Consider the following 144,179-nt stretch of genomic DNA (forward strand, 5'->3'; position numbering starts at 1 on the left):
TGTCCCTATTACACAATTAGAAAAGGCTACAGTTATTCCCTCAGTGCAATCTGTAACCTTGAAGGATCCTACAGATAGGAAAACAGAAGCAATTCTTAAATCTATGTTTACCATCTCAGGTATTTCTCTAAATCCAATCCTCGCTGGTGCTTGGGTCCTTAAGCCCGTGGGTGACTGGCTAGCACAAGTGGTGTCTGGAATGCAATCTGACGATCCACTGGCAGCTATTCAATTAGCAGAACAAATTTCTGAGGCTCTGACTTATGTAGGAGAAGCCTTGTTGGACTCTACTGCGCTACAGTCATGTGTATCTATCTGCCTTAGCTATAACGGCAAGAAACGCTCTCTGGCTTCGGGTTTGGAACGCTGACTCAGAATCAAAACAGACCAACAGCCGTGCCCTTTGAAGGGGAGTTTCTTTTTGTCTCAGAACTAGCAAAGATTATTTCCACGACTACTGGAGGCAAGAGCCCTTTTCTTCCCATTGCCCCTCAAAAAACGAAAACCACAAAGTTTCGGTCCTTTCGTACTCAGGGCAAGAGAAGTTTCCAGGTCTTTCGGGCCTTTTCAAGATTTCCACGTAGAGGAGGGTTCAAAGGTAGAGGAACACAGGCAACTCATAGACCGGCCATCAAGTCTACCGCCAAGCCTGCCGCATGATGCTTCGAGGCCTCCGGAGGTATCACTGGTAGTCGGGGCTCGGTTACTGCAGTTCAAGTAAGTGTGGTTTCTGTCGAAACCAGATCGGTGGGTGATGGAGGGTCATCACCCGAAGATATATCTTAGACCGCAAGGAACCAGACCTACATCAATTTTGTGTTACTCCTCTCCCAAGCGATCCCTCCAGACGGTAGGCTCTCATACAAGCAACGGCAAAGCTTTTACACAACGGAGTAATTATTCCAGTTCCCAACCAACAAATAGGTCAAGGCTTTGACTCGAGTCTTTTTCTCGTAAACAAACCAGACAGTTCGTTTCGACCCAGTTTAAATCTAAAATGCCTAAATCCGTATCTTTCTGTCCAGAAATTCAAAATGGCATCCATTCGTTCAATTATCGCCTCCATGGAACCGGAGGAATATTTGGCTTCCATAGACTTCCAGAGGACACATACCTACATGTTCTCATTTGGACAGGTCACCAACATCTCCTGAGATTTGCAGTCAGCCCTTGGCACTTTCAGTTTCAGGCTCTCCCGTTCGGTCTCTCCAAAGCCCCTTGGGTGTTTACAAAAATCATGGGCCATATTGTGGCAGTACTGAGGTGTCAGGGAGTCATTACTCCCTACTTGGATGATATGTTAATCAAGGCTCCATCAGAGATGATTCTCACCAGCACTTCCAGCTCACAATAGACACCCTGCAGTCATTCGGGTAGATAATACATTTTCCAAAATCATCGCTGCTTCCTTCCTAGAGGATGGTATTTCTAGGACTCTTATTCGACACCAGGAGCCAGAAAGTTTCTTCCTCAGGACAAACTTCTGGACCTACGGTCCAGAATCCGAACACTAATACAGTTACCGATAGTCTCAGTTCTCAGATGCATGCAGGTGTTAGGCAAGATGGTAGCAACCTTCGAGGCAGTGCCATATGCCAGATTTCATGCCCGAACCCTTCAAGCTCAAATTCTCAGCTGTTGGACTCGGCTGGGACCTCACCTGGACTCGCAGTTGTTCCGCTTGTCGGTACAGACGCATTAATCTCTCCAATAGTGGCTTCACAGCCACAATCTGACCAAGCGGGCTCCGTTCACTATTTGGTCTTGGATGATGGTCACCGCGGACGACAGCCTTATGGGTTGGGGAGCGGTGTTCCAAACTCATCATTTTCAGGGACTCTGGAACAGTCAAGAATCGACACTACAGATCAACATCTTAGAATTGAGAGCGATCTGGTATGCGCTCATTCAAATGCAGACCATGGTCCAGGGTCATCCAGTGCGTGTTCAGTCCGACAACGCCACGGCAGTGGCTTACATAAAAAGACAAGGCGGAACTCGAAGCTGGAACGCCATGAAGGAGGTCTCTCATTCTCCGTTGGGCGGAGCATTGGGTTCCGGCCATCTCCGCGACTCACATTCCGTGAGTCGAAAACTGTGAAGCAGATTTCTTAAGCCGTCACACAGTTCACCCGGGAGAGTGGGAGCCTCACCAGGAGGTGTTTCTTACTCTAGTGTTTCTGGTGACATAGATCTCATGGCATCTCTAATACATGTCGTATAAGAGACCTCCCTCAATACAGGTCGGGTAGGTTTAGTTCATCGAGTTAATTACAGTAATAGACGTAATTAAGGGGAGAGCCTCAGTTTTATTAATATTTAGTTTATAATAGGATATTCTAGTGAAAAGGTCAAGAGCAGAGTGTAGGTGAGAAAGGGAGAGTTCTTGACATGTAAGTCAAAGGAGGATTTCATTGGCAAATAAACAAATCTTATGTTGTGTGCTTCCTATGGAAGGGCCTGAAATTGAAAGGTTATTTCTGATGTATTCTGCCAATGACTCAACTGCTAGCACAAATATAAACGGGGGAAGGGGGAAGCCCTGATGAGTACTGTTAGTTATATCAAAGCTTGTAGAGTAACAGCCGTTCGTAAACACCTTGGCAGATGGGCAGGAATATAAAGCTAAAATGGAATTAAGAAAATTACCTATGATTCCAAATTTCTGTAATGTCTGTTGCATATAATTCCAGTGCATCCTGTCCAATGCTTTTTCAGCATCGAGAGAAAGTAGCAATAAAGACTGACTGGAATTATGGCAATGGTCAATCAAATTTATCACTCTCCTCGTATTGTCATAAGCCTGTCTACCAACAACAAAGCAGACTTGATCTGGATTAATATTGGGCAAGAGTGGGGCAAGTCTATTGGCAATTAATTTTGCAAATAGTTTAACATCTACATTAAGTAGAGCAATTGGGCGGTAATTTTGGACCGATGTAGGTGTTTCACCTGGTTTCGGGATTGTTACGATTTGGGATTCCAGCATCTCTTTAGGAAAACAAGAATTAGCAGAGGCTTCTTTAAAAAGATTTAATAAAACTGATGCGAGGATACATTTGAATTGTTTATAAAAGTTGGGGGTAAAGCCATCCGGGCCAGGGGCTTTATCTAGGGGTAATGATGATATGGCCACCTCCTCCTCCTCCTCCTCTAAGGTTCATGGGGAACTTAGGTAGTCAATGTCCTGGTCTGATAGAGAACGTAAGGGAAGATCTCTAAGGAATTTAGAAATCTCCTCAGGGTCTGGCTGGGGGGTATTAGGGTCATTTTTCAAATTATATAGTTGAGAGTAGTATTCCGCAAATGTGTCAGCTATACCGAAAAGGATCGACAACTTTAACACCAGTAAAAGTATACACAGCGTGAATAAGTTCCTTGGCTCTATGACCACGGAGTTTACGGGCTAGAAGATGACCTGCTTTATTATCGAATATGTAGTATTTTTGATTAAGTGGCTCAATATTACGATGGATCTCGGCAAGTGCAAAAGAATTTACTCTCTCTCTCGAGCTGCACGGAGTCGAGTATAAATATCTTTATTCAAAGGGTTCATTTTGTGCTCCTTTTCTAAACTAGCAACCTCTAATTCAGCAGAAGCTAATCGTTGCTTAAAGTCTCGTTTCAGTTTTGCAGCAATTTGTATTGCTGAGCCTCGGACTACAGCCTTTAATGAGCACCTGTGAATAAGAGGTGATTAGTATCTAAGTAGAAGTCCAAAGATTGCTGTAGGGCAGGGGTGGCCAACCAGTCAGTGACAAAGAGCCAAAAAACCTTGTTCGGTACGTGAAAGAGCAGACATCGAGCCGAAGGCGCACATGCAAAAATGGAATGTGGCCTTGTGCCTGCTAGACCACGTCCCTGGTATAAAATACATTGAAAAAGCCAGAACGACATAAAATACATTTTTAACACCAGATCCACTGAAAAAGCCGCTTTCACATAAAATAACTGAAAAAGCCAGATTCACATAATAAACTTCAGCTCCCCTATGTGTCACTCCTGCTAACACCCTCCTATGTCACTCCAGCCAGCTCCCCGTGAGTCACTCTTGCCAGCACCCCCCTGTGTCACCTCAGCCAACTCTCCCATGTGTCACTACTGCCAGGACCCTGCTGTGTCACCTCAGCCAGCTCTCCCATGTGTCACTCCTGCTACCACCCTCCTATGTCACTCCAGCCAGCTCTTCCATGTGTCACTCCAGCTACCACCATCCTATGTCACTCCAGCCAGATCTGCCTTTTGTCAAACTAGCCCACCCTCGTGTATCACTACAGCCCCCCCACCAACTCGTGCCATTGCAGCAGCCCCTTATATGTCCTCTGTTTTCCAGTGGGTGTCTCACCTCTAGTATCTGGCTCCTTCAGTTTTCAGTTTGTAGTGCTGCTGTGTGTCTGGCTGGAGTGCAGTGGTTTCTGTATATGTTGTGGTCACATGCTATAGAGTGTTGGGAGCCACATTTGAAATAAGAAAGAGCCACATGCGGCTCAAGAGCCACTGGTTGGCCACCACTGCTGTAGGGCTTGTATACCTTGTGGGTTCTTCAGCAATTGAGAGCCTAGTCTCCAAGGACCTGGGGCAACTTTGTATGTGGAGATATCCCAGGAAATGAGTAAAGGGGAATGATCAGACCAAGACATTGGCTGAATAAGAACCCTACATATCGAAGCCAAGGTCCATTTATCTACAATAGCCAGATCTATTCGGGAATATGACTTGTGCACATGGGAGTAGAATGTGTAATCACGTGTTGAAGGATGTTTAACACGCCACGCATCATAAAGACCATATTCGGCTAATAAGTATTTAAATGGGCTCGAGGAGGTACGAGACTTAAGCCTGTGGGGGGGTGGGTGGGGGGGGGGGAGGGGAGGGCAAAGGTGGATTAGATTTATCAATAGCAGGATCAGGAGGTAGATTAAAATCTCCGAGAATTACAACAGCACCTTTCGCTTTTTCCTGGAGAATGCAAAAGAATTTCCTACAAAAGGAAATCTGCTTGGTATTGGGCGCATAGCAGCTGGCCAAAGTAACCTCAACATTTTCTAGACTGCCTATTAGAATTAAATATCTACCATCCGGGTTCAAATGTTGGGATGATAATACAAACGGGTGAAAAGGACAGCAACTCCTGCTTAATTAACAGGGCCATTGGCTGTAAAGCACTGGGGGTATCTAGAATTAGTGAAACGCAGAGGATTTTGCTTTAGGAAATTTGTTTCCTGAATCGCCATAACATGGGCTGTTTATGGAAATGATTAAGGGCTAACTTTCACTTATTAGGGGAGTTCAGTCCCTTAGCGTTGAGAAAATATTCACCATTTTCCATAAAGATAAGAATGCTCCAATACTGCCAAAACTTAGTCTCTCTTGAAACTATAACCAGACGCCCTAACGCGACGTCTGCGAACAACTATGGGGGGGTAGCGGCTAATCCCCTACCCTCCATCCCAACTTCGAAACTAAAACAGCTTTTCCTGTCTAACCTGGGATCCGCCAAGTCGCTCCCACTTCAAAAGAGAAAAAAATAAATAAAGCAACAAAAAAAAACACATCGTATCGAGTTAAAGAGTGGAAGCAACTCATAGGAGGCCTAGGGTGACAGTCAGAGCAATGCAGAGAAAGAAAAGATATTGTATGATACAGTGATAGGTAAATTAAAGAACCGAGGTGAAGAGTTGTAACATCGATAGATCTACATTGATAAATCTAACAAATGATTGAAAATACATCAGGATAAGTAACAGTAAAGAATGACATGAAACATTCTATTTTCATACCCTTATCCCACTGTCGACCAGGCCTGCTGGAGTCAGCGGGTGGGAGAAGGGTTATTATGGGATCCAGCGATATTCCAAGAGGTTAGGAGTTTTGATCCCTCTTCTGCATTGTTGATAACCACTGTGGAACCCTCGCGTGTGATTAAAAGTTTAGTCGGAAATCCCCATCGATATGGTATGTTAGCATTCTTCAAAGCAGATGTAACCTGAACGTCTCTTACTGAGAGTGGCAAGGGACAGATCACCAAACAGCTGAAGATCCTTTAAAATGTTGGCAGAGTCAGATGAAGGCCTAGCCGCTTTCAAGATGGCTTCTTTAATGTGAAAATAATGCATTTTCATAAGAATGTCCCGAGGAGGGTGATCTGGAGCAGCTTTAGCTTTGGGGAGCCTATGAATTCTATCGATAAGAAGGTCTATTGAAGATGCTTGTGGAAGCTTTTGAAACAGGTCCGTAGCATAGTCATGTAAGCTGCTATTTGACACAGTCAATGGGACCCCCCATTGTTTAATGTTACAGAGTCTATACTCCAGATCGGTAATCTTATCCCTAAGCTTGCTTACTTCAGCTTCCAAAGTGTCGTGAGAGTCCATCAGACTGTTGTGCGACCCTACAACCTCCTCCATCTTCGTCTCCAAATGGTTGGTACGATCTCCAGTCTCATCGATCGTTGTTAGCAAACTTGAAGCGTAGAATGAAATTCAGTTACCATTTCTGTTTTAAATTGAGACATAAGCATCTTCATTGTGCTTACGGCCAAGGCATCAGAGTCACAGATCACATCTGTGGGGGGAGATGGTGATGCAGGAGACATAGATCCAGATGTAAGCGCTGGAGGTTTAGATTTAGCAGATTGTACTGGTGGTTTGTCCCCCACTGATTTAGTAAATTGAGGGGGTGATTTGAAAAAAAAAAAAAAAAGATTTGAGAAATTGCTTTTAGGGTTTCTGACGTTTTGAAGGCATAACGGAGCTTGAGCAAAAAGAAATGTTGGGAAATCGTTCATCTTGAAATACTGAGAGCGAGGGTTCTCAAGTGAAGATGATGATTAGAACATTACTCTAGTCAGGATGGATGTGAGAAAAATGTAACAATATGAAAACATTTCTGAAGGGTGGATGTGACAATAGGTTTCACAGAATGAAAATGTAATATAGTAGAGAGGACCACTAGGTAGAGTTCCAGGATCAGTATGGAGCTGGTATAATCGTAAATAGAGAATAAAGCTTTTCCAGACCGGATAAAGCAAAGATACACAAGTTTCTATATCTTGCAGCTTCCAATATTAATCAGATGACAATTTTCAATAATAGTGTTGAGTCAGAGAGTCTTCTCCAAATGTGACAAATAGGAGAGGTGGGAGAAATGCAGGAAAGCCCACGCTTATATGAGACAGCAATTATAATGAGGAAAGACCTTGTGCTGCAGTTACTGTATACAGTCACCATCATCAGATATCAGGACCAATCCAGCGCTTTACAGAACCCACAGGTGGGTGTATATTGTGGCTTTCTTTACAGGGACCCCTCCCGTAATGCAAGTATGGATCCTCTAGATAACCAGCGCAGTGTGGACTCTGCTTCACCTTCCCCACTTCTATCATGGCGTGTATAGGAGCACCTTATAGTATGGGTGTACCCACTTCAGGACTGCACAGCTGGGTTTCACAGGTAGTACTGCTTGATTAAATGAGCCAGAGGTTGAGAGAGGGGAGACAGTATGGCCACCGCAGGCAGACTCACCAAACCTAAAACAGCGGAGGTTGCGTCCCAGGGGTTCCCCTGAGAGTAGTGGCCCATCTGGTAATGCTGCCGCAGCACGAGACCGCAGACCTCCTCCTCTGCCGCCAAGATCCCCAGCCGCCTCTCCTCGCCAGATGCCGCGAACGTGAGCCCTCCGTCACAAAACCAGGCTCCCGGTCTGACGTCCACGTGAAGGCCGCAATCTGCAAGGGCACAGAAAACCGTGACCGCCAGACTCCGCGGCTCGTTCCCGGGGGTCCGGAGGCTGTCAGCACCCACTCGGACAGGTTTATAAAAAGGGAGAAGGGGAGGTTAAGAAGCCTGTAAAAGAGCTTATCTAGCTCCTGGTTCACGGAGCTCACCTAGGGCGCCTCTGCCTAGTATGGCGTCCAAGCCACGCCCCCATTGAATCCAGCATTTTAAGAGCAAAAGATTTACCTCGGAAGGTCCCTCTGCCTCCCTGCACTCTCCCCGTGTCTGCCGTGCTGCCGATCACTGCTGATCAGTCAGCACGGCACGATCCCCCCCGTACAGCAGCTGCAGACAATAGCAGCCGCTGGGGAGAGTAAATGAACCCTCCCAAGCCACCCCCAGACCTCCCCTGCATACCTGCAGGCTGGCCCGGCTTTCAAAATGAAAGCCACGATAGTTGTGATGTTTCCGAACGATGTTTCGATGTTTGGGAAAAATAAAAAACATTTTCCTTTTTTTTTTTTTTTACTAAAATCATTTGGGATAGGGTTAAAGTCATGTTCTTCACTTAATTCACTCATTAAAAAAAACGACAATTTCGGAGCGGTTTTCGGTGAAATAAATCGTCAGTTAAGTGGTTAAAGGACTACGGCTTTCCTCCCTTAAAGGGCAGGTTTCTGCTTTCTCTGTGCTCTTTCAGAAAAGATTGTCTCTCATTCCAGAGGTCCAGACGTTCCTTCAAGGAGTGCTTAGGATTCAACCACCATTTGTTCCCCCGGTTCCACCCTGGGACTTAAATTTAGTTCTTACAGCTCTTCAGAAATCACTTTGAACCATTGGAATCTGTGGAATTATGGTTCCTCACACTCAATGTTGTTTTCCTTTTGGCCATTGCTTCGGCCAGACGTGTTTCAGAGCTGGCGGCTCTTTCTTGCAGGCAGCCTTTGTTGATTTTTCATGATGAATGAGTGGTTTTGCGTATGAAACCTTCCTTCCTTCCTTGTGTAGGCTTTCCACCTGAATCAGGACATTGTGCTTCCGGCGTTTACTCCATCTTCCTCTGAAGAGGATAATCATTTGGCCTTATTGGATGTTGTTAGGGCCTTACGCATTTGTCTCGTACCGAATCTATTTGTCGTATGGATACGTTGTTGGTTTTGACTGAAGCACCCAAACGGGGTTGGCCGGCTTTGGCTATTTGACAGGCCTATGTCTCTTCTAATGTTACTGTTCCTGACCCAATAAGGGCTCATTCGACTAGAGCTATTGGAGCTTCTTGGGCTGTTCGTGGGGGTGTATCTGTTACTTCACAAAGTTTTATCGGTTTCATACTTTTGGTTTGCAGACTGCCTCTGTTGGGCATCAGATTTTAAAGACAGCTATGCAGTCTGGTTCTCCCTCCCCCCAGATGGATGAATGAGAAATAGGGATTTTTGTTTACTTACCGTAAAATCTTTCTCCGATTCCATCTGGGGGGACTCTGTGATCCCTCCCGTATATTTGTCTGGTTTATTGGTTAAGTTCTGTTTTGTCTCTTTCGGCTTGCCTAAACGTTAACTGAGCTAATTGTTGATCAGGCTGGAGATGGGAGGGGTTGGAGGGGGGAGGAGTTAGTTTTCTATAGGTTCTGTGCCAACCTCCTTACCCACACACTCTAACCCCATCAGTAAGTGCGCAGTGTTCCCCAGATGGAATCAGAGAAAGATTTTACGGTAAATCAACATAAATCCCTATTTTCCAAAAGAAAAATAGCATGAAAAACATTCATTCTAGGGTCCCCCTACTCCCATAGCCCCAAATTTATACGGACGTGTGTTACAATTCTGTTTCTCTGTTAGCATTGTTCATATTAAACTTGTTTTGCAAAAAAAAAAAAAAACCTCACCAACCCTATCCCTTACTTGTGATGGGTTCCTGATCTGGGCCTGAAGTCATCTGAGTGGCATTGCGAATTCCAATTGGCTACTGTGAGACAATATAGAAAGGTTATACCAGCGGCATTATGAAGCCTTGACAAGACCACTTCATTGGGCGAATGGGCAACCTCTCCACTGGTCCACTTCTCTACTGTTTGATACATCGACCCCATGTTTTACTCAGACATTGCCATAGGAATGTACTATGTAAAGAGCAAAATGAACGCAGTGCCCAATCATGAATTAATAACATTAATAGATATGAATGTGAGTTAAGGCAGTGAGTGATACATTGTAACAGTTTATCATATTTTGCACTTTGCAAAACTGTTCTCTCTTCACTTATTGAAGAGTTACAGCTGAGGCTGGCATAACCACACACTACTGGGGCAACCCAGACAGAACGCTCGGAGAGAAATAATGTTAAGTACAGAGGGTGGTCAGTAAGTGTGGAAACACCCTTACATAAAGGAAATGAGTAAGGAAATATTAATCTGGCCATCTTGTTGTTCAGATTATCTGAGTAATTTGCAGACCAAGAGCGCCAATTTCTTTTCTTATTTATTTTTGTTTAACTGATGAGTTTTCCCGTTCCCCCTCCACATTCTAGACTGCGTGCTCCCATCCCCCTTCCCCCATCAACAGACACATCCCATAAAGTCTCTGCTCCCCCCATGCTGCACTTACTTACAAGAGGTTCTTCACAGACTCAGAGTCCTGCTAACTGCAAAATGGCTCCACTTACAGTGGTCCTCTGGTAGCTACCTTTTTCGGGATCCGGTCTGAAGATAGACAGTGTCTAGGTCGACAATGTTTAGGTCGACCACTATAGGTCGACAGTCACTAGGTCGACATGGATGGAAGGTCGACAGGGTTTCTAGGTCGACATGTGCTAGGTCAACAGGTCTAAAGATCGACATGAGTTTTTCAAAAAAATATTCTTTTTTTGAATTTTTTCATACTTAACGATCCACGTGGACTACGATTGGAACGGTAAAGTGTGCCGAGCGAAGCGGTAGCGGAGCGAAGGCACCATGCCCGAAGCATGGCGAGCCATGCGAGGGGACGCGGTGCACTAATTTGGGATCCCGGTCACTCTACGAAGAAAACGACACAAAAAAAAAAAAAATCCTCATGTCGACCTTTAGACCTGTCGACCTAGAAACCCTGTCGACCTTCCATCCATGTCGACCTAGTGACTGTCGACCTATAGTGGTCGACCTAAACATTGTCGACCTAGACACTGTCGATTTGATGAACCACACCCACCTTTTTCATCTGTAAGATTCCTACAGCTCAGACACCCCAGGACCCGGGAGTGCCTTCGCTGCCTGCCGTGTGCCCGTGTGGATACCTGCATGTCGATGAGGACTACATGAAAGCGCACACTTAATACACAAAACATCCTGCGACAGTGACAAATATATATGTTCCCACTCTTAACCAAAATTAAGATGCAACTGTTCTGTTATCAGGCATTTTACTATTGCTGGTGGTATTCACAAAGATGTTTCTAGTTACAGAGGTTTGAGAAAATCACTAGAGTTGGGGGAAGCATTCTCTCCTATGTACCTCAGATGTCAAAATGATGACCCATCAGAGTAAACACTGGAAGATCTTCCGGGACATCCAACAATTCCATCGATAACCATTACAATACGCATTACATAGTTTCTATTCACTTTAATCCGACCAGAGAACAGTATCCATGTACTTACACTGCATTTAAAAAGAAGATGGTTTATTATGGGAGGAATGCAGATCCGACTTGACATTTAATACAAGTGGCAGCAATATGCCGTATCGGCAAAATGTAGCGGATAACAGTAGTAAGCAAGACACGGACACCGCTCATTTTATGGAAGTTAGTGTTTATTGATGTGTTTTCCAATTTTTACATTCCCCACAGAACACACAAAAAGGATCTTGCAGGTTAAAGTTGGATCTGTGCATAGTGCGATCTGAATTTAAAGGACAGGGGGGGGGGGGAATGAGAAAAAAACAAAAAACTAAAAACACAGTAAAATAAAAAAGAGGAATAGAAAAAAAAAAAAAAAAAAAGTATAAAGACGAAACGACCACAGGTTACCGGAACCTTAATGAAAGTAATAAAATCTGAGATGAGGCAGTGATTGCGGACATTAAATTTACAAGCAGTACAGATACGGGGTGGGGATCTAAACTCCAGAAACCTGCGCTGCCCCCCTACACCCACATGTTATAACCAGGACGGGAGACTCAGTGTGCCCAGTCCGCTGCCACACAGTGATTAATCGACTCTGGACCCAAAACCATAAGCTGGCATTCAGCGTCCCTCTTGTGTCTTACATCAGTCCCCACATTCTTCTTGCTACCAATATTATAATTTGGGGAAGGGGTGAGTAAAGTGCAACTGTACCAATTTGGCAATCCCACACAAACCCCAAATGGCTAGAAATCAACTTTTGTATGGAATGGACAAGAACAAGAAAGCATTGTTCCCTGGTAACCTTCGCTCCCTAGCATCATACCCACGGGCCCAGACACCCAATGGGTACATCAGTAGTACACATTCGCTGCCCACGAGCAGGATTTTAAGAACATCCAGTCTAACAGGTTAGTGCGACAGCAGCTTATAAGCGTTGCCCCACTCAAGACACGGGGACCCCCCCGTACTTTATAGCTAGATTGCCTCGAACACCACTCTATTAACAGCCGTCCATTGTTAAAGAAAAAAACAAAAAAACAAAATAAAAGCAGCAACACAATGATAGCAATTTACATAGTAATCATTCCCAATATTTTAACTTCAATGATTTGATTCATTTACGTTTGTACTTTTTTTTTTTTCAGTTTTGTTTTTTTAAATAAGCCAGCAGAATAGAAAGAGGCGGCATAAACACACATTCTACTGAAACCAGAAATAAACATTTTCCCATTTATCTATATATATATTTATATATATTTATATAGTATGCAAGAGACAGACACGCACACACACACACACACACACACAAAGTGATCTGAATGGCATCTTTCTGATAAACAAAAAAAACCTACATCTTAAAAGATCAGCGATAAAATATTCAGTGAAGACTCCGTATTACCTATTTTGTCACCCATTTAAAAAAAATGAAAAAAATAAAATAAAATGGAAAAATGAAATCTCGAAAGTGATACTTAGAGTCCAAGAGTGCCCGGGGAAACGGGCAACCTCTCTCCAACACAATTGGTCAGTAGTGAAATCCAAATCAACCCCCGATCATTATCTTTGGCCCCATTTCCCGCTAAATACCCCCTTACCCAGGCTTATGTACCCCAAGCCCCACCCACCCCCCTCCCAAACTCCATCAGGTGTCTCAGATCTGCATCTGCTCTAAGTATTTGTAAGTGGGGTTCTCATAACCGTGGTTCTGCATCTTGTTCAGGTGACGTTCTTCAGGGGTTAACATGGGGTCCACCTGGAAAACAGAGTGTGAACTAGTACACAAATCACAATAAAAACATAGAAATCAAGTAAAACGCTGGAAGAGAACCATGTTGACCGGTTCAATTTCCCACATTAATTAAGGGAATATTTGGGCTGATGGTGGAACATTTGAATCAGTGTGCAAACTGGGCAGAATTAACGGTTCAGAAGCAGGCATGAAGACAGTCAAGCACCTCTATGTACATCCATGCGTACACCGTAAATCGGCCTCTGCCCGTTTTTAATCATGGTTTCATATGAAACAGTTCATGGTTGCCCTATAACGGCTGAGATACAAACATCGGTCTACGATAGCACTGAAGAGTTAGCTTCTTGTTCTCGGTTAGTGTAGGCACTCACCTCTACAATCCCGTGGCTGATGGTGCCATATTGCCTCTTCCGCAGCAGGACGAGACTGATGACTATGATGGTAGCCACGGCCACCGCAATGACGAGTAAGCCAATTAGGGTGCCGCTGCTGAAGCTGAACTCACTGCGCAGGGGTCCGTCTGTGTCCTGCAAGTGATACAAACATAAAAACTGTTGTGAGGAATACACATCACGCATCAGCGTTCAGTTTTTTGCATGGTCATAGTGGGCTGGAGACTGTTCCTGTTGACCTCATGCATCGACCATATGGTGGCGACCTAGGCACTGTCTAGCTATCATCCGGATACCCCAGGAAACGCGGGGCCCCAGGGAAAGACCATAAACCCCATACTGGCATCTAGAGATGCACCACATGTTCTTACTGGGCTGGGAACGGGAAGGCACATAATTACACAGTCTAAAAGGGAAAGTTATAATCTTTAAACTGACAGCCTTGCAGCCCTTTCTTGAACAGGCCTGACCCCAAGGTGAATGGCACGCACATAGCTTATACAGGAGGTAATGACCGTAACGTCCTCTGGATGAATACAGTAAAGAGAAATATGGCTGAATGTTCGGCTTCAGTTTTGTAGCATTTTAAAATGATTAATAATAATAATAATAATTTGAATACTTGAGGAGTCCACTTGTCATGAACGCAAGGTCACTCATCGGCTCAACAGCAGCAAACCAGACATTTAGGTCTTCAACAAAAGCTAACCCCTCACTCTCACCAAACAAACAGTGATATCATTATAACCTGTACTGTCAAATGGTTTTCAAAGTCTGCAAAAACATACGTTTCACATGTAGATGTAGCCCAGACTTGGGTGTGGTTTGGGGGCATATGGTCTTCAAGCAGCCCAGGTACTAAACCATCTTATTCCACCAATGTTCATGAAACTACAACACGGGATGCTAGAAGTACATTTATGGGACAAAGAAACATCTACATTTGCGGGGGTGTAAATTTGGTCAATTCAGGAAGGTCTCTCAGACCTCCATCCATTGAAGCCCAGAGTGTGATGGCAACTGGTGATTTCAAGGGGAAAATAGAGTAATTTAGGGTAGAGTATAAGATGGAACAGGGATGATACAGTCAGCAAGGCAAAGACAACCAGTCTGATCATGGAAGATACGTCATCAGAATTCATTCATACAACGGTCATTATGACTGTGGCCGCAACACCCTCAGGGTTACACAATCTCAGGAGCACATGCCAACAATGAGGATGATTCGAAGTTGCAAGCAGCACTGTCAGGGAGCATTTGCGCCATCCCTATCATTGGTGCAATGGATCCATCCGAAATCAGATGTTCTCCGTACGAACAATCTCTGCATAGTCTGAGGAGGCTCTAGTTTCACTACCAGATTGGAACATACAAGTATACGCCCTTGATGTGCATGGACACCACACTATTTTATACTGTTGAGTTTGGTACTCGGGGAACTGGTCTACCCCGCCGCTGAAGACCTAGGGTTCAGGAGTTCAGAAGAATCGGTCCTCTTTCTGGATCAAGGAGAGATTATGATGAAAACATTTCTTTGCTCTTCCAAGACTACCATTTGTGGGCATCTACGACTGAATTGCAAATGCTTGGTCTTATTTCCAGAAAGAAAGTGAAAAATCATACAGTTGAGAACTTCAGAAGATCTAGGATACAGCCCCTCAAGCAGGCATCCGTTATCAAACCACAGGTCCTGGAAGAGAAGCAGACAAGACATCTAGGGTGGGTAGTCGCCCATCATGCCTACTGCACGAAAACTGACCAAGGGGGTAATTCAGACCTGATCGTAGCAGCAAATTTGATAGCAGTTGGGCAAAAATAAGAATTTACTCACCGGTAATTCTATTTCTCGTAGTCCGTAGTGGATGCTGGGAACTCCGTAAGGACCATGGGGAATAGCGGGCTCCGAAGGAGACTGGGCACTCTAGAAAGATTTATGACTACCTGGTGTGCACTGGCTCCTCCCACTATGACCCTCCTCCAAGCCTCAGTTAGGACACTGTGCCCGGACGAGCTGACATAATAAAGAAGGATTTTGAATCCCGGGTAAGACTCATACCAGCCACACCAATCACACTGTACAACTCGTGATACTATATCCAGTTTGACAGTATGAAAAACAACTGAGCCTCTCAACAGATGGCTCAACAATAACCCTTTAGTTAACAATAACTATTTACAAGTATTGCAGACAATCCGCACTTGGGATGGGCGCCCAGCATCCACTACGGACTACGAGAAATAGAATTACTGGTGAGTAAATTCTTATTTTCTCTGACGTCCTAGTGGATGCTGGGAACTCCGTAAGGACCATGGGGATTATACCAAAGCTCCCAAACGGGCGGGAGAGTGCGGATGACTCTGCAGCACCGAATGAGAGAACTCTAGGTCCTCCTCAGCCAGGGTATCAAATTTGTAGAATTTTGCAAACGTGTTTGCCCCTGACCAAGTAGCTGCTCGGCAAAGTTGTAAAGCCGAGACCCCTCGGGCAGCCGCCCAAGATGAGCCCACTTTCCTTGTGGAATGGGCATTTACAGATTTTGGCTGTGGCAGGCCTGCCACAGAATGTGCAAGCTGAATTGTACTACAAATCCAGCGAGCAATAGTCTGCTTAGAAGCAGGAGCACCCAGCTTGTTGGGTGCATACAGGATAAACAGCGAGTCAGATTTTCTAACTCCAGCCGTCCTGGAAACATATTTTCAGGGCCCTGACCACGTCTAGCAACTTGGAGTCCTCCAAATCCTTAGTAGCCGCAGGCACCACAATAGGCTGGTTCAGGTGAAACGCTGACACCACCTTAGGTAGAAACTGGGGACGAGTCCTCAATTCTGCCCTATCCATATGGAAAATCCGATAAGGGCTTTTACATGATAAAGCCGCCAATTCTGACACTCGCCTGGCTGAAGCCAAGGCCAATAACATGACCACTTTCCACGTGAGATATTTTAGATCCACGGTTTTTAGTGGCTCAAACCAATGTGATTTTAAGAAACTCAACACCACGTTGAGATCCCAAGGTGCCACAGGAGGCACGAACGTGGGCTGAATATGCAGCACTCCTTTCACAAATGTCTGAACTTCAGGTACTGAAGATAGTTCTTTTTGAAAGAAAATAGACAGAGCCGAGATCTGTACTTTAATGGAGCCTAGCTTTAGGCCCCTATTCACTCCTGCTTGCAGGAAATGCAGAAATCGACCCAGCTGAAATTCCTCTGTTGGGGCCTTTTTTGCCTCGCACCATGCAACATATTTCCGCCATATGCGGTGATAATAATGCTTTGCCGTAACATCTTTCCTGGCCTTAATAAGCGTTGGAATGACTTCTTCCGGAATACCCTTTTCCTTCAGGATCCGGTGTTCAACCGCCATGCCGTCAAACGCAGCCGCGGTAAGTCTTGGAACAGACAGGGCCCCTGCTGTAGCAGGTCCTGTCTGAGCAGTAGAGGCCACGGGTCCTCTGAGAGCATCTCTTGAAGTTCCGGGTACCACGCTCGTCTTGGCCAATCCGGAACCACGAGAATTGTGTTTACTCCTCGCTTTCTTATTATTCTCAATACCTTTGGTATGAGAGGCAGAGGAGGGAACACATAAACCGACTGGTACACCCACGGTGTCACTAGAGCGTCCACAGCTATCGCCTGAGGGTCCCTTGACCTGGCGCAATAACTTTTTAACTTTTTGTTGAGGCGGGACGCCATCATGTCCACCTGTGGTTTTTCCCAACGGTTTACCAGCATCTGGAAGACTTCTGGATGAAGTCCCCACTCTCCCGGGTGGAGGTCGTGTCTGCTGAGGAAGTCTGCTTCCCAGTTGTCCACTCCCGGAATGAACACTGCTGACAGTGCTAGTACATGATTCTCCGCCCATCTGAGAATTCTTGTGGCTTCTGCCATCGCCATCCTGCTTCTTGTGCCGCCCTGTCGATTTACATGGGCGACTGCCGTGATGTTGTCTGACTGGATCAGCACCGGCTGGTGTAGGAGCAGGGATTTTGCTTGACTTAGGGCATTGTAGATAGCCCTTAGTTCCAGAATATTTATGTGAAGGGAAGTCTCCTGACTCGACCATAGTCCTTGGAAGTTTCTTCCCTGTGTGACTGCCCCCCAGCCTCGAAGGCTGGCATCCGTGGTCACCAGGACCCAGTCCTGTATGCCGAACCTGCGGCCCTCTAGAAGATGGGCACTCTGCAGCCACCACAGTAGAGACACCCTGGTTCTTGGAGACAGGGTTATTAAGCGATGCATCTGAAGATGCGATCCGGACCACTGGTCCAACAGGTCCCACTGAAAGATTCTGGCATGGAACCTGCCGAAGGGAATTGCTTCGTAAGAAGCCACCATCTTTCCCAGGACCCGCGTGCAGCGATGCACTGATACCTGTTTTGGTTTCAGGAGGTCTCTGACTAGAGATGACAACTCCCTGGCTTTTTCCTCCGGGAGAAACACTTTTTTCTGGACTGTATCCAGAATCATACCCAGGAACAGTAGCCGTGTCGTCGGAACCAGCTGTGACTTTGGGATATTCAGAATCCAGCCGTGCTGGTGCAGCACCTCCTGAGATAGTGCTACTCCCACCAACAACTGTTCCTTGGACCTCGCTTTTATTAGGAGATCGTCCAAGTACGGGATAATTAAAACTCCCTTTTTCCGAAGGAGTATCATCATTTCCGCCATAACCTTGGTAAATACCCTCGGTGCCGTGGACAGTCCAAACGGCAGCGTCTGGAATTGGTAATGGCAATCCTGTACCACAAATCTGAGGTACTCCTGGTGAGGATGGTAAATGGGGACATGCAGGTAAGCATCCTTGATGTCCAGGGATACCATGTAATCCCCCTCGTCCAGGCTTGCAATAACCGCCCTGAGCGATTCCATCTTGAACTTGAATTTTTTTATGTATGTGTTCAAGGATTTCAAATTTAAAATGAGTCTCACCGAACCGTCCGGTTTCGGTACCACAAATAGTGTGGAATAGTAACCCCGGCCTTGTTGAAGTAGGGGTACCTTGATCATCACCTGCTGGGAATACAGCTTGTGAATTGCCGCTAGCACCGCCTCCCTGTCTGAGGGAGCAATCGGCAAGGCAGATTTTAGGAACCGGTGGGGTGGAGACGCCTCGAATTCCAGTTTGTACCCCTGAGATACTATTTGAAGGATCCAGGGATCCACCTGTGAGCGAGCCCACTGATCGCTGAAATTCTTGAGGCGGCCCCCCCACCGTACCTGGCTCCGCCTGTGGAGCCCCACCGTCATGCGGCGGACTTGGAAGAAGAAGCGGGGGAGGACTTTTGCTCCTGGGAACCTGCTGTTTGTTGCAGCTTTTTTCCCCTACCTCTGCCTCTGGACAGAAAAGACCCGCCTTTTCCACGCCTGTTTTTCTGGGTCCGAAAGGACTGAACCTGATAAAACGGCGCCTTCTTAGGCTGTGAGGGGACATGGGGTAAAAATGCTGACTTCCCAGACGTTGCTGTGGAAACTAGGTCCGAGAGACCATCCCCAAATAATTCCTCACCCTTATATGGCAACACTTCCATGTGCCTTTTAGAATCTGCATCTCCTGTCCACTGGCGAGTCCATAAGCCTCTCCTAGCAGAAATGGACAATGCACTTAATTTAGATGCCAGTCGGCAGATTTCCCTCTGTGCATCTCTCATATATAAGACTGAGTCTTTGATATGGTCTATGGTTAGCAGGATCGTGTCTCTGTCTAATGTGTCAATATTTTCTGACAGTTTATCTGACCACGCAGCGGCAGCACTGCACATCCAAGATGACGCAATAGCTGGCCAAAGTATAATGCCTGAGTGTGTATATACAGACTTCAGGATCGCCTCCTGCTTTCTATCAGCAGGTTCCTTGAGGGCGGCCGTATCCGGAGATGGTAGTGCCACCTTTTTAGACAAACGTGTGAGCGCTTTATCCACCTTAGGAGGTGTTTCCCAACGTGACCTATCCTCTGGCGGGAAAGGGAACGCCATTAGTACCTTCTTAGGAATTACCAATTTTTTATCAGGGAAAGCCCACGCTTCTTCACACACTTCATTTAATTCATCTGATGGGGGAAAAACTACGGGTAGTTTTTTCTCCCCAAACATAATACCCTTTTTAGTGGTACCTGTATTTATATCAGAAATGTGTAACACCTCTTTCATTGCCTCAATCATGCAGTGAATGGCCTTAGTGGGCATCAGGTTAGACTCCTCGTCGTCGACACTGGTGTCAGTATCAGTGTCGACATCTGGGTCTGCGGTCTGAGGTAGCGGGCGTTTTAGAGCCCCTGATGACCTGTGCGACGCCTGGACAGGCACGAGCTGAGAAGTCGGCTGTCCCACATTTGGCATGTCGTCAAATTTCTTATGTAAGGAGTCTATACGTGCACTCATTTCTTTCCATAAGCTCAACCACTCAGGTGTCTGCCCCGCAGGGGGTGACATCCCTTCTAAAGGCATCTGCTCCGTCTCCACATCATTATCCTCATCAAACATGTCGACACAGCCGTACCGACACACCGCACACACACAGGGAATGCTCCAACAGAGGACAGGACCCACAAAAGCCCTTTGGGGGACAGAGTGAGAGTATGCCAGCACACACCAGAGCGCTATATAATGCAGGGACTAACTGAGTTATGTCCCCTATAGCTGCTTTTTCTATATAATTGTATACTGCGCCTAAATTTAGTGCCCCCCCTCTCTTTTTTACCCTTTTCTGTAGTGTAGACTGCAGGGGAGAGCCAGGGAGCTTCCTTCCAGGAGAAATGGCGCCAGTGTGCTGAGGGAGATAGCTCCGCCCCTTTTCCACGGACTATTCTCCCGCTTTTTCCTATATTCTGGCAGGGGTATTTTCCACATATATAGCCTCTGGGGCTATATATTGTGGTATTTTTGCCAGCCAAGGTGTTATTATTGCTTCTCAGGGCGCCCCCCCCCCAGCGCCCTGCACCCTCAGTGACCGGAGTGTGAAGTGTGTGTGAGGAGCAATGGCGCACAGCTGCAGTGCTGTGCGCTACCTTGGTGAAGACTGATGTCTTCTGCCGCCGATTTTCCGGACCTCTTCTTGCTTCTGGCTCTGTAAGGGGGACAGCGGCGCGGCTCCGGGACCGAGCACCAAGGACTGGGCCTGCGGTCGATCCCTCTGGAGCTAATGGTGTCCAGTAGCCTAAGAAGCCCAAGCTGGCTGCAAGCAGGCAGGTTCGCTTCTTCTCCCCTTAGTCCCTCGCTGCAGTGAGCCTGTTGCCAGCAGGTCTCACTGAAAATAAAAAACCTAATTTCTATCTTTCTTTCTAAAGGCTCAGGAGAGCCCCTAGTGTGCATCCAACCTCGGCCGGGCACAAAATCTAACTGAGGCTTGGAGGAGGGTCATAGTGGGAGGAGCCAGTGCACACCAGGTAGTCATAAATCTTTCTAGAGTGCCCAGCCTCCTTCGGAGCCCGCTATTCCCCATGGTCCTTACGGAGTTCCCAGCATCCACTAGGACGTCAGAGAAACCATGTGCACTGCAGGGGGGGTCAGATATAACATGTGCAGAGAGTTAGATTTGGGTGGGGTGTGTTCAAACTGAAATCTTTATTGCAGTGTAAAAATAAAGCAGCCAGTATTTACTCTGCACAGAAACAAAATAACATACCCAAATCCAACTCTCTCTGCACATGTTATATCTGCCACACCTCCAGTGCACATGGTTTTGCCCAACTGCTAACAAATTTGCTGCTACTATCAGGTCTGAATTATCCCCCAAGTCACTTTTCCCATCTGCATAAGAGAGCAGAAAACGGTCCTCCAGTGGTCCGACACCTCATCTTCTCCATGGGATGAAAGGAGCAAACCTTCGGTTTAAGGGAATTAACAAGGAGATTACATTTGTCCCTGTGGCAAAAGAAATAGCCTTATCCAGTCTGGGACAGAATAAGATTACCTCAGAAATAATTTGCCTCTGAAGTCTTAAACCAGAGGACCCGGCCTGCCAAGGCTTGAAGCCTGGCATCAATCAGGCCTGAGTTCTCCAGATATTCAGAAGCTTTACAGCTATGCTTCACAAGAGTCACAAGAATTGTCTAGGTCTGCTGTCTTACTGGCCCAAGCCAAGACTAAAAATAGGTATCCGCTGCATTGTAAAACAACTTAAGGGCGGCATTAAATTTCTTCTCTCTACAATCACTTAAGGTAGAAGCTTTCCGAAATGGAACGGTGGTGGTCTTAGATAGGCAAGCCATGGCATCATTTGTCTTATGCAGGGATTCCCATACTCTTCTAGAGAGAAGATAATGGTAGTGACCTGAAACCTACAATACATTAGGCTTAGTTCACGCTTCACCTAACATCTTTTAGCAAAGAAAAGGGGAAGGAATGTCTGTCCTCTACATCAACCCTACCTCGTGCTGTAGAGGAGGAACCCAGAGGGACCTGGTCCCCAGGATCAGGGACGGGGTAAAAAAAAAAAAAAAAAAACTCAACACACAGCTTAGCTTTTTAGAGAGGAGTGTGACTGCTGGTTCTCAATCACACTCATGCAACGCATGGGCTGGAACTCTAAAAAGGTTTGTGATCGTCCCTCCTTCAGTCTTTACCCTACTCCCCTTAGTCACAGTAATCTACTGACAATTTATTAGGGGTTTCTAGCAACAAATAGATACCTAAGCCAATAAGCAATGTTGCACTATTTGCATTTAAATGGAGTTTTGCTACATGCAAGTTACCCATTTATAAAACATGATCCCATTCACAACCTGCAGAATTATAAAGTATCAAAAGATCTTCCGTATGAGGACACAACACCGATATTACACACATACATAGATGGAGGACACGAGAAAACAGTCACAGCTTTCAAATGAGTTTCCATGTTTTGTTTAGGGATGACATACAGAGATGTCCTCTTACATCTTTGCTACCGTCAGTTAAAATGATAGGACGCACGAGCAGTTTCTGCGGATAAAAATGATATGCAGCATGTCTATATTCTGTGTGTAACAGCGGCTGTATCTGCATCCGAAATGCTACGTTACAGTGGTCTCCAAGAAAACACTGCAGCATAGCATTTTGTATGCAAATACAGTCGCATTCACACACAAATTATAGGCATGTTGCATATCATTTTAATCAGCAGAAGCTGCTCGTGCGTCATATTGCATTATTTTGTGTCCAAGATGCATTTTCGCAGGAAAATAATGCAAAAAGAGATGCTCTGCGCTACAGAGCACGCGGCACTCACACGTTGTGTAATGCCACTTGTAGCGCACAGAGCAAAGATGTAAGAGAACACATCTGTATAGGACAATGTCATAAGTTAGCACTTCATCACAGTAGTTTTCCCTATATACACACACAGATCTGCCTGTGCACCCATTGCAGGAGAGGTCTTAGCGATGCCTCATACATACCCGCTCATCCACTAGTTCACTGACTCTTTCTGCATTGAAAATCATTTCCTTCACATCAAGCGTCTCATCAATCACCTGGAAACAGTCATGGAGGTTAACATAAAAAAAAAATATATATATATTTATAAAAACAAAAAAGTCCATCACAAAATATGGAAAGCAAAGGAACAGGTACAAAGCTGGAGACTGGAGATGGGGTTGGTCTGGAATATCCAGAGTGAGTTATGATGTAGCCCTACGGTGTACAAATCTAGAACCGACTCAGACACACACCGCTAAACCATCTGCATTGCGGACCTATAACCCCCCTCAGCACCCTTTTATCAATCTCTACGGGTATAGGTTGGGCTGGACAGCGGTCAGCAGGAACATCTCACCACTTTGTCAGCTTTGCTCTTGCTGTTGAGAATCTTCTCTTCTGCACCAATGAGAGGTTTATCCGCCATACCGGAGCCTGGATAGAGAACAGGGAACGTTAGTAGGGTGGGATGCAGGGAAACCACAGGGAAAGAAAGGAAGGCTTGCGCCTGGAGCTGCTACCACATGAAGGCAGACGAGCACGACAACCGGTTTACCCTAAATAAACCCCGTTCCCAAATCTTCTGCTCGGGGAAAGTTGCTCTACACAATCATATCGAGGCTCGACTCCTCAGGAACCACCCTTTATTTTTTTTATTTATAATCAAAATCTACATTGACCCTTGAAAGGGGTGTATCAAAATAGATATTTATTAAATACCGTAGATAAAAGCAATTGCACAGAGTGATGTTTGTAGGACGAGTCGGCATTGGTGTAAGTCACTGTAGCGTTACACAATGTAACAGTAAGTTAGGTTACCGTCCCCTGCCAGAGCCCTTAATTAGGGTTCAGAGAGTAGCTTTAATGGTGCAGGTACACTCTAGCGGAATGCATCAATGGTGCAGGTACCGATGGTAGACGCTCATCTAGGCTTCTCTGCTGCACCTAGGTGCACCAAGGCTTATTAGCATAAGCCTTTCATCTATTGATCTCAGCTGCAATACAATACAGAGAGAATAATACAGCAGGGGATTAAGTCTGACTGGCCCTGGCTCAATTAATCCTATTAAAGGGATAGATGAGCAGGGCTCCATCTGTACACTCTAGAGCAGTGGTTCTCAAACTCGGTCCTCAGGACCCCACACGGTTCACGTTTTCCATGTCACCCAGCAGCTGCACTGTGTATCACCAACTGTCATAATTTAAAAATCTCCAGGTGACCTGCAAAACATGAACTGTGTGGGGTCCTGAGGACCGAGTTTGAGAATCTGTGCTCTAGAGGAATGTATCCGACTAGAAGATTGTAACAGTGAATTGCGGCCAGTGGAGAGATTCCTGTGATGTGTTCGAAATCTAAAAAGCCAATAGTTTGAGGTTTTTATTTAAGGCAAAACCGAACTGACATTGTGGTTGGTACATCAGTTTGGGGGATTTGGCCTCTGGTGGGTTCTTACATTAAGCATCATTGAGATACCAACCTTCTTCCCCACCCAAACCACCATCCTGGTTATGCTACAGTGACTGTCCCTACACCGGTGGGGTACATACCAAAATGCTCCTCTCGTTCCATCATGTGGTTGCAGCTCCGGTAACAAGTGAGACACACAGGTACCATGATCCATCACTCCTACGCCTCACACATTATACTAGACTGGGATGAAAACCAAAGACACTGGAGCGGTAGCAATCCCCATTCACCAGGAGGAAGTCAGCAACTCACCACGTAGACAAAGTCTCAAGAACGAAAGAGAACCAGATATTTAAGTCACCAGACATTGATAAGTTTAGAGATTTCCATGTGGAACCAGATGGGAATTGCTGGCTTCAGCAGGAGGTAAAAGGGTCACGCATGGAAATGAATGTGAAAGTGATAGACGTAGAGATGGGATGGGGGAGCGGTGTGAGAGCATAACCAACCTTTTCTCACTGGTAGGTAGGAGTCCCGTTGCGATTCTAAGCAGAAGATTGGGGGGGGGGGGGGGGGGGGGGCAGAATGGGGAGGTGAGAGGGAAAGGATTAATAAGGAAAAACAAAAAATAGAAAAAGCAGAAGAGATTAAAAAATAACTAAAAAGCTTGGGTGACCGTCAGGCTTCACGTGTGAGCAGAGCAAGAGACTTGTGCCCTGCGATGAAGGGCTGTGCGCTGAGACAGAGGTTCCACATTACGGTCACAAACAGATCTACTCATGCTGGACATTAAGTGTACATTAATGTGCGCGGTGACCATACAGCGCCTTCCAGTCTATATAGCATGCTTGTGGGAGACGTAACTATGCAGTGTGGACGCAGGTCGTTATGTAGTCACAAAAAGCTGCTATTAATTAACAAAACTGTCATTTCAGGCTCGGATGTGACTCTAGGTAATTTATGTACCAACTACCAGTCACGGGGGCAAAAAAAACTAAAATTTTAAATAAACAAAACCCTAAAAAACGGTTTAACACAACTTCTACATCTGGGCCTGGATAAAAAAAAGCAGTTACATAAAGATATATAAAATATACATGCTACTCTATCTGCCCCGTGTCTAGGCCGTACACTACAAACATTTTTGAACTTCAAGTGTATTTAAACTAAGAGTCAGATTTACAAGAACAAGATGCAGAAGACTCAGTGACCTGAGAATATTACTGCATGTGAGAAGGGAACATTACTCCCCTTCCCACTGCTTATTAGTGGCCATCTGCAAGGTTCCAGCAGTCCCTGCATGCTGACCCACCACAGAGGGCAGGGCTGGTGCCAGAACACTACCCGTCCTGTCTGCAGACTCTGACCGTCCAAGCCACTGGCCTGGCAGTGAGTATGAGGACACTACAGGAGGCTCATACATAGGAGGCCGCCAAGCAGTGGGAGGGCAGAAACGTTTTTTTAAAAGTCCCCTTCATCCATTGCAAAGTCATATTCAGTGTATAGAGATTTAAGGGCCAGGTAGGTAGCTGTATATGGAGAATTCTGTATAAGGAAGAATTACACGTCAGGGTTTACTTGTAGGTCCTGCCACCAGCACTGAAGGGGTCCATAGTAACTAGAGATGAGTGGGTTCGGTTTTACTCAGTTTTACTCGGTTCTCAAAACGGCATGTCATTGGCTCACGGATGTCTCTTGTTTTGGCTAGCCAATAAGATGCCGTTTTGAGAACCGAGTAAATACAAGTAAAACCAGAACCGGCTCATCTCTAGTAGTGACCCAGGAGCTGGCACAATTTTTTAGTGTAACCGAATAGGCTTTTTGCTCTGCACACTGATATAACTACATATAAGGGCGCAGTAACAGTGTATAACGCTAATGAAGGGCGTTAAAGAGAGACCCAGCCTCTAATAGCCATACACAGAAGCTTACAGGTCCATGCAAGCTCATCTACTCTTCATGACCGTTATGATCCAATAATTTGTGCATAAATATAAGCTAGAAAATCCCTCCTGTTTCCAGTTACAAAAAGACCCAGCAACACAACAGTGCCCCGTCCCCAGACGGACCACAAACTACGGCCGAAGAGTAAATACCTTCTGATTCTGTGATTGCCGGGAAGGTTTTCACCTGGAAAGGTCGGAAGGGGGCGCCCTCTCTTACTGGGGTCTCCTCGCTCTCCTCCGAGCTCACCTGGACGTCTCCCTGTGACTCGGAGAAAGAGGAAGTGAACTGGTCCATATCCGCTCGCTGCTCCTGGAACAGTTCATCTGAACGGTGGTGCGGAGGAGAGAGAGGACAGGAGTGAGGACCCTGAAACCTCCTAACTGGAGAGCAGAGTATTTATGGTACAAAAGATAGTTACCGATTTCATCCTGAATTTCATCAGCAACGTACGGAACTTTGTAGAGGAGGGACAAGCTCTGGTTCATTCTTTCCTCAATCACACGGAGATGGGTCACCACCTGAAAAACACAAGAGACCGTCAGCCCATGCCACGTCACTGAATGACAGAGAGGACAGCGGCACAAAAGCTGCCACAGACACCGGGAATTACACAGGAGTACTGCTTGGCCAAGCAAGATATATTGCAGCCCTAACACATGACTGACAGCCATACAGTGTAACGGACTATACGTTCTATCCTACCCAACAGCAAACCTTATTTTACACAATGACTGTAATCACAGAACAGTAATAATACACTGAGAACTTGTTTATCTTAAGAGACCATTTTATACTGGGATGGCTATGTAATAGTTTCACCACCAGGGGGAGACTGCGACGCATGATCTGACCACCTGTACAGGAAACCATTGAACAACTGAACAAAGGCCGCATATTTCCCAGCTCCCAAGGTTTTACCGAGAGACTGCTGCACAGGGACCAACCTATGACCGTTCAGCCCACGTATGAGGCAGGCGGAGAGTAAGTGAAAATAACAAAAATATTGCAGTGGTCAATAAGCAGTGGCCATCGCACTAAGCTGCAAGCCCCAGGAACCCGTGACGGGCTGTATTATAGAGTCGGATCACCTTCCTGTGCACATATATGAGACTAACAGCACATCTGTCTGCATGGGTGGCTGACGGCGGCTTACTGAGATCTGGGGTTATACTGACCCCTCCTACACCGCTTATTAAGCCTCCAAAATCAGTCTGCTGGATCTACTTTATATATACCAGGGGTAGGAGAACCTGGCGCAGTTCAGCTGCTGTGGAACTACACGTCCCAGCACGCCCTGCCCCAGTTTTGGTGTTAGGACATACTAAAACCGTGGCCGGGTATACTGTACTATACTATAGCTGTATAAGGTATTGTACTCTAGTATCTATATAGTAATGCCCCACGATCTGTCCCAAGTCAGGCATGTGCAGTAGGAGCAAGTAACTGGTAACGGCGCCTACAGCGGGCGGGCAGAAGGGACAGTGGTACAGTGCAGCTGGGGTAAGTGTAGGGGTGAGACTGGGAGGAGAGATGCCTACGTGGTCAGTTATCTACCTCACGTGGCCAGAGGTAGGAGACGCGTGGAAAACCATGTTCTGCACCCTGAATGTAATCAGGCTATGCTACTACCCCATGTTAATATTGTATATACCGTTACTGCTTCTTGTTATTTCCGGGGGCACCGTGACCTGGATACTACATAGAGCACAGACAGGCCTGACATAATAATGCTCCCTAAAAACAAGCTTTGATCTAAAAACTGATTTTTAAATCCAGGAGCTTGAAAAGTACCTGCAGGAAGTGCCAACCCCACCACCACCGTGAGGATGGTCACATCATGTGATCTACAGAAACTGGTCCCAGGGGGTTAGACACGGGGCACTGAACCGAAACAGAGCACTTACCTGGGACTTCATCTGTGCGGCTTTCTCCGGATCCACGGTGAGGACATGCTCGTAGTGGCGGATGGTGTGTAGCCTGTCCTTGTTTTCAGCCCGCACATAACGCTTCAGGGCCTGGAGGATACGGTGGGGCTGAAAAGCAACAAGACGCAGGTTAGACTATTACGGCGCCGGTGAAACGCGTTGCTTCACCTATTTCATACGTTTTACAGCGATGCATAAAGATTACAATTTCAGAGTTGTGACCGACAGCGGGCAGAACTAGGAAAGGGTTTAACTTGTGATGCAGACCGCTACAAATCAGATAAATGGTTACCAGGAGGGGGGGAGAAGGGTTCATTTTTATAATTTTCTATGCAGAGGTGACATTATCATTAATAACTGAATATATAATAAGTGGATGCGACAGCCAATAAAAAGGCTTCTTTGGAGCAGAAAACCTCAACTCCCTTGAAGGTCCTAATGTTTCTGGATTCTGTCCACACAAAGCTACATAGATACACAAACTGTACGTGAAGCCTGGGTGTTTCAGTGGGCCTTATAATGGAAGAGTGGGCCGTTGGCCCTATAGGAAAGGTCCTATGAGACTCACACGGGGGGAAGGAGCTTGCAGGGCAGAAAGGTAGTTCTCCAGAGCAACGCGGCGTTTGTCGTTCAGCATGCCCTCCACGTGCTCCAGGTGCCTCTCTACGAGCTGTTGCTTCTCATGGGCGGCCTCCTTCTCCAGAGCCTTCACGGTGGCCTGGTAATGCTGCAAGGCAGGCAGAACGGAAGGATGTACAAGGCACACTTTACATTGTTATCATAATCACACATACAGCTGGGAGACATGACCAAACTTCACCAGGACCGGAACCTCAATACGAGCCAGGGGTTAAAAAAAATCCATTAGCTGGAACTCAGGTGCGTATCATTGAAGTAATCTGCTTGTAACTGCTCGACACTTCTCATTATAGCGGACACTCATTAACCATGACCGTAGATGATTACAAAGTCACCCAGAGCCAAACAGCAAATTTTCCTTCTCCTGTTTCTAAAGGTTTCAGAAGGACACGATGGATGGAAAATTCACAGATAAGATTTCAGGCCCAACGTGGCAACGCTTAGAAGCGCCAATTATTTACATGTCTCACGCGCAAGAACAGTTAGTCAGACTTTCTTATTTGCTTTAATGGTTTTCTTCAGAGACCCAACGGAAAAAATGTAACACGCAAGGAGTAAACGCCACAGTACCAGCCGAGATGTACGTACACCAATCAGGATTCCTTCCAATCCATGAACTGTATATTGCACTAAACCCACCACATTAACGGGGTATAATGTATATTACGCCATTGCTGGGTGCTCCCCAATGCAATAATTACCCAGGTGTCTGCATCAGGTCAGTCCCATAACCACTTGCTCCTATTTTAGACCTTGCTAATGGATCTTGGTCAAATACCCAGAGCACGCTAGACAGCGCCAACAAAGAAACCTTTACCTGTATCAGGGTTTGCTTCTCAGTCTTCGGCAGGTTCTTAGCCTGACGCCCAGCTTCTTCCCACTCTTGTCTGGCCTGAAATAACAGCAGACAAAGCGACAATGTGGATGGTTCGAATTGCACAGCCCTCTCACCCCCATAGACAGACACTTGTTCAGGAACTCTGGACTCACCCGATCCATACGGTTCCGGTGTCTGACTTCCAGCTGCTCTTTCGCTTTCTGGAAGCGGGCGTGCTCATTGTCATCAGCGGGAGTCTCTAGATAGATGTCCACATCGTCAGCTGGAGCGGCAGTGGTGGGAACTAGGGAGAGACCAACGGTCAGTACCATGCACCATTATCAATACAGACACCCCCACCCCCCCCCTGCCCCCGTGGTTCACCACATCTTCACATTGGAGAAGGAGTGCAACAGAACATGAAGGTAAGCAAGAGAGAGGATGAGTATATAACACGAAGTTACATTAAATGTTACATGATGGCCACCCACTGACAAAGCTCAATACGCTGCATGTTAAATCTGGGGAAGGCAGGGAGGGCAGAACTTTCCTCCAGCTACAAAACCAGTGATCACTACAAAATGCATGGTCGGCTTGTGAACCATTTTCAAACAGTCAAACCCGGCAGTTGACGCCGTTCACCGGTGTCTGCCGTAGCGGAGCACGTCGCAGCACTCACCGGTGAAGTCATTAAAATCGCTAGTAAATGATGGACAGGTGGAATACTGGCTCGGCCCAAAGAAATGCCCGTCACCGCTCTGCGCAGTGGGCCGACCCACTTTTAAAACTTGGTAATGAAAAAGGATTTCGTACGTTATTGTTCCACAGATTAAGTATGGCGCCTATATGGACATTGTGAGACAAGGATCATTATCCCTTTACAGGTATCAGGATTATTACCCCTTTTCAACAAGTTAGAGTTTTCTAAAGGAGGGTCTAGCGGAATGGAACCAGCGACAGCAAGTGTGCCACAAGTTTAAGACTGAGATAACTTTTGTTATATGAAGCACATTGCCCCTCTGATCTAAGCATTCTTAAAGGTATGCCCCCATTTACCTCCCACTTCTCTCATAGCGTCAGAATGAAGGTGGACAGGCGGAGGTGCGGTAAGTAGCACAGAGGAGAAAACATTAGGATGATGATCACCTCATTTACAAGATTTAAAAAGAGACCAACAGAGCAGAAGGAAAGCTGGACAGATTGGCGTAACAAAAAAGTGTTGGATCAGAAGATGTAATAGGACACAGTTACATCAGTATAGTAGGGTCCTTGTAGTAACACTGAAGACGCAGTTCTAGCTAAGTGAGAACCTAGAAATCTGTCCACGATCCCCGTTATCCGATGCGCTGCAATGATATTAAATATGTGCAGAGACAGTCTGGCAAAATCAGTGGGCTGCAGTAAGGTGCCAAGGAACAGGGGTCCTGCCAGGGCCACAGAAGCCAACCTAGCAGGCAGATGTATATTCTAGGCCTTTTATTAAATGGGGCACAGGAGTTCCGACATATCTGTACCTTTATATCTAGGATTTTCTCACAGGAGCCCAAAGCTTAAACGCCCATCGCCAGAAAGCGATTAATGACGCCCTTCCAAGTACAATCACCCACAATGCACTTACTTAACAAACTTTCCAACTTTATACAGTGGTGGCTGCCAAACTCTGGGCTGCACCAATAGTAATCGCATCTGAGGCACGAGGTACTCTGTGCCTCCTCAGATTTTACTTCAGAATAATGCATCCAATGTACTACTTTAATGTTCAGATCCAACACCAGAGTATATTTTCCACATAGGGGGTTATACACCATCAACCATTCACTCCTTTTGGCAAGAGGATTAGCAGCAGAGTATTGGAAACTGAAGGGAGTGTTCGGTGTCAGGACACTATGTGACCATACGCCACCCTCAATAGCACTGAACACCCCCCCCCCCTACCCAGAAGGTAGAGCCTCTGTTACAGAACACCCCTTGCAGTCCACGCCGGCTTTCCCGTCCCAACCAGGAGAGACATTAAGCAACATAGATGTATATTTAATCGGCAGGGATCAGAATGATTTAGAGGAGCGCAGGCACACATGTGTAGACAAGAAGAAAGCAATTGCTGGATTGTTCAGAGATTAGGCTGCGGACAGACATGGTGCTGGGAAGCGGGAGACAGAAGGAGGAACAGACGCAGCAACAATTAAAGACGCTGCAGACATGATGGTAAATACTTTAACCCTTTACATCCATTCATAAAAACAGAAGCACTCCAGGGGTTGGTCATATGCCATGCCAGCTAAGTGATAGTCCTAATGCAGCGGTTTTAGTGCGTGGAGCCCACTGGAATGGATAAGAGAAGCGCCTTTGGGATGGAAAGGGTTAAAACAGACACCGCTGCACCAGAATTAGCGTGGTGCACCAAGGAAAGCCGCCTCTCCCGAGACGGTGAGCAGGAGACTTACTGGTCACTTTGCAAACCGCCATGCAATACTCCTCAGACTCAAAATTGTTCCTGTTCCCACCGCAGCCGCCGTATACAAACCGGACACACTTTTTCAGGGGGGCATTGAAATGCCAGCGCATAAACATGGCACGGCAGGGACCGGTAATGGCCTCTTGAGAGCAGACAGCTGTGAGGAGACGGGTTACAAACAGCATGAAGTGAGGAACCAGGCGGAGACACATTATTCACGTCTGCCCCTCATTTACATAAACACTTCTGTTCTAGTCAGTGCCCCTCATTTACATAAAGACTTCTGTTCTATACTCAATGCACACTGTAACCTGCAGAGATCTCTGCACACGTTACTCATACCACTGCTCACATAACATGTACTTGTGATACAGAACCTGCAGGCGGTTCCCTAACGTGTGCAAGGGCTGCTAGCTGCCCACATTCTACAATGACATCAAATAACCCAGATTGGGGAAAATTCTGCTCTGGATTTGTTTGCAGATACCGTGGAGCTCTATAATAAAAGACCATATCTCTATGTTCCTAAGACCGTAATGAGGTCCAGCACGATTTATCAGGCAGCAACAGGAAAATAAAGATGTATAAAATGTTTCATATAGTTCCATAAATAGAAAATACTTTCCAAGTGCTGCCACACCCAGACAATATTGCAGGGCCTGCGCACGGTCTCAGGTCACTATACGCAGGTTGTAAGATCCATCTAGAGGATCCTGACTGGAAAGTCAAACTCTCCCCCCCCCCCCACCCCCTTCCTCAAATTCCAGAATTATGCCGCATTACAGTATACAGTTTTAAGTCCTATCGCCCCCAAGGACACTTGGGAACCCCAAACCATAAATAACGCATTACAAAGAAAGGTAGCAATATAAAACCATGCAGAAAATAGCAACACAGGCTGTAACGCCTGAAGATCCTCACTATGATTTAATGAGCTCTCATGACGAAGTGATGCACCCGGTGGTGGGAACAGACCGCCTAACCCGCGGAGTGAACTGGCTTCCGCCGTGCTTTTATTAGTCAAGAAAAAGGACGTAGTGCATCACTAGAAGGGGACTTGGCCGTCGGCTTTCCGAGAGGAGGATATACAAGAATAAAGAATGCTTCTATACTTTTACATATGGGAATAGATGGAGTCTGTGATGCTAAATAGGAGACGTTGCACGCTGATGGGTTAGAGGTCACTCGTTCGACCTCTTCAAGTATAAGGTTTGCAGTCAAAAAATGTGGAGGATGAGTGAACTGCTATACGACCCACTGAGGAAATAGACCATACAGTGAGAAGCAGATAATGAAAAGTGAATGAGTAAAACCAGCGTAGTAACATTAAGTAGTCACCTTTTACGTCTGACATTATTTCTTTTCCAGATAATGTCTGTCCATTTACCACCTCTGTGGTAGTCTCTTCGTTGTAGTCCTCCTCATCCTTGTAATTGTCGTAGTAGTAATCTCTGTCTTCCACCACATCGTCTTCATCCTCAACCTCCTCCTCCTCATCCTCTGCTGCTGCAGCTGTGAAGTCCTCCACATCTGCCTCTGTTGGGAACTCCCTGAGAAGGGAAGAAAAAAAAATGTTTGCAAAAATATGGGCGGGGCCAACAATGGTAACACTATCAAAGTACTATTTGAAAAGTGAAGTACTAGCAATAATGATTCCTAGGATAACAATAAGGCATAATACATGTACTACTAAAAACAGACACCTTGATGCAGCTCCAAGAGAGGCTTTAAGGACGCTGCTAGTTGTGGAAGATAAGTGCGTTGCAGCAGACACAAACCTTTTGTACGAGTCATAATCATCTTCCTCTTCCTCCTGCTCATCATCCTCCTCCTCATCATCATCATCCTCCCCCTCCTCATCTACCTCCTTGGAGAGCGGTTCCTCTACCTTCTTGGCCTGGGGACAGCAGACATATTCCGTACCGCGGAATTGATCGATGGCGCATGGAAGCAGCATGCCGTAACTGTGCAAGACCATGACCTCTGTCATACAGGCCTGGAGGGGTCAGAAAAGGAGTGGGATGGGTTAGGATCTGCGCCATCAAACTTCCATATCATTACCATGACTGTTTACTCAAACCAGCGATCTTCCTCACCTAGGGGAAACTATATGGATTACACAACACAATGTAACCCCCAATTAGAGTATAATGCGCCATACTCCCAAATATCCACTTCACTTAATAAGGCGTAGCATGGGATGAATTCATTAATTCATTGCAACAGTCAGCCCAATCAACTGCAGAGCACATTGCACAGAGTGATGGGGATCATGTTCAAAGTCTTTAAATGACAAGCAGCCTATTACTGGAGTAATGTCAGGACTAATAGCACAATTCCATTGGAGATCCTCAACCAGTAATATTCTATATTACGGTTAGCTAGTGACCATTGCATATAATGAAAACGCAACAATGTAAATCCTTTTCTCGTAATCCGTAGAGGATGCTGGGGTCCATATTAGTACCACGGGGTATAGACGGGTCCACCAGGAGCCATTAGCACTTTAAGAGTTTGAGAATGTGGGCTGGCTCCTCCCTCTATGCCCCCCTACCAGACTCCGTATAGAAACTGTGCCCGAGGAGAAGACATACTTCGAGAGAAGAAAATGCACAGATAGTGGCAAGATTCATACCAGCTCACACAACAAGGCATATCCGGCCAACAGGCCGGAGAACTCGGCAACAGCTGAAACAGTACTGAAACAGGAACGAACACAGAACTTACCTAGGAACCAGGTAGTACTGAACCAAATAACCACTACAGGATAAAGAAGCGATGGGCGCCCACCCAGCATCCTCTACGGACTACGAGAAAAGGATTTACCGGTAGGTAATTAAAATCCGATTTTCTCTTACATCCTAGAGGATGCGGAGTTCCACATTAGTACCATGGGGATGTACCAAAGCTCCCAGAACGGGAGGGAGAGCGCGCAGGCTCCTGCAGAACTGCTTGACCAAACTTGAGGTCATCAGAGGCCATAGTATCGAACTAGTAGAACTTATCCAACGCGTTCGAACCAGACCAAGTAGCTGCAAAGCTGTAAGGCTGAGACACCCCGGGCAGCCGCCCTGGAAGAACCCACTTTACGAGTAGAGTGGGCCTTAACCGATTTTGGACACGGCAATCCTGCTGTAGAATAGGCATGCTGGATGGTGAACCTGATCCAGCGAGAAATCGACTGCATAGAAACAGGATACCCAATTTTCTTGGGCTCATAGAGGACAAACAGAGTCAGATTTCCTGAGACGAGTAGTCCTCTTCACATAAATCTTTAAAGTCCTCACAACATCCAAGGCCTTAGAAGCAATTGAGGAGTCAGTAGCCACTGGCACCACAATAGGTTGGTTGATATGAAAAGCCGACACAACCTTAGCAAGGAACTGTGGACGAATCCTGAGTTCCGCCCTATCTTTGTGGAAGACCAGATAGGGACTTTTACAGGACAAAGCCCCCAACTCCGACACACGTCGAGCAGAAGCCAAGGCCAACAAAGTTACCTCCTTCCAAGTGAGAAACTTGATTTCAGCCTCCTGTAGAGGCTCTAACCAATCCGATTGCAGGAACTGCAACACCACATCAAGATCCCATGGGGCCGTTGGCGCCACAAAGGGAGGCTGGATGTGCAGAACCCCTTTCAAAAAGGTCTGAACCTCAGGGAGGACAGCCAATTGTTTCTGGAAGAAAATAGACAAAGCTGAAATCTGGACCTTGATGGAGCCCAATCTCAGGTCCATATCCACACCTGCTTGCAGGAAAAGGAGAAAACGTCCAAGTTGAAACTCCACCGCAGGAAATTTCTTGGATTCACACCAAGACACATTTTTTCCAAATTCGATGGTAATGTTTAGACGTCACACCCTTCCTAGCCTGTATCAGGGTAGGAATAACCTCACTCGGAATGCCCTTCCGAGCTAAGATCTGGAGCTCAACAGCCATGCCGTCAAACGTAGCCGCGTTAAGTCTTGATAAGCGAACGGCCCCTGCAGTAGAAGATCCTCTCGAAGACGTAGGGGCCTTGGATCTTCCAGCAGTAGATCCAGCAGATCTGCGTACCAAGCCCTCCTTGGCAAGTCTGGAGCAATGAGGATTGCCAGAACTTTTGTTCTTTTTACAAGTTGTAGAACTCTTGGAATTAGAGGAAGTGGAGGGAATACGACATGAACACCCACGGCGTTACTAGTGCGTCCACCGCCACTGCCTGTGGGTCCCTCGACCTGGAACAGTACCTCCGCAGCTTCTTGTTGAGGCGGGAGGCCATTATGTCTATGTGAGGAACCCCCCACCAACTGGTTACCTCCTCGAACACCTCCGGGTGGAGGCCCCACTCTCCTGGATGTAGATCGTGTCTGCTGAGAAAGTCCGCTTCCCAGTTGTCTTCTCCCCTTGGAATGAAGATTGCTGACATCGCTACAGCGTGCCTTTATGACCAGAGGAGGATTTTTGTCAACTCCGACATAGCAGCCCTGCTCTTCGTTCCGCCTTGTCAGTTTATGTAGGCCACTGCGGTCACGTTGTCAGACTGCACCTGAAGAGCCCGATCCTGTAGAAGGTGTGCTGCTTGAAGAAGGCCGTTGTATACAGCCCTTAGCTCCAGGATGTTTATTGGAAGAAGGGACTCCTGACTCGACCACCTTCCTTGGAAGATTTCCCCTTGAGCGATTGCTCCCCAACCTCTTAAGACTTGCATCCGTGGTTAGAAGGATCCAGTCCTGGACTCCGAACCTTCGGCCCTCCAGAAGGTGTGGTAGTTGTAGCCACCAGAGGAGCGAAAACCTGGCTTTCAGAGACAGACATATCCTCTGGTGCATGTGTAGGCGAGATCCCGACCACTGGTCCAAGAGATCCAGTTGAAAGAAGAGAGCATGAAACCTTCCGTACTGCAGAGCCTCGTAGGAGGCAACCTTCTTCCTCAGAAGGCGGATTCACTGATGAACTGACACCCTGGCAGGCTTCAAGACATCCCAAACCATGGTTTGAATCACCAAAGCTTTCTCCACCGGTAGAAACACCCTCTGCACCTCCGTGTCGAGGATCATCCCCAGGAAGACAGCCTCCTTCTCGGCTCCAGATGAGACTTTGGAAGGTTCAGAATACAACCGTGCTCCTTGAGCAGATGCGTCGTGAGAGCAATGGATCTTAACTTCTCCTTGGACGATGCCTTGATCAGCAGATTGTCCAGATACGGAATTATGTTCACCACCTGCTTGCGGAGGAGAACCATCATCTCTGCCATCACCTTGGTGGAGACCCTCGGTGCCGTGGAGAGACCGAACGGCAGTGCCTGAAACTGATAGAGATCGTCTAACAGTGCAAACCTGAGATAAGCCTGATGCGGCGACCAAATGGGAATGTGGAGGTATGCATCCTTGATGTCCAGGGACACCAGGAACTCCCCCTCCGTCAGTCCTGAGATAACTGCCCTCAGAGACTCCATCTTGAATTTGAAGTCCCTGAGATAAGGGTTCAAAGATTTCAAGTTCAGAATTGGCCTTACTGAACCATCCGGCTTCGGAACCACAAAAAGGTCTGAATAGTAACCTGATGAGGTGGACTGGAACAATGACCTCGGACACTAGCAATTTTCGGATAGCGTCCAGTAGAATAGCCCTGTCTGCCGGCAAAGCCTGCAAGCCTGATTTGAAGAATCTGAGGTGGGAGAATTTGAAACTCCAGCCTGTACCACCGGGACACAATATCCTGTATCCAGGGGTCCAGGCCAGACGACACCCAGACGTGGCTGAAATGCCGGGGTCTTGCTCCCACCTGACCTTCCTCCAGGCTTTGCAGTCCGTCATGCTGAGTACTTTGAGGTACCAGAAGCAGGCTTCTGGTCCTGGGAACCTGCGGGAGCAGGCTTTTTGGATTTGGCACGACCACCTCTAAAGGAGGTGTGAGAGGGCTTGTTCTTTCTAGGTCTAGTGGGCCGAAAGGACTGTGACGCGTTGGGAGTAAAAGGCTTCCCTCGTTGCCGGTGCAGCAGAGGGGAGAAAAGGAGACTTACCCGCTGTAGCCGTGGCAATCCACGCATCCAGCGCCTCCCCAAACAGAGCCTGACCTGTATAGGGTAGGCTCTCCACACTTTTCCTGGATTCCACGTCCACAGACCATTGGCGCAGCTAGAGACCCCTGCGAGCCGAGACGGACATGGAGGATATCCCCGCAGCCATGGAACCCAGATCCTTCATGGTTTCTACCAGGAACCCTGCAGAATCCTGTATGTTACGTAAAAATAAATCAACGTCACCTTTATCCATCGTAGTCAAGTCCTCCTGCAGAGTGATTGACCACTTTGCTATAGCTTTTGAAATACATGCACAAGCAACAGTAGGCCGCAGTATAGCCCCTGAAGCCGTGTATATGGATTTGAGCGTACCATCCACTTTGCGATCTGCCGGGTCTTTCAACACGGTAGATTCCGGGACTGGTAAGACCACCCTGTTTTGACAGCCTAGAGACAGAGGCGTCAACTATAGGCGGAGACTCCCATTTTAGGGATCTGGAATTTTTTCTCCGGGTTTTCCCAGGCTTTTTCAAATATAGCATTTAATTCCTTAGATGCCGGGAAGGTGAGAGGGGCTTTCTTACTGTCCGTGAAAAAGACCTCCTCAACCTGCTCAGGAGGTGTGTCAGAAATATTAACACATCCCGCATGGCCTCAATCATCAACTGCACCCCCATAGCAAGCGATGCCGACCCCCTCGACACATTCCCATCACCGTCTGCTGTGTCAGAATCGGTATCCGTATCATCCTGCATAATCTGGGCAAGAGCACGTTTGTGAGAATGTACCGCAGGGGGCCCCGAGGGAGCAGTATCGGACCATACTGCCATAGAGGACTGCAATACCCGAGTAGCATGCTCAGTCCTAGCAACCCTTTCAGAAATCTGAGAAATAGCCCCCCTAAGAGGTTAACCACTCCGGTTCTCTAGCTGGGATCTGCGCTACAACAGTGCAATCCTGATTACATGGGATGGGATCTTTCTGAGAAGATAAATCCTCTGCAGCATATGAGACCGAGTCTCTAGACATGTTTGCTTGTACACCCCACAAACACACAGGGCAGACAGAGTCCCCCCCCCCCCCCCAAGAATGGCAGACACACACAGAGATTGGAGCCAACCCACACACAGCGCTATATAGATATAGGGAGACCCTTAACCAGCGCTGACTGTGTCCCTTAATAGGTGACACAGTCTTTACACAGCCTCCGCTCCCTTCTACAACACCCTGGTACCGTACAGATAGCTGGAGGTGCTCTGGAGGGACTGCTCTTCCACTGGCAGCGTGTCTGCAGGCAGGAAAATGGCGCCGAGTGCTGCTGGGTCCGCTCTGAGAAGCTCCGCCCCCTTAATGGCGCTGTCTTTCCGCTCTTCCAAAATTATACTGGCCTGAGGATTTTGTGCTGGCTGAGATCCGCGGACCCAGACAGGCTTTCTGGTCAGTGTAGGGTTAAGGCACCGGCTCAGGGCGCCTCTCACAGCGCCGCACCCAAGTACCGCTGAGCTCCCCGGAGCGCAGTTAGTACTGCGCTCCTACGCTGTAGCCGCCATCTTCAGATCGGCTTGTTAGGAAGCCGATGACTCACTCGCCACACTTCAGCTCTGTAAGGGGGTGTCGGCATTCTGCTGCCACCCCCTCATTTCCTCGATGCAGGGAGGCTGTTGCCTGCAGCCTCTTTGTAAACGAAAAAAAACTCTAAAATAAACTTTTCTAAAGAAGCTCTGTAGAGCTCCGCTAGCTGTGACCAGCTCCTCCAGGCACATTTTCTAAACCGAGTCTGGTAGGAGGGGCAGAGGGAGGAGCCAGCCCACACTGTTAAAATCTTAAAGTGCCAATAGCTCCTGGTGGACCAGTCTATACCCCATGGTACTAATATGGACCCCAGCATCCTCTAGGACGCAAGAGAAATAAATATTTTTGGAAAATCTATACCTTTGTCAGACCATTCACGCTTACTTTTACCACTATTGGTCCTAAACAATAGAGACAGAGATCAGGAACATTGGTATTCAGTTTAGATTTATCTAGCCAACCTGCACTTAAGCGTTAATTCCTTTATTTATTACAAAACGAAGGTAATCTGAGCCGGTAACATCTCATAGGCTTGTGTCAATTTTAGTTTCCTTGTATTACGCGTTTCATGGGTCGCTGCCCTCTTCTTAAGACAATGAAACGCGTTGATGATAAGTGCCAGAGTTGTATGTCATAATAAGGTAGGCAGCCGTTTTCTATCGGTTGCAGTAGGTTATCAGGCCCAAATAGCAGAATTAACCTTCTATAAAGATGAAATGAAACGTACAATATCTTTTACGAATGACATTTTCAGACTTTTCAAAAGGCATTGATTGGGAGATTCTTGAGAGTTCAAGAGGAACCAGTTATTGAACCAGTACCATTTTACAAAGAGTCTCTGTGCTGGAAGTTTGTTTTTTTACCTTACAGATAAGCAATAGATCATAAGTTGTCAAAAATCAATGCACCCCGCACAGTTACAGTAATAAACATTCAATATTACCTCTCTAGCCACGTTCTGCCAATGTTGGTGACTCTCGCACACATCCATCCGTTCCTTGTGGAAGAACTTGCATTTCTCAGGCACTAGAAGAACATCACTGACGAAGTCTCCCACTACAGAAGCATAAAGTGGTCATCACAAAAAGGTAATGAAAAGAACAAAAGACACCAAAGAAAAAAACAAATCAAAACAAGGAGACACACAATTAAAATAGATAAGATTTCTCAATGGTCTTCAGGCTGGAAGTCTAAACCCTAGGAATCATCATCAATCAGAGAGACTCTTGGAGGCTCTAATGTGCTACCAGCCTCTGCCAAATCTCCCTCAAGATTACCAACACAGCCAAAAAAGATCTCAGTGTGCTACTGGAAAATTAAATGACGGCCCAAGCGCTCTGGCATTAACGGGTTCTCCCTTAACATACGGATGTATAATTCAGGAGTGTGTAAGAGACCTAAATATTTCAATGCTCCGACCGAACAAAAACTAGCCTGAGAATAATAACTGCCCCATTTGTAAAAGGCTATATCGAAGTCTACAGGTAAAAATATAGGTTTGCTCCTTTGTCCACACTGATAATAGGATGCTTGTACTGAAGTAATAAATCCCGCAGGAATGCAGTAAAGATCATTTCTGCGGAAAGTAAATTACACCACGAGACAAGCAGAAAACGCCAGTCAATAAATCACTAGCAGGAATGGCTTCTGGGATGCAATAGCTGTGACCTTGATGGTTCAATAAGCCATGCTTAGGATGTGGCCACAAATTCTGAGGAGTTAGATCTGCCGCCTCGATTGATTACAAATCAGGTATATTAATTACCCACGGAATCCGGCCTAAGGCAGCGTGTTATCAATAGCAGCTCAGTGCAGGGTGAACGTGATTCGCTGGGCCTGGCTCTGGAGAGGTGTCCGGACGTTAAGTGGGGGCGTCACTATTCCTTAAGGGAAGAGGGAGGAGAGACGTTTCCTACCTTGCGAGCGATGTTACTAGCTATATAATAACCTGATTTTTTGGTAATGTATAGGCTACAATCAATCATATCAATGGCTGGGATGGCGGATATTTACCCAGACAATTGTAGGGCAGGACGATATGACTGTGTCCCTTGCAGTTCTTCTTGCCCTTCTTACACCAGTTATCAATGCTGACGGGCTGGTTGGCCTCCACTACGTTGCTGATCTGAAAGTCTGGGTAGACCTATATAACAAGGGAGAGGAGCGAGAGATGAATTATGAGAGACCGCTGCATTTATCTGCCCCCATCTACAGAACCTTTCACATGACGCGTTTCATGTGTTTCATGTGGGTTTTCCATACTGCAACTTTCACAGGTCCCCTGGTCCCCTAAACACTGATGCAAATGGAACGTGAGACAGCTGGACCAGGAGCAGCCGCAACATTACAGGTCAAACAGAGGAAAATGCTTTGAGACAAAGTAGGACATTGCATTAGATATGGAGGGATACATCCAATCTACAATTATACAGTAATAACCCCATATAATACCAACATCTTGATATCTTGATTCCACTCACCTCCTGGCAATACTGTAAAACCTCCTCCTTGGTCTGGACACAGCTCTTGCTTCCTGAAGGATCGGGTTCCCATTTGCCAGTCTGAACGTTTATGTGCATGTTCAATTTTCCGCAGAACATCGCCACTTGCGGCTCGGACACCGCGAATCCTACGGCAGCATTTGCCGCCAGGGCCTGTAGAAAGAAAAGAATATTTACGGCGGTATTCTAGAACGAGCATTACTGCTTAACTATTGGAACGCACATCGGTAACCCCAGCTTTCTACATACCAGTTCACTGAAAAGGCAATGCCTTAAATAATTTGTTGGTAGAAAACAAAACAAAAAAAAACCCACCACCACCACACCAGAAAAGGTTTCCACTACAGTAAACTGTTTCTTCTAGAATTAATAACAACTGTACGTGATGCGCGGGACGCTCATATTTGTGGTATAGAAACCGTTCACAGAGAATCGCCCTACTGTGTACCACCACTCATGTTAGCCTCCAGGTATTATGCTATTCCATGGTAAGTTATACCTATAACCTCCCCCTGTATATTAACCAATTCGCTTAGTACTTTAAAGACCAGTGTGACGCTAAGATATACTGGCAGTGCCATCAATGCAGACTATGGCAATATGACAAGTGGCTAAAATAAAACTAAACCTGGGTCACGTTGGTGATCCCGGTTCTCAGTTGTTCAAATGAGGTGTGAATCTGCCAGGTGTATGTACATTAATACTGCACATCTCAGACATCTAAGAACCAGACTCCACAAACAGAAAAACTCAACATAATGGGCTACAGGTTATTTAAAAAAAAAAAAAAAAAAAAAAAGCTTTTTTTGTTTTTCCATTCACCTCTTCCAAACAAAACTTAAGTGTATTACCTCAGAAAGCAGGATGGCAACCATAAGAACAGGCCTCGGCCTGCACACGAGCCACTACAGTACATCGGACAGGACAATGGGGGTCTCACTCTGTTTTAGCAAAAATATTGTTGTACATGTTAACTCCCATAGTAGAAATCAATTTTTTTATTTTTCTTTGAACAGCTCCTGACCTAAATTGTTTCCTTTCCCCCTGCGTGTTGGCATTTGGAGCACATGCTTGGTAAGCCGGCTCACGTGTGTGGAGCAGCGTAACGCTAATCCCCAGCTCACAGGGATGGCTGGTAGTGTTACCGAGGGCGATCTGGTCATCCGCAGCAGAGAATGCAGCATTCTTTCTGCGCGATACGTCCAAATGCAGAAGTCGCCACTTGTCCCATTATACATAAAGCGGGATGCACTGGCGCCAACGCACCCAGGCACAGGCCAACCAATAGAAACGCTGCGATAGGAAAGCTTTCTAAGCAGATATCAGACCTCATGTTGATAAAGCAAGGAGCCCAGTGGTGGTCTTCAGTTTCCTATCGTACTCACTAATAGGATTCAAGGTGCTTAGGGATATAACAGGACGCCCTTCTATAATGGCGCAAATGTACTGCGTGGTAGATCGGAATTACTGACAGGGGTTGGGAAGAGCTGCAGTATCCTGCAGTCACATGTTCTAGCTAAACGTAATACGCTGGTGTGCAATACAACCGTCTAGTGTTATATGTAAACCCCTAGGGACAGCACAATTACCTCTCTGTTACCCTTCGGAGTGCACGTGTATGCAGGTATACAATATTACCGTATAGCACAGGCTATATGCTGTTACACAATTCCTTCAGAAAGGAACAGACGACGTCCACTCGCAGCGGCCAGAAAGTAAAACACAATGCTGCGTTTTGTTGTAATCAGGAAAAGCAACAGCTCCCCCCCAACAACTTAATTTTGCAAAACAAAAATAAAACAAATTCTGTCAGAGGACTTTACCTCACATAAAGCACACAGGAACAAGCTTTAATGCTTAATGACGGAGGAGTCATCTCACTTGGGCAGAAAGCTCCCCCCTCCTCATCAGGGATAGACTGGCAGCAAACAAAGGCTGTAAGGACAGGATGGGCTGGGATGTTTGTTTTAGTTGCGGACTGGCTTTCACCCAAGCCTCCGGGGACTGAGCGATTCCAAAACAAACATTCAGCCTGCAGTGAAGTAAGTACCCCTGACAAGATGGCTGTGTTCATCACACGTGTTGTGGGCTCGGGCTTTTGCTGAAGAGGGTGACATAGCAATGAATCTCCGAACCCACGAGAAAGCAGCGGATAATGAAGCATGACCCCCATGCACTCTACAGCAGGCAGGGAAGGAGGTGATAGATGACATAATATAATCTAGCACGCACCTGAAAGAAAGCGCAAAATGAAAACAAAGGCACAGAGCGCGCTCAGGGACACGGCACAGACCGAAAATAACTTGTAATGGTCACAAAAGCAAAGGTGGAAGACTGTGCCAAAATGGAGATCAGCCGGTATGCTGCCAGAGCACGTCAGCAGGGTAAATAAACACCTCTCACCTGACAGTCACCTACCTCAAATGGTCACAATAAATATGCCCAGCCCTGATAACCTTCCGCAGCCCAAATGAGGCATTTATTCCCGATAGATACTGGGTACCTATAGCACAGGCAAAAGGCCACCGGGGTGGGGTCAGGTGAGGTGAGCTAGGACCCTCTCCGAAATAACAACTCAGCTTGGCTCTGAACAGTGAAGTCGCTTATAATGCAACATACATCATATGCTCTAAATACAAGTTATCTAAGGCACAGGTTCTCAAACTCGGTCCTCATGACCCCACACAGTGCATAATTTGCAGGTATCCCAGCAGGTGCACAGGTGTATTAATTACTCCCTGGCACATTTTAAAAGGTTCACAGGAGGAGCTAATTATTTCACTTGGTATTCTGTGAGGAGACATGGAAAACATGCACTGTGTGGGGTCCTGAGGACCAAGTTTGAGAACCTGTGATCTTCTAAGGTATATAATGACAGGGACTAGATTCAGCAGATATATGGACTGCACTTACAGTCCTCACGATTTATTAATACAAATAAAGGCATATTAATCATGCCTTGAAGAGTGATACATTGCACAGTGATAAAGTACCAACCAATCAGCTTCTAACTGTCATGTAAACCACGGGTGGTCTTCAGTATGCCGGCTGTCGGGATCCTGGCGCACAGTATGCCGGCTGTCGGGATCCCGACAGCCGGCATACCGACACTTATTCTCCCTCGTGGGGGTCCACGACCCCCCCTGGAGGGAGAATAAAATAGCATGGCCCGCGTAGCGCGCCACTGTGCCCGCAGCGTGGAGAGCGCAGCGAGCCCGCAAGGGGATCATTTGCGCTCGCCACACTGTAGGTATGCCGGCGGTCGGGCTCCCGGCGCCGGTATGCTGGTCGCCGGTAACCCGACCGCCGGCATACCATACTACACCCGTAAACCACCTGAATTATGGATCAATTAACACACAGGTTCTCAAACTCTGTCCTCAAGGACCCCAAACCGTTCATGTTCTCCAGGTGTGAATGCTTTAAAATGTGTCCGCGAGTAATGAATACACCTGTGCACCTGCTGGGTAACCTGGAAAATGTGAACTGTGTGGAGTCCTAAGGACAGAGTTTGGGAACCACTGCATTAACCATCCAAGAGCCGTGACCCCACTGCACAGGTAGGAACATGGCTGGAATGTCCGCTTTTCAGGGTCTGGAGACAAATAAATGTAGCCAAGGGATCAGACTGAGGGGGAAGAAGAGAGAGCGCCCCTGAGACCAGGAATCCTCCTGACTTATCAATGCTCCCTTTGTAGTCTCAGCTTTTGGCTCAGGCTAAACGCTATAATAAAGTCTGGTGACTGAACCACTACACATTCCAAAGAAAGAAAGAAAAAGAAAAAAAAAAAAAAGGTGATTAAACTGGTTCTGTACAGAGCCTAGGCCAAGTTTACACAGCCACTTACGGCAACGGCCTCCGGAAATCTAAACTAAATAAAAAACTAAACAATATGGAATCTCCTCTGTATAGGAGATTTAACCTTTCATAGCAACGCCAATATATTATTACAGAGCCATTCACAGAAAACGCTTAGTAATCAGACCCTGATCAGCGGCCATTTACTGCAGCATTATCTACACAAATTTATATTGTTTTTTACTTTTCTGAGGCAAAGTCTATAAGGAAAGACTCGCAGACAATGAGAATTCATTATCACCTTCACAATGAGCAGGAATGATTCTGTATTAATTATACAGATCACTTTGTACTAGGCTGAACACGAGAGAGCCACAAGCCAAGGAGCCCCCCCGAGGACCGGAGCATCAAGTCATGTTAGCATCACACAGAGACACGGCGCTTATGCCTGAAAGACGATGGACGCTGCTCAGTGACCAAACCAGAGGACAAGTCTCAGACCCCCAGCTGGATAACCACCGAGAGGCCTGAAAGAGGAGCCGCTCGTTCCTGGCTTCTCCATCCCACCACGCCCAGGGTTTTCCACAGGCACATATGGAATCCAACAGAGATCCAAACATTGCTGCTTGTTTTACATATCGAGCATTTGACCGAACACTTCACCAAGACGGCAACTAAACTAAAAGGGGCAAAGGGGGAGACATATCAAGCCGTCTAAAGCGTGATGTTACCAATAGCAACCAGCTTCTATCATTTTATAGGGGTTTAGTATGAAATACCTACAATCAAAATCCCAACGGTCAACATACCGACAATTGACCGGCGGTCAAAATACCGACATTTAAAAAGTCGACACACGTTTTTCATTGTTTTTGTGTGTGTGTGTATATGTCGACACTGACACCGTATAAGTGTACCGATGCGCTCGCCATGCTTCAGGCACGGTGCCTCGCTGCGCTCGGCACACTTTTTATATACCATCCTAATGAACCCAGAGGGGGAAAAATAAGATTTTACTTACCGGTAAATCTATTTCTCGTAGTCCGTAGTGGATGCTGGGGACTCCGTAAGGACCATGGGGAATAGACGGGCTCCGCAGGAGACATGGGCACTTCAAGAAAGAATTTAGATTCTGGTGTGCTCTGGCTCCTCCCTCTATGTCCCTCCTCCAGACCACAGTTAGAGAAACTGTGCCCGGAAGAGCTGACAGTACAAGGAAAGGATTTTGGTAATCCAGGGCAAGATTCATACCAGCCACACCAATCACACCGTATAACTTGAGATAAACTTACCCAGTCAACAGTATGAACAACAACAGAGCAACAGGTCAACCCTGATGCAACCATAACATAACCCTTATTTAAGCAATAACTATATACAAGCATTGCAGAAGAAGTCCGCACTTGGGACGGGCGCCCAGCATCCACTACGGACTATGAGAAATAGATTTACCGGTAAGTAAAATCTTATTTTCTCTAACGTCCTAGTGGATGCTGGGGACTCCGTAAGGACCATGGGGATTATACCAAAGCTCCCAAACGGGCGGGAGAGTGCGGATGACTCTGCAGCACCGATTGAGCAAACACAAGGTCCTCCTCGGCCAGGGCATCAAACTTGTAGAACTTTGCAAAAGTGTTTGAACCTGACCAAGTAGTCGCTCGGCAAAGTTGTAATGCAGAGACCCCTCGGGCAGCCGCCCAAGAAGAGCCCACCTTCCTAGTGGAATGGGCCGTAACTGATTTTGGCAGCGGCAATCCAGCCGCCGAATGAGCCTGCTGAATCGTGTTACAGATCCAGCGAGCAATAGTCTGCTTTGAAGCAGGAGCACCAAGCTTGTTGGAAGCATACAGGATAAACAAAGACTGTTTTCCTGACCCTAGCCGTTCTGGCTACATAAACCTTCTAAGCCCTGACTACATCAAGCAAATCGGAATCCTCCAAGTCCGTAGTAGCCACAGGCACCACAATAGGTTGGTTTATATGAAAGGATGAAACCACTTTCGGTAGAAATTGTGGACGGGTCCGCAATTCTGCTCTATCCGCATGGAAAACCAGATAGGGGCTTTTATGTGACAAAGCCGCCAACTCTGACACACGCCTAGCCGAAGCCAAGGCTAATAGCATGACCACCTTCCACGTGAGATATTTCAACTCCACCGTTTTGAGTGGTTCAAACCAATGGGATTTCAGGAAACTCACCACATTAAGATCCCAAGGTGCCACTGGAGGCACAAAAGGGGGCTGAATATGCAGCACTCCCTTTACAACGTCTGAACTTCAGGTAGAGAAGTCAACTCCTTTTGAAAGAAAATGGATAGGGCCGAAATCTGGACCTTAATGGACCCCAATTTTAGGCCCAAATTCACTCCTGACTGTAGGAAGTGAAGGAAACGGCCCAGCTGGAATTCCTCCGTAGGGGCATTCCTGGCCTCACACCAAGCAACATATTTTCGCCATATACGGTGATAATGTTGAGCTGTCACGTCCTTCCTAGCCTTTATCAGCGTAGGAATGACCTCCTCCGGAATGCCTTTCTCCGCTGGGATCCGACGTTCAACCGCCATGCTGTCAAACGCAGCCGCGGTAAGTCTTGGAACAGACAGGGCCCCTGTTGCAACAAGTCCTGTCTTAGAGGAAGAGGCCACGGGTCCTCTGTGAGCATTTCTTGCAGATCTGGATACCAAGTCCTTCGTGGCCAATCTGGAACAATGAGTATCGTTCTCACTCCTCTTTTTCTTATTATTCTCAGCACCTTGGGTATGAGAGGAAGAGGAGGAAATACATAGACCTACTGGAACACCCACAGTGTCACCAGGGCGTCCACAGCTATCGCCTGAGGGTCTCTTGACTTGGCGCAATACCTCTGTAGTTTTTTGTTGAGGCGGGATGCCATCATGTCCACCTGTGGCAGTACCCACCGACTTGCAGTCTGTGCGAAGACTTCCTGATGAAGTCCCCACTCTCCCGGGTGGAGGTCGTGTCTGCTGAGGAAGTCTGCTTCCCAGTTGTTCACTCCCGGGATGAACACTGCTGACAGTGCGCTTACGTGATTTTCCGCCCAGCGAAGAATTCTGGTGGCTTCCGCCATCGCTACCCTGCTCCTTGTGCCGCCTTGTTGGTTTACATGAGCCACTGCGGTGATGGTGTCGGACTGAATCAGAACCGGTTGGTCGCGAAGCAGGGTCTCCGCTTGACGTAGGGCGTTGTATACGGCCCTTAGATCCAGGATGTTGATGTGAAGGCAAGTCTCCTGACTTGACCACAGACCTTGGAAATTTCTTCCCTGTGTGACTGCTCCCCACCCTCGGAGGCTTGCATCCGTGGTCACCAGTACCCAGTCCTGAATGCCGAATCTGCGGCCCTCGAGAAGGTGAGCACTCTGCAGCCACCACAGGAGAGACACCCTGGCCCTGGGGGATAGGGTGATTAACCGATGCATCTGAAGATGTGATTCGGACCACTTGTCCAGTAAGTCCCATTGAAAGGTCCTCGCATGGAACCTGCCGAAGGGAATGGCCTCGTATGATGCCACCATCCTTCCCAGGACTCGAGTGCAGTGATGCACTGACACCTGTTTTGGTTTTAATAGGTTCCTGACCAGTGTCATGAGCTCCTGAGCTCTCTCTATCGGTAGATAAACCCTTTTCTGGTCTGTGTCTAGAATCATGCCTAGGAAAGGCAGACAAGCCGTAGGAACCAACTGCGACTTTGGAATATTTAGAATCCAGCCATGTTGCCGTTACACTTCCAGAGAAAGTGCTACGCTGATCAGTAACTGCTCTCTTGACCTCGCTTTTATGAGATCGTCCAAGTATGGGATAATTGCGACCCCTTGCTTCCGCAGGAGTACCATCATTTCCGCCATTACCTTGGTAAATATTCTCGGTGCCGTGGAGAGACCAAACGGCAACGTCTGAAATTGGTAATGACAATCCTGTACCACAAATCTGAGGTACTCCAGGTGAGGTGGATAAATGGGGACATGAAGGTATGCATCCTTTATGTCCAGAGACACCATAAAATCCCCCCCTTCCAGGCTTGCGACAACCGCTCTCAGAGATTCCATCTTGAACCTTTTCAGGTATATGTTCAGGGATTTAAATTCAATATAGGTCTGACCGAACCGTCCGGTTTCGGGACTACAACATGGTCGAATAATAACCCCCTCCTTGTTGAAGGAGGGGAACCTTGACCACCACCTGTTGAAGATACAATTTGTGAATTGCAGTTAACACTATTTCCCTCTCGTGGGGGGGAAGCCGGCAGGGCCGTCGGTGAGGGGGCATCTCCTCGAAGTCCAGCTTGTATCCCTGAGACACAATATCTATTGCCCAGGGATCCAACAGGGAGTGAACCCACTTGTGGCCGAAATTTCGAAGACGTGCCCCCACCGGGCCTAGCTCCGCCTGTGGAGCCCCAGCGACATGCGGTGGATTTTGTAGAGGCCGGGGAGGACTTCTGTTCCTGGGAACTAGCTGTGTTGTGCAGCTTCTTTCCTCTGCCAAGAAAGGACGCACCTCGGACTTTCTTGTTTCTTTGTGATCGAAAGGACTGCATTTGATAATGTTGTGCTTTCCTAGGCTGTGCTGGAATATAAGGCAAAAGATCAGAATTACCAGCTATAGCTGTGGAGACCAGGTCCGAGATCCCTTCTCCACACAATCCTCAGCCTTGTAAGGTAAACCTTCCATACGCCTCTTAAGTCGGCATCACCTGTCCATTGCATGTTCCACAGGACACGTCAAGCAGAAATCGACATAGCGTCGACTCTAGAACCCAGTAGACTAATGTCTCTTTGGGCATGTTATATCTCTCTATTATATATATATATATATATATATATATATACACTAAGACAAATAGCAGCGTCACTCCAGGACTTTGAAAAAAAATCTTTGTGTGTTTATTGAATCACTGTTCCAACGTTTCGATACATACATACATACATACATACATACATACATACATACATACATACACACACACACACTAGGGTCTCAATCTCTGGCGATAAGGTATCTGTGCATGCTATCTGCAGGATCCCTGAGGATAGCTGATAAGTCAGCGCTACCTTTTGGGCAAACATGACACCCTAGGGGAAGATTCCCATCGTATCCTGGCCCTAGCAGGGAAAGGAGACTCCCTGAGAATTCTTTGTGGGAAACTGCAGTCTCTTGTCTGGAGATTCCCGCTCTTTTTCATCATGAGAGGAGGGAAATTTACCTCAGCTTTCTTCCCCTTAAACATGTGTACCCTTGTGTCAGGGACAGATGAGTCATCAGTGATATGCAAAACATTTTTTATTACAATAATCATATATTGAATACTTTCCTGCCATTTTGGCTGTAACTTTGCATTATCGTAGTCGACACTGGAGTCAGACTCCGTGTCGATATCAGTGTCTATTATTTTGGATAGTGAGCATTGAGAGACTCTTAAGGTCTCTGCGACATAGGGACAGACATGGGTAGATTTCCTGTCTGTTCTCTAATCTTTTGTGCAATAAATTTACCTTAGCACTTAATTTTACATATCCAAACAGGTGTCGGCGTTGTCGAGGGAGACACCACTCACACACACATCTGCTCCATCTCCTCCTTAGGGGAGCCTTTTACCTCAGACATGTCGACACACGTACCGACACACCCCATACTCGGGGAATGCTCATCTGAAGACAATTCCCCCACAAGGCCCTTTGGAGAGACAGAGAGAGAGTATGCCAGCACACACCCAGCGCTATTAACCCAGGAATAACACAGTAACTTAATGTTAACCCAGTAGCTGCTGTTTATATAGTTTTTGCGCCTAATTATGTGCCCCCCCTCTCTTTTTACCCTCTTCTACCGTGAATCTGCAGGGGAGAGGCTGGGGAGCTTCCTCTCAGCAGAGCTGTGGAGAAAAAATGGCGCTGGTGAGTGCTGAGGAAGAAACCCCACCCCCTCGACGGCGGGCTTCTGTCCCGCTTAAATATACATTTTCTTGGCGGGGGCTCATACATATATACAGTGCCCAACTGTATATATGTGTACTTTTGCCAAACGAGGTCCATATGCTGCCCAGGGCGCCCCCCCCCCCCTGCGCCCTGCACCCTTACAGTGACCGGAGTATGTGAGGTGTGTGGGAGCAATGGTGCACAGCTGCAGTGCTGTGCGTTACCTCAGTGAAGAACGGAGTCTTCTGCCGCCGATTTCGAAGTCTTCTTGCTTCTCATACTCACCCGGCTTCTGTCTTCCGGCTCTGCGAGGGGGACGGCGGCGCGGCTCTGGGATCGGACGATGAGGGTGAGATCCTGTGTACGATCCCTCTGGAGCTAATGGTGTCCAGTAGCCTAAGAAGCAGGACCTATCTTCAGAGAGTAGGGCTGCTTCTCTCCCCTCAGTCCCACGATGCAGGGAGTCTGTTGCCAGCAGTGCTCCCTGAAAATAAAAAATCTAACAAAATACTTTCTCACAGCAAACTCAGGAGAGCTCACTGAACAGCACCCAGCTCGCCTGGGCACAGTATCAAACTGAGGTCTGGATGAGGGGCATAGAGGGAGGAGCCAGAGCACACCAGAATCTAAATTCTTTCTTAAAGTGCCCATGTCTCCTGCGGAGCCAGTCTATTCCCCATGGTCCTTACGGAGTCCCCAGCATCCACTAGGACGTTAGAGAAAGTATGAAAGGGAGACTTTCGATATGCCGGCTGTCGGGATCCCGGCACTCAGGATACAGACGCCGGGATCCCAAGAGCCAGCATACCAACTACTACTGTCCCTCTTGGGGTGTCCACGGCACCCATGGAGGGAGAATAAATAACGTAGCGCGCCACCGTGCCCGCAGCGTAGCGAGCACGCAAGGGGCTCTTTTGCGCTCGCCCTGCTGCCGGCGCTCAGGATCCCAGCGCCGGTATGCAGAGTGCTGGGATCCCAAGCGTCGGTATAACATAGTACACCCGTATAAACAACTCGGTTTCAATAAAAATAAAAAAAATCATAGGGGAGGGGGGGGGGGGGACGGGGGGGGACTCATGTCGACAGTTTGCTCGGTCCACATTTTAAATGTCAGTATTTTGACCTTGTTGGTCAATGGTTGTCGGGATTTTGATTGTAGGTAAATGGACCACATCCCGTTTATAGAATGTACTTGATAAATGCTAGCTAGAAGCTGATTGGGCGGCCTCTCTCCTTTTTGAAGGCTTGATACAGTATCCGGATGATAGTACTAAGGTCGACAGTAAATAGGTCGACCACTATTGGTCAGCATAGACAAGGTCGACATTGACAATGGTCGACACAGGAAAAGGTCAACATGACTTTTTCCCAAAAATTTTTTTAAACCTTTTCATCATTTTCCCAATCGTACTCCACATGGATGGTATAGTAACCTGTGCCGAGTGCAGCGATAGGTTGACACCGGAAAAACGTAAAAAAGCATGTCAACCTTTTCCTGTGTCGACCTTCTGTAAATGCCAGCCTTTTTCCTATGTTGACCTTTTGGAGTCGACCTAGACACCGTTGACCTTTTTCAAGTCGACCCATTGATCCATAACCGCTTGATACATCTCCCTCATACTCCTGAAAAAGTCTCCACCGACGTGTCTATGACCGACTGGAAAAGCCAATACTGACCACCAGAGTAGCTCAGAGGAGGGCACTGCCTGTAGACTGGACTTGCCTGTCAACACTCCCCATAATAATCCGCTACCTGCCAAACCCCAGGAAACACCCGGAGTCTGTTGTACTGAGAAGAACCATGGGACACCCAAGCCCTCCCCGCAGGGAGCGCCGTAATCGTTAGTCTACAGTGCCAGCTCCTTTTAGCTGGGTTTAGGAAATCCTGGAAAATTGATTCCAGCTGTGAAGGGCAGTAATTATCAGAGCTTGAACGGAGGATTACACGGCTTTTCCTTCCGACAAGAGAAAAAAAATGGAGATAAAAGATGCAATGCGTCGTATAAAACATAACACAATTAGTCCAAACTGTATATAAACCAAATCCTGAATAACGTCTCAGGATCGTGAGATGCAAGAACGCGCCCAGCAGCTAAAAAATGCACCACCCCCTAAAAGTGTTGACCATTTCCGTGTCGACCTTTGATCCCGCCGACCTTTTCTACTGTCTACCTTTTGACCCTGTCGACCTAATGACCATCTCTAATACCTGTAGAGATCTATTATACCACACCCCAATCCACTAGCAGTTAGAGAAGGGCTCATGTGCCGAAGCAGTTTATTTAGAGAACACCCCATTTAGGGTGTGTGGGGGCAACTGGGCTGGACGCTAACTGCGCACAATGCTCATGACCAAGCAGTCAAGCGATTATTTCCTATTGCGCATGAGCAAATAAATTCAGGAAACCCCGGCGGCGCATGGCGTTAGAATTTCAGCATCATAACGACAGACGTTCTTGGGTGGTGACTGGGGGTGGCCTTAACTGAATGCGTCATACGCACAGTCACCACCAGTGGCCATTTTTGGACACACACCCGCACCTGCAGTAGGGCCGATGCAAGTGTCCATGGTGCAGACAACGGTGCTCCAAATGGTGTGTGTGCTGAGGCGCAGAAAGTGGGAGTCTCAGTGGCTGCACATCCAGGCGCAAGCTAGTGCACAAGGGGAGGGATGAAACTAGTATCTGGACGTGGTCAAACAATCCCCTCCGATACCCAATGAGGGCGGCGGTGTCTCTATGAATGGAAGAAGTGTTATAAGGTGGCTGATCACAGAATAGCTCCCATTTATTTCCCCTCCGCTCTGCATTAGAGCGCAGCCCTCTGCGGTAATGAGGGACAATAAAAGCCTGACAGGTGGAGGAGACGGCCAGGGAGGGGCTGCCTGGAGAAGGCCTTTAATTGATTTGTTAAGGCGGCTGTGAGCGGGACACAAATTTCATGGCTCGTCGGAAGATTCCATTAGGAAAATGAGCGTTTAAAATTTCCCCTGCCAGATCCTGCCACACTCGGAGCACCACAGTACCCGGAACACAATGCTGCACTTGTCTGTCTGTACTACAAGCATCTCGCACAGCTGGAAACTCGGATCCAGAGAGACGACACCGTGCACTCACTGGCCGCGTCGTGGATTTCTACGCATGTCAATGCGTGCTGCAATTCCGTCTCATTCCCGGAGAAATTGGAGATATTTACCACCATGCAATCATCTGCAGAATACCAAGGCACCTGGGGTACCCAGACATCACCGCTATACAAGTCTTCCTCTGGCTCCTGAGCAGCAAGTACCATGAAAATGCTGGGAGTTGTAGTTCAGACGGGAACCAGAAGCCAGTCACTTCTTCCTTGTAATTTCTTCTATCTGTAGGAGAGTGGGAGCACGGTCTGCCAAGCCTACAGCAATAGTGCCACAAGAGAACAAATGGAGTTCGGAGAACACAGAGTGCGGAAACAAAGGCAACAATAAAGAAATTGTGTCCAAATTATGTTAAGTAATAAAAATAAAAAGGACTGCCCTCAGAGCCAAAACCAATAGGAGCAAGTCACGGGTAAACCTTTCCCAAGTTCTCCCGATATCGGTTTCAGAGATAAAATCCTTCAACAGCCAATAGTAGCACACTTTATAAATGGTCTTAACACCCCGATGTCATGCCAAAACACTTCTGCAAGTAAATAAAGAAGCATAATACACAGGGATTACTGCTACTGCAGACACAAAGTTGTATAAATGCAAAAAAACAAATAAACAACCACCAAACAACCACTACACCTCCCAGTTGTTCACCCCATAATCCCCTGCACAATCTTCTATAGTTCCCAGCTGGTGCACCCTTAAATCATCATTACCATCTCATACAGATCTCCAGGTGGTGCATTCCATAATCATCTATACTACCTACAGTAACTGTATATAGTTCGCAGGTGGTGCACTCTTACTGCCTTGTAAAGATCCTCAGGTGGTGCACCTTATAATCCTCTGTACTACCTCATATAGCTCCCAGGTGGTGCATTCCATAATTATTTATACTACCCAACGGTACATAGTTCCCAGGTGGTGCATTCCATAATCTATGCTACCTAACGGTATATAGTTCCCAGGTGGTGCACCCTTACTGCCTTGTAAAGATCCCCAGGTGGTACACCCCATAACCCTCTTTACTAACTCATATAGCCCCCAGGTGGCACCCCCTGTACCGCCAACAGGTGGCGCCCCCTTTACAGCCTTGTACAGCTCCCAGGTGGCGCCCCCTGTACTGCCTTGTACAGCTCGCAGGTGGCGCCCCCTGTACTGCCTTGTACAGCTCCCAGGTGGCGCCCCCTGTACTGCCTTGTACAGCTCCCAGGTGGCGCCCCCTGTACTGCCTTGTACAGCTCCCAGGTGGCGCCCCCTGTACTGCCTTGTACAGCTCCCAGGTGGCGCCCCCTGTACTGCCTTGTACAGCTCCCAGGTGGCGCGCCCTGTACTGCCTTGCACAGCTCCCAGGTGGCGCCCCCTGTACTGCCTTGCACAGCTCCCAGGTGGCGCCCCCTGTACTGCCTTGCACAGCTCCCAGGTGGCGCCCCCTGTACTGCCTTGCACAGCTCCCAGGTGGCGCCCCCTGTACTGCCTTGTACAGCTCCCAGGTGGCGCCCCCTGTACTGCCTTGTACAGCTCCCAGGTGGCGCCCCCTGTACTGCCTTGTACAGCTCCCAGGTGGCGCCCCCTGTACTGCCTTGTACAGCTACCAGGTGGCGCCCCCTGTACTGCCTTGTACAGCTCCCAGGTGGCGCCCCCTGTACTGCCTTGTACAGCTCCCAGGTGGAGCCCCCTGTACTGCCTTGTACAGCTCCCAGGTGGAGCCCCCTGTACTGCCTTGTACAGCTCCCAGGTGGAGCCCCCTGTACTGCCTTGTACAGCTCCCAGGTGGAGCCCCCTGTACTGCCTTGTACAGCTCCCAGGTGGAGCCCCCTGTACTGCCTTGTACAGCTCCCAGGTGGAGCCCCCTGTACCTGCCTTGTACAGCTCCCAGGTGGCGCCCCCTGTACAGCTCCCAGGTGGCGCCCCCTGTACTGCCTTGTACAGCTCCCAGGTGGCGTCCCCCGTAATTATCTATACTACCATCAGTGAACTGCATTACTGTATGTATAACATGGAAACTAGCTCCTAGAGCACCTATCTGCTGAATTCTGCACTAATGCACCAGCCCTGCTTTAGATCATATACATTTGTCAGAATAACACCACTACAGGAACATCTAGCAGAGGACTGTAATCACAAAACCAATTGCTGTCAGTGAGCGAGGGAGGTTCACTATTTCACACACGGCCTCCAGCGGGGTCGCTTGGTAAGAAGCCAATCCACAGCCACATCACCGGCACTTCTGACAAGATGCGGCTGCTCTGGCAGTCCGTGCCGCAGTGGTGTTAGAGCGGAAGGGTCTTATACAATGGAGTGGCAAAGCGCTATAGAGTGTCAGCCCATCAGGTCAGGGCAACAGACAACATCTCATTTATTATGACTTGGTACTTCATAAAGACAGGGATCACACAGCAAGGCGCCTGGGTACATCCCTGGGCAGGGAGGTAATAGGAGCAGCCCACATTCAGAACAGACAGCAGCTGCCATGAAGACCACACAGGCCGGAGGGGAGCACCTACAAGCGTGGCCGGAATGATGCATCTGGCCCAGGAGCTAATAAGCATTCAGATCATGCTCCCTGCATATCTCCACCAAGGGCAGCCGCAAGGACTCTACGCTGGGCCTGAGAGAAAAGAGATTTAGTGCTAGATTTGTTCTTTAGCATTTGAAGGGTAGTATCCAAACTCTGACAAGGAAAAAACCCCCCGGGGTTTCTCCTGATCAAAAGGAGCAGACCTCTCTGAAGGCCGCGGCTTTAACTCTTCATGCGGCCTTTCATTTTAGGAAGGAAATGCTCTGAAATCTCAGAATACCAAAATAGCCGCTGGTAACTGACAGGAAACCTGCAGCCTGCAGTGGCCGGACTGGAACTCCCAGCATCTTCTACCCCTAGAGAGAACCTAGTTGTTGTAGAACCAGCCTCTGGCATTTACTGTCCCGGGAAGCGAGACCATGTTCCCACCATTGCTGCCTGATTGCACAGAGCTGCTGGCTGAGCCTCATCTATCATGGTGACACCGCCCAGGTGTACGCAGGCACCCAAGCTTATGCCTCCAATACGCATTTAGACAGCGGTGTGCCCTTAACAATGAATTCTAGGTCAGTAACCAGGATCCAGGCACTAGAGGGTTAAATGCTAGCCAGTGGTTCTACAGCGACGGGACATGTTGCAGCAGCCACACAGCTTAGCGGGCCAGAGAAACCCTGAAGCCCTCACGGGTCTAGCTTGAAAGCGGACACCTACACAGGGCGAAGGGAGCCTATTAAGCGGCCCATTCAATGGAGGTACAGTGCCTCGTGCCTCAGTGAGGTCACCAGCCTCTTGTGAATTGATGAAGTGTGCTGTACCAATGTACACCCCATTAACCCCCCCCCCCCCTTCCTCATGGGTACCAGAGACAAGTCGCCAAGCTGTCCCTAGACAGACCTACAAAATGCACCTTGTACCCGCTTCAATGTGATGCAAAGCTGCACGCAGCATACAGACAGACATAACACCAAGGAATTATACAGAGTAAAGGACATATCATCAACGTAAACGCAAATACAACTAGGCCGAAGAGCCAGAACTGCAGGAAGGACGGATAAAACCCCTCTATTCACACATCCCTGTGTAAGGGGTCTATTCATTAAGCAGTGAAAACTGTGGAGAAGTTGCTCATGGAAACCAATCAGTTGCTCCATACAATTGTACAGTATGCAAATTATAAATGTTACTTCAATACCGATTGGTTGCCATGGGCAACTTCTCCACTGGCTCACTTCTCCACACTTGTCACTGCTTCATGAATAGACCAATAAGTCACATTGCAACGTCACGGCTCCTGAGCTGTAGGGTGCTGTACTAAGCATCTAGAAAAGGTACACCCAACCGCCAACTCCAGCAATGACACGACCTCTATGTACAGCAGTGATGGCTAACCTTGACACTCCAGCTGTTCTTGAACTGCACATCCCAGCATGCCCTGCATCAGTTTTAGCAAGGCCAAATAGCAAAACTGTAGCAGGGCATGCTGGGATGTGTAGTTCAACAACAGCTGGCGTGTCAAGGTTAGCCATCACTGATGTACAGACTACAAAAGCTATGACACACAATGAGCGCCAGCTGCACGACTGTGCCCCAAGGCTGTACTATGCTGTGTAACTCACCTGTGTTGATTCAGGGTGTAAAATGATCAGTGGAGACAAAAGCCTACTCAGCAATCAGCAAACAGACACCCGCACGAGAGGGCAGGTGGAGCTCGGCTGACTCTCAATATACTTCCATTTACTAATAGGAAGAACTGCTGTGGAGTATGCTGGCACTACAGTATATGAATAAATCCTAATACGGCACTGTCAGAGCCTATAGATATTTATATTAGTACAGCAGCTCATCATGAGGAGAAGACATCACAGGGTATTAATATGGCAACCCCTGGAGAGAGACAGAATGCTGCAAGGTGGAACCATTCTGCAAGCTAGGCAGTAAAGCTGGGTAGACACTATAAAGACCCATGGTCCCATATATCGTCCAGACGCGGATCGGAACACTATATCATATAAACCGTATAGTGTGCGCCCCCAATTTGTTCACTATTTTTTTTTGTCTGAAAATCACAATCAAAAACTCAACTTCACAAATCAGGATTATGTAGAAAACTGGATCTTAAAAAGGCACCCAAACAGTCCAGGAATTAAGGATATCCATGCTCGCAAACAGATGGCGTAAGCGAGGGACGGATTTTGGAAACTGCTGAGCTTCCAGCATCAAATCCAGCGATGTAATGTCTACTGCCGTGTGTAGGGGGCTATAATCTCAGCCAGAGAAAGAGGCAATGGTACAGTATATGGAATGAAAATCGTTCCCCTTATAGGTTTCATCTCACTTATCTAATTTGGACAAGTAAATCCTGTACCTAAACCCCTTTCAGACAGATTGGGAGTCCCAAAACCAATTTACAGACCTCTCCCAAGTGTCACTCAGTATTATTGCAGGTCTGAAGCCTCCAGTTAAGATATAGTTGTGTTTGGGAGAACCCCCCCCCCCCTCCCCTTACAAGTACAAGGGGGGCACGAATCCTCAGGCTGAAGAATATTTTGCAGCCTGTGAATGACGTATGTGTTTAATCAGGCTCACAAAGACTCCTGTTCCCCAAACACAGCCCTGAGAATCCCCCCTACCCCCCGCCCCCAGCACAGAGCGGACCTGCGGACAGTAACTCAGCGGAGTAATCTCCTGCCTCATTAAACCTTTTATTTTAATTACTCCGTGCATGGCTGTGTATGACAGGCTGCGGAATCCATCACACATTATCCCGGCCACTTAGGATTACAGCACAGGGTGGGCCACACTTAAACACCCGTACCAATGTCATCTATACCATACACTCCTCTGTATTAAACCGAGGATGCGCTGCGGTTTCTCATTATAAAAGTAGATTATGATCTCATTGCTCCTTCTGTCTCCCTGTAATTGATTGGTATAAATTACTGTGGATCTTGCAGAATGTCAGCCCCAATAACTCTGCGCTCAGTTAGTGGGGAGGGGGCTGCTGGGGCCTAGAACAGCTAGTAATGGTGGTATTGATTACAAAGCTTGCCGTTTAAAGGAATTGCTTTAATATTTGCATTCTGCAAACTTTCCAGCTGCTGCAAGACAAGGCGGCGTAACAGAGGAGGCGGCTGAATATAGGGTGCCAATAACGCTCCTCATTAAACTGTACACAGTGCAGCCTGGTGAGATGTCCAGTTTTCAGCAACGTCCCATGAAGTCACCAATGAATAACATCAGAGGCCATGCTGGGTGTGCAGGTTAGTAGCCGGACAGAGATTGCGCACACGTGTAGTAAGGGGAACCGACAGCGCCGTACATCGTGAGGCATCAGGCAGAGCCCGGCATATCACCGGTAAAAGGTCTGTTCAGCCGCCAACCTCCTGCGGAGGGTAAAGAGCCTAAGGACCAGAAGGCTTCATCAGGAAGCTCAGCAATTTGGATGAAGGTTTTTACACTTTATGTATAATGTAGATACACAAAAAAAAAAAACATTTTCTTTTCCCCACAACTCAGCTGGAAAATACACAGTGGAGGAAGATTGTAAACCATAGGCAATAGCAGAAGTGACCAGGACCTTGTGGTTACTTATTCATGTACAAGGTAGTTCACAGAGGTGAGCATCACACTGCAGTTGCCCATGGCACGACAGAGCACAGTCACAAAAAGGGGACCACAGTGCCACAGGTAGACCCCCCCCCCAAAAAAAAAAAGGGGACCACAGTGCCACAGGTAGACCCCCCAATAAGGGGACCACAGTGCCACAGGCAGACACCCCCCCCCAATAAGGGGACCACAGTGCCACAGGCAGACCCCCCCACCCCAATAAGGGGACCACAGTGCCACAGGTAGACCCCCCCCAAAAAAAGGGGACCACAGTGCCACAGGTAGACCCCCCAATAAGGGGACCACAGTGCCACAGGCAGACCCCCCCACCCCAATAAGGGGACCACAGTGCCACAGGCAGACCCCCCCCAATAAGGTGACCACAGTGCAACAGGCAGACCCCCCCCAATAAGGGGACCACAGTCCCACAGGCAGACCCCCCCAATAAGGGGACCACAGTCCCACAGGCAGACCCCCCCAATAAGGTGACCACAGTCCCACAGGCAGACCCCCCCAATAAGGGGACCACAGTCCCACAGGCAGACCCCCCCAATAAGGGGACCACAGTCCCACAGGCAGACCCCCCCCCCCCAATAAAGGGACCACATCCCACAGGCAGACCCCCCCCCCCCCCCCCCCCCCAATGATGTTGACCGCAGTCCCACAGGCAGACCCCCCAAATGATGGAACCGCAGTGCCACAGGGAGATGCCCTTTAGGGGGAACCACAGTGCGACTGGGAAACCCCAGCAGGTGGGGGTGGGGGGTGATGGGCAGCACAGTACAGCAGGGGGATCATCGGGCGACAGCAGACCCCCGGCAGCGGGACCACAGTGCGAGTAGGCAGGACAGGGGTTGAATCTTACAATCCAAGTACTCCTAGCACAGCGTGACTGACATACTGTAGACTCAGAGGCCCTATAACAGTGGTTCCTAACCTCGCTACTCAAGTACCCTCAACAGTTCATGTTTTCCAGGTCACCTAGCAGGTGCACAGGTGTATTCATTACTCACTGACACATTATAAAAAAAGACCCACAGGTGGAGCAAATTATTTCACTTGCAATCCTGTGAGGAGACCTGGAAAACATGTACTGTTGGGGGGTACTTGAGGACGGTGGTTGGGAATCACTGCCCTATAAGAAAGGTAAAGCAGACACGGCTAGACTTCTTGTAAATCCGATAACTAGTGACAGTCAGTCCTACCACAACAAACCACCGATGGAAAAACCATTCACCAAACTTCCCTATGCCTCACACAACTGCGGTTATTCACCCTGAATTTACACAACTTTCCCCGAAGATGCTGCACTTCCTGTCACCATGGCAACACCCGGAACTTCCAGAAACATATCTATATTTCCATCTCGCAACACAAAGCAGAACTTTCCATCCTGCTACTTTGTACTGTGTACAAGAAATGTGGTGCTTTTAGCAGGGAACAGTGATGAAACAGCATCATCCAGTCCTACAGTAACCGTGTCCCGCGTTGCACCAACACAGGTCACCCCTAGCCCTGGATGCGGCCCATCTCACAGAGGGCACCATTTGATGGTAACCCACGCATTGCATGTGTCCCACAGCGATATCTGGGAAGCTTAAGCTTGAAGTAGATTTTTTTTTTTAATTAAGTGCAGGCCAATGTATGTGAAAAAATGTAATTAGTTCAGTAATTAGGCTGCAATAAAAACTTGGTTAAGCGCACCGGGAGTTTTAAATCTCTAGTAATCTGCATTATTCAGCCACCGATAAGTAATTGTCCTGAAGATTGCTGCGAGTTTCCGGCAGGGCGATTCTGCAGCGCTAGTATAATTGTTTGCTGTTGATGCTCCAAGTAATACTGACTATGATACCACTACAAACTTCCGTGAGGTTTAAGGCGAGATGAGACGCTCCCGCGGATGGCAATATACTATTGGAACCAGGGCCCAGATTTATCAAGCTTTGGAGAGTGATAAATTGTACAGTGATAAACTACCAACCAATCAGCTCCTGTCATTTTTCAAACACAGCCTGTAACATGGCAGTTAGGAGCTGATTGGCTGGTACTTTACCACCGCACAATTTATCACTCTCCAAGGCTTTATAAATCTGGGCCTTGAATGCTTAATATCAAAAACTAGCAGTGTGTAAAAGAGAATCTACACCTTATGTCAATACGGATGACGCCACCTTTTTCTGGAGCTCCAGTTGCCAAGTGCATTAATTACATAAATGGAATTCAGTAAATATCTACTTGCAGGACCATTTGGACCCACATCATAGAAGGAAGTAGCAGGAAGTAAGGCGATGGGTGGGGTTTTATATAATAAAAAAAAGGATTTTAATTACCTACCGGTAAATCCTTTTCTCGTAGTCCGTAGAGGATACTGGGGTTCCATTTAGTACCATGGGGTATAGACAGGTCCACTAGGAGCCATGGGCACTTTAAGAATTTGATAGTGTGGACTGGCTCCTCCCTCTACGCCTCTCCTACCAGACTCAGTCTAGGAAACTGTGCCCGAGGAGACGGACATACTTTGAGAGAAGGATAGTGGTGAGATTCCGAACCAGCACACACGAAACAGAGGAAAGCCATGCTAACCAAACTTTAAACAGGAACAAAAACAGTTGCACCAGCAATACTTAACCAAGTAACAGTGCAGGAAGAACGAAGCAACGGCGGGCGCCCAGTATCCTCTACGGACTAGGAGAAAAGGATTTACCGGTAGGTAATTAAAATCCTATTTTTTCTTACGTCCTAGAGGATACTGGGGTTCCATTTAGTACCATGGGGACATACCAAAGCTCCCATACCAGATGCTACTCCCATACGGAGGTTCCTGCAGAACTGATTAACCAAATTGAAGGTCCTCAGAGGCCAAAGTATCGAACTTGTAGAACTTAGCAAACGTGTTCGAACCTGACCAAGTAGCTGCTCGGCAGAGCTGTAAAGCAGAGACACCCCGGGCAGCTGCCCAGGAAGAACACACCGACCTAGTAGAGTGGGCCTGTACAGATTTTGGAACCGGCAAACCTGCCGTGGAATAAGCATGCTGGATAGTGAGCCTGATCCAGCATGCAATTGTCTGCTTTGAAGCAGGACACCCAATTGTATTGGGATCATACAGAACTAACAGCGAGTAGGATTTCCTGTGACGAGCTGTCCTCTTTACGTAGACCTTCAAAGCCCTCACAACATCCCAAGACTCTGAAGTAGCGGAAGTGTCGGTGATAACCGGAACCACAATAGGTTGGTTGATGTGAAACGCAGACACCACTTTCGGAAGAAATTGCTGACGAGTTCTGAGTTCAGCTCTGTCTACATGGAAAATTAAATAGGGACTTTTGTGAGACAAAGCCCCCAGCTCTGACACACGTCTTGCTGAAGCCAATGCCAACAGTGTGGCGGTCTTCCATGTAAGATATTTTACGTCCACCTCTTGTAACGGTTCAAAACAGTCCAATTGGAGGAACTGCAGCATCAAATTGAGATCCCAAGGTGCCATGGGAGGCACAAAGGTAGGTTGTATGTGCAGAACACCTTTCAAAACAGTCTGGACCTCAGGGAGAGAAGACCATTGTTTTTGAAACAAAAATGGACAAGGCAGACATCTGGACTTTTATGGAGCCCAGACGGAGGCCACATCCACACCTGCCTGCAGAAAAAGCAGGAAGCCTCCCAGGTGAAATTCCACCGCAGAATAATTTCTGCTCTCACAACAAGAGACGTATTTCTTCCAAATACGGTGGTAATGTTTAGACATTACCCCCTTCCCGGCTTGGATCTTAGTCGGGATAACTTTGTTAGGGATCCCTCTTCTGGCTAGAATCAGCCGTTCAACTTCCATGCTGTCAAACATAGCCGCGTAAGTCCTGATAGACGAACAGGCCCCGTTGCAGAAGATCCTCGCGAAGAGGTAGAGGCCACGGATCTTCGAGGAGCATCTCCAGAAGGTCCACGTACCAGGCCCTTCTTGGCCAGTCCGGAGCAATGAGTATTGCTTGAACCTTTTCCCTTTTTATTCTTTTGACAATTCTTGGGATCAGAGGAAGTGGAGGAAACATGTACACCATCTGATAGACCCATGAAGTCGTCAGAGCATCTACCGCCACTGCCTGTGGGTCTCTCGACCTGGAACAATACCACTTGAGCTTCCTGTTGAGACGAGAGGCCATCATGCTGATTTGTGGATATCCCCACCAACACGTCAAGCACCTGAACACTTCCGGGTGAAGACCCCACTCCCCCGGGTGCAGGTCGTGTCTGCTGAGGAACTCTGCTTCCCAGTTGTCTACTCCCGGAATGAAGACCGCTGACAACACCACAGCGGTTTTTTTCTGCCTAGAGGAGAATTCTTGACACCTCTGACATTGCTGCTCTGCTTTTCGTTCCGCCCTGTCAGTTTATGTACGTCACTGCCATCACATTGCCCGACTGGACCTGAATGGCCTGATCTTGAAGAAGACGTGAGGCCTGCAGAAAAGCGTTGTATATGGCCCCGAGTTCCAGAATGTTGATTGGAAGGATGACTTCCTGACTTGACCACCTTCCTTGAAACTGCACCCCCTGGGTGACTGCTCCCCAACCTCTGAGGCTTGCGTCCGTGGTTAACAGGATCCAGTCCTGAATTCCGAACCTCTGACCCTCGACGAGGTGAGAAATCTGTAGCCACCACAGAAGGGAGGTCCTGGCTTTTGGAGATAGACGGATCCTCTGGTGCATGCGAAGATGCGATCCGGACCATTTGTCCAACAGATCGAGCTGCTAGGGTCTTCCGTAAAACCTTCCGTATTGAAGCGCCTCATAAGAGGCCACCATTTTTCCCAGAAGGCGAATGCATCGATGCACCGATATCCGGGTTGGCTTCAGGACATCCCGAACCGTAGATAAGCCTGATGAGGTGGCCAGATTGGAATGTGAAGGTACGCATCCTTGATATCCAGAGACACTAGGAATTCCCCTTCCTCCAGACCCAAGATCACCACTCTCAGAGACTCCATTTTGAACACTCTTAAGAACGGGTTCAAGGACTTGAGGTTCAGAATTGGTCGTACCGAACAGTCCAGTTTAGGTACTACAAACAATTTGGAATAGTACCCCTTGTTGTGCAGATGAGGTGGAACTGGAACAATGACTTGAGTCTGTACAAGTTTTTGGATCGCCTGCTGTAAAAGTTATACTTGCCTCTTGTGACGCTGGTAAGCCCGATTTGAAGAATCTGTGAGGTGGGAGCTCTTGGAACTCCAGTCTATAGCCCTGGGAAATAAGATCTATGATCCAGAGTTCCCGGCACGAACTTGACCAGATGTGACTGAAGAATTTCAGTCAGGCTCCCACCTGACAGCTCTCCAGGCATCGCGGTCCACTGTCATGCTGAAGGCTTTGAGGAAGCAGAGCCTGAGCTTTGTTCCTGAGCACCTGCAGCTGCTGGTCTGTGTGGTTTACCTCTTGCGCCTCTGGAGGCCGTAGAAGCACCTCTGGATTTTCCCTTAAAATTGGCTGTCCGAAAGGACTGTAAATTTGAAGCTGAATAAGCTTTTCTGGCTGGGGGAGCTGCGGAAGGAAGATACGTAGACTTACCCACAGTAGCTTTGGAGATCCATTGGTCTACTTTGTCTCCAAACAAAGCCTCTCCTGTGAATAGTAGGGCTTCCACGCCTTTCCTGAAGTCCGCATCAGCAGTCCACTGGCGTAGCCACAAGCCCCTGTGTGCGGACACTGCCATAGCGGTGGTGCGTGCATTAAGCAAAGCAATCTCTTTTATGGCTTCCCCCATAAAGTTTGCAGAGTCCTGTATATGCTGCAGGAGTAATACAACATTCCCCTCAGACAAGGAATCTAACCACTCAATTAGGTTACACGACCATTTAGCAATGGCTTTAGTGATCCACGCACATGCAATAGTGGGTCTCTGGGCCACCGCAGCAGCTGTGTACAATGGTTTGAGAGTAGTCTCAATTTTACGATCAGCCGTGTCTTTCAGCGAGGCTGCACGAGGGACAGGCAATACAATATTTTGTGACAGCCTAGAGACTGATGTGTCCACTATCGGTGGATTTTCCTATTTTTTCCTATCCTCCAGAAGAAAAGGAAAAGATGAGAGCAACCTATTAGGGATTTGAAATTTCTTATCAGGATTAACCCATGATTCTTCAAACAGGGTATTCAATTCCTTTGACACAGGAAAAGTGACTGAGGACTTCTTTTTTACATTAAAATAAGATTCCTCACACTTCTCTGTCACCTTATCAGGAATATGCAGAACATCTGATAGCCACTACAAGAGCCTCTACTCCCTGTGAGAGAGTTGCCCCTCACCCCCCCCTCAAAATCTACCTCACGCTACTCCATGACTGACCAGTCAGCGTCAGACTGCAGGATATGGGCCAGAAATCGTTTTTGCAGACAAATGGGAGGGGATTGAGACGCTTGTTTGGGGACTGAGGGGTTCTTTCCGACCTGATCGTAGCTGTGATAAATTTAACACCGCTACGATCATCTTCCCCGACATGCGGGGGAACGCCCAGCACAGGGCTAGTCCGCCACGCATGTCAGGAATCCTCCCCCAGCATAAGTACAAAAGAATCGCACAGCGGCGATACTTTTGTACTTGTAGAGTAACTCCCAGCAAGCACAGCTCCTGGCACACAGAGTTAGTAGTCGCTGGCCAGGTCGCAGTGGCTGCGTGTGACGTCACGCAGCCGCTGTGGCCCGGCCAGTCCGCCCCCACACGGTCCGGCCACACCAGCATTGGCCGGACCGCGCCCACAAAACGGCAGCCAAACCGCCCAGCGAACACCTCTGCCTGTCAATCAGGCAGAGGCGATCGCTGGGCTACGACAGCAGTCGGCTGTCTGGCATGCACCGGCGCATGCGTAGTTCCGACCTGATCGGTGCTGTGCGAAAACGCACAGCACCGATCAGGTCAGAATGACCGCCTGAGTCTCTATTCATAAACTGATCCAGTCTGTCTTAAGTATTGCGTCTCTTTCTCATTGCGGCATAGCTTTGTAGAAATATTTGAGATCATTCCTTTAATGGAATTCACCCACTCTAGTTCAGCCCTGCCATTGTGGGAAGGTGCACTGCCCTGAGTACCCAGTAGTGAGCCCCCTGGTGAAGAGGAACACTCCGCTGTACAAGAAACACACTCTTTGCCTGACATAATGTAAATGTGACAACACACACAGGAAAAGGTTAAGCACAATTAACCCACAGAGCCTTTCAGGGAGACAGTATTTTGGAGCCAGCCCCCATCGAGCCCTTATCGCTAATGCCAAGCTTAGCCAGGTCGCACTAAGTACCCTGATAGGGGACTTAGTACACTAATAATCGCTCCCCCCTTGCTATGACCCCCTGATAACGCTGAAGTTATCTGAAGTCTCTCCGGAGTAGCTATGCGTCCCTGTCAGTCAGCGCCTGTGTCCACTACAGAGGGAAAATGACGGTGGTGAGCTGCTGGATCCGCTCATAGTGAAGGCCCTGCCCTTTCAATGGGACGCGGTCTTCCCGCTTTTTTTATACTGGCTGAGGTAATCTGGTGCTTAAAATGGAGAGAAAACCGTTTTAAGGCTGTTTTTGCCAGTGTGGGTACTGTGTACAGTGTACTGAGACGCAGTTGTGTACTGTGTCTGGAGATGCATTCCGCCCCGGTTAAAAGCTGTGCGTCTCCATACTTTCAGGCCGCAACAATGGCCGGCGACCCGCTAGCCAGGACGCTGGCCAGGACGCTGTACTTAGTACCCATTCTTCTGGCTCTGTTAGGGGTGGCGGCGTGCTGCGGGAATGTACGCTCGCCGTGGTGGGGCTTGCGAATAGTTCCCTCAGGAGCTCAGTGTCCTGTCAGCGGGGAACGGGACCATTAACCCATCAAGAGGTTGGGCTGTTTTTTCCCCCTAAATCCCATGAAGCAGGCAGGCTGGTGCTAACCAGCCCTGCCTGAAAATAACAAACATATAAAATAAATGCAGAAAACTCTTCAGAAGCTTCCATAAGCGTGACCGGCTCCTCCGGGCACATTTTCTAAACTGAGTCAGGTAGGAGGGGAATAGAGGGAGGAGCCAACCCATACTATCAAATTCTTAAAGTGCCCATGGCTCCTAGTGGACCAGTCTATACCTCATGGTACTAAATGGAACCCCAGTATCGTCTAGAACAGAGATTTTCAACCTTTTACAACCCGCGGCACACTGAACAAGATCTAAATATTGCCAAGGCACACTCAAATATAATGGTGATGCATGGTGCAGTTGCGTGTCCTAGGATGTCATGTCGCAGCTTCTCCATAGGCAACGCTGAGCCACATCTGAAAAAGCTAGAAAAGCCCAACACTGTCCGGGCCCAAAATTAGAACTGGCGCTGCAACCACTAAACCCACCTGTATTGATTGTTCCAGGGCCTCAGTAGCGGCAAACACCGACGGTCCTGGCTCTGCTTCTATGGCAGCACACCAAAGAACACAATGGCGGCACACAAAGAACTAAGGATCAAATAGGGCTGAGGTTTACCTAAAGGTTACAAAAAGGGACAGAATGGATGGGCCAAGTGGTTCTTATATGCCATCAAATTCTTGTGGCGGAATTCAGATGTTCCTCCTGCCAGCAGATGGTGCCCAACGGAGCTATTCCACTGTAGCTCCGGTCGGGCGTGAATGGCTGTCAACGTCTGCATTTCGTTTCAGCTCGCACCCCCCTGGTGGGTGGTGAGGTGAAAAGTGCAAGAAGTGACCAGTTTTGGCACCCGAACGTCAGTTTTCCCAATCACTCCCAGCACTTTGGACAGGTGTAGCTGCCTTACGCGGCTAAACCTGACCTCTCTATGGGCGAAATCAGCACGATAAACAAAAGCAATTGAATATAACCCCCTTGATCTAGTCACTTTAGACAGGAGATTGGGCACGATAATCAATTGAATACCGCCCTATGTTTCCAGGTTTACGTCACCAGTTTTGCGACTCAATAGCTAAATACCAGTAACCGGTTTTGTAAATTCAGAGAAAGTTGGGATATAACGCATTCACATAGCATACAAAATAGGATGTGCAGACCTTTATAATCTCCATATATAAGAAATTGCTGAAGTCATGCATTTCATTAGTTAACAGCAGATTTAAATTGAAAGCTGGAGAAAAATATTCTGCAGACAGGACGGTGATTCTCAAACAGGTCACGTTTTCCTGGCCACCTAGCAGATGCACAGGTGTGTTCATTACTTACCGACACATTCTAATATACCCCCCCTCCCCGTCTCCAGTAGATGCCTATAGGCTAAAAGGATATTGTGCAAACCATGCACAAACCATAAAAATGCAGAGCAGCAACTATAAGATCTACATGGAAGGCGAACACAGAAGCCGATGGCAGAGATGCACTTTGGAAGCCTGTGCTGCTAAATGTTTATTTTGCATTACTGCAGAACTCTGCATTTAAATTCCCTTCAGCACGACTGCCGAGACATCCAAACGCTGCTTCTGGCTCCTCCGAAGGCAGATAAAAAGCTATACGGCTGAAGAGTCCCACGCGGCGGCTGCATACATCTGATCGCAGCAGGAGGTGCAATATTCTGCGAGCAACTGAACATTGCAAACACTTTCACGACATTACCAAGCCTTACCCACAGGGCAATGCCGCATAGCCCAGACCCTAAAACCTCCAATAAAGCTGCTATTCTATGTTTTACTTATTTATTTTTGCCAGCACTAGGCAAATGCCGCAGGAAAGGGTTTTCAAATTACATTTTAATGAATTTATTGGAGAGGTGGTCATGCATAAAATGTCAGAGCTTAAAATGTTATAGGCCTCCTAAATGTGACGAAATTGCCAATGACGCGTAATAGCGCATAATACGAGCGTGCAGCTACTGGCAAGAGAAATCCTAGATCAGGCATGTCCAAACTGCGGCCCATGCCTGTCCTAGATGCTAAATGGTAAAGCGAGGGGGGGGAATTAGTCCTCTAATGGGACTCAACGCAAAAAGCAGTTAATAAACAAAGTCAAATGTCTTTACACGGCTCCTCCAATACCAATTTGCTAGTAATGTGACCCCATATGGCGGGTACACAGCGAGAGGGGATTAATGACCTGTAATACTGCATAATCCCTCTGGGCCGAGAAGGCGTTATGGGGTCACAGGACCACCCTGCTGCAAACCAGTGTGTGATTGCAAATTGCTGGGCAGCAAACAGGCTTTTCCTGGCTTGAGCACAGCCTGACCAGTGAGCTGGGATATCTGATGCTATAAAACACAAATCCAGCACCGCCAGACCCCTGCCTTCATCAGGTCCACTCCACAGGATCCATGTACCTGGTCAGTACCCGGCCACCGGCCGCTGTGTGCTGCATTTACAGAAGCGCTGGGCACGTTTCACACACCATCAGGGAAAATAAAGGTTTAAAAAAGATGAAACCCACTGAACATCTGGGTAATTAGGAGTTTTGGCAGCAACATTAGTGAGGACTGGAGGGGAGAAGGGAAAAAAAAAAAGCAGCAGACAATGATTAATCTGAAGTCCATAAAAACCAGGCAAACAAATGAACAGGTTGAAGTATTTGGCCAGAAAACACTCGTCCTAGAAATTCTCTGCAGCCATGGAAACCAGTTATGTGAGCAATGCAGGAACGCCCCGAACACCCAGCCTGGGAGGGCGAGCCTAGTACCCAATGTCAGGCCTAGAGTGGCTCCTGTGTCACATGACCTATGGAAAGGGCATCAAGGGGCATTTTATGATCCCCATGTTATCTGTATTACACATCCTGCTGACAGGGGACTGCAAACTGCAGCGCACTACAGGACGACTGCTTCCTCAGTGTGAAGGTTGTCGTCACCATAATAAAGACATTTTCTTTGAATCTGTACCTCAGCCTAATGGGAAACATGAAGTGATGAGGATCCTGCAGTCATAAACCAGAGAACGCATCTATTCTCCAAACACTGCGGTCTGGAAAACTCCCAGGCGGACCGTGTTGGCGGCACCATCCCCCAGATAGGACTCAGCAAGCCGCATCGCTAACACTGGGGGGGTCACGAGGCCTATTTTAATATATAGAAGGGATAAGGGAGAAGGGTGACGGCCCCTCTGAGAAATGAAAGCACTGCATTTTATGGCCTTGTATTTTAGGAAGACACAAGAATATTCCCGCATATACTGTACGTGTCGCTGACCCACTGGAACTGGACAAATTTGGCATTGATGAAGGGTTGCACTCCAGTGGTACAGAAGTTTAGAGACCGGCACAGGTCTCCGACACAGGAGTACACGTCTTCTATATGCGCTGTATTTCCAGTATCACATTTTAATGTTTGGAATAAAGCTATAATGTATTTTAAGGAGATGGTGGGGGAAGAAAGACGAAAGAAAAAAAATTAAAAATATCCCAAGCCCCCACACAAGGTTTTTACAAGCAAGAGAGGGAGCCGTCTAATGAATAATAAGATAGACGGTTGTAAGACATTGTAGTGATAAGGCCTCCGGCGATTCCCTGCACAGCAGCAGAAGCCATCCCCATCCATCTCTACCTTGGCGTGCAGCAGAGAGCTATACTGCAATGTATTGCACACAACGCCCAGAATCTTACCCAGCTATAAAGGGGATTAGAGGCGGCCTGCCAGCTCCACTGACAAGAACGAGCGTATCGCCCTGCAGAGGGATACATTACATGTCGGAGTCTAGGAATCTCATTGTGCTAGGAGACCCCCCGACCCCCCTGAAAAGACATCATACTAATTACCTCCTCTCCATCCGCCACTAATGAGGCAGATCACACCTGGAGGGCAGAACGTTGTGTGTATACCACTTGTCGTGGGTCTCAGAGCTGTAGGCGACCCATTTAAAGACACACACACTGAATGCAATGTCCCTTTATATTCTGGAAGTGGAACCGTCCCCTGTAACACAGGAGCCTTCTGAGCCATCAATATATATTTTTATCATCCCCCTAGAATCACTAAGGGGTCTATTTATCAAGCAATGGTAATCCGCTTCTCCGCTGTTTGCGCCAGAGTAGGGGAGTTCTGCCCAACATTAATCAAAAAGCCTATCGTGGAGAAATCCCCAATTCTCCAGCAGTACCTTCTTCAGCCCATGCTGCCGTCACTATGGCGTCAGCTTGATAAATTGACTGCCTTCGACAAGAAACTCGCAGCCATCTCAGGGTGGCGCTATACTTATTTACATGACCGCCACCATCTGACTGTCCGGTATATCCTTCTATAACGCAGCCATACAAACTGTGTTAACGCAGAGAAAAGAAACAATAATACAGGCCTATGTAAGATACTTCTGATAATGATCTGCAGGGGCCTAGTTATCATGTACCAATGGATGTTATATTACATCTGTAGTCACCGCTCTTATCGTGGGTACAGCAGCTGAAAGTTTGCCCTGGCGAAGAACTTAAGATATCACTTTACGTGCGCATTGCTTTAATGCCACCGCAGGGAAGGGAGAAGCAAGTAGGCCTCCATATCGGCAGAGAGGCTACAGCAGTAAAGTTAAGAATTTTTGGGGCATCCTGATATTGGATCTCTCCTGTGTTAAATTACAGGGATACTACAACTGCATCATTTTGGTGAGGAACAACTTTCATATATAGGCACCATGGCCTGAAAATAGCTACCCCCACTGTACACTAAAAGCAACCTGGGTCAGGTGATAACTACACCCCCATCCTCCTCCAAGCTGCGTGAGTGCACATCTATTGCGGTCATAAACCACATTTCCGGAACAGAACGTGAGCTTGGCTTAATTTTCCATAGGTATAATAATGACCGCTTGGTCAGAAAACCAGTTACAAGTTGCCCATGGAGCACTGCCATATTTCGGAGATTCTGCCTCACACTGCAAGCAACGTGCTCTGGGTACATACATCACGTAATGTGAAAATCCATATGGTTACTCCCAAGCAACACAAAACGGGGACGTAGAACGGATACGGAGGGCGGAGAGAGACCCTTACATGTATGAATGACACAAACACTTCTACATGTTTTACTAGATGTAAATGTGACACAATGAGTGGGGAGAGGGCATCCCTTCATCATACAGAAAATCCAAATATTAATATTACAGCAATAGTATGTTCAGTAGTACACGCAAGTAGATTGACACTATTTAATGGCTTAGATTCGGACATGATGAAGGTATGTGGGGGGAGGGAGCAGTGTAACACAGTCACTGGAATATACAAGGCAGAGGACAAGTCTTTTATCTTGAGTGCGCATATAAGAATCAAAGTGGAGTGTTCGGTGTTGTCGGCTGGAATTTAGGTCACCCAGTGGGGGATTACAGAGGCTTTCACACTGCTGCAGTTACAGGGAGAGACTGGTCACGTACAGGACGGGCCTGCACTGTGTGAGGTGCAGGGATCTTATATACACAGCGGCATAGATTGTGTCTTCTTACAGCCCAACACATTCTTTCTCTGGCTATTGGCTTCAGTGCAAGCGGATGGACCTGTACGTACAGGCTGTCTGCAGCAATCCCATTGTATCTTACTGCGCGCTAAGTGCACTTATTACGGGAACACAAGTCACAAGGTGATCACTGTATGCACAATTTCAAGTAAAAGAGCCCGAAGGTGTCCTGAAAAGTGCTGAACCTTGGGAATGTGGCGTTTCCCATAGGGTCTCACAGCACCAGATGCAGGAAGTTCGCAGAGAACTCACCCAGAAGCCCTGGTACCATGGTGCAGTCTGAGCGTCAGAAGACTGAGGCCCAGATCTATCAAAGCTCTGAGAGAGATCAAGTAGCAACTAATCAGCTTTTGACTGTCATTTTGCAAACACAGCCTGTAACATGGCAGTTAGGCACTGATTGGCTGGTGCTTTGATTAATCTGGGCCTGGGTATTCTAGATCCCTCCACGTGCTCCAAGGTTAGTCCTAAAGGCTCATGTCTGTGGGTGACATGTTCTATACCACACATTTGTCAGCCCTTACACAGGCATGCACTGGGTTACACAAACAAGCGTGTGTGTATGTAGTTCGACAACAGTTGAACTATGCCCGTTGCCCCTCCCCCTTTGTACATGATTCAGCCCACAGTATGGCCTACACCACTGCTTGTAGGAGACCGTTACAGTGCACCTTACTGACTGGCAGTACATGAAGTGACAATACCCCACATACCCTTGTTAGTAAATGGGGTACAATATTTGCACTGTTCCACTGCGGATCCTGGCAGTGCACTGTAGGACCCAGGAGACACCACAAAGACAGGTGCCCAAAGCAAAATCAGTCTGCACCTGGTGCGGGCATGACTCTAGTTGTAACATGCTCTCACACCTTCTCCTGCACATTACAAAGTGCTACCCTGGAGTCTGCTGTTCCCATGACGAAAGCTGTAAAAACCCTTTTGTTTTTTACCCGCCACTTGCATAATGAATGTGACTGGACTTCGCAACTCCCCGCAGAGCACTTGACTTATTGACCCGAGAGGACAAGCAGAACAGAGAACTGACAGGCAGGGCTGGGGTAGCAATTAGGCCCCAGTGACCTGCAGGAGCTACTGTATGCAGGATCTAAGCCTACAAGAGCATGCATTATAGGGTTCACTTTAGGATTTTTTTAGGGCAGGGTGCTGATCACTGAGGAGGGCACATTTTAATTTTGAAGGGCACATTTTTGGTGTGACGCTCTGCGCACAAAGCATAGCGCATATGCCTATAGTTGTTATACATATATTTTCCCCTTTAGTGTATCATATACCCAGACATACATATAGGAGACCCATGTAACACCCAACATCTGTACTGAGGAAAATACTGTATATATCCAGTCTTAATGAAAGAACGGCTGTAGTATACAAATAATAAGTAGATAATGAAGGTTTCTTCTAGTACTGAAGTAGTTCTAATCCTTATGAAAAGTTAAGCAGAGGGTTAAAATATATATAGGTACAAAATAAGTCTGTTCTTCTACTAGGGAAATACTGTAAGCAGTACATGCTCACTGCTTACCCTGTTCTTTCCCTCTTTATCAGAATGCTGTGTTATACAGGAGCCAAAGCAGTGATGTCATTTTCTCCTCTCCTATCCCATTCGCAGAGGACAGAAATTGTGTTCCAATTTCAGAGATGGGCAAGGAGTAGACCACTGCATTGTAACATGCGCTCTGACTGTTGCATTCTGTATACAAGGGGGTGAATTCTGGTCCTGCAGGATGCACTGAAAATGGGCAGGGTGCAACACCCTGCTGAAACAGCCTAGAAGGAACACTACATTACATCCTATGATGGGTAGAGGTTGTTAAGAGGTTTTACAAAGTCCAGGATCTTGTTTAACGTGACTGCAGTACCCCAGAGACCTCATTAGCATCACATCCACACCTCATCCCCCAAATCACCCCCCATGTGTGACACCAGCTACAATGCCGTGCAGTATTCTATATATAACCCACTTGTCTTGTAGCCTAATCACTCCACGCTACATAAAACACATTACTAAACCGGAGAGGGTCGCCAAGCGCTGTGTAATGTCATGTGTGTAGGAGTAACCAGCAGAGGATGGTGAAGTACACAACTCCTTTCAGTTTATTAAGCAGACCAGAAGCAGCCACTGGTTCCTTAGCCAAGTCCGGCGACGAGGCCAGTATGATCCGCGTAATCCAATAATAGGGCGTTCTGCCAGCGCTCCAAGACGTAACACACAAATAGCAGGCAACATATCTGTGCAGCGTCCCTTTAAACCTGCAGAAAGGTAAAGCTCTGGTCTAGGTGGGGCCGGAATGTCCCCAACGAGCGCCTGAGCAGAGTCTTTGCCAGGCAGCGATGGCACTGGATGGTATACGGAGCAGGCTGCATGCATTGTGCAGTATACAGTTCCAGGGAAGCAGATTAGCACAGGAAGAGACTTGCAGTAGTTACATGAGGTCAGACAGGAGGAGAGGAGCCAGGAAGAGACCAGGGAACAGACACTTCCTCGCTTTCCTGTACATAACCCAGTTACCCCATGAAATCCGCAGGCACCGAGTGCAGCCACATCTAAGTGCCAAACGCATTGTGACAGTGCAGCACATGCAGGCTAGCTCAGGGGCTGTATACAGTGCTATATAAAGTGTAGGATAAACAGGGAAATGTGGATAGGCGTGCATGCTGCTGGAAGACTGTTCCGCACTTCCAAATGAGTTGTAGACAAAATAAGTAGTGGCAGACTAAGGCAAAGGTGGGCAAGAACACTCCATGAATGCCTAATGGATGTGGTGAGCTCAGCATGTGCGGATTATAGGGGGATAAAGTGGTGCGATCACTGGGGAGATGGTAAATCGCCATGCAAGCAGCGCAGCTTTGGACAATCCCACCCAGGATAGCAATGCAATTAGGGGGTTGTCCATAAGGGCATGTGGCAGAAAAGGGGGAAGTGTTAATCCTTTTGTCTGGGAATGTTTGATGGTGTCACCCTTCATTACATCACTGGCTGCGACTTTGCAGAGTCCTGAAAACCAAATGTTATCACCCCACAAAACTCTTAGGTTTGGAGGTCTGACCGCCAGCGATGTGCAGCGGATTTCACATCCGCCGGCGACGTGCGGCGGTTTTGCAGTCTTCACTCTGATTAGCTGCTGCACGCAGCGTCTCCAGGGACAGTCATACAGTACAGTAGATGGTTGCTAGGAGACGCCATAGACAGAGACTGAGAACTCAGTGTGAGAACCTAGGCCCAGTAAACACCACTCTACTGCAGGGCGAGATATACTGTCTATACTGTAACAGGCTCTGCGGCTGGATGCGGGGACCCTAGTGCCCTGCTGAGGGGGCCACACAGTACATGCCAGTCTCAACAAAATTAAAAAAAAGTATTCTATTTTTATAGATACAGCTATAGTTCTGTATATGTCAGACTTCTGCAAACTCAGCAGACTACTCTTGCCTGTAAACAGTACATTACACCATCGTCTGCGGGTCCGTTCTGTCTTCCACTTGTTACTGGTATTCTACAGTATTCAACATAAAATACTTCTCCCTTACACACAGGTCTATTAGTCAAATGACACCATCATACGTCTCTTCTCAATGTTTCCCAACCCAACCTCTCCGCGTCTGTCATCCACACGCAATACTCGCTCCCACGCATGATTGCAGGACTTTCTTCGGGCTGCACCCACTCTATGGAATGCCCTCCCACGCACAATAAGACTCTCCTCCAATCTTTCAAGCGTTCCCTGAAAATTCACCTCTTCGGGCAAGCTTATCAACATCCAGAACCCACATAACCTGCAAAAGCTTTCCTATCCAATTATATCCCCTCTGTACAGTCCACACATAACATCACATAGTTTGTCTTTCTCCACTGACACATCTTCCTGACCCCCAGCCACCATTGCTGTGTGACTATATCATGCAGACCGCAAAGAACCTCTGCAATCTAACTGTACCATTATGCAATAGATAGCACCTAACCTTGTGTATCAATGCCTATTCCCCTATAGAGTGCAAGCTTGCGAGCAGGGCCTTCCTAACGGTCTGTAATAGGCCCTACACACTAAGCGTTAACACTGAAAGGTATGAACGAGATATCGTTCATATCTTTCAGTGTGTATGCACCAACGATGAACGATGTGCAGACCAGCGCTCGTTCATTGTTTGTGCCGGCTCGTTTATACATGCATGCCAATATGGACAATGAAATTACACTCCCCCCATCCATTCCCGTCCCCCCCCCACCGGGTCGGCCATAGGGCACCTCGGCGGAAAACGCCTAGTGTGTAGGGTCCATTAGTCATTACCCAGTTTTGCTCTATCACTGTTGTTTCCAATTGCAAAATGCAATGGAATTTGCTGCACTATATAAGAAACTGTTAATAAATGAATAATCTCTTGCACACCAAACACAGAAAGACTTCAGCATGCAGTCCTTCCTGTATGGGTCAAACTCCACTAATCCAGCAACTATATGGCTCTGGGTGGAGCAGGAAAAACAGGAACAGACAACCTTTATGCAATCCAGTTATACAGTGATTTCATGCCCAGACCTATGAACGTGTATGACAATAGGGGGGAAATTTACTAAAGTTCGATTCTGGACGATTTTAATAGCTTTAAAAATTAATGAAAAGCGATCTCAATCGATGTTGGTTTCAGATGCGGAAACACACAGGTGGATTTATTCAGAACACCCCTTGAATTGCTCTGTCGAGCCGTAACTAGAGGCCGCAAGTGCGCAAAACACTTGAATTTCGCCCACAGGAGGTGAGGAGCAGCGTTAGCTTTTTATTATATAGGATTAGTGTTCATTCCACCACCTGCACCCGTCACAACCTGTGCAGTTCCTCTTTCCTGTCTGGGGTGTCGCTCTCTGCTCTGGTGCTTCTAGCACGCTATGGTCTGCATCTCAGCACAGAGATACAGACCAGAGAGTGCTAGAAGCACCAAAGCAGAGAGCAACACCCCAGGCGGGAAAGAGGTACTGTATGGGTTGCGACAGATGCAGGGTGCTAGAATGACCAAAGAAAGTGTTGAGCGAATTTGTCCACCTCATACTGTCCAGCTCCATGAAAACATGGCAAGAGTGAAGGCCAGAAGATTACTACATGAGTGTCCGCATGTTCTGCAATTATTTACCATAGTCCACCGGTGGTGACAGACAGAACAATGCATTGGACATTAAGCACATATAGCCCGTACCATTCCTCAATTACATGCTCCACTCAGACCATAGCCAAACCTAGCCTAGTCACACAACGCCGAAACACTGCACACAATGTGGCACTAGTGCCGCACACCGCACAGAATCTGCTGCGCCCCATTGGGCAATCTCTCTGCCTAACCACACTAAACAATCCCTTCAGAGACTGCGGAGCGGCACCGAGGGGTGGAAGCATGGCGCCTGCCAGCTGAGCAGCTAGCGATCCTAACGAGAGGAAAGTGTTCGTTGAGTACCTCCGCTGTTGTACTGTGGAGACTGCAGGAAGCCTAATCTGCTTATGATCATTAATTATGTCGTACAGGTGCACGAGTCCGATTACACCAAGTCTCCAAGGTGACTCCTCACCCTGTGTGATCACACCCGTCTCCAGGAGAGAGAGCACACAGTGCAGCAATGAGCAGACACCAGATGTAGCTCAGTAGAACCAATGTTACAGCATGAAAACAGTACGGTTCCTACCTACGTATCGTATGTATACGAGTACGTTTATATGCATGCACGCTGGAAGCATCTCTGTATAATAGGTTCTCCTGTACGACACTTAGAAATTCATTGTTCCTGATGTCTGTATATGTGGCCTAATTCTTGGTTGATTGCAAAACAACATTTTCCTCTAATGGGCAAAACCATGTGCACTGCAGGTGGGGCAGATATAACATGCATGTGCAGAGAGAGAGAGAGAGAGTTAGATTTGGGTGGGGTGTGTTCAAACTGAAATCTAAGTTGCAGTGTAAAAATAAAGCAGCCAGTATCTACCCTGCACAGAAACAATATAACCCACCCAAATCTAAGTCCCCACCACCACCCTGAAGGGCCTGCTTTCTGAGGCTTCCGGCTACGCTTGCTTTCAATTTAAAGGACACATGAACATATAAACCAATACCAGTAGCCACTGTTTAGGACGAAGAGGCAGAGGGCTTACCAGACATTAGTAAATGTACTGGACATTCTATTTATACAAGGGAAAACCAGCAAGATAGACTGTTTGCACATTCCCGCCACAAAGGTCATTCACTCTCCCCAATTCATGGCCGGGAGGTCTCCCATACCTGTGCTCTATGAGTTGGGTGGTGTTATATGATTGTGTGCAGTTAAACTGAACCCTACAATACAAAATCCACCCACTGTGATGCAAGGAGCGTTGTTCCACTCTTGAAGGGAGACCTGCCAAAATGTATTGCCAATTAAAACAGGTGCATGGTGATGTGAGGAAGGGGTTTGAAACGATCAATAGTGGATGACCAAAACCTGCGGGACGCAGATCCACCGGGACCCCTATCACTTGTCACAGTTTTGGGTGGGAGGTTTTCGATCATCCAACCCTATAGTCTGGACCTTGCTCCAAGTGATTTTCACCTTCTCACAAAGCTTAGTCCCTGGGTGGAAAACGTGTTGGAATCGATGAGAAGGTGAAGCTTGGAGGCAGCGACTGGGTTCCATGGCAGCCGAGTACAAGGGGATCCAGACTGTAGCGCAGTACATACATCACATGCAAATCGGTCCCCTCGGTCTACTGTAGGTCAAGCGTAGTAAATGAAAATACTACTAAGGACGATCCATTACATATGCTGGATGCAGATAGTAAAGAGGGGAAACAGGAGTGAATTCTAGTTTCCCAATACAGTGTGTGAGGTAGGTGTCATGCGGAGTGCTTCGAAATCATACGAGAGGTCTCAAGGACTTATTAGGGTCACCATACAGCGATGGCGACACAACCACAGCGCTATGTTTTATAGGCTTTACATTAACTACTATACTGAAAAGGAACCGCTGTGATCGCACTAAAGAAAAAATAAAATAAAAAAATAAAGTGTGGAGGTTTTTTTGTTTTTGTTTTTTTGTTTTTTTTTTTTTAATACCAGCGGCACAGACACAAACAAACCTGACCCCATCCAACGCCGGGCCTGGCAGGCCACAGAAGCATTACAGGCATTTAATAGGGGCACAGAGCTGATGTAGCCTCAGGGCCTGGCTGGATGAGGTTATGTCAGCTCGGCGCCCGTTCTGCCCGGCTTGTATGAAAAGAAATGCTTAGCTGGCTCTCTGTAGGAAAACAGAGAGGATCTGTTAATTAAACAGACGTCAGGAAGGAGGTCTTGACCTGTACTGAACAAGAGCATAAATACAATCCTGCTGGCAAAGTAATCTACAAGAAAGCAGGGCTGGGTTTGATATGCTGCCTGCTGAGAAACAGCGCGTACCTACTACAACTCCCAGCATACTCCGGCGGACGCAGGGACGAGCCAGGACACTGCTGAAAGCAGGCTCAATTGAAATCAGCACTGGTGACCACAAAATGTAGAGACTACCAGCCAGCGCCCAGGAAGTTTTAAGCTAGATAGGTCACAATTAATAAACAGATAATAAAATAAAAATCTAATATGTGATAAAAACTCCAAATAGAAAAAAAATAAGATTTTAAAACTACCGGTAAATTTTTCTCCTAGTCCGCAGGGGATGCTGGGGACTCCGTAAGGACCATGGGGTATAGACGGGCTCCGCAGGAGACATGGGCACGCTAAGACTTTAGATGGGTGTGAACTGGCTCCTCCCTCTATGCCCCTCCTCCAGACCTCAGTTATAGAACTGTGCCCAGAGGAGACTGACAGTACGAGGAAAGGATTTTTGTTAATCTAAGGGCAAGATACATACCAGCCCACACCATACACACCGTACAACATGGTATATACTAAAGCAGTTAACAGTATGAACAAAACAGCATCAGCCAGAGACTGATCTCAACTGTAACATAACCCTTATGTAAGCAACAACTATATACAAGCCTTGGAGAATTTGTCCGCACTGGGACGGGCGCCCAGCATCCTCTACGGACTAGGAGAAAAAGATTTACCGGTAGGTTTAAAATCTTATTTTCTCTTACGTCCTAGAGGATGCTGGGGACTCCGTAAGGACCATGGGGTTTATACCAAAGCTCCAGACCGGGCGGGAGAGTGCAGATGACTCTGCAGCACCGATTGAGCAAACATGAGGTCCTCATCAGCCAGGGTATCAAACTTTTAGAATTTTGCAAAAGTGTTTGAACCCGACCAAGTAGCTGCTGGGCAAAGTTGTAATGCCGAGACGCCTCGGGCAGCCGCCCAAGAAGAGCCCACCTTCCTAGTGGAATGGGCTTTTACCGAATTTGGTAACGGCAATCCAGAATGAGCCTGCTGAATCGTGTTACAGATCCAGCGAGCAATAGTCTGCTTAGAAGCAGGAGCGCCAACCTTGTTGGCTGCATACAGGACAAACAGTGCCTCTGTTTTCCTAACCCAAGCCGTCCTGGCTCCATAAATTTTTAAGGCCCCGACTACATCAAGGGACTTGGAATCCTCCACGTCACCCGTAGCCACAGGCACCACAATAGGTTGGTTCATATGAAACGACGAAACCACTTTAGGCAGAAATTGAGGACGAGTCCTCAACTCTGCTCGATCCACATGGAAAATCAGATAGGGGCTCTTGTGAGACAAAGCCGCCAATTTGGACACCCGCCTCGCAGATGCCAAGGCCAACAACATGACCACTTTCCAAGTGAGAAATTTTAATTCAACCGTTTGAAGAGGTTCAAACCAGTGTGATTTAAGGAACTGTAAGACCACGTTAAGGTCCCACGGTGCCACTGGGGGCACAAAAGGAGGTTTCGATGTGCAGCACTCTCTTTACAAAAGTCTGGATTTCTGGGAGAGAAGCCAATTCCTTCTGAAAGAACATAGATAAGGCCAAAATCTGCACCTTAATGGAGCCTAACTTTAGGCCCATATCTACTCCTGTCTGTAGAAAATGGAGAAAACGACCCAGCTGAAATCTTCCGTAGGAGCATTCTTGGCTTCACACCAAGATGCATATTTCCTCCAGATACAGTGATAGTGCTTCGCCGTTATCTCCTTCCTAGCTTTGATTAGAGTAGGGATGACTTCCCCAGGAATACCTATCCTAGCTAGGATTTGGTGTTCAACCGCCATGCCGTCAAACGTAACCGCGGTAAGTCTTGGAACACACAAGGCCCCTGTTGCAACAGGTCCTCCCTGGGAGGAAGAGGCCACGGATCTTCTGTGATCATTTCCTGAAGATCTGAATACCAGGCCCTTCGAGGCCAATCTGGGACAATGAGTATTGTCTGCACTCTTGTTCGTCTTATGGTTCTCAATATTTTTGAGATAAGTGGAAGCGGAGGAAACACACAGACCGACTGAAACACCCACGGTGTCACCAGGGCGTCCACCGCCACTGCCTGAGGGTCCCTTGACCTGGGACAATACCTCCGAAGCTTTCTGTTGAGGCGTGACGCCATCATGTCTATTTGAGGAAGTCCACAACGACTTGTTACCTCTGCAAAGACCTCTTGATGAAGTCCCCACTCTCCTGGATGGAGATCGTGCCTCCTGAGGAAGTCTGCCTCCCAGTTGTCTACTCCCGGAATGAAGACCGCTGACAGAGCGCTTACATGATTTTCCGCCCAGCGAAGAATCCTGGTGGCTTCTGCCATTGCTGCTCTGCTCCTTGTCCCGCCCTGGCGGTTTACATGCGCCAGCGCTGTGACGTTGTCTGACTGGATCAGAACGGGTAGGTTGCGAAGAAGATTCTCCGCCTGTTGCAGGCCGTTGTATATGGCCCTTAATTCCAGCACATTGATGTGTAGACAAGCCTCCTGGCTTGACCATATTCCCTGAAAAAATTTTCCTTGTGTGACTGCTCCCCATCCTCGGAGGCTCACGTCCGTGGTCACTAGAACCCAATCTTGAATGCCGAACCTGCGACCCTCTAGAAGGTGAGCACTCTGGAGCCACCACAGGAGAGAGACCCTGGCCCTGGGGGACAGGCTTATCCTCCGATGCATCTGTAGATGGGACCCTGACCACTTGTCCAGAAAGTCCCACTGAAAAGTTCTCGCATGGAACCTGCCGAACGGAATGGCCTCGTAGGCCGCCACCATCTTTCCCAATACTCGAGTGCATTGATGAACTGACACTCTTTTTGGTTTCAGCAGGTCCTTGACCATGTTCTGGAGTTCCTGGGATAAAAACCCTCTTTTTTTCCGTGTCCAGAATCATGCCCAAAAATGACAGCCGAGTTGTCGGAACCAACTGCGACTTTGGTAGATTTAAAATCCAGCCGTGTTGTTGTAGTACTCTCATGGAGAGAGACACGCTTTTTAGTAACTGATCTCTTGATCTTGCCTTTATCAGGAGATCATCCAAGTATGGGATAATTGTGACCCCCTGCTTGCGCAGGAGCACCATCATTTCCGCCATTACCTTGGTGAAAATTCTCGGGGCCATGGAAAGCCCAAACGGCAACGTCTGAAACTGGTAATGACAATCCTGTACAGCGAATCTCAGGTACGCCTGATGAGGATATATGGGGACATGAAGGTATGCATCCTTTATGTCTAGTGACACCATAAAATCCCCCCCTTCCAGGCTGGAGATCACTGCACGGAGAGATTCCATCTTGAATTTGAACCTCTTTAAATATAGGTTTAGGGATTTTAGATTCAGAATTGGTCAGTCCGAGCCATCCGGCTTCGGGACCACAAATAGGGTTGAATAAAACCCTTTCCCCTGTTGCACTAGGGGAACCCTGATAATCACTTGCTGTTGACACAGCTTTTGTATGGCAGCTGAAACTATTTCCCTCTCTGGGGGAGAAGCTGGCAAGGACGATTTGAAAAATCGGTGTGGAGGCACATCTTCGAACTCCAGCTTGTAGCCTTGGGATACAATTTCGACCACCCAAGGATCCAAATCCGACTGAACCCAGACATGGCTGAAGAGTCAAAGATGTGCCCCCACCGGTGCGGACTCCCGCAGCGGAGCCCCAGCGTCATGTGGTGGATTTTGTAGAGGCCGGGGAGGATTTTTGTTCCTGGGAACTAGCCGTAGCTGGTGTTCTTTTCCCTCTACCTCTGGCGAGGAAGGAAGAGCCACGCCCTTTTCTGAACTTATGAGACCGAAAGGACTGCATCTGGTACTCAGGTGTTTTCTTTTGCTGTGGGGGAACGTAAGGCAAAAAAGAAGACTTACCCGCGGTAGCTGTGGAAACCAGGTCCGCGAGGCCCTCCCCAAATAAAACTTCACCTTTGCAAGGCAAAGCCTTCATATGTCTCTTTGAGTCAACATCACCTGTCCATTGACTGGTCCACAGGGATCTTCTAGCAGAAACTGCCATGGCATTGGCTCTTGAACGCAAAAGCCCAATATCTCTCACAGCCTCTCTCATATATAACGCTGCGTTCTTCATGTGACCCAAGGTCAACAAAATACTATCTTTATCTAGGGTGTCAATGTCAGATAACAAGTTATCTGCCCAAGCTGCAATTGCGCTACCCACCCATGCCGACGCTACTGCAGGTCTGAGCAGGGCGCCCGTAGTCGCATAAATTGATTTTAAGGTAGTTTCCTGCCTGCGATCCGCAGGATCCTACAGGGCCGCTGTGTCCGGGGACGGTAGTGCCACCTTTTTGGACAAGCGAGTTAAGGCCTTGTCCACCGTGGGCGAGGATTCCCACCGTACCCTGTCCTTTGAGGGGAAAGGATACGCCATAATAATTCTCTTGGGAACCTGCAGTCTTTTGTCTGGAGTTTCCCAAGCCTTTTCAAATAAAGCGTTCAGCTCATGAGATGGGGGAAACGTTACCTCAGGTTTCTTTTCCTTAAACATGCAGACCCTCGTGTCAGGGACAGAGGGGTCCTCTGTGATATGCAAAACATCTTTTATTGCAATAATCATATATTGAATACTCTTTGCCACTCTTGGGTGCAACCTTGCATCATCATAGTCGACACTGGAGTCTGAATCCGTGTCGGTATCAGTGTCTGCTATCTGGGAAAAAGGACGTTTATGGGACCCTGAAGGGTCTTGTGACACAGTAACAGCCATGGATTGACTCCCTGCTTTGTCCTTGGTCTCTGCTTTGTCCAATCTCTTATGTAATAAAGCCACATTAGCATTTAAAACATTCCACATGCCCAACCAATCAGGTGTCGGCTGTGCCGACGGAGACACCACCACCATCTGCTCTGCTTCCTCCCTAGACGAGCCTTCCGCTTCAGACATGTCGACACACACGTACTGACACCCCCACACACACTGGGATATATGAATATAGGGACAGACCCACAATAAGGCCTGGAGAGACAGAGAGAGTATGCCAGCACACACCCAGCGCCACTAGATACTGAAACAAAGTCCCAGCCTGTACAGCGCTTTATATATAGAATTAGCACCAGATAAATGTGCCCCCCCTCGTTTTTGTCCCCTGTTACTTGTTCAGCAGGGGAGAGTCCGGGAGCAGCTTCTCTGCAGCATGCTGTGGAGAAAATGGCGCTGGTTAGTTATGGAAGATCAAGCTCCGCCCCCTCGACGGCGGGCTTCGGTCCCGCTATTTTTATTATACTGGCAGGGGATTTATTATATACTGCCTCCGCAGTATCTATATACATGTGCCAGTCTTACGCGAGGTAAAAATTTGCTGCCCAGGGCGCCCCGCCTGCGCCCTGCACCCTTGATGTGCCTGTGCGTGTGTTGTGGGAGCAATGGCGCGCAGCGCGACCGCTGCACGGTACCTCATGAAGATCTGAAGTCTTCTGCCACATTTGAAGTCTTCTTGCTTCCTATACTTACCCGGCTTCAATCTTCCGGCTCTGTGAGGAGGACAGCGGCGCGGCTCTGGGACGAACAGCAAGGACGACACCTGTGTTCCGACCCTCTGGAGCTAATGGTGTCCAGTAGCCTAAGAAGCAGAGCCCATCAGTCCAGGAAAGTAGGTCTGCTTCTCTCCCCTCAGTCCCACGATGCAGGGAGCCTGTTGCCAACAGTGCTCCCTGAAAATAAAAAACCTAACAAAAGTCTTTTCAGAGACACTCAGTAGAGCTCCCCTATAGTGCATCCAGTCTCCTCTGGCCACAGGCTCTAACTGAGGTCTGGAGGAGGGGCATAGAGGGAGGAGCCAGTTCACACCCATCTAAAGTCTTAGCGTGCCCATGTCTCCTGCGGAGCCCGTCTATACCCCATGGTCCTTACGGAGTCCCTAGCATCCTCTAGGACGTAAGAGAGAAAAAAACATTAATGAATAACCGGTAAGCACACTGGAAAACACAGCCTTAGTGCAATAACAAAATATCCAATTGTATGTTCTGAGAGGCGGCATGCAAGCTGTACAGCACGGGCCCTACCACAGTATTACCACATGTGCGGCCTTCCCCTTTACAGACAGGGGGCTTTCCCGCTGCATAAGGTCAGACGGAAGGTTAGCATGACTAAACCACAGTGACAGGCGGGAGACTACACACAAATCACGATAGCCACAAAATGGAAAGTCTGGTTACTCACACAGCTGTATGGGCTTCAGCAAGGTTTCACCTGCAAAGAGGATGGCAGAGAATGTTCCTTTTTACCAAAAATGGACGCCTGGCGTTCGGGCTATCTATCATGCTCCGGAGGGCTGGGAACTGGAAAAGGCCGCAAAGAGGTGCTGCAGCAGTTACTCACACCACTCAGGAGTACCTGAGAGTCTGCATTCTAACAACCAGAAAAAAAACAAAAAAGGTACCACCGCTGTGTGGGTGACTGCGGCAAAGAATCTGGGCATGTCTTTCACAGAAACGGGTATGGTTTGAATGGCGTGAAGGAGTTTAGTTATTAAGAAAAGACAAGACCATGAGGGTGGGCTTCACCTCCCACCTAAATACAGGGCTCACTTCCATTATGTCCCTCTACCACAGACATTACTAGGACGAGTGGACACACCAGAGTAATCAGGAAGTTCTCCCCCACAGCAGCACAAAGTACAACAGGAAATTACGGCAATTAGCATAGTTACTGGGAAATAGAGGCCTGGAGCGTATACAAGGGTGGGGCACCTGCTGCACCAGGTGTCCTGAAATAAGGTGTACAATGCACGGACACACCCGTATATAGGACTCAGTCACCCCTGGGTCACAGAATAAAATGGGACTGACTGATACATCCTGCAGTAACGTAACCACAATGCATGAAATGCGTTCGGGAGACTGAACAAGTCCAGACTCTGTACACATAAGGTAAAACATAAGAAAAACACCCACACAACATCTTGTATGAAAATTAGGGCCGAGCGGAAAAACAAGATCATGGGATACACATTTTGTAGGCAGAAGCCGCGCCATCGCTGAGGAACAGACTTTCAATAAATACACGGGGGCATGTAGGCTGCACTGACATGACTATATTTACAGCCCACAAGATGGCTGACTCGGGGGTTGGAGATACTAAAAAATTAAAAAAAAAAAAAAAGTGCGTACCAGTAGGAGCTATTCAATTCTTTGCACCGGACTTAGCCATGTAAAGCAGCTGCACCCATCTACTGTACTGCAGTAGTGGGCATGCTGGCAGAAATCCAGTCTGGGTGACCAAAAGCCCGACTTTTCTGGCGTTTCTGCTCGCCACCTCAGGCGGATGAATGCAGAAATCATGTGTGTCCCGGGGCACTCGCACCCAAGCGGCATAACAATTGAATAGCTCCATCAGGCATCCATTACTTAAGGGCACACAAAAAACAATTATCCGTGAGCTTGTGTGCGTAAACAGGAAGCACAAGATTTTCTTTTATCTATCTTATAGCCATCAAAATATCAAAACGGCAGCAGTATAAAGATCACCCTGGGCAAGTGAACGGACAAAAATAAGACATCACAGAATCAAATGAATAGATTTAGCGAAAGTGTGGGCCAAATTCTACACAAAAAACTTGAGGGAATGAATCACTTGAAAAAGACAAAAAAACAATATAAAGTTCACCAAGCACAAGCTACCAGAAGTTCTAGCTGTGATGATCCAGAAGACCAAACTAGAACCCTACTAAAACAGACCACCGTGTCCATATAGTGCATAGAAGAGGAATTCCTTTCAACGCTATAACTATCAATTATTTAGGTCAGCCCCTAAACTCCACCATTAAATTTCAGGTTTTAAGAATACCCAAGCTTGCGTTCCAGATTGTTAAATCAAATTAACTTGGGTACTAATTAGGTCACCTGTGATCAAGCGTGGACAGCCATAAAACCTGGAAGATTCTTGCAAAGTTTGGTAAAATCTGATCGCAGTAAATCAGCCACTCCAATAATATTAAATGACAAACGTAACCAGGCTAGACTTCAAATAATTCCCTGAAGCCATGTGACACGACAAGACGTAGATAAACAAGGGTTAAGATCATCACCGGACCATGTGCCCAGGAAAGGTGACGTTTCCTCTCTGCCTGGAACCATAACACCCTGGATCCTGTTTCCTTTTTAGGACATTCCTAAATGATGGAGGTGGTAAAGGGCTAATTTTAAAACAATGTACTATTAATGTCAATGATGTATACAGACGTCCTGTGATTCTACCAACACGGTAGAGATGATGATAAATCCGTAACATTAATACAGTGCAAGTCATTCTGTAATGAGACGAGTACGGGGACATTGTATACCTATAGAATATAATTACATTACATAACATGCCGTGTCCTTGCTCATCAATCATGTGTATAGCTCCATAAAATTAGTCACGGCTTCCTTTATTCCGACACATTCCACTGTATGGAAATTTAAGGACAACCCACAAACGGGACGGAGAAACACTTCTACCCGGACTATGTTTGTCCAAAAGTTAGGGGACAATTCCGCAGGTAAACCTTTGTAATCCATGCCTAAATTAGGGGTGCAATTGAGAGCCTCACAATTTGCAATAGCCAGCAAATGATTGCTCAAGCGTATACATCCCAAATTATCAAACTATACAGAACAGTTATGAGAAAAGTATCACGAGTTGGTTTTTCTAGACATAGTGGGGCAGATGTATTAACCTTGAGAAGGCATAAGGAAGTGATAAACCAGTGATATGTGCAAGGTGATAAATGCAGCAGCCAATCAGTTCCAATATGTAAATTAACAGTTAGGATCTGATTGGCTGCTGCCTTTATCACCTTGCACATATCACTGGTTTATCACTTCCTTATGCCTTCCCCAGGTTAATACATCTGCCCCAATGTTCGGTGCGGTGCATGCAATTCTAACTTTTATGGAGACCTCCGGCTATGCCATCGCTGGAGATCTGAGAGGATGGCTCCGGGAACACCGGTGCAAAGGACTGAAGGTTAGGTCTGTAAGAAGTAAATGGCAGAACATTCCATAATAACCGACTGCAGGCGTGCTGGAGATGGTACCATCTAGGAAAGTGACCACAGAGAAGTGGGACCTTCTGCAGTCATACAAGGGTTCACCACATGGTAACGTTTCACTGCTAGTCTCAAAGCTGTGATTATTTGTACCCCAGCCAGCCCAAAGTCTGCCTCATTGGGGGACAGCACGAACACCAGCGTGTAACCTCAAAAACAACCAACACGTATGAATTTAAACATTTGTATAATCATGTACAGAAACCCAGAACAATTCTTCGATCCAGAACATTAGCGGGCGGCACCATCATCTGTGCGCATAGAATTCTCTAGCAAAGGAAATATGCAGGGAAATAGTAATCCGGTTTCTACATCAAGGACCCAGCACGGGATATGTACGAAGCTTTGCATGACAGCGGAGAAAGTAACCCTCCAATGCTGCTTTCAGAGGAAGCAGAAGTAATGATTATCCGCCTAAGAAAGCCCAAGCAGGCAGATAAAAGGCCATTATATAGACGCGGACAATGCTTCCGGAACATTTAACAGGTACAGAGGATGAGCCTTATGCATTAAGAGGAATCTGATCCTGTACCACAGCGGTCCGCCAGGAAGAGACGTCTCACCAATACCAGAATGGCTGCTCTGTGCTGTCCATCGGTACTAAGTTTATCTGATGCCATAGACCAGAGTACTACCGAAAGGCCCAGCTGAAGGGTCCAGCTCAAGCACTGCAACACAAGCCTGCGGGGGTGGTCCCTGCTTAACGCCCAGTGATTCCTATCACTCTTTAATAAATGGTCCCGTTATCAGCAAAGGATGCTGCAGCACACTATGGGGCAGATGTATTAAGCCTGGAGAAGTGATAAAGCAGTGATAAGTGCAAGGTGATAACGCACCAGCCAGTCAGCTCCTGTCAATTTACATATTGGATCTGATTGGCTGGTGCGTTATCACCTTACACTTATCACTGCTTTATCCCTTCTCCAGGCTTAATACATCTGCCCCTATGACTTATTTATTAGCAGTTATAGTGCACACATATTCTGCAGCGATTTACAGAGAATATTTGGCCATACATATCAGCCTCTGCCCCAGTGGAGCTTACAATCTATATATTCCCTACCAAATGTACACGCACACATTCACGCAAGGGTTCATTTTTGTTGGGAGCCAATTAGCCTACCTGTATATAATGGGAGGAGACTGGAGTACCTGGAAGAAACCCATGCAAACACGGGGAGAATATACAAACTCCACACAGTTAGGGCTATGGTGGGAATTGAACTGAGGGAGCAATGCTAACCATTGCACCGTCTGTGCTGCCCATACTAGTAGGGACATAGTTGCCCTCAAGGTGTATGGACAATACTCACACAACGAAAATACCACCTCTTGCTTAGAAAAATGGAGAATTAAGCTACACACCTACAAAATAAATAATACCATTTCCTATATTTTGAGTGTAGCTGCTACATGACCTGGGGTCTGCATTACGTAGAGAATCACATCAAAGGTAATGTCCAGAAACTCCCAGCAAGGGGCCGCGTTCCCATCCGGGATCAAAGGGGAAACTCCCGTGGTCTTTGTTTACTTGTAACATCTGAAGGCAGCAGACAGATCACCAGCACAATGACTGACAGCCTGGCGAGAATTTCCATTGCCCGCGTGCAGCTTCTACCCTGGCACCTTGCTGATCGCTCCTATTGGTCACACCGAGCCACATGGCATTTACCAGTCATGATATGGAGCGCTGTGCCACCTCAGTGAGCAGCCCAATGGCATGGCACAAATGTTGCTTCCACAGAAGGCCCATAGTAAGAGACAACTAAATATCTAACTCCGGAATGACAGAAACTCCCCGGCTTCCCGACCAAACACAGCCACGCCAACCATCCCTGGCACCTGGGCACTGAGGCCACACAGATTACAACACTACAGGGAAGAGGACGAAGAGAACTAGGCTGGACCAGTCACTGCGTGGGGGGAGGCTTTGCAGCGGAGGGGGGGGGGGGGGGGGGGGGGGGGTGGGGGGGGTGGGGGGGGGGGGGGGGGGGGGGGGGGGGGGGGGGAGTAAGAGCCAACTGATGACATGTATGACCTTGGGCAGATCAAAAGCATATTAATTATTAAAATCTGATTCCAATAGGATCATGGGCGGGGACCTCCTCTCTACAATAAGAAGTACAGATATACAAAGGACTTATTCATTCAATACAATGGGGTGATGTCAATTATTTATCCAGTCGAGTTCAGGTAGTCTCACACAGGGCACCATTGACATCGAAACACTTTTTGGGGGCTGTCACACCTGAAACCCGAATAAAACTTAAGTGACAGATCAGTCGTCCTATGGTTAGGTTCTATAATTACGGAAAGCAGCGCGTCCTGCCGCTGAAGGGTTAATGTGCACCAACGCCGCCAATGAAGGGCTAATGTGCACTGGATATGGGTCGACCCAACTAAAGGTCGACAGTCATTAGGTCGACCACTAAAGGTCGACATGTACTAGGTCGACAAGAGTTTTGTGTCCCCTCACATGGCTTGCTTCGCTCGTCATGTTTCGGGCAAGGTGCCCCACTACGCTCTGCACAGGTTACCGTTCCAATCGTAGTCCATGTGGATCGTCAAGTATGGAAAAATCCAAAAAATGGGGGGGGGGGATTGGAAAAACCCACGTCGACCTTTTGACCTGTCGACCCAGTGCATGTCGTCCTTCAGTGATCGACCTAACGACCGTATCCCAGTGCACTAACGCCGCCAATGAAGGGCTAATGTGCACTAACAACACAATGCAGCCAATGAAGGGTTAATGTGCACTAACAAAACACAAGAAGTAGTGATGAGCGAGGTTCGGTTTTACTCGGTTTTACTCGGTTTTACTCGGTTCTCAAAACGGCATCTTATTGGCTATCCAAAACACGTGACATCCGTGAGCCAATAAGATGCCGTTTTGAGAACCGAGTAAAACCGAGTAAAACCAAGTAAAACCGAATCCGCTCATCACTAACAAGAAGTTGTATTTGCAAAAGCACATAGCATAACTAACCACACGCTTTACATGTCATGTTGTTACCCATTTTCCGAGCACGTGTGAGCACAAGCCCCAACACGTAAGCGGAAAGTATCGCGTGTGACGAAACGCTCAGACAGACTAAACATGCAGTCAGTATGTTCCAGGTAAAGGCGTTTACTGCACTGCCATAGCTCTACAGGGCACCCATCTCCACACACGGGCCAGACGACTGGTCTGGCAGCACAATGGTTAAACCAGCAGAAGGCAACCTGGGCCTTTCCAACTCCAGACTGGAGGGGTCATGCTGGGACTTGTAGTAAGACAAAGGCTGGAAAGATACAGTTCATGAAGCGTAAACATTCCAAGGAACGTATAGAACATGGCCTGCACCAAGTATAAGGAACACAGAGTCAGTACAATCCTATGCACCTAGGATGGAAAGAGTTACACACTGAGCTATACATAATCCGCACAGGAGGAGGCCTGCACACAAAGCAGCAGCTATACTGAGGATATGTAAACACGGCCCTATTTACATTGTGGCACGTATAGAATGAGGATCCCAGGTAACAATACACCTGTGATCCTATCACCACCAACGTGGAAAGCACACACACAAGATAACCCTTTGTATTCATTTCATCAGCCTGGTACTCAGGAAACCGCAGTACAGGACTGTCAGGAGAAGGGCGGGGGGGGAGAGAATACCACCCAAGCAGCGGCATAGTCTGATCAGGAGATAGGAGAGGCACCTGCTTAACCCTCTCTACGCCACATTCACGTACACAGACAATACAGCGCGGGGGGAGGTGAGCGCAGCCTCAGGTGAGAGTGGATGACTAATAACACCAGGAATCCCTGAGAGCAGGTCGAGGCCATATACATATAGCATCAGTATGTGCTCCCAGCAGAGGGCAGGCTAGAGCAATGCACAGCACCTGCACACCACACTCGGGTCACCATCAGCAGCATATACAGCACCCTAAGCATACTGCCCCATACAGTACTCCCTGCCATATCCATCACAGGTCCATACAGCACTAATGCTATGTGTGCACTGTGCTCTATAGCAGCTACACAACACAGATCCATACAGAACTGATACCCTATACCTGAGGGTGTCAAACGCGGTCCTCAAGGCACCCCAACATTCCACGTTTTAGGTGTATCCATGGCTCAGCACAGACGGTTAAATCAAATTGACTGAGGTGCTAATTAAGTCACCTGTGGTCAAGCATGGATAAACATAAAACATGGACCGTTGTGGTGCCTTGAGGACCGTGTTTGAGAACCTCTGTCCGATAGAGTGCAGCTCTATACAGCACTAGTACCTAGAGTGCAGATCTATACAGCAACATACATTACAACTATGACCCTGTAGGGCACAGCTCCACGCAGCGCTGTGACCCTGTAGGGCACAGCTCCACGCAGCGCTGTGACCCTGTAGAGCACAGCTCCACGCAGCGCTGTGACCCTGTAGAGCACAGCTCCACGCAGCGCTGTGACCCTGTAGAGCACAGCTCCACGCAGCGCTGTAACCCTGTAGAGCACAGCTCCACGCAGCGCTGTGACCCTGTAGAGCACAGCTCCACGCAGCGCTGTGACCCTGTAGAGCACAGATATATATAGCACAATTACCCAGCAGAGTACAGACCCATACAGTGCTATTACCCTAAACAGTACAGCTACATACATAGACATTACCCTATAGAGAACAGCTCCCTCATACAGCACTTGTACCCTTATAAAATCCAGCTACATACAGCACTAGGACCCTGTAGAGTACAACTCCCTCGTACAGCACTAGCGTCCTATATATCAATAACAGCACTACTACCCTATAGAATTCAGTTACATAGAGCACTATCACCCTATAGAGTACAGCTCCCTCATACAGCGCTGTTACCCTACAGAATCCAGCTACATGCAGCGCTATTACCCCAGAGTACAGCTCCCTTATACAGCACTATTATCCTGTAGAGTACAGATCCATTCAGCACTAGTAACCTATAGGAGTACAGCTCCCTCATACAGCGCAGTTACCCTATAAAATACAGCTCCATATAGTACTACTGTCCTATAGAGTACAGCACTAATACCCTATAGAGTACAGATCCACACAGCACTATGACCCTAGAGTACACCTCCATCATATAGCACTATGACCCTATAGAATACAGCCCCACATAGTACTATTGCCCTGTAGAGTACAGATCCATCATACAGCGCTGTTACCCTATAAAATACAACTCCATATAGTACAACTGTCCTATGGAGTACAGCACTATGACCCTATAGAGTACAGATCCACACAGCACTATGACCCTATAGAGTACAGGCCCATCATATAGCACAGCCCCATAATATAGCACAATGACCCTATAGAGTACAGATCCAATATACAGCACACCAGTACCCTATAGAGCACAGCAACCTATAGAGTGCAGAAGCACACAGCACTAATACCCTATAGAGTGCAGCTACATACAGCATCGCACAGTGCAGAGAACAGACCACCAGGACCTGCAGCTCGCTCTCTCCCATACCTCAATGTAGCCGGCCAGGCTAGGTACGATCACAACGGCCACGAAGGCGCACACAGCAGTAAGGCTGCCCATAGTCACAGCTCCTCTCTCCGCAGAAGCCAGCGCTAGACTGAGGCTACACAGCTCCTGCAACCCAGAGGTACGCCCATCCGGAACTGGCGTCACCAGGCCACGCCTTCCACCCCTTACAGCATCTCCAACCAGGACGGTTCAGCCGCAAATAACCCGCCCATGACCGGTACTAGCGAGGTTGTGGGCGGTGCAACAGAAATTCCGCGCCCCTTCAGCTGCGGCTCTCATAGCGAGACCTGGCTGTGCCAGGGAGAAGCCACGCCCTTCTGAGGGGAGGCCACGCCCACATTAGAGACTGTGAGTGACTGCAGATTGCAGGAGGTGCTGCTGTCACTGACTGTGCTGCTGATTCCTTCCAGGCTGCCAGTCACAGTAGTGTGCGGGGAGAATGAGACCTGTGTGCGTGTAATATATCACTATACTGCCTGTATTATCACTATACTGTCTCTAAAATCACTATACTGCGTGTATTATCACTATACTGTCTCTAATATCACTATACTGCCTGTAATATCACTATACTGTCTCTAATTTCTCTATCGTCCTAAGTGGATGCTGGGGTTCCTGAAAGGACCATGGGGAATAGCGGCTCCGCAGGAGACAGGGCACAAAAAAGTAAAGCTTTACTAGGTCAGGTGGTGTGCACTGGCTCCTCCCCCTATGACCCTCCTCCAGACTCCAGTTAGATTTTGTGCCCGAACGAGAAGGGTGCAATCTAGGTGGCTCTCCTAAAGAGCTGCTTAGAGAAAGTTTAGTTTAGGTTTTTTTCTTTACAGTGAGTCCTGCTGGCAACAGGATCACTGCAACGTGGGACTTAGGGGGAAAGTAGTAAACTCACCTGCATGCAGAGTGGATTTGCTGCTTGGCTACTGGACACCATTAGCTCCAGAGGGATCGAACACAGGCCCAGCCGTGGAGTCCGGTCCCGGAGCCGCGCCGCCGACCCCCTTGCAGATGCTGAAGCGTGAAGAGGTCCGGAAACCGGCGGCTGAAGACTCCTCAGTCTTCATAAGGTAGCGCACAGCACTGCAGCTGTGCGCCATTTTCCTCTCAGCACACTTCACTGGGCAGTCACTGAGGGTGCAGAGCGCTGGGGGGGGGCGCTCTGAGAGGCAAATATAAACCTTATACAAGGCTAAAAATACCTCACATATAGCCCATAGGGGCTATATGGAGATATTTAACCCCTGCCTGACTGGAAAAATAGCGGGAGAAGAACCCGCCGAAAAAGGGGCGGGGCCTATCTCCTCAGCACACGGCGCCATTTTCTGTCACAGCTCCGCTGGTCAGAACGGCTCCCAGGTCTCTCCCCTGCACTGCACTACAGAAACAGGGTAAAACAGAGAGGGGGGGCACATTAATGGCTATATATATATATATTAAAGCAGCTATAAGGGAGCACTTAATATAAGGATATCCCTTGTATATATAGCGCTTTGTGGTGTGTGCTGGCAGACTCTCCCTCTGTCTCCCCAAAAGGGCTAGTGGGTCCTGTCTTCATTAGAGCATTCCCTGTGAGTTTGCGGTGTGTGTCGGTACGTGGTGTCGACATGTATGAGGACGATATTGGTGTGGAGGCGGAGCAATTGCCAAATATGCAGATGTCACCCCCCAGGGGGTCGACACCAGAATGGATGCCTTTATTTGTGGAATTACGTGATGGTTTATCTTCCCTTAAACAGTCAGTTGAGGACATGAGGCGGCCGGACAATCAATTAATGCCTGTCCAGGCGCCTCAAACACCGTCAGGGGCTGTAAAACGCCCTTTGCCTCAGTCGGTCGACACAGACCCAGACACGGGCACTGATTCCAGTGACGACGGTAGAAATTCAAACGTATTTTCCAGTAGGGCCACACGTTATATGATTTTGGCAATGAAGGAGACGTTACATTTAGCTGATACTACAGATACCGTAAAACAGGGTATTATGTATGGTGTGAAAAAACTACAAACAGTTTTTCCTGAATCAGAAGAATTAAATGACGTGTGTGATGAAGCGTGGGTTGCTCCTGATAAAAAGTTGATAATTTCAAAAAAGTTATTGGCATTATACCCTTTCCCGCCAGAGGTTAGGGCGCGCTGGGAAACACCCCCTAAGGTGGACAAGGCGCTCACACGCTTATCCAAACAAGTGGCGTTACCCTCTCCTGAGACGGCCGCACTTAAGGATCCATCAGATAGAAAGATGGAAGTTATTCAAAAGAATATATACACACATGCAGGTGTTATACTACGACCAGCTATAGCAACTGCCTGGATGTGCAGTGCTGGAGTAGTTTGGTCAGAATCCCTGATTGAAAATATTGATACCCTAGATAGGGACAATGTTTTACTGTCGTTAGAACAAATAAAGGATGCATTTATCTATATGCGTGATGCACAGAGGGATATTTGCACACTGGCATCTCGGGTGAGTGCTATGTCCATTTCAGCCAGAAGAGCCTTATGGACACGACAGTGGACAGGCGATGCGGATTCAAAACGTCACATGGAGGTTTTGCCGTATAAAGGGGAGGAGTTATTTGGAGTTGGTCTATCAGACTTGGTGGCCACGGCTACTGCCGGGAAATCCACTTTTTTACCTCAAGTCACTCCCCAACAGAGAAAGGCACCGACCTTTCAACCGCAGCCTTTTCGCTCCTACAAAAATAAGAGAGCAAAGGGTTTGTCGTACCTGCCACGAGGCAGAGGAAGAGGGAAGAGACACCAACAGGCAGCTCCTTCCCAGGAACAGAAGCCCTCCCCGGCTCCTGCAAAAACCTCAGCATGACGCTGGGGCCTCTCAAGCGGACTCGGGGACAGTGGGGGGCCGTCTCAAAAATTACAGCGCGCAGTGGGCTCACTCGCAGGTAGACCCCTGGATCCTGCAGATAATATCTCAGGGGTACAGGTTGGAATTAGAGACGGATCCTCCTCATCGTTTCCTGAAGTCTGCCTTACCAACCGTCTCTTCCGAAAGGGAGAGGGTGTTGGAAGCCATTCACAAGCTGTACGCTCAGCAGGTGATAGTCAAAGTACCCCTATTACAACAAGGAAAGGGGTATTATTCCACTCTATTTGTGGTACCGAAGCCGGATGGCTCGGTAAGGCCTATTCTAAATCTGAAGTCCTTGAACCTCTACATAAAAAAGTTCAAGTTCAAGATGGAGTCACTCAGAGCAGTGATAGCGAACCTGGAAGAAGGGGACTTTATGGTATCCTTGGACATCAAGGATGCGTATCTACACGTTCCGATTTACCCCGCACACCAGGGGTACCTCAGGTTCATTGTTCAAAACTGTCACTATCAGTTTCAGACGCTGCCGTTCGGATTGTCCACGGCGCCTCGGGTCTTTACCAAGGTAATGGCCGAGATGATGATTCTTCTTCGAAGAAAAGGCGTATTAGTTATCCCATACTTGGACGATCTCCTAATAAGGGCAAGGTCCAGAGAACAGCTGGAGACAGCTTTAGCACTATCTCAAGAGGTGCTAAGACAACACGGGTGGATTCTGAATATTCCAAAATCCCATTTAATCCCGACAACTCGTCTGCTGTTCCTAGGAATGATTCTGGACACGGTTCAGAAAAAGGTTTTCCTTCCAGAGGGAAAAGCCAAGGAGTTATCCGATCTGGTCAGGAACCTCCTAAAACCAGGAAAAGTGTCAGTACATCAATGCACAAGAGTCCTGGGAAAAATGGTGGCTTCTTACGAAGCAATTCCATTCGGCAGATTCCATGCAAGAATATTCCAAAGGGATCTGTTGGACAAATGGTCAGGGTCGCATCTGCAGATGCACCTGCGAATAACCCTGTCACCAAAGACAAGGGTGTCACTTCTGTGGTGGTTGCAGAAGGCTCACCTATTAGAAGGCCGCAGATTCGGCATTCAGGATTGGATCCTGGTGACCACGGACGCCAGCCTGAGAGGCTGGGGAGCAGTCACACAAGGAAGAAACTTCCAGGGAGTATGGACGAGTCTGGAAAAGTCTCTTCACATAAACATTCTGGAACTAAGAGCAATCTACAATGCTCTAAGCCAGGCGGAACTTCTCCTGCAAGGAAAGCCGGTGTTGATTCAGTCGGACAACATCACGGCGGTCGCCCATGTAAACAGGCAGGGCGGCACAAGAAGCAGGAGTGCAATGGCAGAAGCTGCCAAGATTCTTCGCTGGGCGGAGAATCACGTGATAGCACTGTCAGCAGTGTTCATCCCGGGCGTGGACAACTGGGAAGCAGACTTCCTCAGCAGACACGATCTTCATCCGGGAGAGTGGGGTCTACATCCAGAAGTCTTCAACATGTTAATAGACCGTTGGGAAAGACCAATTGTAGACATGATGGCGTCTCGCCTCAACAAGAAACTGGACAAATATTGCGCCAGGTCAAGAGATCCACAGGCAATAGCTGTGGACGCACTGGTAACTCCTTGGGTGTACCAGTCAGTGTATGTGTTTCCTCCTCTGCCGCTCATACCAAAGGTATTGAAGATCATACGGCAAAGAAGAGTAAGAACAATACTAGTGGTTCCGGATTGGCCGAGAAGGACTTGGTATCCGGAACTTCAAGAGATGCTCACGGACGAACCGTGGCCTCTACCTCTGAGAAGGGACCTGCTACAGCAGGGTCCCTGTCTTTTTCAAGACTTACCGCGGCTGCGTTTGACGGCATGGCGGTTGAACGCCAGATCCTAAAAGGGAAAGGCATTCCAGAAGAAGTCATTCCTACCTTGATTAAGGCACGGAAGGAAGTCACCGTGAAACATTATCACCGCATTTGGCGAAAATATGTAGCGTGGTGCGAGGATCGGAGGGTTCCGACGGAGGAATTCCAACTGGGTCGTTTCCTACATTTCCTGCAATCAGGATTATCTATGGGTCTCAAATTGGGATCCATTAAGGTTCAAATTTCGGCCCTGTCAATATTCTTCCAAAAAGAATTGGCCTCTGTCCCTGAGGTCCAGACTTTTGTCAAGGGAGTACTGCATATACAGCCTCCTGTGGTGCCTCCGGTGGCACCGTGGGATCTAAATGTAGTTTTAGATTTCCTCAAATCCCATTGGTTTGAACCATTGAAAAAGGTGGATTTGAAATATCTCACATTGAAAGTGACTATGTTACTAGCCCTGGCCTCTGCCAGGAGAGTATCTGAATTGGCGGCTTTATCTTATAAAAGTCCTTATCTAATCTTCCATTCGGATAGGGCAGAACTGCGGACTCGTCCGCATTTTCTCCCTAAAGTGGTATCAGCATTTCATCTGAACCAACCTATTGTGGTGCCTACGGCCACTAGCGACTTGGAGGACTCCAAGTTGTTGGACGTTGTCAGAGCCTTAAAAATATACATTGCAAGGACGGCTGGAGTCAGAAAATCTGACTCGCTGTTTATATTGTATGCACCCAACAAGTTGGGCGCACCTGCTTCTAAGCAGTCGATTGCTCGTTGGATTTGTAACACAATTCAACTTGCACATTCTGTGGCAGGCCTGCCACAGCCTAAAACTGTAAAAGCCCACTCCACAAGGAAGGTGGTCTCATCTTGGGCGGCTGCCCGAGGGGTCTCGGCATTACAACTCTGCCGAGCAGCTACGTGGTCGGGGGAGAACACGTTTGTAAAATTTTACAAATTTGATACCCTGGCAAAGGAGGACCTGGAGTTCTCTCTTTCGGTGCTGCAGAGTCATCCGCACTCTCCCGCCCGTTTGGGAGCTTTGGTATAATCCCCATGGTCCTTTCAGGAACCCCAGCATCCACTTAGGACGATAGAGAAAATAAGAATTTACTTACCGATAATTCTATTTCTCGGAGTCCGTAGTGGATGCTGGGCGCCCATCCCAAGTGCGGATTATCTGCAATACTTGTACATAGTTATTGTTAACTAATTCGGGTTATTGTTAAGGAGCCATCTTTAAGAGGCCCTTTCTGTTGTCATACTGTTAACTGGGTTTAGATCACAAGTTGTACGGTGTGATTGGTGTGGCTGGTATGAGTCTTACCCGGGATTCAAAATGCCTCCCTTATTGTGTATGCTCGTCCGGGCACAGTACCTAACTGGAGTCTGGAGGAGGGTCATAGGGGGAGGAGCCAGTGCACACCACCTGACCTAGTAAAGCTTTACTTTTTTGTGCCCTGTCTCCTGCGGAGCCGCTATTCCCCATGGTCCTTTCAGGAACCCCAGCATCCACTACGGACTCCGAGAAATAGAATTATCGGTAAGTAAATTCTTATTATCACTATACTGCATGTAATGTCACTATACTAGGCTGTAATATCACTATACTGCCTGTATTATCACTATACTGTCTCTAAAATCACTATACTGCGTGTATTATCACTATACTGTCTCTAATATCACTATACAGTCTCTAATATCACTATACTGCCTGTAATATCACTATACTGTCTCTAATATCACTATACTGCATGTAATGTCACTATACTAGGCTGTAATATCACTATACTGCATGTAATGTCACTATACTGTCTGTAATGTCACTATACTGGGCTGTAATATCACTATACTGTCTGTAATGTAACTATACTGGGCTGTAATATCACTATACTGCATGTAATGTCACTATACTGCCTGTATTATCACTATACTGTCTCTAAAATCACTATACTGCCTGTAATATCACTATACTGTCTCTAATATCACTATACTGCCTGTAATATCACTATACTGTCTCTAATATCACTATACTGCATGTAATGTCACTATACTAGGCTGTAATATCACTATACTGCATGTAATATCACTATACTGTCTGTAATGTAACTATACTGCCTGTATTATCACTATACTGTCTCTAAAATCACTATACTGCATGTAATGTCACTATACTAGGCTGTAATATCACTATACTGCCTGTAATATCACTATACTGTCTCTAAAATCACTATACTGCGTGTATTATCACTATACTGTCTGTAATGTCACTATACTGGGCTGTAATACCACTATACTGCATGTAATGTCACTATACTGGGCTGTATTGTCATTGTACTGCCTGTAATATCACTCTACTGTCTGTAATATATCACTATACTGCCTGTATTATCACTATACTGTCTCTAAAATCACTATACTGCGTGTATTATCACTATACTGTCTCTAATATCACTATACTGCCTGTAATATCACTACTGTCTCTAATATCACTATACTGTCTCTAATATCACTATACTGCATGTAATGTCACTATACTTGGCTGTAATATCACTATACTGCCTGTAATATCACTATACTGTCTCTAAAATCACTATACTGCGTGTATTATCACTATACTGTCTGTAATGTCACTATACTGGGCTGTAATATCACTATACTGGGCTGTAATATCACTATACTGTCTGTAATGTAACTATACTGGGCTGTAATATCACTATACTGTCTGTAATATCACTATACTGGGCTGTATTGTCATTGTACTGCCTGTAATATCACTCTACTGTCTGTAATATATCACTATACTGCCTGTATTATCACTATACTGTCTCTAAAATCACTATACTGCGTGTATTATCACTATACTGTCTCTAATATCACTATACAGTCTCTAATATCACTATACTGCCTGTAATATCACTATACTGTCTCTAAAATCACTATACTGCGTGTATTATCACTATACTGTCTCTAATATCACTATACTGCCTGTAATATCACTATACTGTCTCTAATATCACTATACTGTCTCTAATATCACTATACTGCATGTAATGTCACTATACTTGGCTGTAATATCACTATACTGCCTGTAATATCACTATACTGTCTTGAAAATCACTATACTGCGTGTATTATCACTATACTGTCTGTAATGTCACTATACTGGGCTGTAATATCACTATACTGGGCTGTAATATCACTATACTGTCTGTAATGTAACTATACTGGGCTGTAATATCACTATACTGTCTGTAATATCACTATACTGGGCTGTATTGTCATTGTACTGCCTGTAATATCACTCTACTGTCTGTAATATATCACTATACTGCCTGTATTATCACTATACTGTCTCTAAAATCACTATACTGCGTGTATTATCACTATACTGTCTCTAATATCACTATACAGTCTCTAATATCACTATACTGCCTGTAATATCACTATACTGTCTCTAAAATCACTATACTGCGTGTATTATCACTATACTGTCTGTAATGTCACTATACTGGGCTGTAATATCACTATACTGTCTGTAATGTAACTATACTGGGCTGTAATATCACTATACTGTCTGTAATATCACTATACTGGGCTGTATTGTCATTGTACTGCCTGTAATATCACTATACTGTCTCTAATATCACTATACTGCCTGTAATATCACTATACTGTCTCTAATATCACTATACTGCCTGTAATGTCACTATACTGTCTGTAATGTCACTATACTGGGCTGTAATATCACTATACTGTCTGTAATGTAACTATACTGGGCTGTAATATCACTATACTGCATGTAATGTCACTATACTGCCTGTATTATCACTATACTGTCTCTAAAATCACTATACTGCATGTATTATCACTATACTGTCTCTAAAATCACTATACTGCATGTAATGTCACTATACTAGGCTGTAATATCACTATACTGCCTGTAATATCACTATACTGTCTCTAAAATCACTATACTGCGTGTATTATCACTATACTGTCTGTAATGTCACTATACTGGGCTGTAATACCACTATACTGCCTGTAATATCACTATACTGCCTGTAATATCACTATACTGGGCTGTATTGTCATTGTACTGCCTGTAATATCACTCTACTGTCTGTAATATATCACTATACTGCCTGTATTATCACTATACTGTCTCTAAAATCACTATACTGCGTGTATTATCACTATACTGTCTCTAATATCACTATACTGCCTGTAATATCACTACTGTCTCTAATATCACTATACTGTCTCTAATATCACTATACTGCATGTAATGTCACTATACGTGGCTGTAATATCACTATACTGCCTGTAATATCACTATACTGTCTCTAAAATCACTATACTGCGTGTATTATCACTATACTGTCTGTAATGTCACTATACTGGGCTGTAATATCACTATACTGGGCTGTAATATCACTATACTGTCTGTAATGTCACTATACTGGGCAGTAATATCACTATACTGTCTGTAATGTCACTATACTGGGCTGTAATATCACTATACTGGGCTGTAATGTCACTATACTGTCTGTAATGTCACTATACTGGGCTGTAATATCACTATACTGGGCTGTAATATCACTATACTGCCTGTAATATCACTATACTGGGCTGTATTGTCATTGTACTGCCTGTAATATCACTCTACTGTCTGTAATATATCACTATACTGCCTGTATTATCACTATACTGTCTCTAAAATCACTATACTGCGTGTATTATCACTATACTGTCTCTAATATCACTATACTGCCTGTAATATCACTATACTGTCTCTAATATCACTATACTGTCTCTAATATCACTATACTGCCTGTAATATCACTATACTGCGTGTATTATCACTATACTGTCTCTAATATCACTATACTGCCTGTAATACCACTATACTGCCTGTAATGTCACTATACTGTATGTAATGTCACTATACTGTATGTAATGTCACTATACTGGGCTGTAATATCACTATACTGTCTGTAATGTCACTATACTGGACTGCATTATCACTATACTGTCTGTAATATCACTATACTGGGCTGTATTGTCATTGTACTGCCTGTAATATCACTATACGGGGCTGTAATGTCACTATACTGCCTGTACTGTCACTATACTGGGATGTAATGTCACTATACTGCATGTAATATCACTATACTGGGCTGTAATATCACTATACTGGTCTGTAATGTCATTATACTGCCTATAATGTCACTATACTGGGCTGTAATCAGTGGTGAAAGTAGAAAAAAATGTCTTATAGGTACTGTGTGCGCGCCAAAAAATGGGTGTGACCAAATGCCACATGGGGCGTGGCCAATAAAAATGGGGCGTGATACACATATGGGGGGAGGGGCAGATACACATATGACCCCAATAGTGCCAGATACACAAATGCCCCCAGAGTGCTAGATATACATTGCCTCACAGTGCCAGATACACATTGCCCCACAGTGCCAGATACACAAATGCCCCCAGAGTGCCAGATATACATTGCCTCACAGTGCCAGATACACAAATGCCCCCACTGTGTCAGATATACATTACCCCCCAGTGCCAGATACAGAAATGCCCCCACAGTGCCAAATATGCCCCCAGTGCCAGATACAGAAATGCCAGATACACGTCCCCCCAGTGCCAGATATGCCCCTAGTGCCAGATACGCATGTCCCCGCAGTGCCAGATATGCCCCCAGTGCCAGATACATATGTCCCCCCCAGTGCCAGATATACATGTCCCCCCAGTGCCAGTTATGCCCTCAGTGTCAGATATGCCCCAGTGCCAGATATGCCCTCAGTGCCAGATACACATTGCCCCACAGTGCCAGATACACAAATGCCCACAGAGTGCCAGATATACATTGCCTCACAGTGCCAGATACACAAATGCCCCCACTGTGTCAGATATACATTACCCCCCAGTGCCAGATACAGAAATGCCCCCACAGTGCCAAATATGCCCCCAGTGCCAGATACAGAAATGCCAGATACACGTCCCCCCAGTGCCAGATATGCCCATAGTGCCAGATACACATGTCCCGCAGTGCCAGATATGCCCCCAGTGCCAGATACATATGTCCCCCCCAGTGCCAGATATACATGTCCCCCCAGTGCCAGTTATGCCCTCAGTGCCAGATATGCCCTCAGTGCCAGATACACATTGCCCCACAGTGCCAGATACACAAATGCCCCCAGAGTGCCAGATATACATTGCCTCACAGTGCCAGATACACAAATGCCCCCACTGTGTCAGATATACATTACCCCCCCCAGTACCAGATACAGAAATGCCCCCACAGTGCCAAATATGCCCCCAGTGCCAGATACAGAAATGCCCCCAGTGTCAGATACACATGTCTCCGCAGTGCCAGATATGGCCACAGTGCCAGATACACGTCCCCCCAGTGCCAGATATGCCCCTAGTGCCAGATACACATGTCTCCGCAGTGCCAGATATGGCCACAGTGCCAGATACACGTCCCCCCAGTGCCAGATATGCCCCTAGTGCCAGATACACATGTCCCCGCAGTGCCAGATATGCCCCCAGTGCCAGATACATATGTCCCCCCCAGTGCCAGATATGCCCCCACAGTGCCAGATATGCCCTCCAGTACCAGATATACATGTCCCCCCAGTGCCAGATATGCCCTCAGTGTCAGATATGCCCCAGTGCCAGATATGCCCTCAGTGCCAGATATGCCCTCAGTGTCAGATATGCCCCCAGTGCCAGATACAGAAATGCCCCCAGTGCCAGATACACATGTCCCTCCAGTACCAGATATGCCCCCAGTGCCAGATACACATGTCCCCCCAGTGCCTGATACACATGTCCCCCCCAGTGCCAGATATGCCCCCAGTGCCAGTTACACATGTCCCCCCAGTGCCTGATACAGATGTCCCCCACAGTGCCAGATATGCCCCCAGTGCTAGATACACATGTCCCCCAGTGCCAGACATGCCCCCAGTGCCAGATACACATGTCCCCCAGTGCCAGATATGCCCTCAGTGTCAGATATGCCCTCAGTGTCAGATATGCCCTCAGTGTCAGATACACATGTCCTCGCAGTCCCAGATATACTCCCAGTGCCAGATACACATGTCCCCCCCAGTGCCAGATATGCCCCCAGTGCCAGATACACATGTCCCCCCAGTGCCAGATATACCCCCAGTGCCAGGTATACATGCCCCCCCTTCCCATGCTCCTCACCGCTGCTGCTGCTGTCCTGTGAGTGTGTGAGGGGAGGAGAGCACAGCCTGCGCCTCTCCTGCCCCTCAGTCTCCGGCGGCGGTGCGGGTGTCTTCCTTCAATTCAGTGCCGATCCGTGAGCCAATTAAAGCTCGCTGTCCGGCAGCCTTGGCTGCCGGTCCGCGAGCTCTGATTGGCTCATGGGCGAGCGCTGAATTGAAGGAAGACACTGAGGGCAGGAGAGGCACACACTGTGCTCTCCTCCCCTCACAGCAGCAGCGACGGTGAGCAGCGGAGGGAGGGAGCGGTGGCCCGTCCGCGGTGGGTACGGAGTACCCACGGCTAAATTATTAAGGGTATGCGGTACCCACCCATACCCGCCCACTTGCACCGCTGGCTGTAATGTCACTATACTGGGCTGTAATATCACTATACTGGGCCGTAATATCACTATACTGGGCTGTAATATCTCTATACTGGGCTGTAATGTCACTATACTGGGCTGTAATGTCACTATACTGGGCTGTAATATCACTATACTGGGCTGTAATATCACTATACTGGGCAGTAATGTCACTATACTGGGCTGTAATATCACTATACTGGGCTGTAATATCACTATACTGGGCTGTAATGTCACTATACTGGGCAGTAATGTCACTATACTGGGCTGTAATATCACTATACTGGGCTGTAATATCACTATACTGGGCTGTAATATCACTATACTGGGCTGTAAAATCACTATACTGGCTGCATTATCACTATACTGGCTGCATTATCACTATACTGGGCTGTAAAATCACTATACTGGCTGCATTATCACTATATTGCCTGTAATATCAGTATACTGGGCTGTAATATCACTATACTGACTGCATTATCACTATACTGGGCTGTAATATCACTATATTGCCTGTAATATCACTATACTGAGTTGTAATATCACTATACTGCCTTTAATATCACTATACTGCATGTAATATCATTGTACTGCCTTTAATATCAATATACGGGGTTGTAATATCACTATATTGCCTGTAATATCGCTATACTGGGCTGTAATATCACTATCCGGGGCTGTAATATCACTATACAGCCTGTAATATCACTATACAGCCTGTAATATCATTGTACTGCCTTTAATATCAATATACGGGGTTGTAATATCACTATATTGCCTGTAATATCGCTATACTGGGCTGTAATATCGCTATACTGAGCTGTAGTATCACTATACTGCCTGTAATATCACTATACAGCCTGTTATATCACTATACTGCCTGTAATATCATTATACTGGGCTGTAATTAGTGATGTGCACCGGAAATTTTTCGGGTTTTGTGTTTTGGTTTTGGATTCGGTTCCGCGGCCGTGTTTTGGATTCGGACGCGTTTTGGCAAAACCTCCCTGAAAATTTTTTGTCGGATTCGGGTGTGTTTTGGATTCGGGTGTTTTTTTACAAAAAAACCTCAAAAACAGCTTAAATCATAGAATTTGGGGGTCACTTTGATCCCATAGTATTATTAACCTCAATAACCATAATTTCCACTCATTTCCAGTCTATTCTGAACACCTCACACCTCACAATATTATTGTTAGTCCTAAAATTTGCACTGAGGTCGCTGGATGACTAAGCTAAGCAACCCAAGTGGCCGACACAAACACCTGGCCCATCTAGGAGTGGCACTGCAGTGTCAGACAGGATGGCACTTAAAAAAAATAGTCCCCAAACAGCACATGATGCAAAGAAATGCACCACAGGTATGGATGGATAGTATACTTGACGACACAGAGGTAGGTAGAGCAGTGGCCTTCTGTACCGTACTGCTATATATTATATACTGGTGGTCAGCAAACTGTGCAAAACTGAAATGCACCACAGGTATGGATGGATAGTATACTTGACGACACAGAAGTAGGTAGAGCAGTGGCCTACTGTACCGTACTGCTATATATTATATACTGGTGGTCAGCAAACTGTGCAAAACTGAAATGCACCACAGGTATGGATGGATAGTATACTTGACGACACAGAGGTAGGTAGAGCAGTGGCCTTCTGTACCGTACTGCTATATATTATATACTGGTGGTCAGCAAACTGTGCAAAACTGAAATGCACCACAGGTATGGATGGATAGTATACTTGACGACACAGAGGTAGGTAGAGCAGTGGCCTACTGTACCGTACTGCTATATATTATATACTGGTGGTCAGCAAACTGTGCAAAACTGAAATGCACCACAGGTATGGATGGATAGTATACTTGACGACACAGAGGTAGGTAGAGCAGTGGCCTACTGTACCGTACTGCTATATATTATATACTGGTGGTCAGCAAAATTATGCACTGTACTCCTACTATATATACTACAATGCAGCACAGATATGGAGCGTTTTTCAGGCAGAGAACGTATAATACTGGTGGTCACTGGTCAGCAAAACTCTGCACTGTACTCCTCCTATATAATACTGGTGGTCCCCAGTCCCCACAATAAAGCAGTGTGATCACAGATATTTGCAGCACACTGAGCACAGATATGGAGCGTTTTTCAGGCAGAAAACGTAGATATTTGCAGCACACTGAGCACAGATATTTGCAGCACACTGAGCACAGATATTTGCAGCCCCCTGAACATAGAAACTGAGAGGACGCCAGCCACGTCCTCTCACGATCATCTCCAATGCACGAGTGAAAAATGGCGGCGACGCGCGGCTCCTTATATAGAATACGAATCTCGCGAGAATCCGACGCGGGATGATGACGTTCGGGCGCGCTCGGGTTAACCGAGCAAGGCGGGAGGATCCGAGTTGCTCGGACCCGTGCAAAAAAAGGTGAAGTTCGGGCGGGTTCGGATTCAGAGGAACCGAACCCACTCATCACTAGCTGTAATATCACTGTTCTGCCTGTAATATCACAATACTGTCTGCATTATATATTGGGCTGTAATATCACTATACGGCCGGTTATATCACTATACTGCCAGTAATATCACTTTACTGGGCTGTAATATCACTATACTGTCTGTAATATCACTATACTGGGCTGTAATATCACTATACTGTCTGTAATATCACTATACTGAGCTGTAATATCACTATACTGGGCTGTAATATCACTATACTGGGCTGTAATATCACTATACTGCCTGTAATATCACTATACTGCCTGTAATATCACTATACTGGGCTGTAATATCACTATACTGTCTGTAATATCACTATACTGCCTGTAATATCACTATACTGAGCTGTAATATCACTATACTGGGCTGTAATATCACTATACTGGGCTGTAATATCACTATACTGGGCTGTAATATCACTATACTGGGCTGTAATGTCACTATACTGGGCTGTAATATCACTATACTGTCTGTAATATCACTATACTGGGCTGTATTATCACTATACTGGGCTGTAATATCACTATACTGGGCTGTAATATCACTATACTGTCTGTACATTCTTCAAAGGAAGAGAAGTATTAGAACTCGAGGACATACACTGAAACTGGAGGGAGGCAGGTTCAGGGGAAATTTTAGGAAAAATTATTTCACAGAAAGGGTAGTGGATAAGTGGAATAGCCTCCCATCAGAGGTGGCAGAGGCTAAGACTGTAGAGCAATTTAAACATGCTTGGGATAGTCATAAGGATATCCTTACAAAGAATTAAGGTTCAAAAAGGGTTGCGATTACCTAAAGGATAAAAAAAAATGGGCAGACTAGATGGGCCAAGTGGTTCTTATCTGCCGTCACATTCTATGTTTCTATGTAATATCACTATACGGCCAGTTATATCACTATACTGCCAGTAATATCACTATACTGGGCTGTAATATCACTATACTGCCTGTAATATCACTATACTGGGCTGTAATATCACTATACTGCCAGTAATATCACTATACTGGGCTGTAATATCACTATACTGCCTGTAATATCACTATACTGCCTGTAATATCACTATACTGGGCTGTAATATCACTATACTGCCTGTAATATCACTATACTGGCTGCATTATCACTATACTGGGCTGTAATATCACTATACTGCCTGTAATAATAGGTTTTCTCTAACGTCCTAGTGTATGCTGGGAACTCCGTAAGGACCATGGGGAATAGCGGGCTCCGAAGGAGGCTGGGCACTCTAGAAAGATCTTAGACTACCTGGTGTGCACTGGCTCCTCCCACTATGACCCTCCTCCAAGCCTCAGTTAGATTTCGTGCCCGGCCGAGGTTGGATGCACACTAGGGGCTCTCCTGAGCTCTTAGAAAGTTATAGTCTTAGAATTTGTTATTTTCAGTGAGACCTGCTGGCAACAGGCTCACTGCAGCGAGGGACTAAGGGGAGAAGAAGCGAACTCGCCTGCTTGCAGCCGGATTGGGCTTCTTAGGCTACTGGACACCATTAGCTCCAGAGGGATCGACCGCAGGCCCAGCCTTGATGTTCGGTCCCGGAGCCGCGCCGCCGTCCCCCTTACAGAGCCAGAAGCAAGAAGATGGTCCGGAAAATCGGCGGCATGAAGACTCTGTCTTCACCAAGGTAGCGCACAGCACTGCAGCTGTGCGCCATTGCTCCTCTCACACACTTCACACTCCGGTCACTGAGGGTGCAGGGCGCTGGGGGGGGCGCCCTGAGGCAGCAATAAAAACACCTTGGCTGGCTAAAATACCTCAATATATGGCCCCAGGGGCTATATATGAGGTAAATACCCCTGCCAGAATTCCATAAAAAACGGGAGAATAGGCCGCGAAAAAGGGGCGGAGCCTATCTCCTCAGCACACTGGCGCCATTTTTCCCTCACAGCTCGGCTGGAGGGAAGCTCCCTGGCTCTTCCCTGCAATTCTACAGTACAGTAAGAGGGAAAAGAGAGGGGGGGCATTAAAATTGGCACTGTATACAGTATATTATATAAAAGCTATTAGGGACATAACTCAGTTAGTCCCTGTATATATATAGCACTCTGGTGTGTGCTGGCATACTCTTACTCTGTCCCCCCAAAGGGCTTTTGTGTGTCCTGTCCTCGTTTAGAGCATTCCCTGTGTGTCTGCGGTGTGTCGGTACGGCTGTGTCGACATGTTGAATGAGGAGGCTTATATGGTGACAGAACAGAGGCCGATATATGTGATGTCGCCCCCTGTGGGGCCGACACCAGAGTGGATGGATAGGTGAAAGGTATTAACCGACAGTGTCAACTCCTTACATAAAAGGGTGGATGACGTAACAGCTGTGGGACAGCCGGCTTCGCAGCCCGCGCCTGCCCAGGCGTCTCAAAGGCCATCAGGGGCTCAAAAACGCCCGCTCTCTCAGATGGCAGACACAGATGTCGACACGGAGTCTGACTCCAGTGTCGACAAGGTGGAGACATATACACAATCCACTAGGAACATCCGTGACGTGATCCCGGCAATAAAAAATGTGTTATACATTTCTGACTTTAACCCAAGCACCTCTAAAAATGGGTTTTAGGTTTGGGGAGAAAAAACAGGCAGTGTTTTGTTCCCCCATCAGATGAATAAATGAAGTGTGTGAAAGCGTGGGTTCCCCCGTTAAGAAACTGGTAATTTATAAAAAGTTACTGATGGCGTACCCTTTCCCGCCAGGTGGATAAGTTACGTTGGGAGATATCCCCTAGGGTGGATAAGGCGCTCACACGTTTGTCAAAAAAGGTGGCACTGCCGTCTTAGGATACGGCCACTTTAATAGGTACCTGTTGATAAAAAACAGGAGGCTATCCTGAAGTCTGTATTTACACACTCAGGTACTAGACTGAGACCTGCAGATAGTGCTGCTGCAGCGTGGTCGGTGACCCTGTCAAACAGGGATACTAGTTGGCAAACATAAAAACATATTAAAGACGTCGTCTTATATATGGGGGATGCACAGAGGGATATTTTGCCGGCTGGCATCCAAAATAAATGTAATGTCCATTCTGTCAGGAGGGTATTAGAGACCTGTCACTGGACAGGTGATGCTGACTTAAAAAGCGCATAGAGAGCCTTATAAGGGTGAGGAATTATTTGGGGATGGTCTCTGGGACCTCGTATCCACAGCAACTGCTGGGAAGAAATAATTTTACCTCAGGTTTCCTCACAGACAAAGGTACAGTCCTTTCGGCTTCAGAAACGCAAGCGGGTCAAATGGCGCTTCCTTTCTGTACAGAGACGAGGGTAGAGGGAAAAAAGCTGCACCAGTCAGCCTGTTCCCAGAATCAAGATTCTTCCCCCGCCTCCTGTGAGGCCACACCATGACGCGGGTGCTCCACAGGTGTAGCCAGGTACGGTGGGGGGCCGTCTCAAAAATTTCAGCAATTAGTGGGCTCGCTCACAGGTGGATCCCTGTTTCTTTCAAGTAGTATTTCAGGGGTACAAGCTGGAATTCGAGATGTCTCCCCCCAGCCGTTTCCTAAAATATGCCTTGCTGACAACTCCCTCAGGCAGGGAGGCTGTGCTAGAGGCAATTAATAAGCGGTATTCCCAGCAGGTAATACTCAAGGTGCCCCTACTTCAACAAGGACGGGGTTACTATTCCACACGGGTTGGGGTACCGAAACCGCATGGTTCGGTGTGACCCATTTTATATTTAAAATCCTTGAACACAAAAATTCAAGTTCAAGATGGAATCGCTCAGGGCGGTTATTCCAAGCCTGGACGAGGGGGATTACATGGTATCCTGGGACATCAAGGATGCTTACCTGCATGTCCCCATTTACCATCCTCGCCAGGAGTACCTCAGATTTGTGGTACAGGATTACCATTACCAAGTCCAGACACTGCCGTTTGGACTGTACATGGCACCGAGGGTGTTTTATCAAGGTAATGGCCGAAATGTTGATACTCCTTCAAAAAAAGGGAGTTGTAATTATCCCGTACTTGGACAATCTCGTTATAAGGGCGAGGTCCAAGGAGCAGTTGGTAGTCGGGGTAGCACTATTTTGGAAAGTGCTACAACAGCATGGTTGGATTCTAAACAGTCCAAAGTCACAGCTGGTTCCTATGACACGTCTACTGTTCCTGGGGATGGTTCTGGACATAAACCAGAAATAGTGTTTCTCCCGGAGGAGAAAGCCAAGGAGTTGTCATCTCTAGTCAGAGACCTCCTGAAGCCAAAATAGGTAGCGGTGCATCATTGCACGCGAGTCCTGGGAAAAATGGTAGCTTCCTACGAAGCAATCCCATTAGGCAGGTTCCATACAAGAACTTTTCAGAGGGACCTGTTGGACAAGTGGTCCGGATCGCATCTTCCGATGCATAGGCTGATAACCCTGTCTCCAAGGACCAGGGTATCTCTACTGTGGTGGCTGCAGAGTGCCCATCTTCAAGAGGGCCGCAGGTTCGGCATACAGGACTAGGTCCTAGTGACCATGGATTCCAGCCTTTGAGGCTGGGAGGCAGTCACACAGGGAAGAAATTTCCAGGGACTTTGGTCAAGTCAGGTTATTTCCCTACACATAAATATTCTGGACCTGAGGGCCATTTACAATGCCCTGAGGCCGGCAAGGCCTCTGCTTCAAAACCAGCCGGTACTGATCCAATCAGACAACATCACGGCAGTCGCCCATGTAAACCAACAGGGCGGCACAAGAAGCAGGATGGCGATGGCAGAAGCCACAAGGATTCTCCGATAGGCGGAAAATCATGTGTTAGCACTGTCAGCAGTGTTCATTCCCGGAGTGGACAACTGGGAAGCAGATCTTCTCAACAGACACGACCTCCACCCGGGAGAATGGGGACTTCCTCCAGAAGTCTTCCAATAGGATTGTACACCATTGGGAAAGGCCACAGGTGGACATGATGGCGTCCCGCCTCAACAAAAAGCTATAAAAGATATTGCACCGGGTCAAGGGACCCTCAGGCGATAGCTATGGACGCTCTGGTAACACCGTGGGTGTACCAGTCGGTTTATGTGTTCTCCCCTCTGCCTCTCATACCAAAGGTACTGAGAATAATAAGAAGGAGAGGAGTAAGAACGATACTCGTGGATGGCCAAGAAGAGCTTGGTACCCAGAACTTCAAGAATTTATATCAGAGGACCCATGGCCTCTGCCACTCAGACAGGACCTGCGGCAGCAGGGACCCTGTCTGTTCCAAGACTTACCGCGGCTGCGTTTGTCGGCATGGCGGTTGAACGCCGGATCCTGAAGGAAAAGGGCATTCCGGAGGAAGTCATTCCTACGCTTACTAAAGCCAGGAAAGAGGTTACAGCAACTCATTATCACCGCATATGGCGAAAATATGTTGCATGGTGTGAGGCCGAAAGGGCCCCAACAGAGGAATTTCAACTAGGTCGATTTCTGTATTTCCTGCAAGCAGGAGTGACTATGGGCCTTAAATTGGGTTCCATTAAGGTACAGATCTCGGCTCTGTCGATTTTCTTTCAAAAAGAACTAGCTTCAGTACCTGAAGTTCAGACATTTATAAAAGGAGTGCTGCAGAGTCAGCCCCCGTTTGTGCCTCCTGTGGCACCTTGGGATCTCAACGTGGTGTTGAGTTTCTTAAAATCACATTGGTTTGTACCACTAAAAACCGTGGATCTGAAATATCTCACGTGGAAGGTGGTTATGTTATTGGCCTTGGCTTCTGCCAGGCGAGTATCAAAGTTGGCGGCTTTGTCTTGTAAAAGCCCTTATTTGATTTTCCATATGGATAGGGCAGAATTGAGGACTCGTCCCCAGTTTCTCCCAAAGGTGGTGTCAGCGTTTCACCTGAACTAGCCTATTGTGGTGCCTAGGCTACTAGGGACTTGGAGGACTCCAAGTTGCTAGACGTTGTCAGGGCACTGATAAAATATATGTTTCCAGAACGGCTAGAGTCAGAAAATCTGACTCGCTGTTTATCCTATAAGCACCTAACAAGCTGGGTGCTCCTGCTTCTAAGCATACTATTGCTCGTTGGATTTGTAGTACAATTCAGCTTGCACATACTGTGGCAGGCCTGCCACAGCCAAAATCTGTCAATGCCCATTCCACAAGGAAGGTGGGCTCATCTTGGGCGGCTGCCCGAGAGGTCTCGGCTTTACAACTTTGCCGAGCAGCTACTTGGTCAGGGGCAAACACGTTTGCAAAATTCTACAAATTTGATACCCTGGCTGAGGAGGACCTGGAGTTCTCTCATTCAGTGCTGCAGAGTCATCCGCACTCTCCCGCCCGTTTGGGAGCTTTGGTATAATCCCCATGGTCCTTACGGAGTTCCCAGCATACACTAGGACGTTAGAGAAAATAAGAATTTACTCACCGATAATTCTATTTCTCGTAGTCCGTAGTGGATGCTGGGCGCCCATCCCAAGTGCGGTTTATCTGCAATACTTGTACATAGTTATTGTTAACTAAATCGGGTTATTGTTGAGCCATCTGTTGAGAGGCTCTATTGTTTCATACTGTTAACTGTGTTTCATATCACGAGTTGTACGGTGTGATTGGTGTGGCTGGTATGAGTCTTACCCGGGATTCAAAATCCTTCCTTATTGTGTACGCTCGTCCGGGCACAGTACCTAACTGAGGCTTGGAGGAGGGTCATAGTGGGAGGAGCCAGTGCACACCAGGTAGTCTAAGATCTTTCTAGAGTGCCCAGCCTCCTTCGGAGCCCGCTATTCCCCATGGTCCTTACGGAGTTCCCAGCATCCACTACGGACTACGAGAAATAGAATTATCGGTGAGTAAATTCTTATTTTTAATTACCTACCAGTAAATCCTTTTCTACAGCGGGGTACACTGGGTTCCACAGGGATAACATCGGGGTGTAGAGTTGGATCTTGATCCGAGGCACCAACAGGCTAAAAGCTTTGACTGGTTCCCAAGATGCTCAGCGCCGCCTCCTCTATAACCCCGCCTCCGTGCACAGGAGCTCAGTTTGCAAGTTGGTGCCTGCAGTGCAGACTGACAGCTGGGAGGGCTGCTCCAGCAGCCCTGAGAAGGGCTTTTTTAAGTGAAGATAGAAGACTTCAAGGGCTGCAGCAGAGACACTCTCAGTGCTAGATGTCATTCTGACATCTCCTGCTGCAGCTCCATCACCTCCCCCGGCGGCGCTGTATACTCCCGTGCCCTGGTTGCCGGGTAATTACAGCGGAGGGCTCTGGTTCAGCAAGTCAGGCACACACACTCACCGCTGCTCTCGGGGATCGCGTGGCGTGGACACTGTGTTGGTCCAGGGACCCCACTAGACCACCAGGGCAAGTGCACAGGTCGGTTTTCTGCATAAAACCATTTTCTTATGGCCCACAGTACCCGGTGGTGAAGTCCAGCAAGGGGATAAGGCTTTGACCTGTAGCCCCTCCCAAAGCTCCAGGGCGCCATTTACAGTAAATGTTCCCGCCCTGGAGCTGCATCTCTCTGTCTCCCTCACTCCCTGTCAGCGTTTGGGCGCCATCTTCACATGCTGAGATGATCCTGGGACTGTTTGGGCAAATCCTCCTCTGTAAAGCCGCCTGCATGTCAGCGCTGTGCATTACAGGACACTTAAGTATTGTACATGTCTGACAGTGTTAGTTAAGAAACAGTGCATTTAGTCAAGAGTTATGTAGTACAAGTACCCTGTGATATACAGCCAGTCTTTACTGTGCATTAATATATCTATTAATCTGTATAGCTTTACTTAGTATTATTTAGTATTGCTAGTCCAGTGCAGTTTTATTGTTTGTCATAATTTCTGCATTGTACATGTGTGTGTGTGTGCATATAGCTGCTGCGTGATTTCTACTCCGTGTATCTCACTCAGATTGCTATCCCTATATTCTGTACCTTGAAGGGGGCTAAGTGTGTCAGGGTTATTATTTGATATAGGTGTTTCACAGGATATACTTATTGTGTATTTTTCTCTGTGATTTTCAGTCACTGTATACCTCTTGAATCCTCTGTTTGTGCTATCACGTTGCACAGGGGGTTCTTGGTTAGGTATTTCACTGCTGATATTGTACTGTGTTGCCCGGGGTTCACGCTTTCATATTATGTCAGCTACACAAGGTGACGGTTCTGTGGCTGATCCCGCAATGCGCGGTGGTGATGCCGCAGACACATTAGAGGAAAACATAGCAGTGGAGGGTTCAGGTTCTGGGGGATCCCTACCCCACAGTAGGACTGTAGCAACGGGGGTACATAATAACCCACCTTGAGCTACTTTCTCTACTTTACTAAATACGCTGGTAACTAGACTTACGCCCCCTATGGGACCTCACGTGCCCGTACAGCCACAAATTGTCCCTGCGGTTAATCCACCGTGGGCAGATCTCCTGTCCACTCAGTTACAGCAATTGAATCACTCATTGAATAAACATAGACCTAACCCTCACCCGCCTAAGACCAAGGGGTCCTCTAAGCGGGCCATTACTTCCTCACAATCCACCCATGTTTCAGACACTTCGTCTGATGAGGATGGCGTGTATACTGACCCATCAGACACTGATCCAGATGCTTCTGATAGGGAATCTGTTTCACAGGTGGATGTTCCTGACCTATTAGAGGCTATCAGGCTGATTCTTCAAATTGATGATGACCCAGAACCTGTTGTTACCTCTAAGAAACCAGATAAATTTAAACATCAGAAGGTTACTAAACTAGTTTTACCTCATTCTGACCACTTAGTTGACATACGTCAGGAATCCTGGGAAAATCCAGGAAAGAAATTCACACCTCACAAGAAGATGCTGGCTCGCTATCCCCTCGCTGCGGAGTTGAGCAAAAATTGGGATACCCCACCGCCGGAGGATTTGCAAGTGGCTCGGCTGGTGGTGTCCTCTGCTCTGCCTGTAATTACCGTCACCTCTCTGAAAGAACCGACGGCTATGCGTGTGGAATGTTGCTTAAAAGCTGTTAATACCCTTGCGGGAGCTGTACATTGGCCCACTATTGCGGCTACTTGGGCTGCAGAAGCTATTGAAGCGTGGGTTTAGGAGGTGGAAGCAGAGCTGCCGTCCAATTTTTCTGATAATGCTAGACAATGTCTTTCGTATATTGTCACAGCCTCTCATTACATTAAGGAGGCGGCTTCTGATGCCAGTATTCTGGCGGCCAAGGCTTCTACTACGTCCATTCTGGCTCGTCGGATTCTCTGGTTACGGTCCTGGTCTGTGGATCTGGACTCTTAAGAAAACCCTGGAGGTGCTCCCTTTTAAGGGAGACACTCTTTTTGGGGAAGATCTCAACAAGATTGTGGCTGACTTAGCTTCAGCTAAGACGGCATGTCTACCTAGTACTGCTCCTTCAGTCCCGAAGGTTAAGAGTACTTCCTTTTGTTCCTTTCGACCTCCAGGTAAAGCAAAGGGGCAGGCGTACCCGAAACAGGCTCGCACTTCCAAAACCACTAAGCCCAAACCTAAACGTGCCTGGGCTGCCCGTCAGCCTGCTTCCAAATCAGACAAGCCTACTGCATGACGGGGCGGGCCTCCCTCTGGGGGATCCCAGGATGGGAGGCGGACTTCTAAGGTTTACCCAGGTATGGTTGAAAACCACTTCCGATGCCTGGGTACGGGAAGTCGTCACTCACAGATACGCCATATCCTTCAAGAATCGTCCCCCTCATCAATTTTGCCTGACAAACATCCCTTCGGATCAGGTGAAGGCAAAAACTCTTCATTTGGTGGTACAGTCCCTCTTGGACACAGGAGTGGTAGTGCCGGTGCCCCTGGTTCAGAGAGGCAAGGAGTACTATTCACCACTGTTCCTAGTCCCAAAACCGAATGGTTCCTCCCAGCCCATTCTCAACCTCAAGTCCTTGAACAAATTTGTGAGGGTCTCCAAGCTTCGCTCTGTTGTTCTGACTTTGGAGAGCTTATGGTCTCCCTGGACATACAGGATGCCTACCTCCATATTCCTATTGCCATGTCGCATCAGCAATACCTGCGGTTTGCTATTGGCAACCTCCATTATCAATTTCGGGCCTTACCTTTCGGATTGACCACGGCTCCACGAGTATTCACAAAGGTCATGGCGGTAATGACGGCCTTACTCCGCCGTCAGGGTGTCAGGATCCTACCGTATCTGGATGACTTGCTGATCCTGGGGAATTCCCCAGAAATTTTCCTCCGTCATCTGGAACTGACGGTCCAGTTTGTGCAAGCCCACGGGTGGCTCATCAACTGGAAGAAATCTTCCCTGGTCCCTGCTCAGAGCATGGTGCACCTGGGGGCATTGTTTGACACTCACAACCAACGGTTGTTCTTGTCTCAGGAGAAGGTCCTGAACCTTCAAGACAGAATTTGATGCTTCCTCTCTCGCCCGCGAGTGTCGATACACTCGGCGATGCAAGTACTAGGCTTCATGGTGTCGGCTTTCAACATGGTAGAGTACGCTCAATTTCCTTCCTTCCCTCTGCAGAAGCTGATTCTTGGCAAGTGGGACGGCCTGCCTCACCGGATCAGGTCTCACATTAGCGCCTTGTCTCTGGAAGTTCATCGGTCACTGAGCTGGTGGCTACAGGACCATCGAATGAGCAGGGGTTGTCCCTTCTGGATCTACAACTGAGTCCTTCTGACGATGGATGCCAGTCTGCGGGGTTGGGGCACGGTGTTGGAGCAACACTCTCTTCAGGGTCGGTGGACCAGGGAGGAGTCTCTCCTCCCGATAAATATTCTGGAATTGAGGGAGGTGTTCAATGCTCTAAACCTGGCCCAGCATCTCATACAGAACAGGCCTGTTCAAGTACAGTCGGACAACGCCACCATGGTGGCGTACATAAATCATCAAGGCGGCACTCGAAGCCGCATGGCAAAGATGGAAGTGTCCAGGATTCTTCAGTGGGCGGAACACCATCTGCCGGCCATATCGGCAGTGTTCATTCCGGGGGTCCTCAACTGGGAAGCGGACTTCCTCAGTTGTCAGGACGTACACACCAGAGAGTGGAGCCGCCATCCAGAAGCATTTCAACTCCTCGTGGACAAGTGGGGCCTACCAGATGTAGACCTGTTGGCGTCTCGACACAATCACAAGGTTTTGGTCTTCGGAGCAAGGACAAGGGATCCTCAAGCAGCGTTTGTGGATGCACTGGCAATTCCATGGAACTTTCGGCTGCCGTACGTGTTCCCTCCGGTGTCACTGCTGCCCAGGGTAATACGGAAGTTCAAGCAAGAAGGAGGAATACTACTTCTGATCACTCCAGCGTGGCCCAGACGGCATTGGTTCTCAGACCTACAGGGTCTCGAGAGAGAGAGCATCCTCTTCTACTTCTGCAACGCCCAGACCTCATCATTCAGGGCCCTTGTGTATACCAGGATTTGGCCCGGCTGGCTTTGACGGCGTGGCTCTTGAAGCTTCAGTTCTGAGGGCCAAAGGATTTTTCATTCAAACTATGTTGAAGGCCCGTAAGCCGGCTTCGGCTCGGATTTATCATAGGGTCTGGAATTCTTACTTTGTTTGGCCTTCCTGCAACCGGGCCTGGACTTAGGTCTTCATCTGGCCTCCATCAAGGTTCATATTTCTGCCTTGTCGGTGTGGTTTCAGAGAAAAATTGCGACTCTGCCTGATGTTCATACATTCACTCAGGGTGTGTTGCGAATTCAACCTCCCTATGTCCAGCCTGTGGCTCCTTGGGATTTGTTGGTGGTTCTGGAGGCCTTGCAAGAGTCTCCGTTTGAACAGCTTGAGTCCGCGGACCTTAAGTGGCTTACTCTTAAGGTTTTGTTTCTGCTGGCTATTGCCTCTGCTAGACGGGTTTCAGATTTGGGTGCCTTATCCTGTCGGTCACCTTTTCTGATTTTTCACCGTGACTGGGCGGTTCTTCGGACATGCCCTGGTTATCTACCTAAGGTGGTGTCTTCTTTCCACCTTAACCAAGAAATTGTGGTACCGTCCTTTATCTCTCCTGATTTGTACTCCAAAGAGCGATCTTTGGATGTGGTACAGGCTCTCCGTATCTATGTGAAGAGGACAGCCTCCGTCTGATTCTCTCTTTGTACTTTTTAGTTTTCACAAACGTGGCTGGCCTGCGAATAAGCAGACCCTGGCCAGATGGATTAGAATGGTGATTGCACAAGCTTATGTACAGGCTGGTCTTCCAGCTCCTGCTACCATCAAAGCCTATTCTAATCGGTCGGTTGGACCTTCTTGGGCGGCCCGCCGTGGTGCGACCCTTGAACAAAATGACCCTTGGCGGCTACGTGGTCCTCAGTGAACACATTCATAAGCTTCTATGCCTTCGATACTTCCGCCCCCAGGATGCTTCCTTTGGACGCCGGGTTCTTGTACCCGCTACAGTGCGTCCCCTCCCATAAGGAACTGCTTTAGGACAACCCCGATGTTATCCCTGTGGAACCCAGTGTACCCCGCTGCAGAAAAGGAGCTTTATGGTAAGAACTTACCTTTGTTAAATCTCTTTCTGCGAGGTACACTGTGGAACCAGCACAACCAGGGCGCCCACCCTGACGCACTTAGTTTCTTTGGGTTTGTATGGCATTAGCCGCTGATACCTTCTCCTGTCGTGAGAATGTGGTGTCGTGATTGTCGTCTCTTTTACCTGCTACTGCATTGGACTGGTTAACGAAACTGAGCTCCTGTGCACGGAGGCGGGGTTATAGAGGAGGCGGCGCTGAGCATCTTGGGAACAGTCAAAGCTTTTAGCCTGTTGGTGCCTCCGATCATGATCCAACTCTACACCCCGATGTTATCCCTGTGGAACCCAGTGTACCTCGCAGAAAGAGATTTAACAAAGGTAAGTTCTTACCATAAATCTCCTTTTCTCATAGTCCGTTGGGGATACTGGGAATCCATTTAGTACCATGGGGTATAGATGGGTCCACTTGGAGCCATGGGCACTATGGAAGTTTGATAATGTTTGCTGGCTCCTCCCTCTATGTCCCTCCTACCAGACTCAGTCTAGGAAACTGTGCCTGAGGAGACGGACACACTTTGAGAGAAGGAAATAAATAAGGAAAGTGGTGAGATTTAGAACCAGCACAACCAGAACAAGAGGAAAGCCATGCTAACCAAACTTGAAAACAGGGACAGCAACAGCTGAACCAAACAACAGTTAAACAAGCAACCGTGCAGGAAGAATGAAGCACCGGGCGGGCGCCCAGTATCCCCTACGGACTACGAGAAAAGGATTTACCGGTAGGTAATTAAAATCCTATTTTCTTTTACATCCTTGGGGATACTGAGAATTAATTTAGTACCATGGGGAAGTACCAAGCTCCGAAACCGGGTGGGAGAGTGCTGAGGTTCCTGCAGAACAGATTGACCAAACTGAAGGTCCTCAGAGGCCAAGGTATCGAACTTGTAAAACTTGGCAAACGTGTTTGAACCTGACCAAGTAGCTGCTCGGCAGAGCTGTAATGCCGAGACACCCCGGGCATCCGTCCAAGATGAACACACCAACCTACTAGAGTGGGCCTGTACAGATTTTGGAACCGGTAAACCTGCCATGGAATAAGCATGCTGGATAGTGAGTCTGATCCAGCGAGCAATTGACTGCTTTGAAGTAGGACACCCAATCTTGTTGACATCATAAAGAACGAACAGCGAGTCCGATTTCCTGTGACGAGCAGTTCGCTTTACATACACTCTCAAAGCCCTTACAACATCCAAGGACAGGCAGAGGTGTCAGTAACAACCGGAACCACAATAGGCTGGTTGATGTGAAATGCCAACACCACCTTAGGAAGGAATTGCTGATGAGTCCTGAGTTCAGCTCTGTCTTCATGGAAAATCAAGTAGGGGCTCTTCTGAGACAACGCCCCCAGCTCCGATACGCGCCTTGCCGAAGCCAGGGCCAACAGCGTGACAGTCTTCCCCATAAGTTACTTTACGTCTACCCCCTGTAACGGTTCAAACCAGTCCGATTGGAGGAATTTCAGGACCAAATTGAGATCTTAAGGTGCAGTGTGAGGCACAAAGGGAGGATGGATATGAAGAACACCCTTCAAGAACGTCTGGACCTCAGGGAGAGAAGCCAATTATTTCTAAAAGAAAATAGACAAGGCCGAAATCTGAACTTTTATGGAGCCTAGGCGTAGGCCCACATCAACTCCCGACTGCAGAAAGAGCAGGAAACATCCCAGATGAAATTCCACCGTAGAATATTGTCTACTCTCACACCAAGAGACCTATTTCTAACAGATACGATGGTAATGTTTTGACGTTACTCCTTTCCTGGCGTGGATCATAGTCGGGATGACCTTGTCAGGAATCCCTATCCTGACTAGAATCAGCCGTTCAACTTCTATGCCGTCAAACGTAGCCATGGTAAGTCTTGATAAACGAACGGGCCCTGATGCAGAAGATCCTCTTGGAGAGGCAGAGGCCACGGATCTTCGATTAGCATCTCGAGAAGATCCACATACCAGGCCCTTCGCGGCCAGTCTGGAGCAATCAGAATTGCTTGCACTCTTTCCCTTTTTATTCTTTTGAGAACTCTTGGGATCAGAGGAATTGGAGGAATCAAGTACACCAGCTGGTAGACCCACGGAGTTGTCAAGGTGTCAACCGCTACAGCCTGTGGGTCCCTTGACCTGGAACAATACCGCTTGAGCTTCTTGTTGAGATGAGAGGCCATCATGTTGATTTGTGGATAACCCCACCTACGTATCAGCCACTGGAACACTTCCGGGTGGAAGCCCCATTCCCCGTGTGCAGGTCGTGTCTGCTGAGGAAATCTGCTTCCCTGTTGTCTATGGAATGAAGATCGCTGACAACGCCACAGCGTGTTTTTCCACCCAGAGGAGAATTCTTGACACCTCTGACTTTGCGGCTCTGCTTTTCGTTCCACCCTGTCGGTTTATGTACGTTACCACCGTCACATTGTCCGACTGAACTTGAATCGCCTGATTCTGAAAAAGAGGTGAGGCCTGTAGAAGGGTGTTGTAGATAACCCTGAGCTCTAGGATGTTTATTGGAAGGACGACTTCCTGACTTGACAATCTTCCCTGAAACTGCACACCATGGGTGACTGCACCCCAACCTTTGAGGCTTGCGTCTGTGGTTAAAATAATTAAATTCTGAATCCCGAACCATTGATCCTCCACTAGGTGAGAAGTTTGTAGCCACCACAGGAGAGAGATCCTGGCTTTTGGCGACAGACGAATCCTCTGATGCATGTGAAGATGCGATCTGGACCATTTGTCCAACAGATCCAGCTGGAAAGGCCTCGCATGAAACCTTCCATACTGAATTGCTTCGTAAGAAGCTACCATTTTCCCCAGAAGACTGATGCATAGATGTACTGAGACTCGGGTCAGCTTCAAGACAGCACGAACCATCTACTGGATTACCATTGCCTTTTCCAAGGGAAGGAACACCCTCTGAGACTCTGTGTCTAGTATCATTCCCAGGAAATGAAGCTTCTGCGTTGGTTCTAGGTGAGATTTTGGCAGGTTCAGAATCCACCCATGATTCTGGAGTAATCTGGTTGTGAGACAAATGTTCTCCAACAACTACTCCCTGGACGCAGCCTTTATCAGAAGATCGTCCAGGTAAGGAATGGCGTTCACTCCCTGTTTGCGGCGTAGCATCATCACCACTTTGGTGAACACCCTCGGTGCCGTGGAGAGACCAAATGGCAGGGCCTGAAACTGGTAGTGACAGTCCTGCAGTGCAAACCGTAGATAAGACTGATGAGGCGGCCAGATCGGAATGTGAAGGTATGCATCCTTGATATCCAGAGACACTAGGAATTCCCCCTCTTCCAGACCTGAGATTACCGCTCTCAGAGACTCCACCTTGAACTTGAACACTTGTAAGTATGGGTTCAATGATTTGAGATTCAGATTCGGTCTTACCGAACCATCCGGTTTCGGAACTACAAACAAGCTGGAATAGTATCCCTTGTTTTGCAGATGAGGTGGCTCTGGAACAATGACTTGGGTCTGTAACAGTTTTCGAATGGCGTCTTGTAAGGTTAGTCTTGCTTCTGTGAGGTGGGGATCCTGGAATCTGTGAGGTGGGAGATCCTGGATTTGAAGAATCTGTGAGGTGGGAGATCCTGGAACTCCAGCCTGTAGCCCTGGGATATAAGGTCTATGACCCAGGGATCCTGGCAAGATCTTGTCCAGATGTGACTGGAGTCCGCATCAGCAGTCCACTGACGTAGCCATAATCCCCTGCGAGCCGACACTGCCATAGCTGTGGTGCGTGCATTAAGCAAACCTAGCTCCTTAATTGCTTCAACCATAAAGTTCACAGAGTCTTGTATGTGTGGCAGGAGTAAAACAATTTCTTCTTGAAGTAAGGTGTCTAACCCCTCAATTAAATTACCAGACCATTTAGTAATGGCTTGAGTAATCCACCCACATGCTATAGTGGGTCCCTGGGCCACCCCTGCAGCTGTATACAAAGATTTGAGTGTAGGCTCAATCTTACGATCAGCTGTATCCTTTAGGGAGGCTGCACCAGGAACAGGTAATACTATTTTACATGAGAGCCTGGAGACTGAAGTATCCACTATTGGTGGATTTTCCCATTTTTCCTATCCTCAGGAGGAAAAGGAAAAGATGATAATAACCGCCTAGGAATTTGACATTTCTTATCAGGATTAACCCACGGTTCTTCAAGCAGGGTATTTAGGGGGTCATTCTGAGTTGTTCGCTCGCTAGTAGTTTTTAGCAGCCGTGCAAACGCTATGCCGCCTCCTACTGGGAGTGTATTTTAGCTTAGCAGAAGTGCGAACGAAAGGATCGCAGAGCGGCTACAAAATTATTTTGTGCAGTTTCAGAGTAGCTGCAGATCTACTCAGCGCTTGCGATCACTTCAGACAATTCAGTTCCTGTTTTGACGTCACGAACACGCCCTGCGTTCGCCTAGCCACGCCTGCATTTTTCCTGGCATGCCTGCGTTTTTTCGAACACTCCCTGAAAACAGTCAGTTGACACCCAGAAACGCCCTCTTCCTGTCAATCACTCTGCGGCCAGCAGTGCGACTGAAAAGCTTTGCAAGACCTTGTGTGAAACTACAACGTTCGTTGTAATAGTACGACGCGCGTGCGCATTGCACCGCATGCGCAGAAGTGCAGTTTTTTTGCCTGATCGCTGCACAGCGAACGAAAGCAGCTAGCGATCAACTCGGAATAACCCCCATAGTTCCTTTGACACAGGAAAAGTGGCTGAGGATTTATTCTTTATATTAAAGTAAGATTCCTCACACTCCTCTGTCACCTTATCAGGAATATTCAGGACTTCTCTGATAGAATCTATGAGAGCCTCTACACCTTGTGACAGAGTACCCTCCCCTACCTCTATGTCCACCTTCCCTTCCTCCATTTCTGTCCCGTCATCATCATAGTCAGAATGCATGATTTTGGCCAAAGTACGTTTTTGCGGACCAATGGTAGAGGACTGAGATTCTGGTCTGAGTACTGAGTCCTTTTGCATAAACTCAGCCATAGACTTTCTTGAGTATTGAGTCTTTCTCTGACGTCCTAGTGGATGCTGGGACTTCCGTAAGGACCATGGGGAATAGCGGCTCCGCAGGAGACTGGGCACAAAAAGTAAAAGCTTTAGACTAGCTGGTGTGCACTGGCTCCTCCCCCTATGACCCTCCTCCAAGCCTCAGTTAGATTTTTGTGCCCGAACGAGAAGGGTGCATGCTAGGTGGCTCTCCTGAGCTGCTTAGAAGTAAAAGTTTAAATAGGTTTTTTATTTTCAGTGAGTCCTGCTGGCAACAGGCTCACTGCATCGTGGGACTAAGGGGAGAAGAAGCGAACTCACCTGCGTGCAGAGTGGATTGGGCTTCTTGGCTACTGGACATTAGCTCCAGAGGGACGATCACAGGTTCAGCCTGGATGGGTCCCGGAGCCGCGCCGCCGGCCCCCTTACAGAGCCAGAAGAGCGCAGAGGTCCGGAGAAATCGGCGGCAGAAGACGTTCCTGTCTTCAGATAAGGTAGCGCACAGCACTGCAGCTGTGCGCCATTGCTCTCAGCACACTTCACACTCCGGTCACTGAGGGTGCAGGGCGCTGGGGGGGAGCGCCCTGAGACGCAATAAAACATGTTTAAACCTTATATGGCTAAAGAAATACATCACATATAGCTCCTGGGCTATATGGATGCATTTCACCCCTGCCAGTTTTCCTAAAAAAAGCGGGAGAAAAGGCCGCCGTGAAGGGGGCGGAGCCTATCTCCTCAGCACACAAGCGCCATTTTCCCTCACAGTTCCGCTGGAAGGAAGGCTCCCAGACTCTCCCCTGCAGTCCTGCTACAGAATCAGGGTAAAACAAGAGAGGGGGGGCACTATTGGCAGCTAATATAAAACAGCAGCTATAAAGGGAGTAACACTTACATAAGGTTATCCCTGTATATATATAGCGCTCTGGTGTGTGCTGGCAAACTCTCCCTCTGTCTCCCCAAAGGGCTCGTGGGGTCCTGTCCTCTTTCAGAGCATTCCCTGTGTGTGTGCTGGGTGTCGGTACGATTGTGTCGACATGTATGAGGAGGAAAATGATGTGGAAGCAGAGCAATTGCCTGTGTTAGTGATGTCACCCCCTAGGGAGTCGACACCTGACTGGATGGTCGTATTTAAAGAATTACGTGACAGTGTCAGCACTTTGCAAAAAACTGTTGACGACATGAGACAGCCGGCAAATCAATTAGTGCCTGTTCAGGCGTCTCAGACACCGTCGGGGGCGCTAAAACTCCCGTTACCTCAGATGGTCGACACAGACCCAGACACGGATACTGAATCCAGTGTCGACGGTGAGGAGACAAACGTAATGTCCAGTAGGGCCACACGTTACATGATCACGGCAATGAAGGAGGCATTGAATATTTCTGACACTACAAGTACCACAAAAAAGGGTATTATGTGGGGTGTGAAAAAAACTACCAGTAGTTTTTCCTGAATCAGATGAATTAAATGAGGTGTGTGATAAAGCGTGGTTTTCCCCCGATAAAAAACTGCTGATTTCTAATAAATTATTGGCACTATACCCTTTCCCGCCAGAGGTTAGGGCGCGTTGGGAAACACCCCCTAGGGTAGATAAGGCGCTCACACGCTTATCAAAACAAGTGGCGTTACCGTCTCCCGATACGGCCGCCCTTAAGGAACCAGCTGATAGAAGGCTGGAAAATATCCTAAAAGGTATATACACACATACTGGTGTTATACTGCGACCAGCAATCGCCTCAGCCTGGATGTGCAGTGCTGGAGTGGCTTGGTCGGATTCCCTGACTGAAAATATTGATACCCTGGATAGGGACAGTATATTATTAACTATAGAGCATTTAAAGGATGCATTACTATATATGCGAGATGCACAGAGGGATATTTGCACCCTGGCATCTAGAGTGAGTGCGATGTCCATTTCTGCCAGAAGAGCGTTATGGACGCGACAGTGGTCAGGTGATGCGGATTCCAAACGACATATGGAAGTATTGCCGTATAAAGGGGAGGAGTTATTTGGGGTCGGTCTATCGGACCTGGTGGCCACAGCAACGGCTGGAAAATCCACCTTTTTACCCCAGGTCACCTCTCAGCAGAAAAAGACACAGTCTTTTCAAACTCAGTCCTTTCGTTCCCATAAGGGCAAGCGGGCAAAAGGCCACTCATTTCTGCCCCGGGGCAGAGGAAGGGGAAAAAGACTGCACCAGGCAGCCTCTTCCCAGGAGCAGAAGCCCTCCCCCGCTTCTGCCAAGTCTTCAGCATGACGCTGGGGCCTTACAAGCGGACTCAGGCACGGTGGGGGGCCGTCTCAAGAATTTCAGCGCGCAGTGGGCTCACTCGCAAGTGGACCCCTGGATCCTGCAGGTAGTATCACAGGGGTACAAATTGGAATTCGAGACGTCTCCCCCTCGCCGGTTCCTGAAGTCTGCTCTACCAACGTCTCCCTCCGACAGGGAGGCGGTAGTGGAAGCTATTCACAAGCTGTATTCCCAGCAGGTGATAATCAAGGTACCCCTCCTACAACAGGGAAAGGGGTATTATTCCACGCTGTTTGTGGTACCGAAGCCGGACGGCTCGGTGAGACCAATTTTAAATCTAAAATCCTTGAACACTTACATAAAAAGGTTCAAATTCAAGATGGAGTCACTCAGAGCAGTGATAGCGAACCTGGAAGAAGGGGACTATATGGTGTCTCTGGACATCAAAGATGCTTATCTCCATGTCCCAATCTACCCTTCTCACCAAGGGTACCTCAGGTTTGTGGTACAAAACTGTCATTATCAGTTTCAGACGCTGCCGTTTGGATTGTCCACGGCACCACGGGTCTTTACCAAGGTAATGGCCGAAATGATGATTCTTCTTCGAAGAAAAGGCGTCTTAATTATCCCTTACTTGGACGATCTCCTGATAAGGGCAAGGTCCAGGGAACAGTTAGAGGTCGGAGTAGCACTATCTCAGGTAGTGCTACGTCAGCACGGATGGATCCTAAATATCCCAAAATCACAGCTGATTCCAACAACACGTCTACTGTTCCTGGGGATGATTCTGGACACAGTCCAGAAAAAGGTGTTTCTCCCGGAGGAGAAGGCCAGGGAGTTATCCGAGCTAGTCTCGAAACTCCTAAAACCAGGCCAAGTGTCAGTGCATCAATGCACGAGAGTCCTGGGAAAAATGGTGGCTTCTTACGAAGCGATTCCATTCGGAAGATTCCATGCAAGAACTTTTCAGTGGGATCTGCTGGACAAATGGTCCGGATCGCATCTTCAGATGCATCAGCGGATAACCCTATCTCCAAGGACAAGGGTGTCTCTCCTGTGGTGGTTACAGAGTGCTCATTTTCTAGAGGGCCGCAGATTCGGCATTCAGGATTGGATGCTGGTGACCACCGATGCCAGCCTGAGAGGATGGGGAGCAGTCACACAGGGAAGAAATTTCCAGGGCTTGTGGTCAAGCATGAAAACGTCTCTTCACATAAATATCCTGGAACTAAGGGCCATTTACAATGCCCTAAGTCAAGCAAGGCCTCTGCTTCAGGGTCAGTCGGTATTGATCCAATCGGACAACATCACGGCAGTCGCCCACGTCAACAGACAGGGCGGCACAAGAATCAGGAGGGCAATGGCAGAAGCTGCAAGGATTCTTCGCTGGGCGGAAAATCATGTGGTGGCACTGTCAGCAGTGTTCATTCCGGGAGTGGACAACTGGGAAGCAGACTTCCTCAGCAGACACGACCTCCACCCGGGGGAGTGGGGACTTCACCCAGAAGTCTTTCAAGTGATTGTAAACCGTTGGGAAAAACCAAAGGTGGACATGATGGCGTCCCGTCTCAACAAAAAACTGGACAGATATTGCGCCAGGTCAAGGGACCCTCAGGCAATAGCGGTGGACGCTCTGGTAACACCGTGGGTGTACCAGTCGGTGTATGTGTTCCCTCCTCTGCCTCTCATTCCAAAAGTACTGAGAATCATAAGAAGGAGAGGAGTGAAGACTATACTCGTGGCTCCGGATTGGCCAAGAAGAACTTGGTACCCGGAACTGCAAGAGATGCTCACGGAGGACCCGTGGCCTCTACCTCTAAGAAAGGACCTGCTCCAGCAGGGACCTTGTCTGTTCCAAGACTTACCGCGGCTGCGTTTGACGGCATGGCGGTTGAACGCCGGATCCTGATGGAAAAAGGCATTCCAGATGAAGTCATCCCTACCCTGATCAAAGCCAGGAAGGATGTAACTGCGAAACATTATCACCGCATTTGGCAAAAATATGTTTCCTGGTGTGAGGCTAAGAAGGCCCCCACAGAGGAATTTCAACTGGGTCGTTTCCTGCATTTCCTGCAAGCAGGACTGTCTATGGGCCTAGAATTAGGATCCATTAAGGTTCAAATTTCGGCCCTGTCGATCTTCTTCCAGAAAGAAATGGCGGCTTTGTCATATAAAAGCCCTTACCTAATTTTTCATTCAGACAGGGCAGAATTGAGGACTCGTCCTCAATTTCTCCCTAAGGTGGTTTCAGCGTTTCACATGAACCAACCTATTGTGGTGCCTGCGGCTACTAGGGACTTGGAGGACTCCAAGTTGTTGGACGTAGTCAGGGCCCTGAAAATATATGTTTCCAGGACGGCTGGAGTCAGAAAATCTGACTCGCTGTTTATCCTGTATGCACCCAACAAGCTGGGTGCTCCTGCTTCTAAGCAGACGATTGCTCGTTGGATTTGTAGTACAATTCAGCTTGCACATTCTGTGGCAGGACTGCCACAGCCAAAATCTGTTAAAGCCCATTCCACAAGAAAAGTGGGCTCATCTTGGGCGGCTGCCCGAGGGGTCTCGGCTTTACAACTTTGCCGAGCAGCTACTTGGTCAGGGGCAAACACGTTTGCAAAATTTTACAAATTCGATACCCTGGCTGAGGAGGACCTGGAGTTCTCTCATTCGGTGCTGCAGAGTCATCCGCACTCTCCCGCCCGTTTGGGAGCTTTGGTATAATCCCCATGGTCCTTACGGAAGTCCCAGCATCCACTAGGACGTCAGAGAAAATAAGAATTTACTTACCGATAATTCTATTTCTCATAGTCCGTAGTGGATGCTGGGTGCCCATCCCAAGTGCGGATTGTCTGCAATACTTGTTTATAGTTATTGTTACAAAAAATCGGGTTGTTTATTGTTGTGAGCCATCTTTTCAGAGGCTCCTACGTTTATCATACTGTTAACTGGGTTCAGATCACAGGTTGTACAGTGTGATTGGTGTGGCTGGTATGAGTCTTACCCGGGATTCAAAATCCTTCCTTATTATGTACGCTCGTCCGGGCACAGTATCCTAACTGAGGCTTGGAGGAGGGTCATAGGGGGAGGAGCCAGTGCACACCAGCTAGTCTAAAGCTTTTACTTTTTGTGCCCAGTCTCCCGCGGAGCCGCTATTCCCCATGGTCCTTACGGAAGTCCCAGCATCCACTACGGACTATGAGAAATAGAATTATCGGTAAGTAAATTCTTATTTTTTCTCATTACGAGATAATTTAGTAGAGATGGTAGAAATCATCCCCCTAATGGAGTCCAGCCATGATGGCTCCACCCTACTAGCCTGAGAAGGGATACTTCTCTGAGTACACACTAGTAAATCCCCTGGAGAAGAGGAACACTGTGCCTTACACGATAAACACTGTTTGCCTGACATACTGCAGTAGTAACAGCACACACACAGGTAAAGGTTAAATGCACAATTAACCCACAAAGAGCCCTTCCCGAGAGACACAGAGAGAGGATAGAACCAGCACACGGCACCCTTATTGCTAAAGTCAAACTTAACCGGGTCGCAGACTAAGTACCTAGATTAGGTACTTGGGGGGTAATTCCAAGTTGATCGCAGCAGGAAATTTTTTAGCAGTTGGGCAAAACCATGTGCACTGCAGGGGGGGCAGATATAACATTTGCAGAGAGAGTTAGATTTGAGTGGGTTATTTTATTTCTGTGCAGGGTAGATACTGGCTGCTTTATTTTTACACTGCAAATTAGATTGCAGATTGAACACACCACACCCAAATCTAACTCTCTCTGCACATGTTATATCTGCCTTCCCTGCAGTGCACATGGTTTTGCCCAGTTGCTAACAGAATTCCTGCTGCGATCAACTTGGAATTACCCCCTTAGTACACTAGTATATAGCTCCCCCCTGCTATGACCCCCTGGTACCACTGAGGTAATCTGGAAGCTTTCCGGAGGTGCTGCGCATCCCTGCAGTCAGCGTCTGTGTAGCTGCAGTGAGGGAAAATGGCGCCTATAAGCTGCTGGATCCGCTCATAGTAAAGCCCTGCAATGGCACGCGGTCTTCCCACTATTCTTTTTACTGGCTTTAGTGTCTAAGTGCGTAAAATGGAGTAAGCCCCCTATTAAGCTGCAATGCCAGTCTGGGTACTGTGTACACATACCGTGTACTAAGTCTGGAGATTCATTCCACCACGTGTTGAAGCCGCGCATCTCCGTATCCTGATGCCTCCATAATGGCCGGCGACCCGCTAACTGGGATGCCGGCTTAGTACTCACCACTCTCCATTTTTCTGGCTCTGTTAGGGGTGGCGGCGTGCTGCGGGAATGTATGGTGGTGCTTGCGAATAGTTCCCTCAGGAGCTAATGTCCTGTCAGCAGCGAACGGGACCATTAACCCTTAGTGGGGTTGGGCCGTTCCCCCCTAAGGTCCCACAAAGCAGGCAGACTGGAGCCATCCAGTCCTGCCTGAAAATAACAAACATTAAAAATGCAGAAGACTCTAAAGGAGCTTCCAGAGATGTGTCCGGCTCTGTCGGGCACATTTTCTAAACAGAGTCTGGTAGGAGGGGCATAGAGAGAGGAGCCAGCACACGTTATCAAACCTCTATAGTGCCCATGGCTCCAAGTGGACCCGTCTATACCCCATGATACTAAATGGATTCCCAGTATCCCCTAGGACATAAGAGAAATCACTATACGGCCTGTTATATCACTATATGTGAAAGACAAAATAGGCAAACCCACTATATTACCCACAGCAGCTGGAAGGGGTTTGTCAGACCCCAATAAAGATACACAATAAATAAAATTACCAGCGCTAAGAGTTGTTTATCCAAAATAATCAAACAAATGGATCAGTTGCACAAAGTTTTATTCTAAGAATTTTTTTTTAAATTCCTGCCTTTCTGGAAATATAAATAAGTTTTTATTTTGTACTATGTGTCAGTTGATTAAAACTATCACAGCTGATATGGAATTATTCATTTGTGAGGTATAAAAATGGCTCTCAGTGACTCTGAGATTTACTTCTGAAGAAGCTGAGTGACCTAGCTCAGAGAAACGCGTCAAGGATACTGCTGAGAAACCCCAACTTTCCTTACCATTAAGACTGATCCAGATAAGGACTTTTCCTGTTTAAAACTTGGATTTCCAAGGACTTCAAAACCACCAATTTTCAACCAGTACATCCAGCAAAATATGGGAACCCCTTCAAATTTCTATCCAGACGAGTAATTACAGCTACAATCTCGTGGAACTGTGTGTGAGGTACAACCAGGGTAATACCAGCTGACTGTGTACTTATTCAACATATTTAAGGAGGAGTGAATCTCTATATATAAAGTCCGGGATCATAAAATAATGGTTTGGTTCCTATCAGCAAAGTAAAAAATTCTCTACCATCTCAGAGCCAGTGCAAAAAGCATTTATATATATATATATATATATATATATATATATATATATATATATATATATAATATATTTTTTGTATGAATTGCTGACTATTTAGTCATAAATGTGGGTTTATAAACTATTAATCCTTTTTAAAAAAATTATTAGAATAAAACTTTGTGCAACTGATCCATTTGTTTGATTATATCACTATATGGCCTGTAATGTCACTATACTGGGCTGTAATATCACTATACTGGGCTGTAATGTCACTATACTGGGCTGTAATATCACTATACTGGGCTGTAATATCACTATACTGGGCTGTAATATCACTATACTGGGCTGTAATGTCACTATACTGGGCTGTAATATCACTATACTGGGCTGTAATATCACTATACTGAGCTGTAATATCACTATACTGGGCTGTAATATCACTATACTGAGCTGTAATATCACTATACTGGGCTGTAATATCACTATACTGCCTGTAATATCACTATACTGGGCTGTAATGTCACTATACAGCCTGTAATGTCACTATACAGCCTGTAATGTCACTATACAGCCTGTAATGTCACTATGCTGGGCTGTAATGTCACTATACTGGGCTGTAATATCACTATACTGGGCTGTAATATCACTATACTGGGCTGTAATATCACTATACTGAGCTGTAATATCACTATACAGCCTGTAATGTCACTATACAGCCTGTAATGTCACTATACAGCCTGTAATATCACTATACTGGGCTGTAATGTCACTATACAGCCTGTAATGTCACTATACAGCCTGTAATGTCACTATACAGCCTGTAATGTCACTATGCTGGGCTGTAATGTCACTATACTGGGCTGTAATATCTCTATACCGAGCTGTAATATCACTATACTGTCTGTAATATCACTATACTGGGCAGTAATATCACTATACTGGGCTGTAATATCACTATACTGGGCTGTAATGTCACTATACTGGGCTGTAATATCACTATACAGCCTGTAATATCACTATACTGTCTCTAATATCACTATACAGCCTGTAATATCACTATACTGTCTGTAATATCACTATACTAGGCTGTAATATCACTATACTGCCTGTAATATCACTATACTGGGCTGTAATATCACTATACTGGGATGTAATATCACTATACTGCATGTAATATCACTATACTGTCTCTAATATCACTATACTGTCTCTAATATCACTATACTGGGATGTAATATCACTATACTGCCTGTAATATCACTATACTGTCTGTAATATCACTATACTGTCTGTAATATCACTATACTGGGCTGTAATATCACTATACTGTCTGTAATATCACTATACTGGGCTGTAATATCACTATACTGCCTGTAATATCACTATACTGTCTGTAATATCACTATACTGCCTGTAATATCACTATACTGCCTGTAATATCACTATACTGGGCTGTAATATCTCTATACTGGGCTGTAATATCACTATACTGGGCTGTAATGTCACTATACTGAGCTGTAATATCACTATACTGGGCTGTAATATCACTATACTGGGCTGTAATGTCACTATACTGAGCTGTAATATCACTATACTGAGCTGTAATATCACTATACTGGGCTGTAATATCACTATACTGGGCTGTAATGTCACTATACTGAGCTGTAATATCACTATACTGAGCTGTAATATCACTATACTGCCAATAATATTACTATACGGCCTGGAATATCACTATACTCGGCTGTGATGTCGCTATACTCCCTGTAATATCATACCTCCCAACTGTCCCGATTTTCGCGGGACAGTCCCGTTTTTTGGGGACTGTCTCGCTGTCCCACCCGCGGGCCGCAGTGTCCCGCGGTGGGGGGGGGGGGCAGTTGGGAGGCTCCGTCTCTCGCTGCCCTGCTTAGCAGAGCAGCGGTGAATAGACGCTGTGCGCATGCGCACAGCGTCTATTCAGTGCAGACAGAGGGAGAGGGGGCATGCCAGCGGCTCACAGAGCGCTGGGCATGCCCCCTCAGTGACGAAACCGGGGCGTGGCTCGCGATCACGGGTCCTCTGTGAAGCCACGCCCCATTTCATAGGCCACGCCCCCTTTTCGGGAGCGCCTGTGTCCCTCTTACTGACGGTACAAAGTTGGGAGGTATGTAATATCACTATACTGGGCTGTAATGTCACTATACAGCCTGTAATGTCATTATACTGGGCTGTAATATCACTATACTGGGCTGTAATATCACTATACAGCCTGTAATGTCACTATACAGCCTGTAATGTCACTATACAGCCTGTAATGTCACTATGCTGGGCTGTAATGTCACTATACTAGGCTGTAATATCTCTATACTGGGCAGTAATATCACTATACCGAGCTGTAATTTCACTATACCGGGCAGTAATGTCACTATGCTGGGCTGTAATGTCACTATACTGTCTGTAATATCACTATACTGGGCAGTAATATCACTATACTGGGCTGTAATATCACTATACTGGGCTGTAATGTCACTATACTGGGCTGTAATATCACTATACAGCCTGTAATATCACTATACTGTCTCTAATATCACTATACTGTCTGTAATATCACTATACTAGGCTGTAATATCACTATACTGTCTCTAATATCACTATACTGTCTCTAATATCACTATACTAGGCTGTAATATCACTATACTGCCTGTAATATCACTATACTGGGCTGTAATATCACTATACTGGGATGTAATATCACTATACTGCCTGTAATATCACTATACTGCCTGTAATATCACTATACTGCCTGTAATATCACTATACTGTCTGTAATATCACTATACTGGGATGTAATATCACTATACTGCCTGTAATATCACTATACTGTCTGTAATATCACTATACTGCCTGTAATATCACTATACTGCCTGTAATATCATTATACTGGGCTGTAATATCACTATACTGGGCTGTAATGTCACTATACTGAGCTGTAATATCACTATACTGGGCTGTAATATCACTATACTGGGCTGTAATATCACTATACTGCCTGTAATATCACTATACTGGGCTGTAATATCACTATACTGGGCTGTGATGTCACTACATGGCATGTAATATCACTATACTGGCTGTAATATCACTATACTGGCTGTAATATCACTATACTGGGCTGTGATGTCGCTATACTGCCTGTAATATCACTATACTGGGCTGTAATATCACTATACTGGGCTGTAATGTCACTATACAGCCTGTAATTTCACTATACTGGGCTGTAATATCACTATACTGGGCTGTAATATCACTATACTGGGCTGTAATATCACTATACTGTCTCTAATATCACTATACTGCCTGTAATATCACTATACTGTCTCTAATATCACTATACTGCCTTTAATATCACTATACTGGGCTGTGATGTCGCTATACTGGGCTGTAATATCACTATACTGGGCTGTAATGTCACTATACAGCCTGTAATTTCACTATACTGTCTGTAATATCACTATACTGCATGTAATATCACTATACTGGGCTGTGATGTCGCTATACTGGGCTGTAATATCACTATACTGGGCTGTAATATCGCTATACTGGGCTGTAATATCACTATACTGGGCTGTAATATCACTATAATGGGCTGTAATATCACTATACTGTCTGTAATATCACTATACTGGGCTGTGATGTCGCTATACTGGGCTGTAATATCACTATACTGGGCTGTAATATCGCTATACTGGGCTGTAATATCACTATACTGGGCTGTGATGTCGCTATACTGGGCTGTAATATCACTATACTGGGCTGTAATATCGCTATACTGGGCTGTAATATCACTATACTGGGCTGTAATATCGCTATACTGGGCTGTAATATCACTATACTGGGCTGTAATATCACTATACTGGGCTGTAATATCACTATACTGCTGGTAATGTCATTATACTGTCTGTAATATCACTATACTGCCTGTAATATCACTATACTGTCTGTAATATCACTATACTGTCTGTAATATCACTATACTGGGCTGTAATATCACTATACTGGGCTGTAATATCACTATACTGGGCTGTAATATCACTATACTGTCTGTAATATCACTATACTGCCTGTAATCTCATTATACTGCGCTGTACTGTCTGCATTGTCACTATACCGCGCTGTAATATCACTGTACTGCCGGTAATGTCACTATACTGCCTGTATTCTTATTATACTGGACTGTAATATCGCTAATACTGCTGGTAATGTCACTATACTGGGTTGCAATATCACTATACTGCCTGTAATATAACTATACTGCCTGTAATGTCACTATACTGCCAGTAATGTCATTATACTGGGCTGTAATATCACTATACTGCATACTTACCTACTCTCCCGGAAGCTGCGGGAGGCTCCCGTTTTTTGGGGTAGCCCCCGCACCCCCGGAACAGTGGGCAGGTCTCCCGCATCCTGCTCGCACCCTAGTGATACGAGCAGGATGGAGAGATAACGTCCCGCGGGTCTGTCGGGTGGAGAAGGGGTTAAAATGACGCAAATCGCGTCATTTTAGCCCCGCCCCCTTCCCGCGGACCCGCGGATCGCGGCATTTCCCGATGTGGGGCGGGGCTTAGTGATGTCACAGTCCGGTCCCGCCCCCCGAAGACACCTGCAGCGTCTCCTCTCCGGGCTTCTCCCGGAGAGGAGAAATACAATGTAGGTAAGTATGCTATACTGTCATGAACCTGACTAGATTCTCATATGTTGTAGTAACCAGCCATGTGTCTTACCTCACTCTCCTGTCCTGTGGGCCAGGACTTCCTGCAGTATCCTAGAGTTCACTCAGCCTTGCTCCTGAATTCCTTACTTCATGCTCTGACTCCAGGAGGACTTTTGCCCGGGGCGCCGCCTTCCGGAGGGCGCTGGCGCCATCCGGAGGGCGCCGCACCATGGCAAGACCCACTACTGCTGTGCCCTCCGCTGCCCGCTGTGTCCCCCTGTGAAGGGAACTAGACGCTACGCGTCTAGTTTCCCTTCATGGAGAGGACCTTTGCTGTGCGGTGCCCGATGACGTCATCGCGCACCGCTCAGCATTTCAGTGTCACTACTACTGTACAGGGGGCGTAACTGACCACGCCCCCTGTATGAAGCCACGCCCCTATGCACTGCCCGGGGCGCAAAAAGGGCTCGAACCGACCCTGCTGCTGTGCATACTAGTTTCCAAACTGCAGCACCTTCCCAGGCTGATTCCAGATTGCAGCAGTGTTCTCAGACCAGTTAACTATTCGTGCACTGAGGTTTATTCAAGCTCCTGTGTGCAATCTATGATACTCTCTGACATTGCTGTATTCCATGATTTCCAGCTTCACCAACCTAAGTCTCAGTCGGGCCAGCCAGTTACCCTGCAGCCAATCACAGCTCGGCAGGGGGTTTAAAGGAAGTCCAGCTACATATCACTGACCTGGTTTGGGAGTGTTGTGGACTCGGGGCTTCTTCCGATGACCAGGAAGAGGAACCGCCACTGGGTCGTAGTAGAGATGGCCGGATGTAGGTCTTCCTCATGCAGGACTAAGACGGCAGGCGGGAGGCCCAGAGGAATTCTTGAAGGTCTCCTGTAAGACAAGACTTGTAGAAATACTGAAGGCTGGGGTACTGAGATATTGGAGACACTGTGGTATTGGAGGCACTGAGGTGCTGGGAGTACAGGGAGTGCTGGGAGGCCCTTGGAGGCACGGAGGTGCTTGGAGGCACAGAGGTGCTTGGAGGCACGAGGTGCTTGGAGGCTCAGGATGCTTGGAGGCACAGGATGCTTGGAGGCACAGGATGCTTGGAAGCACAGGATGCTTGGAAGCACAGGATGCTTGCAGGGACGAGGGAGCTCTGGAATCACAGCTTCCGCAGGAGAAACGAAGATACTCAGGCACCGGATCTCTGCCTGGTATCTGATTTTAAATTCCCCGCCCTAGCCTGATTGGCGGAGCAGGCAGGTGACGTCAGACCTGCTCCGCCTCCTTGCCCTCGCTTGTGATGGCGGCGTCCTTGCTTCCGGGAAGCCGCCGGAGAGCAGCGCCGACCCGCCGCTGAAGCCGGAGACCGTCAGGGGAAGAGAGGCGCCGGGCAGACCAGGCCACCCGCAGGGACAAGCGCGGTCGCCGCTGCCCGAGGTTCGTGACAGTACCCCCTCCTCCAGGAGTGGCCCCTGGACACTTCCCGGGCTTAGTCGGATGTCTGGAGTGGAGGATCCGAATCAGACGAGGAGCCGTTACTTCAGTAGCCCCAATCCAACTTCTCTCCTCAGGACCATAACCCTTCCAGTCCACCAAGTACTGTAATTTTTTATGAAGATAACGAGAGTCAAGAATAGCTTTGATTTCAAACTCCGCTTTAGCTTCTGCCACTACGGACGTTGACCTAGGGAGTGCTGAGTGGAACCGATTCAGAATGAGGGGACGGAGTAGAGAAACATGAAAGGCGTTAGGTATTCGAAGATGGGCAGGCAAACCCAGTTTACAGACCACAGGATTTAAGACTTGTAGCACAGGGTAAGGACCGATGAACCTTGGAGCAAATTTCATGGTGGGCACCTTCAACCGGAGATTCCGTGTGGACAGCCATACCCTGTCCCCAACTTTATATTGAGGTGCGGCTTGCCGTTTCTTATCTGCGAAGAACTTGTACCGAACAGAAACCTGCTTAAGATTAGCATGAACCTTTCTCCAAATTTGTCCAAAGTGTCGTAGAGTGGACGCTACAGCAGGAACCTCTATTATCGGAAGGCTTGGAAATTCCGGAACACGGGGATGGAACCCGTAGTTGACGAAAAATGGTGATTCCCCAGTGGAAGAATGAAACAAATGGTTATGGGCAAACTCCGCCCAAGGCAACAACTCCACCCAGTTGTCCTGTGAAGGAGAGAGATACAAACGAAGAAAAGTCTCTAGATCTTGATTGACTCGTTCCGTTTGCCCATTTGTTTGGGGATGATAGGCAGACGAAAACTTAAGTTTAATGTGTAGAGTTGTACAAAGGGCTTTCCAAAACCTGGCGGTGAACTGTACTCCACGGTCAGAAACAATCTCTTGTGGCAACCCATGCAAACGAAAATGTTCTCGGATAAACAATAGAGCCAGTTTCGGTGCTGTCGGGAGACCAGTCAAGGGCACAAAGTGTGCCATCTTCGAAAAACGGTCAACGATAACCCAAACGGTGTTGCAACCCTTGGAACAAGGCAAGTCAGTGATGAAGTCCATGGAAATGTGAGTCCAGGGTCTCACAGGGATAGGCAGAGGACGAAGTAACCCTGCAGGAGGCAGACGAGGAGATTTATGTTGTGTACATTGGGGACACGAATTAACGCAATCTTGTACATCCTTCCTCATGGTGTTCCACCAGTAAGACCTTTGCAGAAACTTGTACATCTTCTGAGCGCCGGGATGACCGGAAAACTTGGAGTTATGGGTCCACAGTAGTATTCCTGGGCGGAATCTAGCTGGCACGGACATTCTTCCAGGAGGAGGAGCTGGAGTAGTTAAAGCAGCAGAGACAGAAACTGGATTCAGAATTAAACCCCGCTCCGGAGGTTCATCCTCGTCTGTGGGAACTTGTGAACGAGAAAGCGCATCTGCTTTAATATTGAGAGTCCCGGCCCGGTACTTGATAATGAACGAGAATCGGGAAAAGAAAAGTGCCCATCTCGCCTGGCGAGGATTCAAGCATTGTGCGGATTTGATGTACAGCAAATTCTTGTGATCCGTGTAGATGGTAAACACATGTTTAGCCCCTTCTAGAAGATATCTCCATTCTTCCAAGGCAGATTTGATTGCCAAGAGTTCCTGGTCTCCAATAGTGTAATTTCGTTCGGCTGGAGAGAATTTACGAGAATGGAAGCCACACGGATGTAAT

General features: G+C 47.4%; 1 protein-coding gene across 7 annotated transcripts; it reads right to left on the minus strand.

Annotated features, from left to right (window-relative positions):
* Nucleotides 1-11,485: 11,485 nt before the first annotated feature.
* APLP2 (amyloid beta precursor like protein 2) lies at nt 11,486-96,574 on the minus strand. 7 transcript variants are annotated; one of them, XM_063943636.1, is made up of 18 exons: nt 96,433-96,572; nt 42,103-42,276; nt 41,636-41,765; nt 40,566-40,678; nt 33,825-34,042; nt 33,385-33,596; nt 32,036-32,203; nt 29,765-29,895; nt 29,592-29,666; nt 28,704-28,862; nt 28,115-28,243; nt 26,629-26,728; nt 26,360-26,533; nt 24,773-24,808; nt 23,214-23,290; nt 22,837-22,911; nt 13,440-13,595; nt 11,486-13,071 (listed from the first exon to the last, which is right to left on the minus strand). In XM_063943636.1, exons 1-18 carry the CDS (start codon nt 96,502-96,504, stop codon nt 12,970-12,972), a joined length of 2,301 nt encoding a protein of 766 aa, XP_063799706.1. In that variant the 5' UTR covers nt 96,505-96,572; the 3' UTR covers nt 11,486-12,969. The 7 variants fall into 7 exon arrangements, with proteins under 7 accessions (XP_063799706.1, XP_063799708.1, XP_063799710.1 ...); XM_063943638.1 differs by lacking the exon at nt 22,837-22,911 and having other exon boundaries at nt 96,433-96,573; XM_063943640.1 differs by lacking the exon at nt 32,036-32,203.
* Nucleotides 96,575-144,179: the final 47,605 nt, after the last annotated feature.

Source organism: Pseudophryne corroboree, chromosome 10 (genome assembly GCF_028390025.1).
Source record: "Pseudophryne corroboree isolate aPseCor3 chromosome 10, aPseCor3.hap2, whole genome shotgun sequence".
In the NCBI taxonomy this organism is placed as follows: domain Eukaryota; kingdom Metazoa; phylum Chordata; class Amphibia; order Anura; family Myobatrachidae; genus Pseudophryne; species Pseudophryne corroboree.

Excerpts from the sequence above, each read along its gene's own strand:
- APLP2 (XM_063943636.1), bottom strand. The coding sequence starts at position 96,504 with ATGGGCAGCCTTACTGCTGTGTGCGCCTTCGTGGCCGTTGTGATCGTA. Across the intron at positions 40,679-41,635 it reads CCTGCCCTACAATTGTCTGG|TGGGAGACTTCGTCAGTGAT; the intron begins GTAAATATCCGC and ends ATGCTTCTGTAG. Across the intron at positions 26,729-28,114 it reads CCGCACAGATGAAGTCCCAG|GTGGTGACCCATCTCCGTGT; the intron begins GTAAGTGCTCTG and ends TGTGTTTTTCAG.